Source organism: Mchenga conophoros, linkage group LG7, assembly GCF_057382185.1.
Source record: "Mchenga conophoros isolate Kocher_MC1m ecotype Shallow Benthic linkage group LG7, M_conophoros_male_GT1.1, whole genome shotgun sequence".
Taxonomy (NCBI): domain Eukaryota; kingdom Metazoa; phylum Chordata; class Actinopteri; order Cichliformes; family Cichlidae; genus Mchenga; species Mchenga conophoros.
This window is the reverse complement of record NC_140532.1, coordinates 13330394-13469584: the sequence shown is the minus strand read 5'-3', so window position 1 is coordinate 13469584 and position 139191 is coordinate 13330394. Positions and strand designations below refer to the sequence as shown.

Below are 139191 nucleotides of genomic sequence, written 5' to 3'. Positions count from 1 at the left end.
CATTGATTGTTATTTATCCTCATTGGATAAATATATGACTTTCCCTTCCAGGTCCGTACAGTATGTTCATTATGCATGCCATAGTGCTGTTGCCCTTTGCAAATGCGCTTCGCTGTTTCCAGGTGTTGATCTTTGCAAAAGGGAAGCATAATCAGAGGAGTGCGCATAAAGATATTTATCACAGGGGAAGTTGAGAAGGTGTATCTGGAAAAATAACACACAGTCTAACTGCATCACGTTTCACTGACTATATGAAAATACCACAGAGAGGATGGGCTTAACTCTGGCCGCCCAACACAGTTTGAAATCATAAGCAGAGGCTCATTTAACAACTATAACAGGGGAAATTTAGTGCTTTCAGGGAAACGAAAATATATCATTCAAAATCCCAGAGACCTAGAGGAAAGAAGATTAATTGCAGGATAAATTGTTGTAATGCTGAATATCCCTGACTGGCTTAGTTTGTGGCTATACATAATTACCCGCGTGGCCTTCAAACTGTTAAACTGAGATCTGCTGAGCAAACAATACTGAGTGGATTTCGCCCTTTGAAAGGTAATGGACCAGGAGAGGGCTCAGGCTAAAATTAGTTACTGTAACGGTGTTTTATCCTGACAATGAGCTTTCTGCCCAAAGTCCACACAACACCTCACCACTGCCTCCCTCCTCCCTGTCACCACTACTCTTTAGGCTGTTGGCAGATTCATTTGCGCTTGACCTAGTTAATGTCTCTGGAGAAATGGAGGAGTAAACACACACATGCAAATGCTCCACTCCAGAAAACCTGGAATTTTCCATTCTTCCACACCCAGTCCACAAGCCAGACCACGGGAGGAACATTTTGGGCATGTGATGCACTGCACGTAACAGCCTGATAACATATTGACAACACCAAGCCTAGTAGTGAGGTCACCTGTAGTAGTGAGGTCATCTTCTGAATTACCTTCAAAATGCATTTGATATTTACTTGATTGTCTCTTGAAAATGTTTAAGGTTTCAATTATTTTAAACTACAGTAGAGTGAAACTGAGGTTCATATTATTCTTCAGGCATGCTAGATTTCATTTGAGTATGCCACTAGTGGGAACTCTTTAAAAGAAAAGTCAAGGTAAAATAAGGAGCGCGTGTATAATATGTGCAATGTAACTGGAGACTAGATTTCCCTGGTAAAACAATTTGATCAAATTAACAATGACTAATAAAATGAGAGCAAAAGCCATCTCAGCTTTTCTTCAGTTGTTTTCTTTTGTTTACTGCCATCATTTCTATCCACCGAAAAGCATCCTGCAGATGGCAGGTCTGGCTGTAAATAAATATGACACCCAACATCTGCCCAATATTTGCATTTTCATGAAAACTGGTCTGATGGGGTTATATTTTCGTGTCCGTATCAAGTAAGCGCTGTTTAATTGTTCCGCCCAGATAACTGCCCATTCTTCTCTTTGATATGCCCATGGAATTATGGGAAATTCAAACGTTTAGCAACTCCAATAACGTGGCTGGCAATATTTTACTTGTGAGTCTGTGTGTCCTCATGGCAAAATCTGGTTCTGGTAACACCCACTGCAGTAGGGACACCTCAACGATATTCACTGCAACAGCACAATAGTTTTGCATCTGTACATTCGCATAGAATAAAATAGATTGTGTTGCAGAGATCAAACTGTAGTTCAAAGTTGTGTGCACTTCTATACATGTGTACTGAGTAAAGAGCTGCAATGTAAAGGGACCAAGGGGTTTATTATCTCCCACAAATCTGTCAACTACGGTGTCAGAAAATTGGTGTTTATTAAGTGTTGGGTTAAAATGGACTGATTCTTTTATAGTGCATTTCTACTTGATCACATGCCTCATTCATCCAAGCAATTTTTCTTTGCCCGAGTGCTTTCTATCTAACATTCCCACTCTGCTAAACTCATGGGAAAGCAATTTAAGACTCAGTATCTTGCACAACAATACTTTGGCATGCAGATGGGAGCAGCCAAGGATTAAACTACTAGCCTTCCGATTAATAGATGATCTGCTCTACCTAATGGGCTACAGACACCCCATAAAATAAAAGCACAAGATTTGGTGTGACTAGTCCTAATCTCAGCGCTACAATGTCAGCGCTTACTTTTATACTAGTTCTGAGCTGTTATTATTATTGTTAAATACAATAGCAGGAAAAACACAAATAGCTCAGTAAGTCATAATGGTGTCACAGTGAGCCGGCATAAACAATACTGGGACACTAAAAATGATGCACAGCAATAACTTTCTTATGTGAAATGTAAAACGATCTAACATACACACTTACAAAACACTTTAATATATACATAGTAGTATCCAGTAGCACTGAGTTGAGATTTTATGTGCATCAAATAACAAGATGAAAAATTTATAAGCTGTAAAATTTAGACTCTGTGCTTATGTGCTTGTGTACGCTGCCTCTCTCTATCTGTCATTACTAATGCAGATGCCTGATTTGATCTGATTTAACCTGTGCTTTACCTGCAACGACTGTTTTTGTGTTCTGTTATAATGCATCACTGCGTCTCTTAATTTAGAAATAATTATCTGTAGACTGTAGTCTTCAGCTAAAATCCATTGTATGGGCACAGAAGACAGGAAAGACTGACAAATGGATACAGTGCAAACTCTTATGTGGATAAATTAAGGTTCTGGGGGTCATAAGAACTTTTTAAAGTAAACACTGAGTCACGGGCATGGAGATTTAGTCTAAAGAAAAATGTCACCCTGTTCGCTATCTGCTGCAACTGGCAGCTAAAAATTGCCATCTGGCTCATTCAGCACACTCTTGAGTATATTTCTTGAGTGTTACTGCTTTCTGAAGCACATAATGTGTTAACAGAAAAAAAAAAAACAGTGGCACACTGCAGCTTACATCATCGCTTCTGGTAATAAGCCATGTGCAGTCTATTTTTAAGAAGATTCACAAACTTCTGCATTTTTGCATTTGCAGTTAACAAATTGAAACATGCCAAACATCACTGTTTGTGTGGCACTACAATGTTAAACTTCACATGGAACAAGGATGCTACTGAGCATGTGTGCTATTGTGGGGTAAACAGGATGAGGAAATGGGCTTTGAGATGAAGTCTGGCTGGAAGATCACTGAAGGAATTACAACAGGGGTGTGAAAGTGTCAGAAATGGCAGTGAGGGGGCTGGAACAAGATTCACAAACTGTATACAGAACGATAGGAGGTATGTGTGAGTGAGAGAGAAAGCTGAGGACAGGAGACTGCAAGAGTGTCACGTGTATGCCAGAATAAGCATAGAGTGCTGTAATCTCTGGACACAGCGGCAGCAAGTCAGGCCCTCAGTCCCTCAGGTTCCTCATGCTCCTTCCACATGTATGGGTGATCGTGGCTCAAAGAGTTGGCAGTTCGTTTTGTAACCAGAAGGTTGCCGGTTCGAGCCCCGGCTTGGACAGTCTCGGTTGTTGTGTCCTTGGGCAAGACACTTCACCTACCGCCTACTGATAATGACCTGAGGGGCCGATGACGCGATATGGCAGCCTCGCTTCTGTCAGTCTGCCCCAGGGCAGCTGTGGCTACAACTGTAGCTGGCCTCCACCAGTGTGTGAATGAATAGTGGAATTGTAAAGCGCTATATAAATGCAATCTATTATTATTATGTAGTTTTCGTAGCGTCCACACTTTCGTCACCCCTCCTCTTGCTTGCCTTATCTAACCTTGTCCTCTTTAAGATTTGCGCTCTAGCTGTCTTGACAATTTCCTGCCTCGTGTAACCTGCTAACACGAATCAGAAGCATTTTGTTGCTGTAACTCGGGCTTATTTTCACTCCACTGATAAATTTTTGTCTATGACGCTACAAGAATGACTTCAGCTTTGCATGTATACATATACTACAGTACCATGCAAAAGTTTGGAGTCCTCCCTAATTTCTTTATATTTAGCTGTCCAGACTTCTTGAATGAGATTCAAAGCTCTTCTTTGAATGTTGGCTGCCTTTCATTCAGTTCTCTGTCTAGATGATCCCACAGTGCTTCGATAATGTTGAGGTCCAGACTCTGGAACTCAACATTACTGGTCCAGTAGGTACCTCTTAGCTAAGTATAGCTCTGGACCCCTGACTGAAATGCAACCACAAACCATGACAGAGCCTCCACCGTGTTTTACAATTGACTGTAAATGCTCACTGTTGTACCTCTCTCCTGACTTCCTCCACACATGTGGATGTTTTGAACTAAAACTGCATCTCCATAAGAACTGCTGCCACTGGCTTCAGTCTAGTTCTTGTGTAATTTGGCATAACTCAGCCTTTTCCCCCTGTTTCCATTTCCTAATATTGGCTTTTTGTCAACCATATTGAGACCATTTCTGATGAGACTTCAGTGAACAGTAGATGGATTAACTGAGGGGCCAGATGCATTTCTCAAGTCTTTTGTCAGCTAAATTTGCTTGTTTTATTCCCTGTTTGTTTAGTAAATGACTTTCAGATACTGGTTATCTACTGTATATAGGTTTTTTTTTAATTTTTTGAGCCTGTTACTTCTTCTTTTGTCCTCAGTTGTTTTAAAGACACTCACCTAATCACTCTTTGGAAATCATCTTGATGGTGCAAAAATACTATTTTATGCCCATCAGAGTCAACTAAAAAATGAGAAAAAAAAAGTTTTGTGACAGGTTGCTGGTAAAAATGCCCAAGATTGAATTTAAAATGGGTTCTTTGCTAAATTGTCTGTTGTGGGAAGACTCAACACAGGTTCATCCCTTTAGTTAGGTGACGTTTTCATGCTTCAATGATTCATAGATCAATGTTAAGTGGTTAAAAAATACATTCCACTAAAAATGATCAGGTACAAGGACTGGACTGAAAATGAGTTGAAAAGAAGAAAATGTACAAAGAAAAACTTTGACAGATAGAGAGAGCTATTGCTCAAAGCCGCTTTTAAAATTTAAGTCTTGCTCCTCAGAACCAAAACATAAGCAAATGAGGAGGTGACTCAAGACTTCTGCACAGTACTGTACATATATACTCCACATTTTGAGTGCACATGAGCTTGATGCAGACTAACTTTACTGTTATGTTGTTGGCATTTGAAAGCCATTACACAAACTCTTTTATGACCATGCATTAGAGCAGGTCCAGCAGGTGCCCCTTGGCTAAGTATAGGGTGCAGTCACTGCTTAAATGTGCCATCTTGTTGTTTCTGTTACAAAGAAGCTGATGGAGGAGAGTAGGAGTGTAACACCCCTCTGTAGCCCTCTGAATCTCAGCACTACTCCTCCTCAGAAGAAGAAGACTGGAGAGATGCCAGGTACTTTTTTTCCCCACTTTAAAAGGTTGGGATGACATCCAAACAAAAGAGCACAAGTCCTAATGTGGGCCTCACAATGTTATGCAACTATATTACTGCAGCAGCAGCATAATAAAAAAAATATACATAAGGCAAGTTGAAGCTTTTCTGTTCCTATTGGTGAGCAAAACACAAACCTCACTCCTGGGGCACGGCCAAGGACACGTGTTAGCCACAAACAACCCCTGCTATTAAAGGTTTGTTCTGTGTGGAAATTTCAGCCTGACTCTTCAACCACACTGTAGAGCACTCTGAATGGGTGACTAATGCATGTGTGCTACTCTGCTACACCAGGGAGTTGTGACAATGAGATCCTGCTTCCTGTGACTCCATTTCAGCTCATACGAGCAATATATTATCGACATTAAACGTAACTAAATCACACTGGCTTAATGGTTGAAGAAGACCGTTCAAGGAATTAAATGCTCAAATCCACCATGGCATTGTCCAAAGTAACCCCTGAAGTATGCTTCCACAGCTACATATTTAAAAAGCCTTCTCACTAATCATTCGCATAATGAGAAATGTAATAAAATCTTTGCTTTGCTGTTTAACAGCCAGCGCATAGACTTTAACACATTCTTAATGGCTAATTTCTAAGTGTCGTAATGTAATGGAGGAAGCTGTAATTGATTCTTTAATTACCTGATATTCCTATAACGGCATTTGACAACTGACATGGCTGTTCTATATCCCCTGTTTAAATGGCTATTTATTTAATTCATTAAGACAAATACAAGCAGTATTGTGTTTATGTTTCCTCAATAGTTAAATATTGATCAAAAAATTCATGTTAATTATTTATAATTAACTGTAGGATGTTCAAAAATAATTATATGGGGCACAGAGACTAAAATAGAATAAAAAAGCTAAACCTTGACTGATTAAGGCAAAGTTCACAAAGTCCAACAAAGGAGTGACACAAGCTAGGAATTCAGAACTGAAGTGTAAGAAACAAGTGGTTGACAACAACAGGATGATCTGACAAAGGGTAAAGGGAGGGATGCACCCAAGGCCAGGACACACAGTCACACAGTTAATGTTAACATGGTGCTCATATTAACACAGAGTCGCTAAACACAAAGAGCCCCCTTAGGACATTCCCGGTCGTTAAGTGATGACGTGAGGAATCCTACTTCCGGGCCTAAAGTAGTCTGCGTTTAATATGGCTTTTGTGTTGTTAACATGTTTAATGTTATGTATTTTCTTCTATTTAATCTCAAAAAGCTCCTAAAACAGTCATTGACCACTGTTGACCTCCCCCTGCTTTTATTACCGCTAATCATTTATTTAAGCTCAGTTTTTAAAACCTTAGGATGTAACTACAGCCCAGCCCTTGCAGCAGTATATGAACGACTAACCTCGTATTGTGGATGGATTATCTCAGTTGTTCTCCTGGCTGAAGTTTGGTCCTTTTACAGCATCCTGCCATGCGATTACATTTGTTCCTGACCACCGAGAACACTCACGTTAACTTTTATCAAGTGGAAAAAAAGTTAGCTTGTTTATATTAAGCTAACATAGCTGTGTCGCTAGCGGTCACGTAGCACATCATTATATACCAGCTAGCCAAACTTCAGTAACCCTACAAACGTCACTGCTGTTTAGTTTTCTGTCTTCATTTATGTTGGAAGTGATAACATAGCTGTACGTTTTAATTTGTTTCCAAAACCCCGCAGTCAGGACATGCTATATTATATTTAGATAGAAGCTAGCGAGCTAACTTCCTGCTAACTTCTAACTCCGTTAAATGTCATAAATTCCGTTTTCATGGATGCCTGGATGGTAAACTCAATTGTTACAGCTGGTAGAGCAGAACGCTGATCATTTTATTAAAGATGAAAGACTTCAGACAGTTTTTCAACTCTCAGTAATGCCATAGTGATCGTTTGATATATGGACCTTGTTACGAAATCAGGTTCACCCCGGTTCTTTTATTCATCGAAACTTCCAGAGACGGCACCGGAACTCAGTAGTTATTTCACAAAACCTTTATTCATCGTTATTCATTTTCCTTTAAGCATGCACTTCTAGAAGGGAAGACGTGAGTGCACTCATGTGCCTATGTGAGTGCACATGAGTGAGTGTGCGTGTGGATGTGTGTGCATGACAGTTAAAACACTGTGGGTGTAGGTGACTCCCTAGAGGTCATAAAACCCATCTCCCTTCCAGACCACAGTTATCCAGTTACAAATGTTGAGACCTCCACCCAAACATTCTCTGGGGAATTTCCACTCAGCATTAACTCCTCTCTGTTTTACTTTCACAGTTCAACTAGGGAGGGTCTCCTATACTCTACTCCTAAGTTCATGACACAATCAGGCCTTTATTACATTGAGGGCAGTGTCAGTGTCTCTGCAATAATTCTAGATTCTATGTTAACACATTTCTCAACTCTAAAACAGGCTACACATAATTCTACATTCTATGTTAACACATTTCTAAACTCTAAATCAGCTAAGCATTTCTACAACCTGCAGCGGAGTTTAGGCCCAGACACGGCTAGTGAAGTCAGACTTAACGACCGGATTCCACGGAGTGCTTGACATTGTGTTTGTGTCACCTTTTGTTTTACTTTTGCACGTGTGAACCTTGATCTCATCGCCTGACCAGTCCCTTTGACCCTTTATCTTTTGTCACTGTTGTCTTATTCTTTCATTCTGGCACCCCACGATCCCCTTTATCAGAACCTTTTATTCTCTGTATTTAAATGATAAAACCCACTGTTTTCTGTTGGACATCCCCTTCTTATCTCTAGTATTCTTGTAGTAGCTAGTCCTGTGTTGGCTAACCTTCAAGACGCACTCTCTTGGCTGGTAAACCCACTGTGTACCAAAGTACTTAAGCCTAGATTAACCCTTGATTATACTTCCTGCATCTGCAAGGCCATTAGGGCCCACTAGGGTCTGCTTTCGTAATCAGCATTCACATGCGTGGCTGTTTTGTTTGTGACCTAAATGGGAATTTACATAACAATGGCCAATAAGACTTTGCATTGCATTACATTACAATTGTAATTTAAATTCTAAAGTCACAAAAAATGTATGTGGAGCTCCCAAGAGCTCATCGTCTGATGACAAAAGTCACTCGAACCCTAGAGGGCTTGGGGACATTGAAAGCTTTCAATGAAATCCTGAGGAACTACACTTGAGTCAGATTGCTTAATAATCCAGCAGTAATTGTTTTTATCATTTAAACTGATATTTCACATCTCTGAAAAGACACATGCTGCTGTCAGAAGAGGCCTGTGAGGAGATTTGGGGTCGAAACTCATTGCTATGAAAGAGCTATGATCCTCCAAGTGAGGTTAGATACTTTGCTACAAAGAAATTATCAGCCCATATCGCATCACTTCTAGTTAGGATCTTGCACTAAAACGCCCACATGATGATTCCATAAAAGTGGCAGCAGCGGGAGCGTGGGCAGCTCTACGTTGGACATAAATTTGGCGGCTAGCCTGTTGTCACTCGTCTCATCAGCTCTCCACAGGGAGCCTCAAATACAGAATTGGTCAACCTATGTAATGGAAGTCCAATTATGTGCTTTATTTGTTTTGTTTTGTCATCACAACCCACAGATACATCTTTTAACAACAGTAGACGAGTGTGAACAGAGTTGTCAAAGCTTTTGCCGGGTAACTTTTTTTGGACTCGTGTTTTTTTTTAATCTCTCAAAAATCCCCTTACATAACCCTAACCTTCACATTAAGATTATAGGATATTACGCTGCTGCTACTAACTCACAATATTACATCATCTGGAATCAATATGGCTGCATGGCAAAAAAAGCTGTAGTAACAATGAATCACAGGAGGCTAATATTTTTAGGTCTTTTTTTGACGTGGAACCCGATACTTTAAAGATCGTTTCTCTGAGGTGTAAACTGGCCAAAGTTCCAACCTAGTGCAGGAATTATTCAATGCTTGTGGTGAGCTCACAGTGCTCTGCATCATGTGTAGCCCTCCTCATCTGTGCTTGGAGAACGCAGGCTGGAGCACTTACATAACCTAGTTAAAATATACCCCAGTCACATGTAACATTCAGCCCTGCAGATAGATATCCCACTGTCGCTTGAGCTGCTCTGGCAGCCGTTCAGACACTAGAGAGAGTATAAACATGCACGCACGCACGCACACACACATACACAGAGCCATAAAATATTTGTCAGTGGTTTGCTGCCAGACATTCTCAACTGCCTGCATGTGAACTGTCTGTGTGGAAAATGGTCAGGGAGCTTTTTCTCTGGATGAAGCACATGTGACTGAAGTTGGAAGAGGGAGAAGGTGCAAAAGGAAGAGGGAGGGTGTATGACGGGGCGCCGGAAGTCCAACCCTTTAAAGCAACAAAAATGCAATGAGTATCACTCTGACTGCATAACCTCTAATATCAAATCTAAATGCGATTGGCTGCGCATACAACTGACACCCCACCCCGCTGCAGCGTGCCCACAGTACATGCAGTTACTCTTCTAGTGTGTGGGTGGGGTTTATTTGTAGAAGTAGCATTTACTGTAACAGGATGACATATCTGGAGGAGTAATATGCTACACTAGGGAGAAGTGGAAGACATATTTTCTAACCAAGATTAAAGCTAAACAGGGTCCAGACATGGTGAAGGATTGCCCAGATTCAGATTAAAGTCTAAAGCAATTTCAGGCATTCTGTTATTGTCACGTGGAACATCTGTGAAGATCACTGTAAAAAACATAAGCAGAGAATGGGATCCAAGTCACAAAGTTCATCTTCAGCTAGATTGATGGGAAAATTAGGTTTTATTCCTCAAAGCTGACATGCTCAATTGGTGGCTGAGACTTGAGGGAGGTAGTCCAAGGCTTTGCAAACATTACAGGAAAAAAAGTTATGTAATCCTGTTATTACAAGTCTATGAATCACTGCAAGGACCCAATATTTTGTACCGATGTCAATTATGTGCAGCCAGAGGACGTTTTTAATGTCTGGTGCACCTTTGTGTTTACATTTGTGTTCCCTGCAGCAGCTTTAGTTGTCGTTAACACAGTTATGGACATTCCTGTCGGTTTTCTCCTCCATCTGAGCTCCAAACCAAAACCTGTCCCTAAGTCGCACTCCTGCTATTAGTGGTGAGCAGGCATAACGTGAACAATGGTGTGGGAAGTCTGTTGTTTGCCGTCCCAATTTAAAGAAACCATGCATGTGTGTGTCACCATAGGTCAGGTTTTGAGTTTGGGAAAGCATATGGAGCAAAGCCAGGGTACACCCAGCTGAGTCATATACACAGTTCACGCGACAGATGTTGATATAACAGACACAAACGCAAATACGCTCCCGTGCAAATGGCACCCAAACACTCTCACATGTATGCCTGCGTCCCCTTGCAGCATATTTACCGGTAAGGCCACAGTCTCTCTCATTCCCTCACTTTATGCAAGTGTAACACGGGTCAGTTTAGGTTATTGGCTAGTGCTTTTGATGGCAAGTCATTGCATTAGACATGTGACGCTGCCTGAAAATGAGAAACAGATTTTACAATACCGTAAATCGTGAACACATGTGCTTGAGTTCAGAGCTGCCTTTAGTCCATAGGGTGAGGTGCGGTTGATGCTCCCCACGCACACGTGCTGCGTCTTTATTTTTTATTTTTTCGAGAAGACAGGGTTAGACAGGGACAGATGTTCAGCGTATGCCCTATAATAAAGTGGGTGTGAGTCTCTGATTGGTCTTTTATTTTTTATGAATGAGAGCGGGAGAAATCCAGTCTCTGTGGGATATGTTTTCAGCCTGCCTCTCTGACAAATTGAAAATCGCAGTGCCAGTTTGTGTCATGTGACTCATCTTGGATCCTGACAGGAAAACGCACAGATAAAAAGAGTTCCCTTTTGTGAACAGACTGCAAATTGCTGCTGTTGTTCTTTATGCGAATGACAGATTGTGAAAATTGGAGAACGGCTCCGTAGAATTGGATTCGTGTTAAACACTTAAGCATTCCTGGCGAGTACACAAAATACTGAAACATTCACGACAATCTGTGGCTAAGGTTTCTATATGTATGATGCCATGCGTGCGTGGTTCAGAATGCTGAATGTATGAGCCCAATAAAAGCTCTTTGAACATCAAATGCATGCAGATATGTCTGTTTCCTGTGCTTTGAGGTGAATGGGATATATGTTTCACAGTGACAGCCTCTAAGACAAATAAGGGAAATGAGAGTTTGCTGGAAAGCTGTAGGAAGCTCTCTGTCGTCACAAAGTCTGGGGTCACCAGGGGATCAGAGCCTGGGGAGCAGAACAACAACAAGCTGTTTGTGGGATGTGTGAGAGACCGCTGTGACTTAGAGGACAATTAAAATTCAAAATGAATCTCTAACCATGCCAGTAGGTGTGTCACCTTGACTGGTTTTAGAATGCATTCTTCACAGCAGGATGTGATTACAGGCTCATCCGTAGAGAGCAAAGCTAGTGTTTGCTGGTGCCCTCATCCTGCCTGATCTTCATTGTGACGGCAGCACATAAAGCAAAAGTAGCCACATATGCTACTCTATGATCACTTGACCACAAATTGCCTTTTCAATCTAATTACAATGGTACAAGCTCATTATAGAAGGCAAAGATGACAGTCCAAGAAGTCCTTCTGCATTATATCTCAGACAGATTTGCACCCGGTTGTTAAAACTGTCTGGGCAGCGTCCTCGGCTCTGTAAACATCTCGCGGAGCCTTTTCGCATGTGACCTGTTTACTCTGGAGAGAGAAGGGGGGGAAATGTTTTGTTTCAAATCCTGTCTATCCGCATTGTCAACTGAGGGAGATGAGGAGACCAGGCCGTTTGTGCTTTTTGGGTGGGCGTCTCCCGGGCGCACGTGATCTCTCTCCCCGCCCCCCACCACTGTTTGCTGTGAAAGGGTTCGTGACTCACTGGCTCCAAGCTCAGGATTCTTGTCTGGCCTCTGACAGAGGGCACTTAATCCTACTCTCTCATGCAGTCAAACAGAGGTCCTATGAGTCATCAGTTTTACCATCATTGTGCCTAGAAAAAAATAAATTATAAATTTAAAAAAAATACAGAGCTATGGTCAAGAAGAAGCAGCTTTGCGTGTGGAAAAGTGGTTCTGGTTTCGTGTATTTACCTTCTCAAGAAAAGCAAAATGAAACAATTAATGACTAATTCCACTAATGATTCATCTTAATGCATTATTTACTTAGTCACTCACAACTTGGAGACATCTTATGTAATGTCTTGTGGTATGCAGAAAGCATTCATGTACTTACACAAGTACTGTATAGTTTCGCAGCAGGTACTTTCTCTCGTCTATTTCTCCTCTATTTTCTAAAAGCTAGTTACTTTGCAGGTCATTCAAATTAAGTGTGTTATCATTTTATAACGTTAAACGATAACAAAGTAGCCTTATATTACAGATTTAAATGTCAGAAATGACCTAATAATATATATTACATGGACAGAATCTTTCTTATAATAAATACATGTGAATCGATCTTACCAGTTGCCCTTTACTTTCTCCCCCCCCCCCCCCCACTCACCACACCACCACCATTAGCAAACATATTTTAAATGTGCAAAAATAAGTGCCTGCTACACTCTACCGAAGTGTCCTTGGGCAAACTCATTAACTCTCACACTTGTTCCTGAAATTGCTGACTGCGCCTTTAGCAGTGCCGCTCAGCTTACTGACATGCCTCAAGTCAAGCATCATCATCCAGATGATATAATGCCCAAGAATGCCTGTAGAATGACCACAGCCAGCCCTGGCTTGACTTTTCACCCAGCTGCTGAAATGAAACCGATCCGCGTGTCCACGTGTTTGTGTCATTTCCATGTCATTTGCATATGTAAACCGGCCTCGCCTATTGCTCCGCGACTGCACTGAACGGAGGAGCCGATTGGACAGTCGGAGCCGCTCGAGGAGCAAATGGGAGCGCATGCTCCTGCTAGTCCCGCCCTCCCAGACACGTTGCCTTGGGAGAAGCAACACGGGCCGATCACTGGATGTTCTGCCTCCTCTCTCTCACGCCGCACGTCCAGCACATCAGCTGCTCTCTGCCTACAGTCCTACTGGATTTACCGCTAAACAAAGGAAGAACGACCAGCCGCTCCATCCTGAGAAGGTAGGCACCCATGCTCATCTCCTTTTAATGCCCAGAGCCTCCCGATAAATATCACTTACTTTGTGTTTCTGAGGGGACTAAGCGATATCCTAGTAATATTATTATTTTAAATCATCCAGAGGCATTTCACACAGACAACCTGGTCAGAAAAACAAAGAGTTTGCGGTTGTGTTTAGTGCTGCGATATGGTAGCCTTCCCGTGACAGGGACTGGTATTCCTGTTTCATTTCTTTCTTTATTGTTTAAATATATATATTTATATTTTACAAATTCAGCATGCTGCCAAATTTACTGAGACTGATGAGGAAGTATATTGTGTCTGTTACCCAACTGATGTGAAACCCGCATTTAGGCGGACAGATCAGACCTGCCACCTTATCTTCCTATGCGCGTTTTCTCTGGCGAGAGATAACGACGTGTGAATATCTGAAATATTCTCTTATATTTCAAGCATATCGGCGTACGTGTTAAGCGCTGGGCATCTCTATTCAGGTGCCCCACCTACACAGGTAGATGTAGACGTCGAGGTCGCGGAAGCTAACTGGTATATATATATTTTTAAATTGCTTTATGGGACCACCTTTCCTTTGATTCAGAAATCCACGGTGTTAGCTGTTATCAGTACCTCCTACTGCTATTTAAAGTGTTATTAGAATATAACTGTAGGCCTATATGAGCATGCAAAGGCCCAGGGCAAGTGAATATTTAGTAAGCTCGCCATGTGTATGCTGTTTTTATCACAGAAAGAAATTAGTAGTAGCGTGGAGCTAGTCATGGCACATATATGTTGATATATTTTCTCAGTGCTATTGGATTCATTTAGAGTTAGTATATTAATAAGAAGGGCGACTTTTATACAATTATAGAGAGAAATTAGATTTTCTTTTTGCTACTGCAGTGTCTGTGCATGTTTTGTGTTGTGTAATACAGTATTACACAACACAAAACAGACTGACATTGCAGTAGCTTGGAATTAGATTCAAGATTCTTTGGGACTTTGCTGAATCTCTTCTATGGCGCTCAATACTCACGTGCTCCTGTAAATCATTGCTTTGATTTAGAGCAATGATGATGTATATGTTTTGCGTTTTATTCAGTATATCAGTAAATGTCCGCTCCACCCCTCCTCTGTAACAATAAGATCAGAAGGCGACAAAGAATCAGGGAGCAATTAACCCCTCTACCCTCAAATTTTACAGGAAGCAAGAGACATGGCAGTCCTTAACTCTGGAAATCCTAAAATGATCTCTGTGCTGAAAATGCTGTTCTCACTTCCCCTCTTGTAATAAACACAGAGGGAATATACTGCAATTAAGCCTCCGTGAAGAGCCTTTAGTTGGATTTTCTTTTTTATTCAGAAGGCGTTCATTGCTGAAGAACGCTTCCCATTTTCTTAAATCTCTTTTTTCACCCCACAAGTGTCACTTGTGTTGATGGGAGGTCTGCGGTTCGTCGAACTACTAGTCGTCATGGTGGCAGACCTCTGCCCCTTTGAATAAGCAAGCGAACGAAGTGTATGAATGAATTTGGTGCTAGCAGCTGGCAGGCCAGCTGACAGAAGCGGACTGAGGGTGGTGGGGGGGATAGTCAGGGTAGCAATTGTGAAATTTAGAAATGTGTTTGTTTGTGATGTGAAGACGCTTGAGGGTTGCAGTGAAAAAAATTTGGAGGGACAAATGACGTGAGCCTCCCACCCACCACCCTCCGAGTATTGGATGGGGCACGGGACCGTTTGCTGTTTGCTTTTGATGGTGGCTGGCCTGTGTTTACTGGCTCAGGTGTTGCATCTGCAAAACAAACAGGTCATTGTGGTCCCAACAACTGTTATCTCACTGCCACCATCTGCTCCGAGTACACTGCTGTCCCTCCTCTGTCTTTATTGTTATTTCTGCTTGGCTGGAGTTTTTTTGTTCTTTCTTGACTTTTTGCTCGAGAACACTACATTTGATTATTTTGGCTAAAGGCCTTGATGTAGTTAATTTTTAATTTACTGTTTCTCGTCTCCGCATCTGTTATCGCTGCTCCCTTTAATATGTTTCGTGTTGTTGCAATGTAATAACGGTGAGTTTCTCTTTGTCAGGTCGGTGATGGTCAGTGCTATTTAGACCCTGCAGCTGAGGATGTCTGCTACAGATTCGGACAACTCCATTGACTGGCTGGCTAGCGACAATGAGGATAATGAGAATGAGCAGGAGCCTGACTGTACCAGAAAGCACAGCCAGACAGAAGCTCCTTTATCCCCCTGTGCCTCTTCGCACCTGGGCCCGACTGACAGCAGCTGCCGCTGGAGCAGCGACTTGAAGGAGGGCGACGGTAACTGGAGCGGGGTCAGGGAGGTCTCCAGCCGGGGATCTCCCGGCTGCATGGAAAAATGGGACAGAGACACCGCCACTGGACTGTGTAAAACACAGCAAGGAGAAAGAATGAATGGCAACAACACTCAGCAGGCACTGAAGAGACCCCGCGGCTCTACAGAGGACGAATGCAAAGAACGGCAGCTCATTGCCAACATGTCAGAGAAAGAGAGAATTTTTAGCAGCAAGGTGAGCGCCTCTGTGGTTCATGTGTGCTTTCCACAGACAGTGGTTGACAGTGTCAGCAAAACTAGCGCGTACCCTGTCACCCAGACTGATTCCCGTAGTGGTTTTACAGAGTGCTTCCTGCATGACATTTCCAGTAAAAATGACCTTCCCCTATTTGCTATCCGTTTCTAAAGAACTTGACTTTTTCTGTCTTAAGTCAAACAAAGCTAGTTAGTCATGGAAAGTTGTTGTCAATTAATATAACAAAATGAACTGGGGGGAGGCTGATTTATTATGAGCTTATCAGAAAAGGTTTTTAAGTTGTTTTATTACCCACTAACACTAATAAATCTGTTATTATTTTCAGTGCATGGAGTTACAATGCTACATTCATCCATTGTCATCAATCTTGAATGGCCTTCGTTCAGGGAGATACAAAGAAAGTAAGTCAGCATTTAATATGTCTTCTGCTTCACACACAAGATATTAACCTGATTGAACACAAAATGTCTTAGTTGAGTCTGTTTTTCACGGTCTCTTTTGTCTCAGAAAGAAAAAAACAATAGAGCGCATAGACTACGCAAGTCTTTGTGGAATAGGTGTCCTTGAGATATGAGCGCGAGACGTCTGAAACATGCATTGTCGTAGGACTGTCATCTAACCACAAGCATTCCTTGTATATGTGCGCATGTGTGTGTAAAGTGATGCAGTTCTTGAGTCAGATAGGCATTATGAGGATCTCTGAAAGAGAGCACCGTGTTCAGGCGGGCGCAAAAACTGCTTAGTTTGGGATCTTAGTCAAACCCGAACCTTGTGTGACCCAGCACTTCCTGGCCACAGAAGCAGGGAGTCTGTTCCTTCACACACACATTTCACACTACCCATCTGCTGAACAGACTCAGCCCTGCTGTCAACACAGTTCATGTGGCTCATGCTACAACTTTCTTCTTGCCAGGACTCAGCAGTTTCCAGGAGAGTGTCGCCATGGACCGGATTCAGAGGATCATGGGTGTTCTGCAGAACCCCTACATGGGGTAGGTGACCCACATTCTGCCCTACATGAAACAATGATAATCGGTACTTTGACATAAATGTGTCAGCGTAGAAAATCTGTGTGCTCTTTTCACTTGTGGTTTCAAACCCGTGTGAGAACCACAGTGCATCCCCCAGCATACATATACAAGGGCTACCCAATACTGCTTGCTATCTGTGGGTCGAAGTGGTCTCCGTTATGTTTCTGACACATGGCTCACAGCAGGTTGCTGCTACCCCCGCACATTCAGGATAAATTTACTGCAGAGATGGCTGCCTCTCACTAAAGCTGGGCATCTTGTTAAAAATGTATCAGGCTTCACTGTGAGAGCGGCCCACTTGTGTCTGTGTGATTAGCTCTCCACCGGCCAGACAGCATAATGGAATATGCTATCACCCCTTTCAAGGAGAAACTCTTATAGTCCCTGTTTCCCAGTCAAATTTAAAATGTTTTGATATTTCACATTGTTAAATGGAAAAAAACTACCAATTCTCAAGTCCTTATGATCTGATTTTTAGTGCAGTTTTTTCCCCACACATATAAAAAAGAATATCTGTCCATTCATTTGCGCATTTTCTTAACTGCTGAATAGAAAACTTCCATATCTGATGAACGTTGCTATCAAAAAATTCCAGAAACTCGTGTAATATATGTTTCAATTATCTGGAAACAGGAAACTGTCACATTTGAGAAGCTGGAAAGTTTTGAGTTTTTGATTTGAGTAATCACTTTAGAGCATAATTTCACAGAGCGATTGCACTCAGCGATCGTATCAATACTATTTGATTACACTGAAACGAAATCCCGGCATCGTGTACAGTTTAGCTGTGAAACTGAATAGGAATCTTTGGGGTGCAGTTAGCACAAGGCTTTGCATCAAGGTATATTAGACAAAGTGCTCCTGAGCCTAGCGCAGACTAATTGGAGCCCTCACCCACCAGCTGCTGCCTCCATAAGGGAAACAAAGAGTGGGTGTGGCAGCCTCCCTGCAGACAGCCAGGGCAGAGGCTGGAAGGTGGACTAAACCCCTCCCTCGTGTCTCTCCTGGTGTCTGCTCTGTGTTGCCAGCTGGCAGCCCCTGGAGCAACACAATGGTAGATAGGATCAAAGTGACTTTTTTTTAGCAGCCACTGTGGCGGATAATCTTTCACATGAATTTAACATGGGTTGGACTGAATATAGCAGGAAGGTCCCGATCGTACGGCCCAGGCTAATCCCCGCTCGCCATCTGGTTCTGACGGGCAGCAGTTAAGGGGGATTCTGACTGCGCCCACCTCCGACGTGAACTGCGTCAACTGTTTTATTTTTACACTGACGCTGTGGGAGAACGTTGTGGCTTTGGCGTTTATATTTAGAGGCGAGCGGGAGTATTATACGCCAGTCCACGTGTGAGCTCAAAGCATGTGAGAAATGTACTTAAGACAATGTTCCCCTCCCCACACACGGAGAGCAGGCTTTGTTGAGCGAGCGAATGTGTTCGCTTGCTTTTCAAGAGTGCATATTTCCTGTGCGAGCTTGATGGGGAGGTAGATTTCAGAGAAGAGGTTACCAAGATTTTTGCTCGATTACTCAGATTCGCGCGCGATAGCTTGAGTAAATAGCTCTCTCTCACTCTCGTTTTCTTTTCTTTTTTTCACCTCTGCTTCCAGGGAGAAGTACATTAATATCATTCTTAAAATGGAAGAAATGCTGAAGAGCTGGTTCCCTAATGTAAAGCTTCAAGAACACCCACTCACTGTCACCCAAACAGAGGAAGCTGCTCCCACCAAGAAACTGAAGGTAAAGTTAAAAAAAAGAAGCTGTTGTGTAAGAGCTCTTCGCCTAGATAAATCCCGCTGCCAAGAACATATGGTGACGACGCAGTGAAAGAGCGACTAAAATATCTATTATTATTTAATCACAGGTCTGGAACAGGGACAGGAGGATTAAAAGCTATTTTTACTGAGGTATTACTGCAGTCTCAGGTTCACTAAGAACAATGACAGAGGAGAAAAGGTAATTTTGGAGGAGTGTCCCTAAGGGGATAAGAAAGGTCAGGATACTTTAGAACATTCCTTTGCATTTAATTGGTGAGGAATTAGTCCCGACACACCCTGTCATGAACAGGATTTTATGATCTACATTAGGTTTTTTTTATTCTTTATAACTGACTACACCCACTATGATCGATACTGCTCATACCAGATCCCTACTACCAAGTCTGATTGCTACAGTGTGTAAATTATGCAGGTGGTGCAGCTCAATCGGAGGAGGTTCCCAATTCAAGTATTTCTAGTAGCGCGAGCGTGGCTGAACGCAGACTATGTCTTGCTCTGTGCTACGTGTGAGAAAAGAAAACTGGGGGAATTCTCACGGATTATCTAAAGATGGTGTGTTTAAACAAATACACAGAGAATTATCGCCCTCAGAACCGTGCTCATAATTTTGGTCTTATTCCTGCCACGCTCTTCAGCGTGTTATTTACTTTCTGGATAAAAACATCTCATTGGACACTTAGTGTCCGGCACCAGATGGCAGACAAAATAAGTAGCTTTTCAACAAGCTGGGGCTTCTAGTAACTAAACAACAAGATCCTCAAGAATTAGTGGAGGCCAAATTACGGTTCAGAGAGAATATTTTAGAAACAAAACTCAAAATTAATGCCAGTGTTTACCCCTAATGTTAGATATTAAACAGAGGAAATTAAATCATTTTGAGGCGCTAATACACTGTGTACATGTGTGTTCGGGTTGTTGCAGCGCCCCACCCAGATTTTGGGGCTTATTTGCTCTCGGGCCATTTTTATGGCTCCTGCAGTGTGTTTAGGGGTGGCTGTAGCTCAGGAGGTAAACCAGGTCATCAGCTACTCGGAAGGTTGGTGGCTTGATCAGAGTGTGAACGTTCGATGGAAAGCACTTAGAGGAGAAAAGTGCTTGTGGTATAAAGTGCTTTGAGTGCTTGAGTAGGAAAGCGCTATAAAAGATCAAACCATTTACCGTTTTAGTGTTGCTTTCAGCCCTTCCATTATCTGGGCCTCACTCAGATTTCTGCACGATGAATATATTATTTATATTTCAGGGTCCTTATAATAACTAGATGGACAGCAAATGAAAATTAGGTCTTGGTAATCAATTAGAATCATCGCTGAATAATAAAACTTTTTTGTCATACTCAACAGCTGTCTCCAGTTACCACATCTGCAGCAGCGAGCGCCATCACTACTAGCGATCCTCCAGCCACCGCCAAAGCCCTGAGAGTCACAGATCTCACTCCTCCTGGAGCTTACTCTGCCAATAATCTGAAGTGGCTCCACACGTCACCCATTTGCTCTCCCACAGCAGAGCAGGCCCAGGCTGGTCCCAGGCCCCTGCTGACCCCCAGTGACAGAGACCTAACGCAGGACAGCGCCGTGTCCTCCAGCACAGACAGCCAAACTAAGACAAACTTGGTGCCCAGAGGCCCGCCGCCGGGCAAAATCAACGCGCCCTGTCTAGAGAGGCTTCTAAAATCGACGGACAGCATCATCACACGTAAGGGAACAGGGCGTTTGACGGACAGCAGCTGGTCCTAGTCCACACAGAGGGCTCGATGTAAGCAGCGCGCAGAGGAGCCCCGCCTTGCCCACCCTGCAGGGAGCCAATCAGCTCACTTAGCTCATTCCAGCCTTCAGGAGAGATGAGAGCCTTCAAAAGGGATGTTACCGATTCCTCTTTTAATATGGAAGCGGTGTCGATGAACAATGTGACTTTTCTGTACGGCGGTGTACCCTCTCTAACACGACAACTATCTGCTTTATTTCCCTTTTTGTTGACTTATCTCTTCTTTTTTCCCCCCTCTTCTCTCTTTTTATTTTTGCACTCTTCAACAGCGTGTGTGAGAGTTGGAAGGATAAATTTCACATGCCGTGATACCGGAGAAAGTATTTTCACAACTGAATTTGTTCGCACTGGCTTGTAGATGTAAAAAAGAAAAAAAAATACAGTCTGAGTATCTGTGAAGCTGCCATTACGAGTGAAAGGGAAAGAACTGAAGGAAAGGTTTGTGCTGAAAGGAAGGAAGATATGTCAGTGATCTACATATTGTTGTGCTGAAAATGTGGGTGAAATGTGATGTTGTTCCCCTCCCCTCCCATGACTCCACTCTTAAGTTTATTGATGTGACTGTTACTCATTTGTATTCTTTATAAATAACTCTTTTGGTACAACTGTTCTACCTCAGCGAGCACCACGTCACGGTTAGTGAGTAAGAATGTGAACTATGCTCAAAGTAAGGACACCTCGACAGAGCTACGGTGAGCCACCAAATGGCCTCTGACGACAAGGTCTGCAGTGCAAAGTCTCCCCTCTTCTACAAACGGAGGATGCTGTCTCAGTGGGGATGCTCTCGTGGCCTGACTGGTGCCAGTGTAAAGAATGTCAACTGCAGATTTCTTTTTCGAGTCTCCCAGTAGAAGGCAAACAGTGCCTGTAACGTCAAGCTGTGCCTGTAAGCTGGTTTAATAAAGAGAAAGAGAGAGAACCGTTTGGAAACCTTGCTCCTCTGTCCTCTGTGGGATGTACAAATCAGGAATTCTCACTCTCCTGCCGTTTTCCTGTTTTGAGTAAGTTATTCAGATCTCGCCAACTATTTTCTGTGGTGAAGCAGAACAATAGCTTTTTTTTCCTTTTTTTTTTTGCCACAGAACTGGACAGTATGTTGGACCAGCGGAGAGATGGACAAGCTTTTTTGTCTGTGTAAATCTTACAGGAAGGTTGTCAATTTACCCTGAAAAGTGGCCTTCACAGTGTGAAATTTTATACTTTCAAAATAAATGTGGTTATATTTGTTTGATGCAAAACAAATGGCTACAGATTCTTCTGTTGTGAAATTTCTTAACACTGTAAAGCCTAAACCATGAAACACTAGTGTGTTTATTGAACCTTCTGACAAATCTTTATTAGAAGAATTTAAACATCAAACTATATATGAGTATTAATTTACAGATTTTTGTTGCCTACTACAACTTATTCCAGCTCTTCAGGGAAAAACAATCACACTGATGATGTAGAGGTCTCAAAACCTGATAAAAATCCAGGTATTCAATATGACACACTTGGTTTTCACCAAAGGTCTTTCAAAGGGTGACGTATAAGCAAAAAGAATATACACAATGGCCTGAAAATAATTCTCAACCAAGAGCTAAACCTGCTCAATTATGCATCAAAGACCCCCCAAAGAAAGAAGAAAAGAGTGCTATCTGATTAATGTCGTAGTTGGGCCAATTACAGGGTGAGTCACTCAAAGCGAGCCTACTTCCTGAGGGAATAAAAAGATTTATTGTTTGCAGGGTAGGGTTTCATCTTCTTTGCCTCAGTTGTGCTGTACAGGCAAAGTGAAATTACTGCTTGCAGGGCTCAGTATCACTTCACATTTCTCAGAAAGTGTTGCCACGCTGTGTTTTTACATGCCTGTAGACAAAGAGGAATTCCAAGCGCACAGTTTTTCACAACCTGCAAGAAAGAGGGAGAATGGCTCTGCCTGTGCCAGATTTCACGTTTGATTTGCAGATTAGGTCATGAAAAAGGCAAGAAGCAAGTCTTTTATACTCTCGTGTGTGGCCACGATATAAGCATTTAGCTCCACTTCTAAATGTATTTCGAACATATTTGCAATCCAGCAAGCAAATGCCTCATGTTTGACAAAAAGAAGATGCTTTTTTAATTTTATTTGTTAGGCCCAATTTTTGCTTCTGAACATTTTGTGAAACCACTGATACCTCTGACTGTGGATTCACTTTCACTCAGCTCATGTCGAATTTTGTTTCTGTCAGTAAGAACATGTCATGGCCACGAGGTCTGAAAATAGAAGCATGTGGGAGTTCTACAGCCTCGAAAACAACCGTTCAGGAAGTTAAGGAGAGAAAAAATGGTAGCGATCTACCCCATTTTCATTTGTGCTTCACTAAATTACACATCAGCGAAGCACGTGTCTGTTTTTCCGAGCTGAAAGGCTTGATTTGGTCGATTAGCCGCACTGCTTTGTTTCAGTGTTGCTGCCCCAGATCTCATCTCTCAGGAAAAGGCTAATGGTCTGGACTCACGTGCACAGATGACCTGACAGCGTTCGTGTCCATCGACAGCTGGCACAGATCGCCCAGAAAGTTGTTGTTATGAATGATAGGAAGAGCTGCATCAACAAAAGACAGAACTCTCAATATAAACACCCTGCCAATAATGAACTTGTGATGTGATGTAATGTGCTGGGAAAGTGCATGGAAAGCAAAGTGCTATGAATATAAAAGTAAGTAGGTGCAGGATTCTGCAGACTGAGATGGGTGAGTTTAAAAGTACTACGAGAACATGCTCAAAAAGTAAGACTAGAATTTCTCATTTAAAATCATTTTTAATAACTGTGAAAGATCAAGAACTGCCTACTCTACTAGAGAGTTTAAGAAAAGGTAAGTTGTAAGTGCACAAAAAATAACCAAGTACCAGAATACATCAAAGTGATGGTAAATTAGATCCTTAATTTTTCAATTATGTTCAACAAAGCGGTACCAGAGTCACCAGATAACATTATAGACCAATTCTACCATGGACAAGAAATCTCATTGCTTTCCTTTTTAAAGGTCCACAGAGGTTATGCTGCACAAAACTGATTGATGTCTGAGGGTTTTTTTGTATGTATGGGCAGAACTACAAAGACCTAATCATTACTGCAGCAGCAGACATTGGAGCCTTTTATCAGAAGCATTCAAAGGCGAGTGGGAGAGAAGAAAGAGGGTGGACAAGGGGTCTGTGGTTCCAGTCACAAAAAGCCACAAGGAATAATAAATAGGGCTTCATTTTCTCTAGCTGCTCTTTTATTGTAAAAAGGCCCTGATTTGAGCTCCAGCTGGGTTTAAAATGACGAAGGGGGTGAGACTGAATCACAGCTAAGGTGGCAGAGCTTCCCCCAGCAGTAGTTATTTATACACCTACTGTATTTATAATCCTCCCATCCAGAAAGAGCCAGATGTGGTGAGTGTGAAATCACTAACAATCCAGTCAATTCATGATATCAAAAGAAAGGCCAACTGCTGCAGTACAGGCAGTGAATAAAGGGCAGATATTTGCTGATGGTGGCATTCGTTTAAAAAGCTTCATGAAATTGTTAAGCATTCAAACCTTCTGTAATGTAATCATTCCTTTTGTGCTGATGCTCACCGTAGCTCTGCTCTTTTAGACTGTAGTGTTAAAAGACCCAATCACACCATTATCACAGATATTACATAATTACATGTTCTGAACTGCCATCAGCATGTTGTGACCTAGCAGCATGTCAGACCTAAACAGAGAAATACAGCCGTACACGTTTGTCGCTCACGTGATCATATAAGTGCAAAATCTATAAATAAATAAATGACTGATTCTCTAAAAAATTTGCACATTCTTGCACCGGCGGGTGAGCAGCGTGTGACTGCGTGTGACTGTCACAGATTTTGATTTGGGCCGTGCAAAGCAACAAATTGACTCATTATGTTATTATGAATTGCGGCTGATTCATTCACACTCCACAGAAATAATGGTCTCATCTGTCAGAGGGCTGAGCGCTTTTAATTAAGAGACCTGTGAACCCAAAATATCCCCCGTCCAATTATTAGAAGAGCAGGTTATACAAATGGTGAAAGAGCTGCGACAATCCATGGCTGCTCCTCCGCAGTCCTCGGTTTGCTTATCAACCCTCCATGTGCAGTTTAATATGAACTTCTTGTCTCATCTTCCACTACGCAACCTGAAATTGAATTTGGTGTATGGTTTGTTGTTACGTTTGATTTCACAGTTAAGTGATACGGTATAGTATGAAGTCAGATGCTGTTTTTGCTTTTTTTTTACTGATATTGCACTGGGAACATTCTGGTCTCCAGAGCCAAATGACCACCAAGTACATCGATGCAGACACCAGGGGTCTCTGCAATTCAGTACAGCGCTATTGATTTTCCTGTCTCCAGAAGGTTATCCTTAGCCCTTTCAGAAAAAAAAAAACCAATGTTCGAGCAGCACCACCGCCATTCCGCGTGGGTTTTACCAGCAGCACCTTTTTTTTTTTAATATTTCAAACATCAGCAGCAAAATGCTGAAATACATCTTCAGAAAACAAAACGTTTAAAAGACTAAACATAATGTGAAAGCTTCATCACAAAAACTGTAGTTATCAAGGACGCTCTTCTATGAACACTTTCAGTGCATGCTGGCAGCAGAAATGATTGGGCTCATAAATGTGATACTTAAACATTTGATGCAGGAATGATAGCTATGGTGACAAGTCTGTTGTTTTTTCAACACAAGGCCTCAGAGACTAATTATGTGAGCAAAACATCATCGCGCCCTGACACCACCACCATCATCCACATATTGCCAGCTAATTGTCTGCACTTAGTCTTGTAGCTGAGGAGAAGAACTGATTCCTGTATAGACTTACTTGAAATATGTGAAGTATAATCTGGGAAGTCCTTTAGTTTCATATTCTGATCTGTTTCCAGACATCTACACGTGACAGGAGGCAAAGTGTTCCTTATAGCAGCGTGCCTTTGGGAATACTTTCATATATAAAGGTTCACAACACTTTCAACAACCACTTCACACAATCAGACGTCTATTTTAACTTCACGGGAGGCTTGAATCGACTTGTTAAAGTGGGTTAGGATAATCATTGTGGATATGTAGAAAGGTGGAACGTGTAATTTGTATTAAGAACATAATAACATGCCTTTGGCAAAAACAAAAAAAGCAACATGATGATAGATATTTGTGTGAGCCACAGTTGTTTGTCCAGGTGCAAAGCATACTAACTTTGATGAAAAGGTCAGCCAATCAAATTTCCTTAAAGGGGAAGACTTGTCATTCTCGGTATCGCAATGAGCAACACTTGTCACCTCCCTGTGGTCTAATTGCAAATGTACCTGTGATGCACATCGCTAAAGATGAAGCAGTGAGAGAGATGAGATCACTGATATGCCACCCAGTGACATATCAAGAGCACAACCACCCACACACTCGCCCACCCATTAAGTCTCATTTCCAAGAATAGGGGGCAGACTGTGCTCTTGTAGGTATGAATAATGAAAGCAGCCTCCAGGAGCTCATTTCCAGAGAGTGATCATCAGTAAAGTACGGCCTAATGATCACACAGATAAAGTGAGAGGCTGGCATTCATGATTAATGCCCTCAGGTCTGTCTCCACAGCTACACGGCCTCTGCCATCAGATCTTCTGATGCGCACTGACCACAAAGCATCAGGTGCATCAAGGAAAATAAGATAGACCATAATTTACATGAGTCAGCGCAGTGCTTCGTTCCTATAACAAAACTAGCTGTAATATATCATAGAGCAGATATAAAGAATAAGAAAACATGTTAGTTTCAATAAAGCTGTAGTATTTTGTTTTATCTGATATGTAAATGCTTTTTAGGCACCAACCTATCACTTGATATGATTTTTATGTAGCTTGTTTAAATGCCTGTGTGCTTTTTTGATGTCTAATTTACAAAATAAACTCATTTTTAAAAAATTCCTGATGCATGAATATCTTAAGTAGTCTTCAGGAATAGTTTTCCAGGCTTCTTAAAGAGTGTTTCTTTTGATGTTGGCAGCTTTTTGTTCAGTTGTCTGTTGAGATGATCCCACACTGTTTCGATAATGGTGAGTTCCTGGTTCTGGGGAGGCCAATCCACGAATGATAGCGTGTGAAAAACCAGGCTGTTGCCAATCAGATGCTTTCCAGGCAGTGTTGTGTGGTGAATAAAAATCTGACAGTACTTTCAACTGAAGGGCCGGATGCTCAGATCCTGTGTCAGATCTTTGCTAAATCATTTCCTATTTCTTAAGGACATAACTTTTAGATACTGTTCATCAGCCGTGGCAGGCCACTTCTTCTTTTGCCTTACACTTGTCCAGTTGTCACATTTTTTTAAGAGCAGACTACACACTATGCCATATGAGCATATGAAATATGCCACATTCTCAGTTAAATTCTCTTTGGGAATCACCTTGCAAAAAATACTGTGTTATCTTTGGCATTTTTTGTAGAATGAGCTCAAGAAATGGGATCAAGCAATGTTTTTGTGACAGGCTGCTTGTAACAAAATGCATAGAGCTACAATTTAAAATACAATTTTACAGTTTTGCTAAGTCCTCTTTTTGTGTAGACATACGGAAAACACAAGTCATCCCTTGAGTTTGGTTGCTTCTTTGCTTAAATGATTAACAGGTCAGTGTTAAGTGGCTTAACAAAGAAACAAATAAATAAAAGGCACAAAGAAGAGAATGAAAAAAATAATTAAAACAAAACCTTTTACTCAATACTGTATATGCATGGTTTTCTTTAGTTTAATTGATTTCTTTTTACTTTTCCCCTAAAATAATTTCTTGTAACTATTTATTTCAGGGTATATGGTTGTAGTTTTTGTTATGCCCACTAGATGGCACCATAGTAAAAGAAAAGCACAGCATATCACTTTTTTGCTGCAGGCAATGGCCTCAACATCGCAGACACAGTTTTTTAATGGTAAATTATTTATCTACAGCTCACCAGCAGCAGCATTCATGTTCCATTAAAAATAATAAGAATACCAATAATGGGCCACAGTAGCACCAGGGGCCTGACCCATTTAAGTGGAACAGGGTCATGATGTAAATAATTACACCTGTGTTTCCATGTCAGAATGGCTGGGTAGCTGAAAAGGGCCTATTATGCTCATCATGTGCTAACACTGACACATCTCTGAGTCAAGCACTGTTCCAAAGACACCCTGAAGGACACACTTTGAGCTGACAGCCCACCTTATTTGTCTGTGTGAATGGATCATCAACCGGATCATACCAACGTGAGTCGGCTGGAATTCCATGATCCCACAGAACTGATCCCACCATACCAGCCGTGGCTCTCTTACATGAGATGCAGACCTCACTGTAACGGCTGACTGGAAAGCATGTCATATCACTGTCTACAAAAGACTCAGCTCTTATTTCAGTGAGACATGGCAGGAATATTTACAGTCACCAGCTTGTGTCATCAGGGCGAATAGAGACGAGTGACCCAAACGTGCACTAAATGTTTTCTCTCGTCTCATCAAAGGCCAGTAACTCACAGGCTGTCATTAAACAATAACAGGAGATGTGCTAACATGGAAACAGACTACAGGAGTTTTGTCTGACATAGCGAATTAAATGTGAATCTAAATATTTTGTGCTGCTATAGAGAAGGACAAGAAGGCACACTGTTTTCAGACTGACCCACTTGTTGATTATGACACCTTTCTCAGTATTTGTGTTGAGCTGGCCCAAATTGTGTAGGTCAGGCCAAATTATCCCTTCAATCTCTTTCAGCTCAGCTGAGTCCAAACAGCGCCACTGTTGTGAGGCTAAATAACCAAGCAGTGGCCAGAAGAAATGGCAGCGGCCAACAAAGTAGGTGGATAACACACTGATATTGAGATTATTATTCCTCGTCAAGAGCTGCTTTGTATTTTTTTTTTAACTTTAGTGTGTTTGGCATATTTATGGTTGGGATTTCTGGGTCATCTAGACACAATCACACTTTCACTGTGTGGGAAAATCATTTTACACTTTGCTTGGCCTTAAAAGAAAGGAGATGATGAGAGTTTAATATCCAGGACTCAGGGTGTAGTTGTCACTGATGCCTCACAACAAGGAGGATGTGGGTTTGAACTTCATGTTGTCTCTGTGCACACAGTTTCTTCCCACAGTCTAAAGGGATGCATGTTATGTTAATTGGCTGTAGGTATGGATGTGATCATGAAGGCTTGTGTGTCTCTCTGTGTAAGCCCTGTAGGCTGGTGACCTGTGCAGGGTGTAACCTACCTTATGCAAAGCACCAGCCCAGACAGGCACCAGTCCCTTCCACAGCGTTAAGAAAATAGATCAAATCAACAAGTTCTGGTTTCATAAAAACGGTCAAAGTAACAAGGTTCATTAATTTATTTAACACATTCTCAATTTACACTTTATACACATATAAAGAAAGTAAAATGCTTCTTGAAAACACTGAAGGCTAAGATACAGGCAAAAGTGAACTTAAGACATGATGTATATCTATTTATAAATACATGAAAGTATTGCAAGACTTATCAATTCCATTTAAAACTGCAGAATTAGATTCACATATTAGGCATACCGTAGATACATGCAGTCAGTGAACTCGTCAATGAAACACAGTTACAGTCTCAGAAAAATTTGCACAAATTAAAATATCCTATGTAAACATATAGTATACAGATGCTTTAGGGGCTTATATCTTGAGGTTAACAGTAAATGATAAAACATCGTTAAGCACAACACGTAAACATTTGAAGATCTGCTGTCATGTTGTTATCCTGCAGCGCTAAACCCTTTAATTTAACACTCTGGATGCTAACATCTGTTAAAATATATATCAATCAATCTGTATCAATACTGTGCCAAACAACAGCTTGAGAACTTTTTAGACAGAAGCTGTCTATAGCATACACATATATATATGCTCACATATATGCTAACATACACAACAGTTCCTGTCAACAGCAATCAAGCTATAGCTACTAGTGCAAGATTAGCACATGTTTAAACATGCCGGAACGATGTCCGACATACAGCAGAAGTTGTGCTGATTCAGAATGAAGAAGTTGCCTTAAACTCTAAAAAAAAATCTACTTTTACTGCTGTCATGTCAAAATATATTGTAACTATGCTTAGTGGCGTATAACAGTTGCAGAGCATGCCCTAAATAAAGGTGCAAAGTCACTGTTCTGCATGTCTGACGGACACTCTGAGGGTTGCTCTCAGGAAGTGCTGCTTCTCTTTCTGGTCCTTGGTCTCCTCTTCATAGTTTCTTCTTCTTGGTCGCTTTCACAATTCCTCTGACAAGACCAACACATCCCAGTTAGGAAACAGTTGTAACATAGTTACTGTTTGTGGTGATTGTGACAATTGTGAGTCTCCACAACTGGAGACAGCTCAAAGACTCTAAGCATTCTTTTACATATCTCTCTCTATTTTTTTTTTATTTTTATTTTTTTTTTAGCTCCAGCAGCATATAGCAGGATAAAACTGTGCTTGCTACACTGCAACACTGTGGAACACAATGTCTGTTGTAAAGATACTCCCAGAGAAATAGTTAGACATCTACATCTGTAAATGCTGTGGAAATAGTGTACAATAAAAGAAACTCATCACCACATTAGTAAGTGCACCTGCTTATTAAGTAAATATCTAATCAGCCAGCCACATGGCAGTATGGTGCAATGCATTTTGGCATGTAGACATGCTCAAGACGACCTGCTGAAGTTCAACAGGAGCATCAGAATGGGGAAGAAAGGTCATTTAAGTGATGTTGAATGTAGTATGATTGTTGTTACCAGAGAACTAGTCTGAGTATTTCAGAAACTGCTGAGATTCTTCCTGCACAACCATCTCTAGGAATTACAGAGAATGGCCAGAAAAAAAATGTTTCCTATTGACCAGGAAACATAGACTCGCCAAAATTGTACAACAGAAGATTGAAATATCATTGCCCATTGTTAAGTCCAGATTTCTGCTGCGACATTCAGATAGTAGAATCAGAATTTAGAGAAAAGAACATGAAAGCACAGATCCATGCATGCACGGATTTATCCGTTTAGGCTGGTAGTTTAATGATGTAGGGATAACTTTTTTGCACAATTTAGTTTCAAATGTGCATCGTTTAAAAAAAAAAAAAAAAAAAAAACCCACAGCCCGCTTTATTATTGTTGCTGATCATGTCCATCTCCACAGAGTACCCATCTCCTCATGGCTGCCATGTCACAAAGGTCAAATCATCCTAAACTACCTTTATGAACTTAATGACTTCATTGTACTCAAATGCCCTCCACAATCACCAGATCTCAGTCCAATAGAGCACCTTTGGAATGTAGTGGAACGGGAGATTCACATCATGGATCTGCAGCCAATAAATCTGCAGCAAGTGTGTGATGCAATCACGTCGACATGGACCAAAACCTTTCTGAATCTCTGCCATCAAGAATTAAGGCAGTCCAGAAGTCAAAAGGGTTTAATCTGGCACTAACAAGATGTACCCAATAAAGTATCTGGGGAATGTATTTGCAAAGTTAAACTAACCAGCTGTTGGTTGAAGCAATATAAATGAGAGCAGCTCAATGTGTGTCAGTTTAATGTAAACCATTGCACGGCAACCTACCCCGTCCTCCTCAGGCAGCTTCTCATTCTTATGGTTCTTCATGATTCGTGTTAGGTGGTTGCACAGAGCCACAATTCTGAATGACAGCTATTGAAACCGACAAAAGTAAAAAGAAATGGGTTACAAAGCAAGACATGTGCAATTTTTTTTAATGCAATCTTCCTTTAAGTAATAGTCCAAGTTGGTACCAAGGCTGCATTTTACCTTCCACCTGCGTCGAGCATACTGTCTCTTGAAGTTCTCCAAGTTGACCACTGATAGTCTCTTCACCAAGGCCTGTCTGGGGTTCAGAGGCTGCAGAAACACAGTGAGATGTCAGAAAGCAGAACTGTCCCTCACGTCAGCTGTGCGCATGTGCTTGTCTAATATAATCAGCTATACCATGAAGACATTTCAGATCATGAATGACAGAAATTAAAAAAAAAAAAAGAAAAAAAAAAGAGTCATAATTTCTAATTAAGATTTATTTCATGGTTGACAAAAGTGTAAAATGTCAGCGCACAAAGACAAAAGAGTGCTGAGTGTTCAGACGCTAATACTGGCAAAGGAAGTGAGAAATTTTTAGATAGATAAGATCTTATCATAGATGTTGTTTTTATGGTTAGCGCAAAAACATCTCAAAGAAAGAAATAGAAAATACTTTTGAAATAAATAACTCAACCTTCAGCAATAGAGCACATTAAAATCCATAAAAAAGATCCTTTCTTTTAAAACACTATCATTTACAAATGGAGTATTAAATAGGATTAATTATTATTTCAATAAAAAAGAAAATTGCAATTAAAAAAAACTTAGATCAGTCAATAAAAAAACATTTGAACTTATCGTTCACTCCACTGAGAGAACCATTGCACAGTACATTTGTTTCATTTAGTTTTACTAAATCAGCTAAAATAATCTGCTAAATGCTCAGGCAGAAAACACCAAATTAATAAATAAACGTAGTTTAATAAATCCATGTGTCACAAAAATAAATAAATAAATAAATAAAATAAAATATTGTGCCACTTATCCCAGTTAAAGGACTAATCATGTTTGCTGCTGTACCTGCTGTTAAGATCAATACTTGTCTGTCATTTAAAAAGCATTCCAGAGCCAGTAAGAAATTAAAGCTCAGCTTATCTTTGGCCTACTAAAGAAAAAAGGCAGGCCGACTCTGTCAAAAGTCAACAAAAGAGATGTCAACGCTCGGGGCAGCAGTCCATGAGCAGAGGCAAAACCCCCTCTCTCTAGTCACCTGGGGGTTAGGGTTCAATGGGGGTTTCTGTAGGAACCTGAGGCATTCCAAACTACCTAAGAGATATAATCTCTCCGGAATGATTTAGGTCTGCCTTACGGTCTCCTCCCAGAATGTAGATATTTGTTTAAAATAATGGCAAAACCTAATGCACTAAGATTTCTATAATTGATAATGTCCATCCATTTTCTTCATTCAGTTCAGGGGACTGGAATCTATCCCAGCAGAAGCGGGGTATACTCAGGACAGGTCATCAGCCTGTTGCAAGGCTAACACTGAGAGAGAGACAACTATTAACGCTCACAGTGGCACCTTCAGCCAGTTTAGAATTACATGTACATGTGCATGTATTTGGACTGTGGGACGAACCTGGAGGGTACTCACGGAGGGAGAGGGAGAACATGCAGAAAATAGTGTTTATAATGTGTGTTTATGTTTGTTTAACCTTCGGACAAAGCCAGGCTAGCTTTATTAACTGATATAACCATCTTCTCCTTTAACTCTTTATCTTTTTTGTTTAAACAATAAAGAAAATCTATAAATAAATAAAATTTAAAGAGTGCAATTTTTAAAAAGAAAGAAAGAAAGAAAGAAAAATTGTTGACTCTTAGAAGATTTTTCAATGGTTTATGTCAGCCAGACTCAGTGAGGGGCTGTTCAGCCTCAGAGCAGACTTCTCCTTCACAAGTCAGATGCAGCAGGTCCTCCATTGCTTTCTTTACATGTGTGCTCAGACTTCTGTTATGGATGCTACCACTGGTTCCCTCAGGATGCAAAGAGCCCATCAGATCCTGGAGCCACTGGAGCTCAGAGTTCAGCTCCTGCCTCAGAGCATCCAGTTGGCCCTGCCTGTGGTTGTACCTCTTGCTGATGCTCTCCAGACAAACATCTACTGCCTTCATGTCTTCTTGCACCAGCTTCCTGGTGGCCTCCACTTTGCGAAACTCGTGGCAGGCTTGCGAGAGCTGTTTCTTTGCGGTGTCCCGCTCCTCCTTGTACCAAGCTTCCTTGTCATTGTGAATGGAGAGCAGTGCTTCTATGTCACCCTGCAGGGTGCGGTAAGCTTCCGCCACCTCGGACAATCCCGTCTCCATTAATCCGATGTCTTCCAATACATGGGCAAAACGCTCAAAGTTGGCATATGTGTTGTTTTGGGACATGCTGGAGTGCGACTGGATAGTGTACTCTTTAAGTAGTTTTGTCTTCAATTGCTTTGCTTTCTTCTCAGAGGCAGCGCTGTCCTCCTCCATGTGGCCGCAGGACTTCAGACAGAAGGGTAGGGGTGGGGGAGGGAGACTGAGTGAGAGGATGTCTTATTGTTGCATCTCGAAAACACGTATAGCAGTGAAAAATCCCAGCAGACGTGGCACTGGAGGATTAGTGTGTGACCCCAGAGCGAAAGCCACGGCTGATAAGGGGTGCCAAAAAACAGCAAACATTCCTGGTGAGCGTGTAAGGTTTCCCGGATCCATGCTTGCATCAAAACAGGATGAGGACTTCACAGCAAAACACCACTCACATGCATTTCATCAGCCTGAATGGGAGGTAGACGGCTTCACCACAGCACAATGTTAAGTTTCTATTCCATTAAAATACAATTAGCGAGATATTGCAAGAGTCAGACCACTGACTTTGTAGACAAAAGGAATATTGCAGATGGCGTGAAGATGGATGAGATGAGTGTGAGATGTGAAGGGAAAAACAAAAATTCCCAAACAGGAACAATATACATACTTTAACTGTGGGACAGTATGGAAACATCTATCCAGGACAAGTACACAGTTAGTGGGAGTGAACACTGGAGAAAAAAAAAGATCCTGCTACCCCGTATGTTACCTTTGACATTAGCTGCAATAGATTTTACTCCTCGTAGAAGGGGGGGCAGGGGGGAATGAAGTGCTGACAACAGTCACAGATTATACAAACCATGCAACACTACTGCATAAATCATGTCCATACCTTAATCCAAGGATGATTCAGTGCATCTTCTATTGTCATCCGTTTTCTAAAAGAGAAAATGCAGCTGTGTAAATATGCCAGAACAACTCCATCAGACAGGGCACGTAGGTCAGTCGTGCAGCAGACGGTGACTCTAAGGATTACAGCGAGACCAAACTTCCACAGAAATATTCAGTTTCCCGAAGGTGCACGTAAACGCTTAAATGGAAACACATGTCAGAAAGTAAGAAGAGGATCACATTTTACAAAGAAAGTGTTTTTGCAACATTTTGTAATAGTTTTCTTTTCTGGTTTTATATATCACACCGTGCAGCAGAAATATATCCTTACTGGCTGGCTGTTTATTCTCATGTGGGTCAGGAGTGCACTTCATTAGGATTTTATAAAGCATAGCCCCGCCTGGTACTGGGCTTTGTAATGAAATTTCAAACCTGACCTTTGGCCTTGACCTATTTGTTAGTAACCTAATTTCTTTCTTCTTCTTTTTTCCTCTTTTACCTCGTTTCCTTTTCCAGGAGCCCTCTGATAAAGTTCTTGGCCAGCTCACTGGTACTGCTGAAGAACTCTTCATCAAATTCGTAGTTCACCGCTGAGATGTTTGCTAACGTTTCCTGCTTTGTGTCACCGAGGAAAGGTGACGCGCCGCTCAAACTGAAACAACAGCACAAACGTTTGCATGCGTGACTCAGTCGATAATCGTAGATACATTAAAATTCCCAGACGTTGTGAATCTCAACTTACAGTATATATGTGATGACGCCGATGCTCCTGCAAAAAAAGGCGCAAGATTAATCCAAAGTTATGCACTGCAACCTGTTGTGCAGATGTCAGCAGAGTCAGAGGTAATTAAAAGCTCTTACCACATGTCTGCTTCCAAGCCCAGTTGCTCATAGTTGACTATCTCTGGAGCTGAAAATAGACAACACACACTCAACATCACAAACAGCGTCTGGCCAAACATCAAGCATCTCATTAAAATCGTCAAGCTCAATAAAAAAGAAAAAAGAAAAGAAAGAAAAACTTACCAACAAATTCAGGGGTGCCAAAAATGTTTTTGAAATCCGTCCCATCTTGTATTTTGTGTGCTAGTCCAAAGTCTATTATTTTGATGCGGGGTAAGGTGGCATCCCTGTCCAGCAGCATTATGTTTTCAGGCTGCACCAATGCAAATAAAGAAACAAAGCATGTATGTCAGCACATTTCCACTAATAGCAAGGCTCAGTAATACAGACAAAAGCAACAAGTTACCTGGAGAAATCCTCCTTTTGTGGAAGCATTAGAGAAAAACAATTAATCACGCTAATTAGTGTAAAGGTGTGTCAGTGTGAACTGAAAATCAAGGCTTCAGGCATGAATGACTCAAACACCTAGTGCGTTGTTATTTTGCGTACCTAATCCACCTTCAGTTATCAACACAAAAGCATCATCAGTGAAGAGGACTCACAATGAGCCATTCTTACATTTCTACTGTTATATGCTCACCAGATTCATATGGGGCATAAAGGGAACAACAACAAAAAAGGAACACTATCACCCAGTTCTGCATTCAATTAGTAAGATGTGGCCTCTTGTGGAAACTTGTCAAAGGGGCTCCCTGTTTCCCAGCGCTGCCCTTTGGCTCTGTGCAATATAATAGGCCTGCAAATCAAGAACCATTCACATTGACTTTGAAGGGTTATGGTGCTGGGGTTGGCTTGTGTTTATTTAGCTGTTCTGAAGCTTTATTTTAATCAAAAAGGGGGATAAGAATTTCTCAAGTAAAATTCCAAGTCAAAATGGGGTTAAACAGGAGGGTTAATGGGTGTTATAGCTGACTGATCTGATGAAAATAGACCTTGGGAACGTAGATGCACAGCTAGAAAAAAAATCAGACAGGATAGCGACTTTCAGATAGAAACGTGGGCGATACAGCTCTGAAACTAAAGAGATAACTTTGAAGTGTCGGTATCTGAGAGTTTGGATGGTGGCCACAAACAACAGGAAGGATGTGTGAATCAGAATAGCAGAACTGTGCAGTACGTACATTAAACACCTGCTATGGATAGATAGATACATATACATAAGGTCTTTATGGCATTGCTTGTGCGTAGTAATACAGTTGCTATGGAGGTAAAGAGTTTAACTGTTTCACAGAAAACAAATGCAGTTTAAGATGCGCAGCACAGGAGAAGCACGTTTACCTTTAGATCAAAATGTGCAATCTTCTTGGAGTGGAGGTACTGCACTCCATGTAGGACCTGCTTGATAAACTGAGTGGCCTCCTCCTCACTGAGGCTCTCCTTTTGAGCTAAGAAGTCAAACAGCTCTCCTCCAGAGACCCTGCAATACGCACAAACACACACAAACTGACACTCGGTGACTGTGGGCTCAGACAATCTGGAGCAAGCCCTTGCTAGCATTTTTATCTAAAGTGTGTTCTCAGGAAATTTGATGCACAAGCCCTGGATGCCTGAGATATGTTTGTCTGTGGTGCCAACTTGCTTCTGTTTTTAGTCCATTTGCCCTACTTATGGGCCAATGTATTTTTCCATAAACATAACTGAAAAAATGGTATGAAACCTTGGCCCATAAGCACAATGTTCTCTACCATTCATACAGAGAAAATGAGAATGAAGGACAGTGCGTTATTCTGCAGCCATTAGTCATATTTTTTGTTTGAGTTTTTCAATTAGTCCTAATCAGGCCTGCCATGTTTCTCGGCACTCAGCGACCCCAGACGGGGGCCCTTTTTGGCCTCTTTTCAGCACAAGCATTATTGACTTTGCAAGAGACATTTGGTTCTTTCTGGCAGACATGATCAGGGGCAAATGGTTTTCAGCAAACACAGCTTCAACAAACAGAAATAAACTCACAGATGAGTGGACTTTTGCAGTTTTACAGTATTCCTGCCAAACATTCAAAAGACTGCACTGACATAACTTTTCAATCCCAATAAAACACATTTTATGTTATGCAGGCTCTTATCTATTGTACATAGATGTTTGGAGTTTTCAAGAAGTAAAGCATGATAAAACTTTATTGTTGTGACTGTGTGGATATTGCAATGCATTGCAGAATCTTGTGGTGACTCACAGTTCGAGGATAAGCACAACATCTGTCCGGTTCTCGTAAACATCGTGGAGCGCTACAATGTTGGGATGCTGGAGCTGCTGCAGGATGTCCACTTCCCTCGCAATCTCCTCTCTTTTCACACCCCGTCTGCTGGCCCCGCTCAGGCGCTTCTTGATGAACTTGGCCGCGTACTTATTGCCTGTGCTCTTCTCTATGCATCGCTTGACAATCGCAAACTGCCCACTGCAGACAAAAGAGAAGCAATCACCACAAAAAGTGCCAAGAGAGCATACAGAGCACGGGAAAAGCAGTAACATCCTGCATCTTGGTGGAGGATGTGATCTCTGAACACTCTTCTTGTTACACCCATTATCATTCAACGTGACAACTGATTTACGTGCATCAGGATTTGTAGTATCTACCATCTTTTTTTATTTTTTTTTTATTTTTAAAGGAATAGAACTAATAACATTCTTTGCATTTAGCCACAGGATATTGGTGAGGAAGCTCTGGTACACAGATGACTGAAAAATTGCGGTATGGTCCATCACTTCCTATTTCCTGGCGAGACAATGAGACAATCTGGTGGTGCTGAGAGAGCCTCTGTCCTCCTACTCCTTTTAACTTCCTGTCAAGTTTAGTGGAGCAAGCTCAAGTGTTTACTCCACTGAAAGAAAAGCAAATCACAACAGAGGTGTGTCTTTGACAATATTGTTCAGTGAATCATTGCGTTCTTGTTTTGAATGTTAGTTAGAAGTGATAGTCAGACATGAGCTTACGACATCTTTAATGGCATCTTATTATTAATGAGCTTCAGTACTGACTCCAGTTGGTGGAACATATTCCTTTGATTTCACTCATCCCTAACATAAATCATAACACTCATAACTTGCCTACTGACAGATTGAACAAGAAATATGAGACCATTTTCCATATGAGGGGAATTTCTGTGGCTTTAATATCAGACCAGCACTTGAGTAAGCTTGCTGTCATACTACTGCTGCTTTGTTGTTTCCTGTTGCTGGGGGATGACCTGCCCACCCTATTGTGAACACAAGCTTCTCATCCTTCTGCGTGATGCCACAACGACATACAAGGGCTTATGTGGTGACAGAACTGGCAAGAGTTTTACTGAATAGGAGGGAATGGTTGGGTAAAACACATTAAAGCTTGAGGACCGAAGAATTTTCATGTTTGAAGCACAGACACATTGTGACAATGTGGAGGGAAAAATTCCCAAAGAGGGGGAAAGACAATAATTGGCAGGCATTTCATGAATTTTGGACATAACTGTCCACACAGAAATTCCAGAGTGGCTGTGAGAGGCTGTCCAATCTGTGTCTAGAGGGCTAAGAATAGCCAGACTGAAACAGAGTCTTGCTTTACCTGCCACATTTCTTCTGCTGTTGGTGAGTGAGAGCCCCCGCTTGAACTGCAGGAGTGGAAAAGAAAGAAGGGCAGAAAGGAGGTGTGCAAGGAAGATCTGTACACCCACAACACACTACAGTTCACACTTGTATTTTCAGGGTGTTTACAATGTGCACCCAGAAACAAATTAAGGGATTAAATCCTATCTTTGTGGTTTTAAACCAGCTACTGACTCTGTAACCCTACATCGGTGCGAGATGGTTGAGCCAGTTTTCATGTTTTTGTGGCACGCCCTGTCCGGTGCTCTGTGATCACACCTGCTGTTACATTGACTATGCTAAGCCTCTTATGAAACATGCTCAAAAATAACAATGTAAAATTATGTAAATGCGGGACCACATAAACCCAGACTTTCAATTACAACCTCAATGAAGAGATTAAGTCTAAAACCTTTAAACAAATATGACGCAGTCTGATACAGCAGCACTTCAACAAAAAAACTGAACATCTCTGATACACAAGGGGAAAAAAAACAAGCGTATGAGTTTCTTTAAAGTGCTGCAGTGCTTGATGCAAGGGGATTTGCACTGAACTACATGTGGTTGTTTCACCTGTGCGTCTAATAAGACAAGGGAATCTTTAACTTTAGATTGATTTGATGCATTTCCTATAGCTTTCAGGTTCTGGAAACACATTAAAAGCCTAAAGTCCTTGAAGTTATTATTGAGATCATTTAATTCATGTGTGAACATGTCCCAGCAGAGACTGCAGGGGGAAAAAAGAGAGAGTGGGGAAACATACGTTAAGGCAATAATCCACAAAGAATCCCACGCACATTCCTTAAAAGGAAAATAAAAAGAGAGCGGGTGGAGTGATAAAGCACAGCTTCATGGAATCTCAAATCCTCCCTCTGCCTGATCTATTCACAGGACGTCTCCACCCTCGAGTCCTCCCTGTTAGAGATGATAATGTGTTAACTGAAGAGGTGGGGAAGTCACTCAGTGAATTCCACTTGCAAAAACATCCATCAATTACCCCAAGGGGAGGAACTGATCCATCACTGGGGCATGAGCAGTCCCCTTGATTTGCCTGATAACTAATGGCAAATAGAAAAAGCCCTTGAGATGATAGTTGTAGTTCATGTGTGAAAAAGCACCCAACACAAATGTCAGCAGAGGGGCTTTACTCCAGCATTGCTACGAAGTGCAGAGTAACAGCGGAAAGAGATGCTGGGGGAGGTGTTACTCCACAAAAGGCCAGGCGTGCCGTCTGTCTTAGCCCTAAGCCGGCCAGCGGGGCTGAAAGTGCCATCTCTCCGCAGAATTTCCATTTCCAACAGCTGAAGGTCATTAGCCACAGCCAAGGTTGAAGGAATGCTCCGACAAGTGGTGCCAACCCAATATTTAAACATGTTTCTCAACTGAGCAACCACCAGGATGACGAAGAGCGCCAGATTCGCTGTTGACCCAGAAAGCTGTTCCTAACCAGGCAACTAATCAAATGCCATTGAGGGCTGCCGGGATGCAGCTCCAACTTTTAAAATTCTACCGGTGCTTGAAAACCCAATTTGTCTCCCACATTTTCTGCTTTTTACGCTGTAAGTGAAATCTTTCCGCATTTAAGCCCTAAAGTAATCTCTAGATTCCCACTGGTATTTAAGTCCAGCCACACACGCACACACCGGCATCTGTGAGGCATTAGTGTTGTTTGTAATGGGACAATTTCTGTCAGTATTGGAACTCTGGGGGATGTCCAAAAGGTCAACATGGAGGTCCTTCAGTTAGGCTGCAGCAAATAAACTCCCTTCTCTCTTTATTTCCCCAACTTACACAACAGCAGGAATGTTTCGAAGCTATAGAGACAGAGAAATTCTAGTACTTTTTGGTAATCTGAAACAGCTGTGTGCCTGCCCTGTGGGCTCTTTTCACTTCAACGCATTTATTGTTCGAGCACCGCAACCTAAAATTTGCATCACTGCCCTCTGGATATTCCATAAAGAAAACTTGTAAAATGGTTAGTCCGAATCATTTTCTCCTAAATGAACCCACATAGATACTGGAAAAATATTTTGCATATCAGGAAGATGCTCCTGCAGTGTTTACAGATTGGAGAGCAAAAACTCTGTGAACCTGTGTTAATGGACAGATGAGTTTTCACCTCAATGTCAACTTAAGCAGTGACAAACATGCTGCTGTTCCTGTCGGTATAACTAATGTTTAAATATCCATCTCACCGTCAAGACAGAGTATAGGTGTCTTGTGAGTTTCTGCAGGTATTTTGTAAGAAGCCACACATTAACAAACTGACCAGATTCAATTTAAGGCATCGTTAGAGTCATACAGTTCACCCTGGGATCACGTCACTCGCTGTACCTTTCATACATAGCAATAAAGACACGGTGGTGCTAGACGAAAAGTCAAGGGATTACCATTAGAAGTCAACATGAAAGCATTCAGGAAGTCAGAGTGAAACCATGGTGTAAAGTAAATTCAGCATTCAAATTTTGGGGAAAGTCTGCATGTTTTTGGGGGGGGGGAGGGCGGGTTTAACAGATGGTAGTTTCTTGACACTGACTCACTACGCACTACTTATCTACTAAAAGCTATCAGTTGTTATGAGCCAACAAGGACACAAGCTCACTTGTAAACAGGGTCCAGCATCTCAGATGAAGACCTTTTTCTCAGCCTTACCTTGATGCTCAGTTACAGCTCACCGCTTCCTGTTAAAGGCATCTTTTGGTTCGGACTTTAACACTTTGTACTGTATGATGTCATAAGTGTCATCAGTCGAATGGAAAGAAAGGTACACTTGTCACAGCATGCCCCGCATGTCAAAGGGCTGACAGGTTTACCCAAAACTCTGTGTCATTAGTGGAAACAGTCACTCAGTACTGCTTTTCGGGGCTGTGAGACATTGAAACCTGTCAACATGATTAATTCAATTTCCAGAAATGGTGCAACAGTACCACAGCACAGGACATCTCAAATACGTCACACAGTTTTTGCCTCCCTCCGCCAAATTTCCCCACACTCTTAAAGGACAATTGAGTAACAGTTCCACTGAGGTATGTGAGTGGAGGGCTCTGAACCCGTGAGGCTGTCAAAACTGTGAGTGGGCTAAAACACGTCCCCCGAGGCTCACCAGAAAACTGTGAGTGTGAGTGAAAAGTCTTTTGCAGAAAGATAAAATGTAACAGGTTTGGTTACTCAGAAAGCTAACCAGGGCTTTTAACCACAGTAGCTTAAAGGGTCACATATTTTCAACATGCTGATGTTAAACATGCACTCAGCCCACAGCAGAGTCCCCTTTGCTTTTCAGGCAAAGGTTTTCTCATGAAAACCAGCTCAGCTTTGAGCAACACATTCCCATGTCTGCCATGTCTTGCAGGGGTTTAAAGGGTATTTCAGCTTTTTTTTTTTATATAAGTTTTTAAAAGTCTTTTAAAGGAATTTCTTAGGTTTATTTATTAGGTTACTTGATGTAACCTAATAAATCATCTACTAGTCTGTGGTGATATGAGCAGCTTTTGAGTTGCCTCTGTGCAAACAGCCGTGTTTGTTTTGCCTTCTTGCTCTTTGCATGTCTGTGGAAAATCCCTCCAATGTTACAACTTCATGTGCAATTATCAATGACAGTACTTTTTTTGTTTTAAACGGTGCTTACAATCTATTTACTTTGCAAACTACGTAAAGTATTAGATAATTTATTCATTTTATTGATCAGCTAACTGTTCGTGAATCATTATTTTTAACCATCAGACGTGAGTGCTTTACTCAAAGCCTGATTACTGTAAAAATATTTCATATTTATACATTTGAACTTTTCATGCTACACGAGGCCTTTGCTGAAAAGTCTTCCTCTTCTGTTTTTTGTTTGGGTTATTTTTTTTTATAGTTTTGAAGGAGTCATTTCAACAGCAGGTCTGGATCAGGGTGTGTCAAAGCAGCTATGTCCCAACAAAGACTGGGACACAGTGCATATTGGGATTAATGGTGAAAGGCTACAGGTCAGATGCTTTGCTTTTACACCCGCTCAATCTGTTATCGAGTGGTGCACATGCCCAAGCTGTCCTTCCGTGCAAAATTGGCGTAGCTTCCTCAATCCATATTGTAATCTACCAACTTCCTGTAACTTATTTCCTCAGTTTCCTTCACGTCTGCTCTTTACGGGGTTTATTCGCAGCACTTCGACACCCTGGTCCACCGCCCCACAGTCAGACCATGCAAAGCAAATCGCTCACAATTCATTTGCGTTCCTGGACTGACAAATCTGACCCCCAAACAGGGCTGTTTTCTTTTCTTCGAGTGCGTTTAGCTTTGGTACGTTATCTCTAGCTGTAAAATTCAGCCCACTTTAACCCAACGACACTCCCCAGTTCAAGCTTAGACAGGCCAGCTGTTTGCATACCTACATACACAGGACCACCACCGGATCAAGCACTTGCAAGGGAAACTGACTCACCCTCTGACTCACACAAACTGTGAAGGATCATCTTCTAAGAGGTGGGGATCAAATAACCTCTCATTGACATCCTTCATAAAAACTAATCGTGAACAAATCCTCACCTTCCCAGTGTTTCTCCAATTTCATAAAAATCCTCCACGTTCTCTTGCTTGAATACCGCCATGCCGGGCGTCCTCATTGATGTAGCTCCTTAATATGTAAAACAGATATGTAAAACAGCCTCTTCGATATGCTCCAGTAATGCCAGTTGTTGTGCCTCCCCAGGAGTACTCTTCCTGCACACAAAGATGAGTTGGTTTGTGAGCGCAGTGATGAAAATGTTTACTACAAGTTGCAGCTTGCTGTAAGGTATTCGTTTACTGAATTAGAGCTACTTTCACCTTGCTCTTGGGAAAGCCTTAACACCGTAACACAGCACAGAAAAAAGGGTCCTCTTTGTTCTTCACTAGTATTACAGGCTTTAAACTACAACTTGCACAACAGCGTCTGAGCAGCATAACAGTGTATAATGAGGATTACAAATGAAAAGAACATTTCTGGCTAATTAGGGCAGGGCATCTGTTGTGAAACATTATGTCTGGTTAAAAAGGTTGAGAATGGCAGTTACACAGGCTTTGTAAATATCAGAACATGGCCATTGTGACAATTGTGAATAAGGATTTAGAGATAAAATGTAACTGTGCAGCATGGGAGTGAACACGTATGTGTACACAAAGAGATAGAGAAAAAAAAAAAAGATGTTCACAAGCTGAATTACCACAAACTTCCTCTCTGGCAAGTTTCATGAGTTTTTCGCAAGTGTATCAACAAAACTGGCTGCAGTTAAAAACACCGGGTCTTACCTTCAGTCAGCTGCAGAGCTGATGATAAAGGTGCATCAGTGTCCACGTCTCCTACAGTTGGTCTCCTCGTCTCATAGCTGCAGCTGGGGCCAGAAAACAGCTCCTCCGGGGTGGATGGCTGCTGTTTTCTGTCACCGGTGGTATCACCATCAGGCTTTTGTGTGCGCGTAAAGTCCCTCCCTCTGATGGCTCTATTATGAAACTGCAGCGCGAGCGTGGCAGGCTGTCAGTAAAGATAGCTCGGATAACTGCTCGGTGCGTCCTAACAGACGTGTCTGAATGAGCATTTGAATTAGGAAATTCACATCAACACATTCAGCCAGGAAATTGTTTATTGAACTAATATTACAAACTTTTTTTGTTGCATCATTAGGTGAAACAGGCTAACAATGAGCAAGATGAGAGATATGCATACAAAAAGGTGAAGTGCTGATATGATATTCGGAAGTCATACTACCAATAAAATTGTGCAATACAATTCTGGGAAAAGCAACACAGAAAAGAAACAAAGTAAAGTTAAAAAAGAGAAGACTTTTAAATGTAGCTTATTCTGTGAGGAGGGGGGGGGGGGGGGGGGGCACTAGCCTTAAAAGAGAAACTGAGTAAACATAAAATCTTACTGTATGAGCCTTCTGACAATGTGTGGACATTTATATATTAAAAAAAGCAAGTTTAACTGTAAACCAATCAAGATCTTTGTGAGAGACCTGCTCTCACAAAGGAAGAAATACAACTATATGCTTCTTTTTCATTTGATTATCAAAATATTTTTTTGTTGTTGTTGCCATTTGTTCATTGGATCAGGTGAACAGTGGGGATGGGATCAGCTGACAAAGCTGCAACTGACAGCAGATCTCTTGTTTCTGTAAACACCTCAAGACAATCTAAAACTAAAACTCGAGCAGGGTGTAAACAACACATCAGTGCACAAAATCCCATTTAAGGAGACTGAAAAGTTTCACTTAACAGCTGATTGATCAAATATAAACAGCGTTTGAAGCTTGGAATATCAGCTTTCCTCCACGCTGCTGTAAGAAACAGGAGATCCCAGTGAAGAGGAAACTTTAAAGTACCCGATTATGAAAATGGAAGAGATATTTGGCAATACGGTGAAAAGCTTCCCTCATATATTTAACATCATATTTCCATTTTTTTTTTCTTTTAATACAACAATCATCATGACTTTACAGCCACTTCAAGTGCAGTCAAACTGCGAGTAGGGTACCTGTGAGCCGAGCGTAAATACCAGGTAAACCAATGTCACACTGCCACACTGAGGACAACAAATGCAATTACAATCAGCATTTACACCAGCGGCTCAGAAAAATCTCAAATAAAAACAAATTGCGCACAAGGAAACTGGACCATTTAAACATGTAACACAAACACAGAAAAACCAAGAGCATGCAAAAACTGAGTAACCCACAACAGCGTGAATGGATTAACCGATCCTGCCAATACCAGATACTCAACTGATTAAATCCAGTGCAATACAGTTTGGACTTTCTAGATATGTCTTTGTGAGAACGTGAACAGTTCCTAAACTACTTTAAACAACACGAATAGCAAAATCGATAGCCAATAAAAACCTCCCAAATAAAAATGAACTGATAATGCTTAAAAAACAGACAATACTGGCTCACGTTAGTTTGATGGCTTATAGAAAGTGCACTGCTGCTCAGCAAGTTCCAGATGCTCTTTCTAGAACTGATAATACCATGGAAATGTGGCTTTTGACGCATCCCTTGAAGGAAACTACAACTGGAAATGTTACATACACGCTTGAAGGCCTTAAGACCTAAGTTTCAGCAACGTTTTCATTTCAGCATAAGTGATTTGTGTGCACGCACGTCTCAGTGGCAATTTAGTGGAGGGAAAAATTGTGTGAGTGTAGAAGATGACAGCACAAATGAATGACACAATAATCCTTCAACACATTTAAAAGTCAGCTATAAAAAGGAAATGGATCGCAGCCATTTGTTTGAAAATACTGATTTGTGCTGCAGGTTGTTTTGGCCATTGCATGAACACGTAAGCGTACAGAAAACAGAGGATTTACAAGATTTAATTAAAAAAGAAATGGCAGGAATACTGATAATACTGATAGGCCCTTTCGGGCTTGTGACATTAAGTTCTTTTGATGTGGTTGTTGCTTAAAACGTATAAAGTTGATAGTTCCAGCTCTGATGCAGAGACCAACTCCAACGATTAGGTGTGGGAAAAGCGCTCCGTTCATCACTGCAGAACAGCGGCGCTCTGCGGAGATGATCTCTTTGTCTCCGTGCTTTAGCCACTCAGCCTAGAAATGCGACAAGTCCGAGGTCAGTTTTCCTCCTCGTCGTCGCTGACAAAGCTCCTTCTATCCTGACTCGTCTCTCGCTCCCTGAGGAAGGTCTGTCGGATCGCTTCCAGCTCCGTCAGCTCGAGACGGACTTTCTCCAGGTGGAAGGCGCGCCGATTTTGGATTTGCCTCATGGGGAATGGGTTCATGTCCACAAAGGCAACGCTCATCAGCTTCCTGGAAGATATTTTTTTAGAAGAAAGAAAAACAGCATAATCCTGTGAGCCTGGATTTTTTTTTATGTCTTTGAAATTTAGTAAACCCATGCATCCTTCTTTCAGCATCAAGCATACACCACTGGAGCTGATACATAAAACTTTATTAATAGGTAGGTTATTATTACAGCTCCAAAAATGGCCACTTGAGGCTAGCTCCAAAACAGAGTCTGACCAATAAAATGGTATAAAACAAGCATGCACAGTGCAATTTTAAATGTAAGGGCTGCTACCTATAGCAATCTATTTAACAACTGCATCTCAGCATGCCGCATTTAGTCCAAACCATGGCTGCTGCAACACCTGCAGTGTGAGAAATGAAGTTTGCACAGGCACAAAGCCGATACACTGTGGGTGATGTGATCGTACAATTTAGCTACAGTTCAGGGAGACCCGGGAAGCTGTTTCAAGGTGATGCAGATACTCTGTCCACAGAAACTTCATTCTTTCACAGGACTGGAAATACGAAAACAGTGCAGCTACTGTACCTTGAATCCAGGATCGTGCGTGTGAAGTATCTGAGATATTTGAAGATGGCTGTGGAGTCCTGCAACTTCAAAAACTCCTCTTCTTTGTACTTGAAGAGCGCAAGAGCAAAGCGGAATATGATCTGTGGAGAAAAATGGCGTAAAGTCCTGTGTGACTGTAGCATGAAAATATTTACTCAGGAACATCTGACCTTTCTTCTGTTCCCTAAGCAGGTCCTCCAAATATAGTCAATACCGCCTTAATCTGAGGCAGTTTTGTTTGACTGGGTTCATATCAGGTTTCTGTTAAGAGTTAGGCTCGACAGCTTTAGTGTTTTAACTTGTATCGTTCAATCAACACACAATAGGGCACATTTTTGCTTTAACAAGTTTGCTAAAATGCTTCCCTTAAAAATTCTATAAGGGGATGCTACGTGAAAATCGGTTATTGCATGCGTTTTCTTTTTTTTTTTTTTACCTTTTTACCTTTTTTTGCATGTCATTAAGCTGAAAAGTTTAGAAAAAATACAAAACTTTGTAGGGGTGTAGAGTGGGGTTAAAATTTAGCTTGCGTACACAAAAATAACGATTTATTAAACTAAAGAATTTTGGTTCCTTGGTGGCAATAAATAATTCGTTTAATAGCGTGCAATTGGATCCATCTGGCAAACATGCACGGTTGTGTGCCGGCACGTAGCTTGAGAAGTGATCTCTCGTCACCGGTTAGTCATTAACTTTAAAACAGTTTCCTGCTGAGGCTAGAATTCAGGTTTATGAGAGCAGAATCAAGCCTCTTACCTTTGGTCCTTCAAACAGAAACGCATCCCAGATCTTGAAGAGGATGTCGCTCACCACACTGTCCACAAACACCACCAGGAACCAGTTAAACGTAATGAGGGAAAAATCGACTTTGTGCTGCTCAAAGTGGGCGTGTAGCCGCGGTAGCTTCTCGCTCATCAGATCCTTGAACACACGCTGGTCAACCTGTACGAATCAAACCAGGGCTTGATTTTCTAAGGTGGTCAAATTTAGCAGACAGACAGAAAAACAAAGACTGCTGATGTCTGCATTCCTGCTCTGTAAGTCATCAACAGCAGTCACGTGAATATGATATCACTGACACCAGGGAGGTTTGTCAAATCTAATAAATAAGCAGTACCTTGTCCCTTCTTGTCTCATGGTACAATAAAATTCAACTGTTTTTTTGTTACCTGTGAGCCAAGGAGAGTCTTAGTGTAATAGTCTCTTGGCATGAAGACCTCCACAATAGCTATAAGGGTCCAAAAAGCATCCTCTTGATCTAAATAGAGCAAGGCAATTGCTGCCAGCCTGAAGAAATAACATGCAAGAAAAAGGTTAATGGTTACAAGCCAGAAAAAGAGAGACAGAAAGAAAGTACACACTCAAGCTCTAGTACCTGTTCAGTCCTTGACAGTAGCCGATATCTGGATTCCTCCATGAGAAAGCCAGCAGGACGTTCCTGAGTTTTTGGATGCCGCCTGCACTCGGAGAGGCATAGTGCTTGTTGTTGGGCAAAGTACGCAGCAAGTCCAACTCGATCTGCTTCGAGGCCGGGTTGGGCTTCTCCCTTGCTACGTTTAATAAGGTGTCATAATAGTCTGGGGGCAAGTGGTCACGAAACTTCTTCACGTGGAAAGAAACACACCAGCGCCACACCTTGGAGCGGTGCCCATGTGGCACGCCACAACGAATCAGGGCCTTTAGCTCAGGGGAGTGAACCAGGTCTCTGTTCATGGTGCTGGACAGAAAGTTCTCCCACTTGACCCCGACGGAAACCTCCTGATCCGTCATGGACAGGGACTTCAGCTCCAAGGCCCTCACCTTTGCGATCAGCTTCTCCTCCTCTTCCTCCTCCTCGGGGACGGTCTTGAAGCCGTACACGTCATACTCGCTAGCATTGCATCAAGACAGAGAGACAATTCATCAGTGATGCGGGTGAATTCCGAAAGCCGCTCAAAGCTGCAACAGTAACATGTTCACATCCTGGCTTCTGCATGTTTACATCACTGAGCGGTTTCCAGAATGTGTAAATACATTTTTGATGAGCCAAAAAGGGCATGCCTGGGCTTGCAAAGAATTCAGAAACTGAAATACAGATTAGCAGAACTCGTTCTCACAGTCAAAAAACATGCGTAGGGACTCTTAGTGCAGTTTATTTTCTCTTTCAATAAAAACAACAACAACAACAACCAAAAAAATAAAAAAAAAGCAGTGCGTCCTCTGATGAATTGGTATGGTACTGGCTCTGGTAGAAATGCTATAACTGCTCAACATTATTAAATAAAGATCTGCTACTTTTGACCCTCATATGATTGACAGTGGAATTTTTTTAGTAAGCCACAGCACTGAGTATGGCACGTAGCTGTGCTAACAACACCTACATTTGGCCATTTATTTTCATATCTGCTATAAATGCCGGAAACCAGACGTGTGGGCTCTCGCAACCTCTTATCAAAACTCAAGATTTCTCTTTTTCCATCCCTAAAACTCTGATCAAGTAGCCGTTTTTAAGTAATTTCTTTTCAAATCACCTCCAAAGCATCTGTTAACGAGGCTTTCGGCACATACCTGACAGTGTTTGGTTTGAAGATCGTGTGCTCCTGCTGGTCTGTGTTCTCGCCCTGCAGTGCATCTTCTAACAATCTGGAGATGACCTCCCGGGCTGGGCTCTGCTCTGAAGACGAACATACCGGGTTCTTCACCTCTTGAAGCAGAACCAAGTACTTACTCTCCACCTGACACAGCTTGGCCTCAAGCGCAGTGCACTGTGGAAAAGAGGGCAAAATAAAGTCTCAGCTTTAAATTTAAATTACGTTTTAGAAGCACCAGCTGAGCTTCACACTGGACTTCCCCTAAACCTACTCAAACTTCCTGTTTCTATTAACAGGATAATGCACCATTAAATATAAAACACAAGAGAGTACCTTTGCTTCTAAAGCCTTTTCTCGACTCTCTGCATTTCTGCGCAACACCGTCAGCTCCAGGATCTCTTTGTTCAGGAACTTGTTCTGGGATTTGTAGCCTTGAAGACTGTCCTGAAGGTGAATAATAAGACAGACGGGGTGTCAAGATGTTCAGGCAGAATTTCAAAAGCTACAGAAAAAAGAAAATCAATGTTGATGGCAGTTTAAGATCAAGATAACTTGAATCTTATTTAAAGTTTTGCCATCTCTACCTTGAGGATGCTCAGCTCCTGCAGCTCTTTGTGAGGTGGTGGTGATCCAGCGTCGTTTGCATTTCCGCTGTGCTCGGAGTTTTCCTGTGACAGCTTCATGATGATCTCATCCTTCGCCTGGATGGTCTCCATCATCATTCCAAGCTGGTCGTTTATCTCCCCCACCTTAAGTTTCAGGCTCTTCAGCTCTTTTTGCAGACTCTCCTTCTCCAGGGCGAGACGCTCCATGTGACCGCACATGGACTGAATCTGACCATCTCGTTCCTTAAGCAGATCCTCCAGCTGTGCAACTTCTTCCTGAGTTGGTACTGAAGTTCGGGTCTGGTCTGAGGCTGCTGACGAATCTGGAGACGGAGCTGGACGGCACCCGGTGGGCCTTTCGCTCTGGGAGGTCCTTAAAGTCTGCTGCAGTAGCCTTACCAGCTCCTGGATGATAACACATCATTACTGTAAATTAAGCATGGTATATTATTTACTAGGGCTGCCACGATTAGTCGACTAGTCACGATTACGTCAACTATCAAAATCGTCGACGACTGATTTAATAGTCGACGCGTCGTTTGAAGCGTTGTAAGATCACAAAAGACAGGAATAAGTAGTGGGACTTAAGAGTGTAATAACGGACTAAAACAGAAGATGGCAGCACTGCATGTACAAGGATGCCAGCTGCCGTTAAACCCCGAAGAAGAAGAAGTAGCTCTGTGCCAGTGTTGCCAACTTAGCGACTTTGTGGCTATATTTAGAGAGTTTTCAGACCCCTTAGCGACGTGAAAGCGCGTATGGCTTTTACTCTCAAAAAGCAGCGGGTGCTGTAACGCAGTCAGTTCTTCTTTTACTCTTATGCTGTTTTGTGGATCACAAGGTTTAAAACTACTTATAAACACACACACCAAGTAACTCCACCAGAGTGCCTATTTCGAGTCACTTTTTCCGATCCAAGCCCGGGTAAAGGAGCAGGGTTGGAATTGTGACATTAAAAAAAACAATAATTGCTAAAAGAAATTTAACTTGTAGTTCTAAATAAACTCTAAATGCATTTAGGACGTTTTTTACTCACTTTATGTCTCTTCCACGATGTTATTTCTCTCTCCAACAACATAGGTTACAATTAGATTAGCATGACCAATTATGTAAATTAGGCGATAACGTCATTTAGCGACTTCTAGCGACTTTTAGGACAGCCAATAGTGATTTTCCTCTGTTCCAGAATTCATAGCGCAGCCCAGCTCAGTTTCCAACAATGGCGGCAGCTAGTTAGTTTTAATATTACTCTTATTATTCTTTCTGGGTCACAAAATAAACGTTTAACATATTTTAAGACGAGAATGTAACTGTGTAAACCTCAAAAATATCCGCTCAGTTTATCAAGACACCACATATTTTCAAAAGCGCTCCGACGTTTTCGGAGACGTCTGTTACCCACTAGCTCGATAGCTAGCCGGGGGCAAGGCTCACTAGAGCCCATGAGAACACCGGACTCCCGGCTAATTGTTTTCAAACCCACCCCTGTCTTTCGCTACTCAGGTTAGACATATATAAGTCATTTAGATAACTTAAAAATGTTATTGTTTGGCTTTTTTTTAGTATTTTATTTGTTCCTGAGTAAATCGGTTTGGCTGAGATTAAAGTTGTAGTTTTTACACAGCTGAATAAACATCAAGCAGACTGATTATCAGAAGTGTGAGATGCTCGAGAATATACTCCAGTGTCCCGTTATATTTTAGATAGCAAGGAGTTTATTAAACTTCACTGAAACAATGTGCAAATTTCATTAAAATTTAATAAACTATTATCTTATCTTTATCTTTAGTTAGCACATACCTTAAACACTTAAAGCTGTAAGCTAATGATAGTTATATAAGAGCAGATGCATGCTGGTGCAATAAGCTATACGTTTTACACCCAATGGATGCACGATCTGATTAGTCGACTAATCACAAAAATAATCAGTGACTAGTCGACTATCAAAATAATCGTTTGTGGCAGCCCTATTATTTACAGAAAACATCAATTTGTTACACTTTTTTTCGTTATCATGCTCCTGGTACAGATTTCATAGGAAAACAACTATCAATCTTTTGACCAGGAAGTAAAGCACAGAGGTAAAAAAAGGTATTCACTAAGTAAGTATTCACTCTTCTGCCTAGTCACAGCGGTTTTGACCAATCAGCCAACCTTAAAATAGAGGGGGGAAAAAAGAGAACAGAAAATAAAGAGAAGGAGTGCGACAGCTGTGAATGCTGTCTGCTGTTTCTTTGCTTCTTGCTAAAACATGACTTATCATTTGCTGACTTCTTGTAATAGTGAGAGTATCAGTATTATACCAAGGCACTTGGTCAGACACCACAAACCTAGGCTTGTGGTGTATAACAGACACTACAAACAGGGATCATTCACTTTCAGTAGAAACAGAATATTACATTTTTATCCGATCCAATCCATAGACATGTGTTATGCTGTTATAAATAACAGTAGTAGAAGAGATCCAACTATACCTTCTGGGTGGCCAGCTCTTCCTTGAGTTTAGCCTCTTCCTGCTGCAAGCGACTCAGTTCTTCCTGCTGCTGCTGGCTCTGGAGGCGAAGCTGCATTTCCAAAGACTTGCTGCCGTTACATTCCACCGGCGAGCTTTCGGCACTGCGGCCTAACTTTCCAGAGCCCAGCAAAAGCTTCTTAGGCCGCGAGGGGTTGCGCACAAAATCAAAGGTAAACGCCGATCCAAAGGAATCTGAGGGAAAACACAAGTTCATCAGCTGTTATCTGTGACCCTCGGGAGAAATGTACGCTGAGGATGAGTGTTAAACCCTGGCAGAAGGGTGGGTGGGAGTGGACGTACGTCTGTGTGTGTCCAGATGATGTTTCTGTTCAGTAAAGTCCTTTGGCGGATCCACGAGCTCCCATTCCTCCGAGGGACTGTTGCTAGTGTAAAACACGCTGCGTCGTCCCCCACGCAGGTGAGACATGGAGTTCCTGACAGAAATCAGGAGATTTTTTTTTTTTTTTTTTTTTATTTCACAGGTTTCTCACACATTTCATTGCAACAAAAAAAAAGGGGGGGGGGGTCTTTAGAGATTAAAGAAAACACGGTATGAAAAGTGACAAATCCACAGAGATCTACGATGAACCACAGAGGAAAACTGATGCTGCTGCAAAAGGCCGACGGGATTGCAGCGTTGGACAAACAGAGAAAAAACAAAGATAATAAACACAAAGGCATTTTTGCAAGAAGCTAACATTTAGAGGAAAAAGTAAAGCTAATGGTGTCAAACTTGTTTTTCACACCTCACCATTGCAACATGTCAACAACTGTTTCTGCTGTATGCAACACAATGAAGCGCAAGTCTGCCTCACACATCAGCTCTCTCTATATATTTTTATAGACATCAGATGTGTTTAAACCACACGTTTCTGACTTCCACCTGGCAAAACCAAAGTGACTAAAGAGCGCTCGTGCTTTTCTCAAACTTTATGGGTATAAACGTGACAAAAGCAGTTAACGTCACAGTACTGGAGTATTCTAAAGCCACTTCTTTTCTAATCGGGGGGAGGGGTTTCTAGCTCCGAGAGCTGCAATTCTCGCAGATTCAGTCACATATCAGGCAGCTACTATACTGATACCTTTGTTACTGTCAAGTCAAGTCAAGTCAAGTCAAGTTTATTTATAGAGCACATTTAAAAACAACCAAGGCTGACCAAAGTGCTGTACAGTAAATACAGATAAAAATACAATAGAACACAATTTCGTAAAACACCTCGCTGATCAAATAAAAAAATAAATAAACAAATAAATTAAACCTTTCTAAAAGCCAATGAAAAGAGGTGAGTTTTAAGAGCAGTTTTAAAAGTTTCTAGGCTTTTGGAGAATCTGACGTGAGGAGGTAAACTGTTCCACAGTCTGGGTGCAGCCACAGCAAACGCCCTCTCTCCCTTTGTCTTTAATTTATACCTGGGAACATCTAAAAGCATCAGATCGGCTGACCTCAAAGATCTCCTGGGGCGATAAGTAGGGCTGGGCGATATGACCCAAAATTCATATCTCGATATTTTTTAGCTGGATGGCGATATAAGATATATATCTCGATATTTTTTTTAAGCCATAAAGTAAGAACAAAAAGAGTTCTTAGTCAAAGCTGTGTCCCAGATGTCACACAGGCACTTTTATTAACATACAGCACAGATGTACATGAAAAATTACTCAAAATTAAATTATGAGCATTCATTAAATAATAATGCTCCATAAATAAAAGAAAACAAGGTTGTTTTTGTGCTAAACAAAGAGCTCACAATTGTGCAGTCAAAATGTAAACTAAAAGACGCTGAGCGTAATAACAAAGACAGACAGATTTTACAGCTGCTCTGTTCCCAAGTTTTACTGTGTGACTGATAGCCTGGAGTTTGAAATCCGCTTCATAACCACGTCTCTTACAGGTGCCATTTATGGTCCTTATACACACACAATACGGTAATATTACGTTAATGCACAGTACGTATCACTCCGCGAAGCTCCTCGGTAGCCGTAATGCGCCGACAATCTATCAAGCGGTGCAGCTCCGTAGCTTACCAAAGTCGTACTCAAACATTTTTGACAGATTGCTGAACGCCGTGTACCACATAAAATCGGTTCGCGGCCATCAAGCACAACCAGAATTCATACATAAGGCGCGCTATCAACTTTTGAGAGAATGAAAGGATTTTAGGGTTAGCGCGGTTAGCTCGTTAGCGCGGTTAGCTCGTTAGCATGTTTAGCTCGTTAGCACGTTGACGCCGTCCAGCCCCACGCATGGGGCGATGCGCAGTAACTCGTTAACGGAGATTTGCCGTGTCCGTCTTGTCGCTGCCTGCACGTGAAGCGATGGGGTAGGAGGGGGAGTTGTCTTCAGTGAAGGCGAGGCGGAGTAACGTTGCGTAGAGACAAAAGTGGACGAAAGAGAGGCAAACTTGCGGCTCCACAACTATAATTATAACGTAACATAGACTATATCGATATAAAGGATATTGTCACATCTTATATCTCGTATAAAAATATATCGATATGTTTTAAAAACTCGATATATCGCCCAGCTCTAGCGATAAGTACTAAGGAGTTCTGACAGGTAAGAACTGTGTATAAAAGGCACCGTGGTGTGGGTTTAGGAGCAGTGAAACTCTGGGACTCCAAGACTCCCTTAATAAGGGACACATACAAAGCAAACTCCAGTCTACATGTCACATTTTTAGGATTGCAGCATGTTGCCTCTTTTCAATAGATGTGTTGTACATCTCAAAAAGGGGAACTGCTGATGGTTGCATACTAGAAAAACAAGTGAACCATGGATGTAACCATTTCCTCTACTGCAACCAGTGTCTGGATGAACTAAGAAGTGCTTTCTTTGCTCAACACAGCAGACAAACTAGTCGTGCCTGTTTGGCGGCGACCTTAAAAAGAAAAAAAAAGAACAAGATTTTATAGAGCTGTATACTTGCGTACAGATTATTTCCTGGAAAGCTTTCGTTACACTTACCTGAGCTCCATGCCAAGGTTTTTCAGGGAGAAATTGAGGGGGTTCGTGGAGGGCCCTCTGGCTGTCTGGGCTCCCACCATTCCAGCGCCCTCTGTTTCGTCGTCCATGGAGAAATCACTGCGGACCTTCTCCATGGTTTCACATGGCTTCTCAAAGCTGAAAGCATCTGAGAAAAAAAAAAAAGACCAAAAGAACTTAATTATCTGTTCTAACGAAACAAAAATCAAATCAAAATGACACCAAAGACTGACTTCCCAAGAACAAGATGCACAGCCGGGTGAAACCTATGCAAGTTAATACCTGCTTTCTAACGATTACTTCTTTCTCAGACCACCAACCCCCTTCTTAACATGAAATTAATTAGTAAAAAGAAGCTTTTTTATTTGTTAGATGTGTCATAAAAAGTGATGCTACTGCAGAAGTGGTTTAAACTGCCAGCAGGGGGTGTCTGAGTCATACTTGGAAAAATGAAGTCTGTCTGTGGGAAAACACCTCTTTCTGCTTCCTTTGTCTGTGACTTCAGTAAACACTTTCCTGATGAGTTCATGATGTCAGGCTCTAGTTGTTAAGCTTCAATGAATACTGCTTCGTTTTCATATATTATGCTTCTACTTAGACTAAAAAATAAAAAGGATGATTAAGCAGCGGATGCGCTGGCCTACCTTGCGAGTGACAAATCACTTCCATATGAGTGTGCGGCAGGCCTCCATTTCTCATCGACCCATGCCACATCTGGCTTTAAATCATCGAGGTAGTGATATTAATAATGCTGTGAGACTTCACACACAGACTGTGGCCAACAACATGTAGTGCAGCCAGCGCCACGCACCTATGATCAGACTCGCGTGGCTCTGATAAAATCTTTGAAGTCTTTGAAGTGGCATCTCCAAGAATGAAAATAAAAACCAACGTCCTTTATATGTCTAATTTATTATGTCTTTATCATGTGTTACTATGTCTACTTCTGAACCAGTTTTAACTTCTGAACGTTGCAGCACGGTTTCCTTTTAGAGCTTCAAAAGTCGACACTTACTTAGACTTGCTAAGCCCGGGCATGTTAGTCTTTCGCTATAAAAAGTGCGACATAAAAACACAGCTCGAGGGATCGTTTCAGCTGACGCCAGACATCGCTGATCTCACAGCTCTCTCGTGCACTTCACTGCACCGAGCAGGTTCAAGGCGAGACCGAAAAGCAAAACGCAAATGAATACGAGAACAAGAAACTAAAGAGTGTTCATTCCGAATCGTCAGAGAACTCAAGAAGTCGCGGAGGGTTAGACGAAACACGGCGACAACAGCACTGATAAGCGGTGATAACCAAGGCGTTTGTGGCTTTTGAAGACAGATGTGCACCGAGAACATTCTGGGAAAGAAAGACATGGACAGGAAAAGGATTCACAGGTCGTTTCACGCAGCTAATCACAAAGCATGCAGAAGAATCCCTGTTTGCAAATGTAAACAGGCTTAAAAATGCTTGTGTCCTCATTAAAGTCCTTTATTAGCCACAGATATGGATGTACATATTTTCTTTTCCACTTCTGCTGGATAACAAATGAGATTCATATTTTATGTAGAGTCCAACAGATACTCATTCAAACATATCAGCACTGGCGTATACAGTCATTGGCTACTTAATTAGGTACACCTTGCTAGGACCACGCTGGCCACCATGTTGCTTCTGGAGCTACATAACAACAAGAAACATTCCTCAGAGATTCTGGTCCATGCTGACATGATAGCATCACACAATTACTGCGCACACATGATGCAAATCTCCCGTTACAGCGCATCCTAAAGGTGCTCTGTTGGATTGAGATCTGGTGACTGTGGCCGTTTGAGCACTCACTGAGATCTTCAAGACCATTCAAACGCTTAAATCATCAGCTTTGCATGATACGAGCTTTGAGACATGTCACACAATCAAACTGGAAGCCAGCATCGGTGACTGTGTTCTGATGGCTGCTGCGGTAATAAAGGGATGGAAATGCTCAGGAACAATGCTCAGGAAGGCTTTCCTGAGTATAAACAATGCTCAGTTTTTATTAACGCCACCTGCAGCAGGCTGTACTGACATAAGGCAAGATGACACCATGCTTTCATGGTGTTTATGACAAATTCTGACCCTGTCAATCTGACATGCTGTGAAGTGAAAGACCCTCGTCTGCATACTTTTCTTCTGTTACTGTTCCCTTCCCATCAGTTCAAATGAGTCTGGTTGTTCTCCTCTCAACAATTTATATTTAAAAAAAATTGGAAAACAAATAAACATATCATTTTTGTCACAGACCATTACTTGACTGCCTACTTTATATTTGTTTAGACGTGAGGTTACGATACCAGCGCCTTTGCTTCACAGCTCGAAGGGCTTTCTGCTTAAAACAAAACACAAGCCGAATGATGTCAATCTGAACTTTTACCCTTTCGAAACACTCGAACACTTTCCTGCAGAAACTTGGTAACAAAATACGCGAGACTCTTGTGATTTGTAGCGCTTGTGTAAACTTTCAGTTGTTGCCCGGATATGATGAAATGACCGACTGATAACATATCCACTGTATGTGTGAGTGCGTGCGAACCTGCCTACCATTATCTTTGCCTACAAGGCCGGTGTGAGGATAGGCCAGCGTCGGGGAGCTCCAGCTGTCTCTCTGACCAGAGCCTCGCATGTTACTGTACTCCCAACGTTTCTGCTGCAACTGCTGCAGCCAGTAGTGCATCACCTGCTTACTGGGAGCCTAGAAGGACACAAACGCACACTCAATTAGACTTTAGATCTTTGAAATCTTTAAGCACGCCATTTTAAAGACAGCAAAGTGAGCGAGATGACATTTTAAAAGGCATCTCCATGAGGAAATCAAGGCAGCGACAAATGGAAAGGGAAAATGAGGACAACTTGACACTATTAGGATCTGTCATGTGAATGAGCACAGACACTGGTTTCAGTCTCAGTTCCAGCTCTCTCTCTCTTGGTATTAAGCATAGACACTTAAAAAAATAATAAGACAGACTAGAACTGACTGAGTGAAACCAGAGGCACCTGTCTTGGTGCTGAACCCGTCACAGTCATATGACAGCACCAGGACACCGTCACATGAGATGCTGTGACCCGTGAAGGCAGATGAGCTCCTGTGTAAAAATGTCTAAACACAAAACAGAGGACTGACGGTGTTTGCAGGCAATCAGCTGGAAGAATGCGCTGATTAAGCGCTTGGTTTGTGCGAGAAATTGATTTGTCTTTTAAAAAACAAACAAACGGATTTTCTTCTTCTGATCGCGTCAGAATCGCATCAGATCACGTTGTTGCCGAGCAGAAATATGTACTTTGTTGCCTAAAAACAGCTGAGTCTAAATCTGTTTTCTTTAAAGGAAAGAAGAGAAGGGCGTGTCTGCCTTTTCCAAACGAGAAAGGAAGTGACAAATGACATGAAAAGCAGACCTCGTTGCAATGCTGTCAACACACGTTTAATGAAAGAAAGAAAAGTTCCTACCTTAAGTAGAAACTCTTTGTCGGCCGTGCGGATCTCAAACTGACCCTCTTCCCCGTCCAAATCGTAGCTGAAACACGCATCGCATATTTCGATGTGTCCGAGCGGCAGGGCATCCTGGGGAGACTTGAAGTAATACAAATAGCATTTCCTCGGATCATACACAAACCACTTCGGCTTGTACCCCCTCAAGGGCCCCTTGCCGGACAGTTTGTTCAAGTAGCCACACAGTTTGGAGGCCTGCTCCTTCGCTCCCTCGATGTCGGCCACATCCACGGACCTGGAGTTCACGAATCGCGAAGCCGTGCAGGAGTGCGCCTCGCTGCCATCCTCCTCTTCGTGCATCTTTCCTCGAAGTTTCTTCTTCTTGCAGCACAGCGGATGCCCACTCCTGTTTCCATCCACATGACTGTCCGTTTCTTTGACAGAGGAGCATGGGACATGTAGTTCAGCTCCGAGGATGACGTGGTTGGTTTGCTGGTTGGGGTGGAGTGTAGCGGCTCTGTGGGCCGCTAGGTGGCGGTGTGTGATCAGATGAGCAGCCAGCTTTGAGGGCTAATGAGCAGCAATCCTCCAACGAATTGTAAAGAAAAAAAACTGTAATCAAAAGATAGAAGAAAAGATATGAGGCCTACATAGGAAAGAAAAATAAAAAATGCATTCTGTTATCTGCCCTCGGCACAAAATGATCTGCGGTGCCCACACCCACACCCGTGTCACACGCAGCCGATCTTGTAATTCTTGTTCTTATTATGCTAATTTCAACTGCTTTGTACTGTTTATGGCAGTGTGTGTTTCACAATTTGTATCTATAACCTCGAACAGATACTGAATATGTCAGGATACAGCTGTAAATTTTAAAAAACTTAATAAATAGCTCAGGTAATTTTATTAAGATAGCACATTTCATTATACATAGATTCAGTGTGCTAAAACGTGAGATAAAAACATAAATCTAAGTAGGTTTTGCAATGTCTTAGGACAATGGCAAACATTTACCAGATCTCCACCTGACAGGTCTGACTGGGTTATAAACAGTGAGCAGGTCAGAGATCTACTGGAAATCCAAACCACTGGGAGCTTTTTGTCACCTCAGAGTAGCTGCCTGTATTGCCTAGCTGACGGTTAAAAAGATGACAAATAATATCAGTATATCTTCCTCCAGTTTTTAGCATTTCCATGCTTACATGACAGTCAAAGCCCTATTAAGGCTAAGAGAGGTGTTTAGAGTTATCTAATGTTAGAAATGCACAGAGATTTTGAGCTGAAGAGCATTAAAAATGAACATTTTTGGAGATACAAACAACCCTCGCCATATTTTGTTGATTTTTTTTTTCACCTCCAAAATAAGCAGTAAGTATAAAGCCACAGATGCCATAAAGTGTGTCAGGGTGTTGGGTTAGTGCTAAAGTGCATGTAACCACAGTGAGCCTACTTTAACTTTCTTCTATCTCACTGTCACTTTTCTCAATCTGTTCTAATAATGGATGAAAATAAATACATAAATAGTGGCATTATTTACAATTTAAGTGATAAGTCAAAAAAAAGTAAAGAAATGTTCCAATAAAATATCACCACCTGAAATGACGTACCTTTCCACTTTTCATAAAACCTACAGCATATATGTGACTAAGTCGAATCCATAGCTCGTTTAACTAGAGTGCGAAAGAGGAGCTATTGACGTGATTACAGGAAATTTGTCTCCTGGATTCAGAGCTGGCAGAAGTTTCACATGTTCAGGATGTTTTGGTGACTAATGGTTGCAGATGTGAATATGATTTAGTTTTGCCCCAGTGCTGTGGGTAAACAGTGGATGATTTGTCTTATGCTGGGAAATACACCTGATGTTTCCCCACTTGAGATGTCAAAGATAAAACAGCAGCTTAAAAAAACAAAATGCAATACTGTAATACTGTAATAACAGTAACCTGCTAGTTTTCTTACAATTAGAAGTATTTGTGAGGTTAGGATCCTTGTTTTGCTCTGAGGTTTCAAAGGACACTGTAAACAAAGGTGATGTGCTTCCGTTGCAATGACATTTTGCATTTGTTAAACTGACTTGTGACCTTTTATAAGATCCACATCCCCCTCATAGGTGTGTTAGGCTAAAAAAAAATTATCAGCCTAGACATCCTCCTGTCTGGCACCTTTTTTTATATGTGCTGTAGATCAAATAAATTTCTGCCGATCCTTTTACGTACAGCACACAGCGCGATCGGTCGAATGTAATGTTCATTGGATTCTTTACAAACACGGACCGGTGATAACATTTAACCCCAAACCTTACTACTCCCACAGAGGAGCACATAATGACTCACAAAGAACAACAAGAGCCGCCTTAAGAGAGTGTTGAAATTCTAGGCCATGGTACTGTACAGCAGCTCTTACTCATTTGTGGAACATAACAGTTCAGTTATTGGCTCTGCGTTCATTCATCTAAATTAAATTAAATTACACTAAATGACATTGCTGTACACAATACCCAAGTGTTTGATCAGTTGTGTATAAACAGGAAACATGTTTCCAAATTGTAAGTGATGTTAAAATCCAGTTGTGAAATCCCATCTCATCCTGCTCGCTATGACACAGACTCTTTCTCGTTACTGCATCTCCCCCTGTGGGAGTTCCTACTGTTCCCCACAGGGCAAAAACTGCTGGAGGTGATTCATGACGCCTGTCCCCAACCAATGGGGGGAATGAGTTAGCAGGTATTTACTGTATGTGAACCTGAAAAACAAGCTTGGAAATACCTCATCTTACTGGGGCTTTGTTTATTGCCCCGCCCTCTACCCTCCAAATCTGTTCAAACATACACAGTCTTTCCAAACATTTCCATTCCTACACATTTTTGGTCCAGCTTTAGCAACAATGATCTGAACTTGCTTCAAACCCAGATCAGAAAACACAAAAGATCAACTGCTGACGCAACTTATCTCCCATTACTCTGGTAATCAGACACTCCGTGGGTTAAACATCTCCTCTTGCAAACCAATGCACTCGTGTGCACACAAACCACAGTTTCTGTAAAGCTTACTTTCCGTTTCTCTTCAGGAAGCTCTCACATTGTTCAGCAGCCTTCAGCTGTCTTTTTGATGCAAATGAACTGTTTGAACTGCGCCTTGCCCGTTGCCATGTACCTCTACTTTCCAGACCAGTGGAAAAATATGTGTAATTGTAAATGTCATCTGTCTATATCTCCCATGTAGTGTCATACTCCCTCAAGACACTTTCAGTTGGAGATTAGAGACGGTTCAGAAGTTAAGAGAAGTATTTTAATGTTTGCTGAAATGACACCGGGTTCAAACCACACAGTGACAATCTCAAGGAAAGGTATGTACTCTCGCCATTGTTAAATACTTTATAGGAATATTGTATGAACTTTATAATTAAATTATTCATAATTAAATTAATTTTCTGATCTTTTCTTTCCAGGGATTGAAAGGAATTGCTGTTTACTTTACAGACAACAGTATCCCAGAATTGAAAAGGTGTGCCGCGTTTCACAGTCGAGACCAAAGGATCAAAAACAGACAAAATCTCCCTGCATCAGGACCTATTTAAAATTTTGCTTCAAGGTAAGAACTGCTTACAAGTCTTTTTCGAACTAGTCGCTGACTCTTTTAGTGACTAACTTGCTTTTATGTGATGTTTGACTTAGAGATAGATTATAAAACCTCAAAGTATTATTTGAGTAAAACGAGAACATTGTGGATTTTGAATATTTTTTCTCTAAAACATCAGATATCATGTAACAGCAAATAAATGCTGTGTACTAAACTAGAAGCTCGCTTTACACAGACAGGTGTAACCGGACTTTTCCAGCAGCCAATGACTTTCATTTAAAGCTATGAGAACATTGAGCTGCTTTCAGGCTGTGGTTGACGCCTCCTGGAAAATAAGCAAATTAGACTGTTAAAATGCTGCCACACAGCAAACATTGGGGAATAAATGCTGGTTGTCTTCAGCGGATGACGGTGTGTTTTTAATCAGGATCGGACGAGGATGGAGCAAAGGGACACAACAGGGGATCCTAACGCAGACGGGACTGAAGCCAGACTCAGGGAGCTGACATCAAAGTGGTTCATAGAGACTCAGGTGCCACTCATGGTCAGCAACGGACTCCTTCCAGCTTGGTTCCTGGGCTTCATCACAAGACGGTAAGGATTCATAAAAGGAAAAAAATGGAAATAGCAAACTGAGAAATAATCATTTTTTACACCCAGTTTTTTTTTCTAAAACCAAATCATATCCTCTAAGCTACTAAAGCCACATTTTAAAAAAAAATTTCTTTACATATAATTTAAAACATATAATATAGTAATGTAAAAAGACACGAGGCTTTTTGTTCATGTATTTATTTTTATTTTTGGTCATATTGTGAAAATGTATCCAAAAAAATAAAAATAAAAATAAACCTTTCCTCTGATGGAAAGTGTCCACTTTGTAATACACCCACTGGCACCTACTGGCCTTTCCTCCAGCACACACCCACATTCAGTGCACACTTACGTGATTGGCAGTGGCAAGTTTATGGAAAGGGACTGTAACGAAATAGAATTTCCACGGTGCAGCACACAATCCACCTCGCTATGCCCATAATCTACCAGGCTGTTGCTGTAAATGTTCTCCAAATGTCTTTGAAACACTTTTTAAAGTTAGGAGTTGGAGAATTTAACACTGTTGTTGGTCTGTCTACAGGGATGCTGAAGAAATTCTTAAAGAAAGGGAGCTCGGCTGTTTCCTGATCCGTCTTAGTGAAAAGGCCATCGGGTACATCCTGTCCTATAGGTGAGTGGTGGTTTAGTCTAAAGAACACTAAAGTAGGAGTTGTGTAGTGTTGTTGTGCTGCTGAAGGTAAACTGCTTTGTTTTACAGAAATTATGACTTATGTATATATAAAGTGTCTTAAAGATAATGTGTGTCAAATCGATCAAATCTATCTATTTTCTAACCCCACTTCTAAGCTTTTGTTTGGTGGCTTATTTTATTGGAGGATATTCATGTTTCAAAAGTCAGAAAGTCGTGTGAATATATGTTATTTTAGTTTGCTCCAACTATAAAATGTGTCAATGCTTAACAAACTTTTTGTTGTTGTTGTTGTTGTTGCAGAGGCAGGGATCGTTGTCGACACTTTGTGATAAACCAGAATGAAATGGGGCAGTTTGTAGTCTATGGAGACACCGAGGTACACGACACAGTGCCCAGTCTGGTAGATTACTACAAAACAAGCCCCATTGAACCATATGGAGAGTACCTGACAAATTCGTGTTTTGAGGTGAGACAAAACTCTTCTTTTGAGTTCTTTTTTTAAATGCCAAAGGTGAAAGATAGAGGTCCAAGTGATGTTTTGTTCTTTCAGGCCCTGGATGAAGACCTATATGATGTTATCCAGATTAGCCCCAAAGAAAAACCTGTTGCCGCTGTCAGCGCTGTGAAGAACAGGCAACGAAAACAGATAAACTCGAGTTTAGATGAGCAGCCTAAACGGCCACCAAAGGGCAACAGGGCGCACGAGGTGAATACAGTCAATAAATTATAGAGCTGCTGTCCAAACTAATGTGCTGAAAATAGTTCCATTGTTTATTTCACCTCACTGACTTTTAGAAACTTGTTTTGTAAAACAGGAAGGTCCGCCGTTGCCCCGAAGGAGCAGGCACCTCGATAGTGCCACCATCAACGAGCATGAGGGGGTTTTGTACGCCCAACTCAGGAAGCAGTCGCCAAGGGTTACACCCAGAGACCAACACATGCATCAGGACAGTTTACCCAGACCTAATTCGAGTTCGACTTCCAAGGATCAAATCAATGGCAGATGTAGTCCTCCGTCACATCCAGAATCCGTTTACTCGGAGCTCAGCATCCTAGACAGCAAAAGCAGGTCTCTGCCACTCCTGGACAGCAGTTCTGACGGGGAGCAGTCTTACAGACTGAACGCACCTCCCGACACCCCTCCGAGACTTTCCCCCAGGCCAGTCAGACAAGGTAACGGCAGCAGCTCCCAGTCAGAGAGGACAGATTTGGGCAGCAGACCAAGCAGCAGCCACAGCCTGGACTACTTGAGTGATAATGCAGTTTATCACCTGGCTGGCAGGCCCGGGAGCCCACACACTACGTCCTTTGACACTAGATTGTCAATACCAGAGGAGCGCACAGATTCTGTGTATGCCGAGGTCCCCGGCGAAGCCCCCGCTGACTTCACATATGAGCCGATTCGCGGCCACAAGGAACCAATCAACCCTAAAGCCAGCAGCAACACTTACGAGCCTCTGGAGGACATGAGACGCAAACAGACCAACTCGTCCTGGGGATTTAAGGTTTGTAATGTTTTCAAAGCACTTTAATTAAAAGAAATAATTCTTTTGTGTGTCATACTTGTATTATAATGAATTTATTTACCTCTTACAGAACGACAAATGGAAGTGGCTCTTCCCTGAGAACAAGAAGAAATGGTAAAGAGGCTACTTTACAGCGTACTGAGGAAAACGTTTACTTGTTTTGATGATTTCACACTACTACTACATAATACACTCTGGAAAACCACTGTTATGTATTAACGATTTAATGAGAACTTATGTATGGTTTTTTTAACGTATTTATTTAAAAATATAACGATACGTGTGTAGTTTCCTTTCCACGAACAGGTTTTTACATGTGGTAAAAACTGTGTTACGTGTATGTCATATTAAAAGCAATCTACTGTATAAGAGGCTCTAAGATCATTATTATGCCATTACTGTTATTAGAATATTACTAAATAATTACTTTCGGGGTGATCATTAGGGTGGGGAAAATGTACAGCAGTGCCCTACGCAGGTTTCAGGGGCCCCAATGAAAGTATGACTGTAAAGGGGGAAAAACCTGCTGTTCAGTCCACAGCATGTGATTCACCTTGAACTGCAGCTTATGTTGAGGAGAACTGTTTTCATCTACTTCTCATCAGTGCACACAAACCTGGGCGTATATGCTACACTTTCCTGTCAACATGTATCCTGTAGATGCATATATGTATGCAGATATGTCTACGGGCTGTAGGTAACGGAGAAGAGGATAACTGTGAAGAAATGGGGATGTGCGGTTTAGAGCTGCTGTGGAGCGATGACAGCATTTCCACGTGTGGAGCTCGAGATGCAAATAATAAATAAAAATAAATCAGGATACAACAACGTACAACTATTATCACTGCTATGAAAATGCTTCCACCTTTAGCTTGCCTTGGCCATGTAATGCACTCTGATTATGGTTTTCCATCGCTCACTCAAAGAGCATTCCCTGAAAACACTAAATCATGTTGTCACAGAAAATTACCATATGTGGAAATTCATCTCATGGCACCGTGTTTACAGTTGATCTTTAAAAATGTTACATGCTGCTTCCGTCAGTTTTGCACATTCACAGGAAACTTTATTTGCATACAGTTTTCAAACGTCTGTTTGTGACACCAACGGGGAAGTGGGTTAAAGGTTTATTAACTTCTATCATTTGCTTTTACTTTTTTAATTATACTTTTACTGGGGCCAGTAAAAGTACAATAAAGGGAATACTTAGTGTATATCTTTCATGGTTATCCTCTGAAGCAGTAAAAAGAAAAAAAAAGGGGGAGAAAAGTAGAGCTATTGTGTCGTTTCATGTAGGACAGTGTGACAGATGTTAGGAAATAAGCAGTTCCTGGTTTAAGTCAGGCAGTGCAGACTAGGATATGCTAAAGCTCTTGATAATCAAACATTCAGCTTGGCAGATCATTAACTTTGTGGCATTTCTGTCGCCTTCTGTTTCACAATTGAGATCTACATGATAAAGCGTCACTGGAAAACATGGGGTAATGATTTTAAAAACTTATCAAAGACAAGAGTCATAACTGCCTGACTGTATTTCTGCACATCTGAAAGCACACTGACATAACAAAATGTGTAAGGTTGACAGCGATTAAGCAGTACATTCTTACAATTATATAAATAACTACTTTATGTAGCATTAAGAAACACTTAAGGGTAACTGATGTGTTTGACAGGCATTGCATATTACACCGTTACTAACAGCACAGTGTATTATTGTGTTTAAAGCTCGTGAAATTGTTGAAGCTTGAAGGCTTATTGTTGATCGTATAATAAATGTAAATTGCATTTAAGGTCTACCTATTAGTGTGAGAGCTTTCACCCACATGTCATTAGTGTCTTTATCTCGACAACGTTTTCTCAGTTGCCATAAAGAATATTCGAAACAATCGCAAACACACAGCTTACTCACTTAACGCTGTCACTGATTATTTGTTATGGTTTATGTACACTTTTGAATGTATATTTGGCTCAAGTGAAGTGTTTGAAATTGTTCACAAGTTATTTCATTTTTAAAGAAAAGCGAGAAATCTTCACCGCTATGCTGTCGAAGCAAAGCGAGAGAGTTTAAATCAGATCAAATTGAGCTCTCAAGCAGCGAAACCAGCGTGGGTTTCACACCCTGTTGGGCCGCTCTCACCCTCAGAAACAGTTGCTTAAAGTAATGGCTGTTTTACAGCATCATAATCACACTGCAGCAGAAAGTGGCTCTGCCGAGATCATAACTAACAGATGTTCCCTGTGACACCCGTCATTAATGAAGCTCTGCAATCAGCACTCTACTGCCCTGAATATTTGATGCTGTCCTCATAAATGAATCTTCAGATAAGACACTGAAGAATTAACTAGCTGCTCTGGTGATTGCTTATTAAACTGAACACAACAGCTGAACAGATTTTAACTGTCAGTTAAAATAAGGCCCTCAGTTTCCCTCTCTTCATTTTTCAGAGTACAGTTGAGGAGAATTCATTCCATTTACTGCTGCACTTGTGTTTTATCCAGATGAGGTGTTGCACATAAACATAGAGTTTGCTCAGATGCACCATGCATACCTTTTCTGCCTGTTGTCTGGGCCTGTGGTGGCATAGGAGCTCACAACACTTTACAGTTTGTGTTACCAATACCAAAATGCTTTCCACAAAACACACAACATCAAACGGTATCTCTGCGTGTGACTTTTCTGTATTTGAGCACCTCAGCACTTGGCCAAGGCTGTCTTTCAACTTGTCAAGACCATTTTGCAATCATTGCACTTGCCAAAAAGAAAGAAAAATCAGATTTAAGCCTCAGCCGACCCAATCTCCTTAGTGACTGTGAAGGTCTGCATGTATGGCTATACCTATCAACCAATTCTGCAGTACGACTCATGAGAACTACCGAGCTAAACATCAAATCTAAAACACAATACACCATGTGTAACTGATGCAAATCTGTATCCTCCAGCCAAGAAACCACCACATGTTAATCATCAACCAACATAGCCAAAACCATTTCCTCCAGCTTTCTGCTGAAGTTAGCCGAATGTGCAGGATGTTCAGAGGCTGGTGAACGCAAGGCAGCTCTGTCTTAATAATCACATCCTCCCTAAAAATGTATTATAGCTCACATGAGAGGCTAAGCTGAAGCACATGCTTCCTAATTTTTAATGTGCAAACATCTTCATATTTTGTTATGAGTAAATTACAAGTGCATTAAGTCAGAGCACACTGGAAAACAACATTTATTCAAAGGAAGACAAATACAAGACATTACATGAAGTCCTATAAAATACATATCCAAAACATGGCAGTAACTGACATCTTGTGTAAATGGCAGATGATGAAAGCTACCACAAAGAGTTTGGATGACAAAGCCCTTCATCTAACTGGAGAACAGTACAACATGACTGTCATTATATTCAAGCAAAGTACAAGCACAATAACAACATAAATACTTAATTTATTGCATAGCTATAGAATATCCCCTAATCCTGCTGCTGTGCTTCAAGTTTTATCTGTAGCTCTATAAATACTGGATGTCTCTGGAGGTGCCACTGCAGAAAGACTTCACAGGGAATCATGTGCAATGTAGTTTCAATGATAATGGTTTTGAAAGTGTTCCTGAGACCAAGCAATGATATTCATTGCTGATATGTCTGGTTTTAACACAGTGTGCCGTTCAGTATTGGTTTTTAGTTTTGTCCTTGCATAGAGAGACATCTCTTTGAGAAGACAACATCTTCTCTGAACTTTTGATTAGATTATGTAGTACAATTAATAGCTAATGCATTTCTCCGAGTTGCTCTTTTTCATTATACCCGGTCACATTACTATTTAACTATGATACTTTGTAGCTGTGATAATTTTTTTGTGTTAGTCAGCTTTTCATTTTTCTAGCCCTTCTTCTTGTTTTTAGCATCAAATTCAAACATTTGATATGCTGCCTTTTCATGGTTTCAAAACAATTACAGGGTTTAGAAAATTTGCTATCATCAGAATCCATCTTCTCAAGTTCCGACTGCAGTAAAGGTCAGAGAGGGACGATGGATAGTGACAGACAACCACTGTGCTGTGATCAGGACATGGCTCAGGTAAAGTCTTGAGGTCCAGCCAACTTAGAAGCTGTCCATCCAACCCTCTCAGATTCTTATATGAAAGGTACTGAAAAAATAATAAAGTTGATTATTAGAAAAGTAACAATTACTGTGCATGAAACATTTTTATCCTTTACTCAACCTGAGAAATAAGATTCTTCATTTTTAAAATGTCATTTGCGAGAGTGTCCTGGCCAAGACAGACAAGATAACAGTTTAATCAACAGTGGTGACACAGACATTAATAGACACATAATTAAACACAATGTAAAATACACAAAATAAGTTTAAGCATATACATAAGATTCAATTCAATTCAGGCTTAGTTATTTTAGCAGCAAATCACAACAACAAATAAGATAAAGACCTTAAAGTATTCTGGAGAAAGCCCTGACATTCAAACAATCTCCCTTGGCACTTGGTGACAGTGGAAAGGAAAAACTCCCTTTTAACGGGAAGAAACCTCCAGCAGAATAAGGCTCAGTAAGGGGCAGCAATCTGCTGTGATCAGCTGGGGAGGGGTGATTATTCAAAACTGTTTAGGAGTGAGAAGGATTTCAAATTCAATTCTGTATTTAACAAAGAGCCAGTGAAGAGAAGCCAATATGGAATAAATGTGATCTCTCTGGCTCTTGTTCCTGTTTCTACATTTGCTGCAGAATTTGGATAAACTGAAGGCTTTTTATAGAAGTTTTAGAGCAGCATGATTAAATTACAGCAGTAATGAATACATGAACTGGTTTTTCATCATTTCTCTGTAAAGGGATAGTTCTAATTTTGGAGATACTGCACAAATAAAAGAAAGCAGTCATATCCTTTTCCTGGTACTGTTTTTGACCCAGCGTTTTGAGTTTATTTTGGATTCATGATTCTTTCTTTTGCATGATGAAGATTGTTTTAAGTTCAAGTTTTGTACAGTTTAGTCTTGAGTTTAGTTCCTTTATTGCCTCTAAGGTTTATTTGTATTTTTGGTTTCTTGTCTGTGCCTTTAGTCTTTGTCTCATCCCTCTTGTCTTGTGTTTATTTATCCGTTTCCCCGGTTATGTCTCTGTTTATTCTCTCTGTCATGTTTGTTTTCGCTCTGTTCCCCTCTGCCTCCGTCGCTCTCTCTCTCTCTCTCTCTCATCTCTAGCTCCCTGGCTCGCTCTGTCTTTCAGCTCTTTCATGTATGTCTGCTGTGTGAGCTATTTTTTTCCCACGTCAAGTTGTGTACCTTAGCCTGCGCCTTAATGAGTTTCCTGTCTTATTTTGATGGCCCTTGTCTCATGTGCTTGTGTTTAGTTTTGCTTCCTGTTTCTGTGTCTTATTTGTTTCAGCTATGTTTCCTTGCTGTCTCCGCTCTCTAATCACCTGTGTATTCATTGTGTCAGTTCCCTGTTGTCCCTTGCCGGAACGCAAGTTCATTTCCCTCCTTGCTCCATGCTCCATGCACAGTTTAGGTTGTTGTTAGTCTGAGTCTCATTTTGCCTTTTGTTTTGCGTTTTTGTTTGATTTTCACCCAGCCTAAATTAACGGCTCACTTTTTGTTAAGCCCAGTCCTGTCTATAAACGTCTGCAGTTCAGTCCTCTGTTCAAAGCGCAGTCTGCGCCAGCAGATCATGACAATCCTGGTCAAGGCAGGGCAGGGATAGCTCAGTAGGTAGCGTGGTGGCCCCATGATCGGAAGGTCGGGGGTTCGATTCCCCTGAACAGCTACCCTGCGGTACCCCTGAGCAAGGTACCGTCCCTACACACTGCTCCCCGGGCGCCCAATGGCTGCCCACTGCTTCACTGAGTGAATGGGTTAAATGCAGAGAGGGATTTTCTCCACGGGGACCAATAAAGTATACACTTTCTTCTTCAAACAATGGCTCCAATATTCATCACAGTGTTACTTGAGGCCAAAGTAATGCCATCCAGAATAAGTACCTGATTAGGCACAATGTTTGTGAGATTTCTAGGGCCAATTATAATCACCTCAATTTTGATTGAAATCCAGGCCTTCTTCTTTTTACAACGTGTCTGCATGACATGGTTTAAGTAATGACATGCCACCCAGTTGTTTTATTTTAACCTAACAAACATGTCTTTGGACTGTGGGAGGAATCCAGAGTCCAATTCTGTTTTTCATTTATCAATGTTGTTGCAATAACATGAATTTATTTACCTTAAAAAATCCGGGGCCCTGGATATCATATTTTCAAAGTCAGCAAAAGAAAGTTTGTGGTCTCCGTCCAAATCTGCCTCCTCAATGGTTTTCTCACACACCAGCTCAACTTCTTCAGGAGTCAGCTCCTCCTTTGTCAGCTTATTCAGAGTCTTTTCCAGGTCCTCTTTGCACAGGTAATTATCCACATTGAAATCTATCAGCAACAGAAGTTAGAATTAGAACATTTTAATTAATGAAGTTCTATAACGTACTGATGCTTTGAAATGTTACCGTATATTTTAAAGGCATATATGGCCTTGAGTTCTCTAGGAGCCATTTCACTCAGGACTGAAAACATGTCCACAAACTCATTGAAGCTAAGATTTCCCATCCCGTCCTCTGAGAATGACTCCACGATCCTGTTGCGGAATGGATTTTCCTGGAGAGAAAACATGATTGTGTTTAACTGCAGAATTTTGTTTACATCTAAACATAAAAATCACTCATCAAAAAAGCCCTACACATTTGCAATGGCAAACATAAGATATTTTAATAAGAAAACGATTTTCTAAAGCTTTAGAGCACCCCAATTTTTCTAGTTATTTATTGCAATTCAGGTCGTTCAAGTCCAATGAATAGTTTGAGATTAGGAATCTGGAATCTGGAGAACTGGTGCCAGAGGAACAACCTCCTTCTAAACGTCAGTAAGACAAAGGAGCTGATAGTGGACTTCAGCACTAAGCAGGAGAGGAACTACCAGACCCCCGTCATCAACGAGTGCCCAGTGGAGAGAGTGGACAGCTTCAAATACCTCGGAGTTCACATCACGCAGGACCTGTCATGGTCCTGTCACATCAACACCGTGGTGAAAAAGGCCCGACAGCGTCTCTACCACCTCAGACGCTTGAGAGACTTCCAACTGCCCTCCAAGGTGCTCAGGAACTTTTACTCGTGCACCATAGAGAGCATCCTGGCGGGAAACATCTTAACCTGGTTCGGGAACAGCACCATGCAGGACAGACGAGCTCTACAGAGGGTTGTGCGGTCAGCTGAGCGCACCATCCGCTCCGAGCTCCCTGACCTGCACTCAATCTACAGCAGGCGGTGCTGGACCAAGGCCAGGAAGATCGTGAAGGACCTCAGCCATCCCAACAACAGACTGTTCTCTCTGTTGAGGTCAGGAAAGCGATTCCGCTCCCTGAAGACCAACACAGAGAGACTGAGGAGGAGCTTCTTCCTGCAGGCGATACGGTCTCTCAATCACACCACCACACAGTACTGACCCACACATATGGTTCTTACACACACACTGGACTTTCTGGACATTGTTTTTGCACAACACTGGTCACTATATTCTTCATTTCCAGTTAATACTTGTACAGCTGCTGTTATTGTGTATATATTTATTTATATTTAGATTTCTTCATACATTCTTATATAGTTCTATATTGTGTATTGTGTATTTTGTTGTACAGTTATTTTATTTTCAACTTTAATTTATATATTTTATCTTATTCTTCCCAGTTAAATTTACCCTTCATTCTAATTTGTGTTGTACAGTTATTTCATTTTTAACCTTAATTTATATTTTATTCCTTCCTAGTTAAATTTACCCTTTTTAATTTTTCATATTTATTTCCTATCTTATTCATAGCCTTTTCCTTTTTTTTGTTCTCTTTAGGTCACGAGCAGTTGTCCAAGCATTTCACTACATATCGTACTGTGTATGACTGTGTACGTGACAAATAAAATTTGAATTTGAATTTGAATTTGAATTTGAATAGCTTGAAATGGTACAAAGGCAAGTGGTGAACAGCAAGAGGTAGAAAAAAAAGGTAAAGTAACTCATAACTGAAAAATAATGTATGTTTCAGAATTATACAAAAAGTCCTTTTTAAGGGAACACAAAATGGGTTAACAAAAATGACGAGAAAAAAGGCAATTAACAGTAAAAGAGGGTTGATGACACTTAAAAATGTAGGTCTTTCTACAGAGAAATTACAAAGAAAGTCAAGGTGTCAGTAAGTAGAGTTTTCTCCACCATCAAAAGGCACTCAGAAACTGGAGCAAAATCTGACAGGAAGAGGTCTGGCAGACCCAAACCCACAACTAAATCAGAGGACAACAGCTTCCGTGATAGGTGGCTCACACGACAACATATAGTAAGCAAGCCTCAGTTTCAACTGTGAAGAGAAGACTTCGAGCTGCAGGTTTGACAGGACGAGTTGCAACATGAAAGCCATTGCTAAGATGTCAGTATAAGACAAAGAGGCTTGCCTGGGCCAATGAAACACAGCCATTATGGAGTGATGAATCAAAATTTGATGTCGATTGCCTAATGTGAAGAGGAACATTATTCCAAAGCTTTGGAGCCACAATAAAGAACACTCGGTCTCCTCTCAGTTTCAGCCGTGATTTGGGGACTGAGAGCAACAGCTCCTCAGCTGACTGGAGCAAACGAGTGGGGACATAGGGCTTCAGCAAATCAGACAAATATGCAGGTGCCAGATCATTAAAGGATTTAAAAATCAAGAAAAGGACTTTAAAGTGAATCCTAAATTCAATTGGAAGCCAGTGCAGGGAGGCCAGAACCGGAGTAATGTGCTCTGAGTAATCAACTGTAAAGGAAGTGCGATGGTCTGGGGCTGTTTTGCTGGATCCAGGGTCAGTGACTTGTACAGAGTGAGACGCACCCTGAACCAATACGACTACCACAGCATTCTGCAGCGCCATGGAATACCTTCTGGTATGCGCCTAGTTGGTCAAGGTTTCAACCTACAGCAAGATAATGACCGAAAACACAAGTCTGGGCTATGCCAGAACTACATAAGGAAAAAGAACAAGGTAAGCTTAAAAACATGGAGTGGCCAGCACAGTCTAAAGACTTAAATCCCATTGAGCTGGTTTGTGATGAACCGGACAGAACAGTGAAAGCAAAGCAACCCACAAGTGCCACACATTTATGGGAACATCTGCAACAGATATGGGGAAGAACTTTCTGAAGAATATTTGACTTCTATTGTAGAAAGAATGGCACGAGTGTGTTCAGCTGTTATATCTGCCAAAGGTGGCAAAAGTTTAGAATACATTCTGGTCTATAAACTGATTGATTGATGATTTCCTTTTTAACTTCAATTGCTTATTTTTAAAATGCTTTCATTTCAGAGTGCAATGAAACATTACACTGCATAAATTTCAATAAAAAACTGGAAAAATTGTGGTGTTCTAAAACTTTTGACTGGTAGTGCATATTCACGATATTCAAGACAATGCTATTAAATCAGAGTTTGTAGTTCAGTGAGTCCAAATAAGAAAGTGTTATTGCCCAGGGTAAAGTTTGAGGTCAGCTAAATAGAAATATATAAAATAGGATGACAAATTTATAGTCATGAAGTTGTAGAGGACCAATTGTGTCTTTAGTCTTCTCCATCTTTTTTCTGCTATCCTTATAACCCAGCCTTATTGTGACAGTTTTACAGACAAGGCCCAATCATGCTGAGAGGAAGGGTGCATCGTGAGTGTCTGTGGTAATACTCTGCGGGGAATAGGGGCTTCATATTAAAGGGTATGGCATTCATGCTTGTTTCAGAGAAAAGCTGAGGTAAATGTGGCTGAGATGTCACAGTGTGCAAAATGGCATTTGAAATTTATTTTTGATTTACTTTTAGAATCAGTCAGAGCAATTCACGGCACATAAACTTTCAAAAGCTCACACAATGTAGTGGAGTACAGCCAGACGGGCAGTGTTAACAATCAGTTCTACACACACAAGCATACTGCTCACATTGACAAAACAGAGCTTTAAAACAGCGGTGGGGGGTTTACCTTTAATTCTGGCATGTTGACTATTAAGGCTAATGGGATTTTACAATCAGGTTCATTGGTGTAGTCCATTGGTACAAGATGTGGAGCCAGCTCATGGTATCTGCCATGCAGCCTAGGAAAAGAAAATAGACCTTTGACTTTTAAGTCAATACTTTCAGGGCATATCTGAGTATTCATCAACAGGGACGCTAGTCTTTGAGAACAAACTTACTACAATTAAACTAGATAAACCTGTCAAAGTGACTGAGTTTCACTGGTAGACTGCTAGGAACAAGTGAGGTTTACTGAAACAAGTAAACCTGTTTAAATTTAACTGTTTTTTCATATATGTCACATACTTCCTCTAATAAAAATGAACAATATATCTTCTTTTCCAAATTGCATTTTGTTTTCTGAATACTTTTGTGCAATGTCAATGAAGTTAAATCCAAAGAAAGAAGTGTTTTTAGCACCCTATTGTGACCTCTTTTTAGTATCCAGCACTACTAGCTTTGGTCAAATTGATGTCAATGAGGAGAACCAAGTACACAAAGAATTCTCAAATGCCTTATTTTGTTTATTTTGTTGTAAAAATAAATGCAAATTAGTAAAGAATTTCTTGCTAAAAAAAGAAAAGAAAAAATCTAATCTAACATCTAGAACAAACCACAGCCAAAAGAGAGTGAAATGCAAAGGTACAGTAAGTGCTCACTTCTGTTAACGAAAAAAGCGAGTCATTTGTGCCTGTCATCAAGTGGATAAGCAACAACAGGAGAGAAATTAAGCCGTCCAGTGAGTCGTGACAACTAGTGTTATCATATTTATTTGATTTAGTTTTTTTAATGTATAAGCAGAAATGTGACACCCTTTTTGAATGGCTCTGAAAACGATACGGCAGTCAAAAGGTCAACGTGAATTTCAAAAGGTTTACCTAACATACTACAGCTACAGCTAACGGACAGAACCTTCTAGATCGTCACTAACAAACACCTGCATGTAACAGCACTGTTTACAAATCAGAAATCCACATACTTTTCCATTCATTGACTAAATGGTATATTTGCCTGTATTTCATACTTTAAAGAGACCAACATTCGACCTTTGTTGGATAGTGAATGAAGGAGGGAATGGAGCCATTACACTATAAATAGCAGCACTGTGCTACACTATGCAGATTTATATGCATTTTGTATATGAAATAAATCATAATCCACATTATGTTTACTGAGTGAAACATCTGTATATCCATTGTATGTCTGTTCTAGCTGCTCAGATGTCAAGCTGCATGTATTTCAGCAAATCTCTGAATCTTGTTCTAGGTCTGTTACCATGATTCAAACCAAAATATTACAACGAAATGAAGTGAAAACTTACAATATAGTGAAAGCTTTTAATGTTAACAAATATACATATATAATTGGGGTCATACGTCACTGCACATAAGTTACCATTAACACTCAGTTGGAAACAATTTTATGACATAAAACAACACAACGGCACACATATATGCATGCCATTTGGTAAGTTACTGGTGTCTCTAGGCCAAAACTCAGCTTTTGATTTACTGTAAATCAGCAAATCAGAAGCAAACAGCCCAACCAACTCCAGGAATACCAAGGTAATGTTGGTCATGTATGCTAGCTGTAGTGTAGTGATCTATTTTATACAAAGCGATGTAATGAAAGAATGGATGAAAAAACTTAACATACAGTATTAATTGCCAAATCCTGACCCAGTTAAAGCACACATAGTCCAAAGAGCAAAGAAATACCCCAGGAAAATAAAAGAAAGGCTTATAACAACATATTTGCATCTTCTTATGGTCAGTGTAAGTGGTGAATTTATGTGGTTTAAATGAAAGACAGTGCAACATATATCTGCGAGTGATTTTTCAGAATAAAAAGGAAAAAAAATCAAAGTCTTACCGCAGAATTTCTTTCCGAGTAAAAAACGTGCAATCCTGCAATGAGAGAAAAACAGCATGTGAAAAACAAATACTTTGAATTGAAGGTTTTATAGCACTGAACATGATGACAAATCCTTTAAGGTGCAATCGAAATTTGCATAAAATGCTCACAATGACACATCTGTGAAGAATCATTACTGTAAAACACTGAGCGGGGTGTCTGGTTTCTCCTAAACGATGATGCGTTTAAGTACATGAGAACATAATCTGCTGTTGTCTGACATGCATGTGCTGGCACACGCATTATCCAACGGCTCTACCGGGGGCACCTCAGTTTACATTTGTCTTTTGTATGAATTCTGTCTGAGCTACTCCCCTGGGTGTTAGGGTGCAGTCAGATGAGCTCAAGGGACTGCACCTTTTGCTTTCACCGATACACCTACTAAAGTCAACCTTACCTGCTATGCTCCATAACACGAGATAACAATGTGCTGACACTTAGAAATGCCATTACAGTCATGCTTAAGTTATAGCTGTTGGGTTCTAGATTCCCCGTTGAATGAAGCACGCTGATGCAGTATCCAATGATCTATTTGAGCCGAAGAAAGATATAAATTCAAGTGATACTCTAGAGATAACAACTGTTAGACAAACAGAAACGGTACTCTAGGAGTAGTTGAAGTAACCAGAGAAGCTCTTGAGAAACTGTGTCCTGAGAGTAGAGTTTCACGGCACATCATCGCTGGCTTTGGCATCAATTATTAAGCCCACAGCGAATCACATGATAAACCTGTGCATATGAGGATGTCTTTCTCTCTGGGAAAACCTGGATTTTTGTTACAGGGAACAAAAGGTCAGATCTTCTTAGATGATCAGTTTACATGATATCCTCCAGTTTGGAATGAAATCAAGACCTTTTGCTATCTGCTTATCAATATTTAAATAAAAATGTGGCCATAGCTGACGACACTATAGTAGGAAATTGTTTTTTGTCTGTCATAAATGAAATTGATGGGGGGACTAGGACCAACGAAACACCCTAGAGATGGTAATAATCAATATTTATAAAGTGACTTTCCCTCTTTTCAATATCTGAGAAAATAAAAAGATAAATAAAATGATGATTTGTGTTAGTCTAACAACAGGAGTGCAATAATCACACACAAAAAAAAACATGTTTAATTTTTACTTCACTTAGCCTTCAAAGTTTTCCAGTGATGTGTTTATTGGCTGCACATAATTAAGACATTAAAACATTATTCACTTGAATGAATTGCTTGACATCCAGATTCCAAACACAGGTATGGACACAAGCTTACCTGATAAGCATCAAGCTGCTCGTCGGTAAATATCGTTTGTTTATTACCCATCTTGATCAAGTAATTTGTTGCTTGTACACATTCACAGCACTGAATGTCCAAAGCCCTTTCTCAATGAAAGGCATTTAGAAGGTCCGCAGAGACAAAGTCTCCGCACAAGATGAATTTATATCGTTGCAAACTCCTATCAAAGGGTATTGGTGTCCTTCCAGACGATGTCCTCCACGACTGCAAAAGTAGATGAAGTGCGTCAAGAATATATCTTAGTAATAAAGATTTTCGTTTAAGTCGGAGCCAGTGGATGTTGTCTGCTGACCCCGAGGAGTGCAAAGTGATCTGTTTCCCCTCCTTAAGTACCCAGATGGTGTCCACCGGAGTCCAGACAAACCAATGGGACCGGAGCTAAGAAATGAATAAATAAAAAGGCCTACTTGTGAACTAGAAACTGCTAGCAACAGGAATGATGTAACCTCACCTTGGGGCCACTTAATTACACACTAATTAAACATCTTTTTTCTTCTTCTATCTTACACAATATTGCGAACAGACTATTACTGATATCACTGATAAGATGCAATCTGTGCTTTAAACCAGTCCGCTATTGCTAAATTGTAAAATTTGGGCACTTTTTTTGCTCGTTTTTAAAAATAAAAAAAAACATATACATTGTTAACCTGCAGTATGCACAGTAAATACAATGATTAAAGTTATCTTACAGGTGACTATGCCAATGATATTTAATATTACAATATGTCCACCTCAGATTTAATACAGTACAAGCCCAATATTATATTTATATGTATAGTAATTACGAGAAGAAAAACTTGTTTTTTTTTGGCTCCGCTGCTAATTACCATTTGGTACAATGCATAACTATTCTGTTATATACGATATAGTAGTAGCATACCACAAATGCAGAAACCCCAGCATAGTTATTATCGACGGCACAGTAGCAAGACGACAACTTTTATTTGACCCGAGAACCTGTTGCACAGAAGCGGCATCTAATATATGTGCATTTCTTATTTATATATTTAATTAAGCAGGTGTGCAGCTTCTTTCAGCAGCCTGCACCGCAGATGATCGCCTCCCCCATCCCTCTGCCGGCTGCGGAGACTGAGGTCCGTCTCATCCACCTGCGTGCTATTTACAGCACGGCAGTACAGTGAGCGTATCCTGACTGCACACCAGGACAGATGATAATTTCACATTCACCCCACAGAGCCACTACCTCTCCTAACCACCACACTGGTTAAAAGTGTCGCTCTTTACCGGGTTAGGCAGCTTTGAAGGTAGCAAAGTTGCCCAGGATGGACTCCAAGCGAGAGAAGGACCAAGGTAAGTTGTGATGGGTAGCTTGTTGCTACGTTGCTTTGCTAGCCACTAGCTGCTTATGCTAGGTAGCTGTGCTTCCAGCTACAACATAACCCCTTTTTGTTTGTTACACAACATTTTGCTTATATCATCTCATGACAAAATAAATAAATAAAACAGACGGGGAACGTTTTTAATTATATTCAAGAACCCACCCACTTTCATCCGGCTGAATCATCCTCATGATTTAATTCACGCAGCCGCTGTCTCACGAATATAGCTAACATGGGCTAACAAAGTCCCTTTAATGCCTCTGCTAACAAGTTGTAACGTTATTGCTGGCAGACTGTGCGGTAATCTAAACATCGTGACCTTTCTTTCTGCAGGTGCAGTGCAAAACATTAGTCCCTGCTTACACCCAATCCATTCTCTGTCATATTTAAGGATATAAATCCATGTCTGTCAGTGCTCATTTAGTTTTTAAATAAGTAAATAAAAATTGTGCTGCATATCTGAAAATATAATAAGAGGATCACCAAGAAAATAACAGAGCCCTACATCAGCATCATTATCATCATCATCTCTGGTCAACCGTGATTTCCTTTTACCTCTCTTAATAAGAGCTGGCTGACACTGCCTCAGGGAATCAAGCCAAATATAACTCCCTGGGTTTCTTTTATTTATGCATACAACTGGCGAGATAATACCACCCAGCAGCACATCTGTTTGTGACCCTATCCTCAAGAGGACATCCCAGCGTGCAGCCAGATATGAAATTCAGAAACTGCTTGTCTGAATTTTTTTTTGTCCCCTATTAGAGATGATTGCCTGGATTATTTGCTTATACTGTAAGCAGAACAGACACTGTGCTTCTAGCGTTTTCTTTTGCTGTGCTGACTCACGAACAATGACAGAGTGGGTGCATGCAAATAGAAAAATAAATATGCTTTGCTCTGCTGAAGTCTTGTGACTCGTATTCTTTCAGATGCAGACCATGAAAAGATAACTGCCGTGCTGCTCAAGTCACGTACCGGGGAATTTGATCTGGAGTCGATATTGTTTCTCAAATTAAGAAATCTCGGTAAGATGGAAATAATATATTAGCATTTCATTCTGCAAAATTTGCATTTCATTTATGATTTAAATTGTATGTCTTGTAGGTATACATGATCTTGGATGCACTGGGGAATGTATAAACCTGGAGAGACTGGACCTCTCTGGAAATAATATCACAAATTTGGCTCCTTTAGCATCTTTACGGCTTCTTTCAGTCCTCAATTTGTCTAACAACAGGGTCTCCAATTTAGGTACAATTTTAGAAGAAAAAGATTATTTATTTCTTGCATTATTAAGATGATTACTGTCATGAAAAGGCTTTAAAATTTCTCATAAATTGGTCACTGCTTTTGTATTTCCAGAGCCCCTGCGCACTTGTGACGTTTTACAGAACTTAAATGTGGCTGGTAATATTATATCCAGGTAAGACTAAATAACCACTGAATGTCTTTTTTTTTCCTGCAGGTGATTAAAAATGTGAATATGTCACAAGCGGCTGTGTTACTGACATAAAAGCAGAAAAGCTTTATGCATAAGTTACTATGTTGTTAGGCATTTTAAGAGCATGTCTGTTTTGCTTTTCAACAGTATTGAGAACCTACACTGCCTTGTTTCTTTGAGAAAGCTAGAAAATATACGTCTGAAAGACAACACATATAATTACACTAATCCAGGTAATTTTGGTGACTTTGAACATATTCCAGTGGATGGAAATTCTCGATTAATGAACTCATGTTAAGTTTCTTTATGGCAGTGTGCAGAAACTCTTCATATAGAGCGGTAGTTCTCGAGATGTTCCCCAATATCAAAGTCCTGGATGGTAAGTTTTTTTTCCCCATTCTTTGGACATTTAACTGCTCAACATTAACTTGTAAGAGTTTCGTGTTTTAATGAATTAATCTGCTTAAATTGCAGGTGAAAGAGTTGTTGGGCGTGGAAGCGATCTGTATCAGTTATGCAAGGACATTGATGATACCATAAAAGGTATATTTGAATGAACTTGTTGTCACACTTTGTTTACTGGATTAATTTGGTGATTGTGGCACCGCTGACAGTTGTGATGCATTTGTGTTTGCCTCTGCTTGTATAATATACCGAGACTGATATTTACTTTTTTTGAATGATGATCAGCTGGTCTGTACAAGAATGGACAGCTTGTTGAACATTCTGATTGCAAGCCATGGGTGGAAGATAGTTACTGGGAGATAAAGAGATCTAATAATGCCATTATTGAAGAAGCCTATAAGCAATTTAATGGTAAGAGAATATCTGCAGACCTGTTCCTAGATATCTAGCTGGTTGCTAACAGTGTTAGATGCATAGTGCATTCCTTGACTTTTTATGTATTTTTCTTTGTACAGATGTTCTTCATGAATGCAGACTCCTCAACAACAGAGCCACTCATGTGATTTCACAAACTGAAAGATCCATGAGCCTGAAGAAGCAACCAAAACAATATGCCATCTGAGCCGGCCTATTTCGAACACATTTGTAGGCAACATTTATCAACTTCTCTGCTTGTGTGATATACCATGGCTAATGTACTGTAGATTTTTGCAGATTAACCACTTTGTATCGAAATGCTTGACATTTACCATTGCCTGACACACGTGCGCTGTCTTGCAGTGTGTGGCATTTGCTGACCTTGTACTCATCCTATGCATTGGGTATTGGACAAAACATGTAGGTGGTGTGAAAACCTTTACCCGTACCGACAGCCCTCAGTTTGGTTCAAAGATGTCTTTTACTTGCACAGTGTGCATTTTGTACCATATTGTAGCCTCCATTTATGCTGAGAGCTGTTTTATGCTGCTTAAGATTTTCTATTGGTTCTCAGTAATTTATAGCTTTTTTCCATTTTGCATTGCTGGAGAATTCGGGAAGTTATTGTGTCCCATGCTGTGTGCTTTCTTTGCAAGTTCAATTTCTGCAAAAAGAAAAAGGTGATTTAATGATTGCTTCAGCTGTTTCTACTTGTTTTATACCATAAAGTTTATTATATGTGCAATCAAAATGTGTAAAATACAGTGCGTATGAAGCTTTAATGGTGTACCCCCGCTTTTATTTTTACTAATATATCTGTATATATTATACAAAACATGTGTGTGATATGTATACAACTCATACATATATTCATACAGACCCATGTTTGCTCACTCTGAACCAATGAACATGATTTTAAAACATAAAGCAGAAGGTTATAGCCTGCAGAAGTTGTTCCTCGGCGTGTTAGAAGCGGTCCACTGGCGCCACCTGCAGGCGGTAATAGTGTTGCAACGCTAAGCACCTGCAGACATTCACTATTATTATGCTATTTACAATATAGCCCATATGAGAAGCTTGCATTTAGTTTTAGTTTAATTTAGTCTTTTTTCATTATCTTTATCCTGAAGTTAGAAAAGTAAGAGCCAAGAGAGATCCTGTCTTTGAGTTTTACATTCCATTTGACATAAAGACGTAATCAGCATACACAGGAGAAATACTTTCAATACTTTTAGTAGTTCAGTCGATGCAATCATAAGACAGTTAAAAATAACAGTAAGTTCAGATTCAGCTTTATCATTGGCCGCTTTACAGCACAGTTATTGGGACTTTTTGATAGTCAGCAAACACTTTATGGCTATCAGCACATTATGAAGTTAAAGGAAATGAAATGGCACATATGACAAAGGCCAGAAAACGTCTTTCATGTCAGTAGGACAGAGATAGAGGGCTTAATACGGCGGAAATGGAGGAAGGGGGATAAAAAAGGCAATGGGAGTAAGAAAGCAAAGGAAGCTGTTTTTACAAAATCTGAATGAAGGCAGGAGAAATGAGAAGCTCAAGTGGGAACAGGCGAGTCATATATATATATATATATATATATATATATATATATATATATATATATATATATATATATATATATATATATATATACATATATATATACATATTCTTTTAATTCTTATTCTTATTTTTATTTTCATGTCTATTTAAGTGTAATTTATGACAGTATGTTTGCACTGAAGCACCGCAGAAATTTCCTAATGTTGTAAACCTGCTCAACATTTGGCAATAAAACCCTTTCTGATTCTGATTCTGAATCCTACATATATACATAGGATTCGAGGTTGTCCACACTTCATACCAGTTGGTGGCAGTAATGCACCGTTTCGGAGGGTGTAAAATACCGCCAACAAGAAGAAGAAGCTCGACAGTTGCTACAGCTGTTGTGTCGACCTTGGTTCGTTCAGAATGGCAGGGAAGGCGTGGAGGTCAGCGGTATGTGCGTTGAAACTTATGGAAATGTGTCATAGTTGCACTAGATCAATTTTGTTTCAGTTCATCAGCGAACACTTATTGTCTGTCCCGCTGACAGCATACCAGAGGCAGAACATCCACTGCTAACTACTTAGCTGACCGCTAACGCACAGGCTATATGCCCGTAGTTGCTATAGCAACCCGACACGTTTAGCTAGCAGCTATTTAGCCAAGTGTATGTTCTCGTGTAATGCAATGTAGAAGCAATTTATGGCTTCGTTGCTCTAGTTGAACATGTTTTTATTAAGGTTGCGTTATGGAAACACATGTCTATCATCTACAGATTCTTAATCTACTAACAAAGTTGGGTTTATCGATCAATGGCAAGGATAAACTCAAACCACAGGAAGTAAGTTAAGTGTACCTAACTTTAAATACTGTATATCCTTGCTGCACTGGAAAAAGAGCTCGCAGGCAGTTACTCTCGCTTCTGATGTGACCACATCTGGAATAGAGACTCTGTTTTGTAATCTTTTCAAAGTCAGGGTTGCCTTCGGCTGTTTGTCTGTCTGCCTGTCTTCCTGTCTCTCTGCCTGCTCACATAGGAGCTTCATGCAGTTGCATTGTTTTACATATTTAGATCACACTGACAATGTAATCGTTTGCAAAACCAATACAAACTTGCCAAACAGCTATACCAGTCAAAAATGTTTTACTGTTAAACACAGCAGTGCACAAATTTGGTCATCATCATTACTCAAGACATCTGTTCAGTTCACCTCACACTATACACAGACATGTTTTCAGTGCTTTTTCTTATTTCCATAAATAAACAGCAGAATAGTGTTGGGAGGAAAAAAATCAATTTGTGTTTTGTGTTTTTCTCAGTTGTCACAGGTAGTTGGGGCTTTGAAGAATGAGACTCCACAATCCAGGACTTTCATCCGTGGGGTATTTATTTTTCCTTGTAAAACTACAGACTTTTTTGTGTGAAGGTTTTTTCTGTAACTTCGAGGTTATATTAAATTTGAACTACCTCATCAGTGTGCAATAAAACTTGTGTTTGTCCTGCCTCACAGATTCAGACTGTCACTTTAATCCCCGGTGATGGGATTGGTCCAGAGATCTCCAATGCTGTCATGAAGATATTTGAAGCAGCTAAAGTTAGTACTGAAAAACAGTTTAAAAAAAAGAAAATCATTAACATGCATATTTATTTTTCAGATTTTATCAGAGAATAATATAATGCTTGAGCACTGATACCACATAAATCATATAACAATAGAAATATGATTAGTATAATTGTAGATAACAAAGGTTCTGGGAAAAAAGAATGAATTGAATGTCCTTTTGATATAGGCACCTATTCGGTGGGAAGAGAGAAATGTTACAGCCATTCGGGGACCTGGTGGAAAGTGGATGATACCTCCAGATGCCAAAGAATCAATGGACAAGAACAAAATTGGCCTGAAAGGTAACCTGATTGATTTATCTATATGGGGGGTTTTTTGTTTTGTTTTTTTAAGGCAAAGTTAAACAGTAGGACAGTTCTAGGTAATGGTGTGTATATTGGGAATATGTACTAATCTCTTTATTCCAGGAACTTCACTCTCATGTGTTCCCACATCAGCAGCTTGGAAATTAAATTTTATTAGGGGCATTAATTAATTTGGCATGCTTAAGAGAGAAAAACTTCCAAACCAATCACCAGGTTTTTAGATATATTCTTTTGGTTTGACATGAAATATTTTTGAATTCTTTAACAATCTAAAGGCCCTTTGAAGACACCAATAGCTGCTGGCCATCCCTCCATGAACCTGTTGTTGAGGAAAACCTTCGACCTCTATGCTAATGTGCGGCCCTGCGTGTCCATTGAGGGCTACCAGACCCCCTACACTGATGTGAACCTGGTCACAATCAGGGAGAACACCGAGGGAGAATACAGTGGAATTGAACATGTTGTAAGACCTTTATTAACATTACCTTTTGACAAGCTTTCTTGTAATTTCTTTAAACAGTTTTCAGGAATAGTTCTCTAGGCTTCTGGAAGAACATTCAAACCTTTTCTTTGGATGTTGGTTGAGCTGATCCTACACTGCTTCAGAAATGTTGCGGTCCAGGCTCTGAAGAGGCCAGTCCATGACCAATAGTGTTCCACTGTTTGTTTTTTCCTACCCAGTATACATTTACTGCATTGGCGGTGTGTTAGAGTAGATTTTTCCCATATCGTATCATTTGCAATCATACCGGTATAAAACTTTTACATCAAATAAAAATGTTATATCATGATATCATTGCTAAAGCAGTGACACTTGCATAACATCCCTGGTGTGGGCATCTGCAAGACACGCTTGGGCACATTAGAGAAAGAGTCAATCTCGGCCTCTGGTTATAATTTACTGCAGAAAAAAACAGAGCTTCTTAAAAAAAGAAAACATTTCTGAAAATTGTTTCCACTAATGTTGGAAGCAACAAACACATTTCACCACTTGAGTACAACTTGAATACAAATGAGGAAAAGGTAAGTTTTGCAAGCCAAAAGTAAACAAATGTCTCAACTGAACATTGCTTGCTAGTTACACTCCATATGAGAAATGAGAAAGAGAAATGACTGAAATTACCTCTTAATAGGCCACAGTTATGATGCCAGTCCAAACATGGGGAAAAAGGCCTTAAGCAAGTGGTTAAAAAACTCGAGCCCAGCTACATCACCCCAGGTAGAAAATATTGTTCAGTTTTATTATTTGACAGTATTGTGCAGCTACTCATGAGTTACAAGGTTTAGTTACTGCTACATTAGTTGTTGTTAAACTAAAGGGTTAAGCAGTTATTTATACTTTACATTTCCTGGGAAAACACTCCATGGGTTACTTTTGTGCTCATATTTAACTTGTCTCAGGGTCACAGGTGGGCTGGAGGCCATCCCGGCTGTCATAGGCCAAGATGTGATATGTACTCTGGATGGGTCCCAAGTGTGTCACAGGGCAAACACAAAGAAACAGACAACCATTCGCAATCAAATTCATTCCCAAGGGCAATTTAGAATCACCACTTACCCTAACTTCACTAATTTCATGTGTGGGCTCTTTCTGGGTACTCCTGCTTCTTAACAAAGTTTAAAGACAACAAAACACCCCTCTGAAAATGGTCGGGGACAAAGACTGAACATTGGCTGCTTTTTCACACATTTTCAGTCCAAAGATACACTTTGAAAGAAAACTCAAAGAACTACTGGTCAAGACCACTTTAAACATCTAAAGTAAAATATAAATTACCTAGCAGGGACCACATCTTCATTTAGGTTTGACAGCATTTCTTTAAGATAACAGCAGATGGCATAAGTGTGAATTGAGACTGGGGAAGGCCTCAGAAGGGATTGGCGGTGGGTCTCAGGCCACTAATGAGAGGTGAATTAATTTTGAAACAGGCAGGATAGGGCACGAAAACAATAACAAACAGCTTGCAATGCAGGAGGTTTATATATGAGGTGTGGTCCCACTCCTGAAATTTGGATAAATTATCTCCAAGTAATGAGGGGTGGCATTTGCACAGCACTGTAGTCGTGTTCACTCTTCATTCTTTTTATTTCAGATTGTTGATGGTGTTGTACAGAGTATTAAGCTCATCACCGAACAAGCCAGCAAACGCATTGCAGAGTACGCTTTTGAATATGCAAGAAACAATCAGAGAGCCAGTGTTACAGCTGTTCATAAGGCGAATATCATGTAAGTATATTTTAGCACAAGTTAAGTCATTTGTCATTGTGAAGCTGCTTGAAACTACATTTTTGCTTCTCTTTTTTTCATTTAGGCGCATGTCAGATGGACTTTTCCTACGAAAATGTAGAGAGGCCGCTGAAAAGTACAAAGATGTGAAATTCACTGAGATGTACTTGGATACCGTGTGCCTTAATGTATGTCCCAATAGCTTTGTGGTAAATTAGTCCGAATATGTTTTAGATGGCTATAAAAGAATGCTTGCTGTATTTTTCTTTTAATGTCCTTATTCATCCAAACTTATAGATGGTGCAGGATCCCACACAGTTTGATGTACTAGTGATGCCAAATTTGTATGGAGATATCTTAAGGTACACAACTGTCACCAGTAAATCTTTTATGTTAAAATACTCATAAGAACAAGGCAAATTATGAGTCTTTTCTTTTGCACTTTATCAATCAAAGACGACATTTTTCAACTGTGGCTCACTAGGAAAAAGGGAGGTAACAGAATGAACAGGAGAGTGCTGAGGAGGTGGATCCTGACTGTTCTAAATGAAGAAAAAAGTGTAATTAAATCCTATGTTTTCATACCAAAAATACAGTAGTAGTAGTAGCACCTCTAAACCTAGTGTCTCTAACAAAAAACTAACACCTAACTGGTCCTTACAGAGGCAGTATGGTAAATGTAGTAAACCCTATTCTTGTAGCCAACACCAAACAAAACAGTAAGGAGTTACTCGAAGTCACAGCCTGGTTGAATGAAAATTGGATATCCCTTTAAACAGCTGTGATGATTCGTGATGCAGCTTGGTGGTGCATAAGATCAGACACTTGTCCAGCCTGTATCAACAGTGGTTAGGTGGAGCAAGAGCAATCCATGGAGGTACTCATTGTGAACAAGAATACCCCTGCACACACTAGTTAGCATACAAAACAGAGAGCTGAAACACACATGGGCGACAGCAAAATTGTCTGGAGTTGTAAAAAAGCAACAAAAATATTGACACAATATTAAAAATGTGATTGCTCATTCATGTTATGAATTTATGTTAAATCCAGTATATGTTTTATGAAATCTAAAGGTAACCCAATGTGTTTACCATTACAGTGATCTTTGTGCCGGATTAATTGGAGGTCTTGGAGTGACTCCTAGTGGAAACATTGGTGCAAATGGTGTGGCCATATTTGAGTCGGTATGGGGTCATTTTTGTAAAGTTGCAGATACATGATCAACATACAAGTTGCACAGAAAATCCACAGTCTATTTGTGTTTGTTGTTCTTTAAAAATATCAACTTTTTCTGTAAAATCAGGTTCATGGAACTGCTCCAGATATAGCAGGAAAAGACTTGGCTAACCCCACCGCCCTGCTGCTCAGTGCAGTCATGATGCTGCGGCACATGGGTCTTCATGGGCATGCCAAGAAGATTGAAAGTGCCTGTTTTGACACAATTCGAGACAGAAAGGTAATTACTTCTTTTCTGGAGAATTGCAGTTTGGGTTATATGGTGTACACCTGTTTTCTAATTTATAATGCTTATGTTATTCATCTTCAAGGTTCTGACCAAAGACCTGGGAGGGAACTCAAAGTGCTCAGAATTCACAGAAGCAATATGTCAGAGAATGAAGGATATGGACTAAAAGGACATTAGTGAGATATGTTTGTTAATTGTTAGGGTTTTGCCCACTTGACCATATCATGCTGTATCTGCACATTTCAACCAAAAAAGAAAAAACTACTCAGGAGTTTGAGATCCTGAATGTTTAATTTTTCTCTCTGCACAATCCAAACAACTGTGTTAACAGTGGTTTGTGTATATGGAATATGCATATGTGATTTTCCTGTGTATCAGTGGTGAATATTATCTATTTATTGGTGAAATGTGTTTAATGTATTTGACAATAGTATTTGAAGACACAGCCACAAATTCCACTTGACAAACAAATCATATGCTAAGAAGTCAAACTCTGCTTCACATTTAGTTGCTTAGATAATCCATCTGTAAACACATTAGAGATTTTTTTCACTAAATGTTTTTTGAAAACTTACTGTTTGCTTATGTAATTATTGTAAAATTGGTATTACACTGACATGAGAAATGCCATAATTTTTATTCAGTGTTATTCAAATGACTCTGATAGCTGTTATAACTGATTTCTGGGTAGAAGCATGTCTTTCTCATCAATGTTATAAAGCACTTCCACCAATTTTCCTGTCAGGCAAGATGATTGGTATCATTTTAAAGAAGTCAAAATCAGTGTTGGTAAGGTAAAAGTTGCATTAAAATGGTTTAACTTTAAACTTATTAAATAAAATATCCTTTAAACACTATGTGTGGTTCTCTTTTTTTCATTCTGCAGAATAGATACAATAGTTTTGAGCCACCCCTCATTTCTTTATAGTATGCAGTGAAAATGGAAAATCAATTATTTTTTGAAATGTGCAAACTTACAAGAAAATACAGGATATAAGGCAAAAACAGTTTGTACAGTTCAAATTGGTATGGCCACAACTTTCTTAAGCAAGTGTTCTTGTAATTTATTTAAATAGTCTTCAGGAATATTTCTCCAGGCTTCTTGAAGGATATCTCAAATCTCTTCAGATTTGATCTCTTTGTTTTATTCTGTGTCAAGATGATCCCACACTGCTTCAAGAACGGTTAGGACCAGACCCTTGGGAGGCCAAACCCAACTGAAAAGTGTGTTTTGTTTTTGTTTCTGTCTAGGAATGCTTTTACTACTTTGGATCATTGTCATGCTGAAAAATGAAGCCATTGTCAAATACTTTCCAGATGCTCTTGGATTATGAATCAGACTCCAATAGTACACTTCTGCATTCATATTTCCATCCATTTTGGAAAGATCCTCCAACACCAATGGCTGAAATGCAGCCCCAAAACATGACAGAGCCTCTATCGTGTTTTTCAGATGGCTGCAGACACTCACTGTTGCACCTCTCTCCTGACCTTCATTGTACATAGTGATGATTTGAACCACAAGTGTCAAATTTGGATTCATCATACCTTAACACCTGTAATCACAATTTTTCAGCGCAGTTCTTGTATAATCTGACCACTCAAGAACACTTCAAAAAATGACAAGAAAGTCTGACTCATTGGAACCAAAATAAAAAGAAATGAGGGTTGGCTCAAGACTTTTGTGCTGTACTGTAATTACATTTTATGCATGTTCACAGGGGATGAGATGAAGGAAAATGACACATGATTTCATACTAACAGTTACACAGTAGAAAGTGACTTTATCCTTGATAAAGGCTCTCTATAACTTTGTGGTACATCTCTAAGACAACTGGACGGCGAAGCTTCATTGTAGGACCTGGAACAAGAAAATAGTAAATCATTTATAGATTCTCTGCAATGTGCAACTGATTCGATACAACTTGCACCTGTATTGTGTTACATGGTCTTGATATTATGGTATACCAGCATAAACCTTTATTGTATAGTATTAATCTTTTTTTAACACTGTTCTGCTGAATTTACCCAGTTCTCCTCCAGAAACAGAGAAGTCCTTTCTCAGAATGGTCCATTTTTGTATGCGTTGGGCGTTGGAGGTGGCTGCAGAGTTGACTCTGTCAATCCCCTTTTGAATTGCCTGGTACACTTCTTTGTCTTTTCCACCGGTTATGTCAGACATTTTGCTTGCTTGGCTGCCCAGCTGTCTGCAAAACTCCACAGCTTCCATACTGAGTTCCTCTGTTGGCTCCATGGTTTCGGTATTGCTACAACACTGAAAAACGGGATAAATCCCAACATCATATACATAGAAATTATGACATTAGGGTTAAATTGATCATTGTCACACCTGTAAGTGAGAAAGACATTTAACAGTTCTCTTGTCACTATTCATGCTATGTTGCTGGAGAAATCAGAACAATTACAGCAGATTACCTTTAAGGTTAAAAGCATGGACAAAAACTTCTTTTTGTCTCCAATCAGCATGGCATTGCTGATGATGGGTAGCTCCTTCTTTACTGCTTCTTCTATGGGAACAGGTGGAACATTCTCTCCTCCAGCTGTGATGATCAACTCTAAATGCAAGGCGTAGACAACCTGACATTTCAGCTGTTTGTGACTCACTTCACAGAGAAAGAAGTCTTATTTCTGCCCAGAACACCATGCTCTTTCCACAGTGTGTGTCAGTGACCTAAAATGTCCAGTTACACTCTCACAATAGTTTTGTTTGATGGGATTATGCTACCTTTTATCCTTCCTGTGATGTACAAGAAACCCTCTTCATCAACCTTCCCCAAGTCCCCAGAATGCAGCCATCCATCTTCATCCAAAGCTTCTCTTGTTTTGTCTTCCATGTTGAGGAAACCCATGAAAATGTTGCGTCCCCAAAAGCAAATTTCTCCTGTCCCTTCACAGTCTACATTGGCCAATTTGTATCGACAGCCAGGCACCACTTTTCCACAGCTATAGGTCAAAAAAGGAGTTTTCTGTGTCTTAGACTTTATTACAATTCAAAACATAAGGACCACAAACACAAGTAATTTTTTACAATTCTTGATTTTGAAAAAAACATTATTATTTTTTTTTTTTTTACCTCGGCAGTTTATAAGCTTTTGGACCTGACATGAAGTGAGGTCCTGTGCTCTCGCTCATGCCATAGGCTTCATACAAGCGGATGTTCAGACCCAGGAAAAACTGTACGGTTTCACTACTGATCGGTGCTGCTCCTGAAAAGAACTTCTGACAGCAAGACAGGCCCAGCTCATTCCGAAGCTTCTGCAGCACAAGGCTGTCAGCCACGTAAAAAAGGAACGGTTTTTCATCATCCCTAATAAAATTGCAAATGAAACTTTTGAATGAAATCATCTCTTCTGGGAAAATTCATCTATTTACACGTATATGCACATTTTATAAATAATTATTGAGAATCAAAACTCTACTCACTCATGCGTACACTTTTGATTTGTTTCCTGGCTGACTGACATTGCCCATGTAACCAGTTTCTTTTTCAAATATCCACACTGACTAATCTCCTGTTTTATCTTCTCCATCATTTTCTCCCATACCCGTGGGACACCCATGTGGGATGTTGGGCGAGCCTCCCGAAGTGTAGTTATCAAGCTTCCCTACAGAGCAAATGTGCAAAATGTGAAAAAGAATGGGGGGGGGGGGGGGGGGGGGGGGGGAGACACCATTGTGGGTGTGGGAATTCAGTCTGCACAATACTGCATTTTTACAATATCTTATTCAAATGATTACCTCCACAATTACTAAAATGTTTATTTTTATCTGAGCCATGAAAGTGCACCTATTTTCATGTTAAACATCTTGTAGTACTGAATGCTGTCGAAATGCATATTCTTGTGACACATGTTAGAATCACATGATCAAATATTTTTAACTACTTACCTTTAAGGCATCTGGCTGTGCAAAGTATACCAGCTCACCCCAGTGGATGCCTGTCCAGAGATCATAGATCTGAGCAGCAATGTGGCTGAGAGGCAGGTAACTCACTAGTGACTCCTGTTTCGTGTCGGCTGGCTGCATTTCTCCAGCCCTGCTGGCATGAATGGCCGTCCATGTGATCTGTAAATTCATTCAGTGCAGAAAATTGTTTGTTTTACCTCAAACAACAACACATTTCTGAGGTATTTCTACGTTTTTGCATTTGATCTTCTTCGCTTTCAAGTAGCTTGTCATAGTTACAATAATAAGATTTGTTAATAGACACATTAGGCATACAAGCACACATTGATAGCCACATGAAAGCTTACATTGTCATGACTGAGCATGACTCCTTTCGGCTTGCCTGTGGTGCCAGAAGTGTAGATCAGGACACAGCAATGGTTAGCTCTCTGACTGCTGATAATGTCATCCAATTGTTTTTCAGAAACATCCAGACCCAGCTCCATGAACTCCTCCCACTACCCAAAAGCAGAAATATACCATTTGGAACACAGGCTCAACAGTCATAGTGGTCTGTATCATTTTATGTGCTGTCCTGAGGACTTACAGAGTAGAGATTTGAGATCTTCTGCTGAACCTGTCCACTGTACTGCACTATGGCTTTTAAATTGGGTAGTCTGTCACATATCTGTAATAGCAAGGGAGAAGATGTTTTCGCTGTGGAATCAAACCCACTGCATGTGCATATCATTGTATAGTACCTGCAATATCTTCTCCAGTTGCTTCTGATTTTCTACCACAATAATGTTGGCTTTAGAGTCACTAGCCACATAATGGCACGCGTCCGGTGAGTTTGTGGCATAAATTCCTGTCATTATTCCTCTGTTACAGATGTAGGAGAAACAAAGAAGTTATTGAATGTCTCACTGCAACAGGAGAAATACACCTATATGGTATTTATGTGCAGTGATTGGCTGAGTTTGATTAGTGCTTAATCCAGGTCCAGTTGTTGATGTGTAATGTGCGCTTCTCACCCTGCCATGATTGCACCGACTGCAGAGAAGAACCATTCTGCTGAATTGAATCCTAGTATTCCCACTCCATGGAATCGCTCTAAACCCAGCTGCACACATTAACAAAGTTTTGGACTTTTCTTTGTAAAAGTCTGATCATTGACAGTGTAGTCTAGCACGTACCTAAAATGTAATTAGTTCTTTTGTTTAATATACCTTTAGAAAGCTCTTGGCTGTTCTCCGGCACAACTGGTAATACTCTAGGAAAGTTATCTTTTCCCATTTGTTGTTCTTCTTGCTGGCAAGTGCATGCTTGTTTCCATATTTTTCAACTGAGGATTTAAACAACTGGTGAACTGTGTTGGGTTCCTCTGTACATCCTTCTTCTATTCTCAGCTTGACTGAACCTCTAGCATCAGTGGTCCAAAGAGAATGGGCTGGAGCAAGAGGTGTGCTGGAAAATGCCTGACTTACATCTATTTGTCCTGCGATAAGAAAAAAAATCATATCTGAAATGCAAATGCAATCACTGGGCACTAAAAGTCTTCTTATTCAGTGCTCATAACTCACCTATAAAGGTGAGCTCTTCACTATCTGTCTGCGTGTGTTCCGTAGTCTTCTGAGCTGGCAACATCACACTGAAACACACAGAGGAAACACGGGCTTCAAGCACACTCGCACGCACTCCACCTCAAATTCTGGCAGGGGTTTCATTTTAGCTTTGTTGATCCAACACAATGCCGGGGCTTTGCCACAGGAAAAGCCCCTTGCTTTGTTTGTCAAAAAAAACAACAACTGTCTGCTCCCACTCGTCAATATTGTTGTCATGGTAAATGGGGAGGAGCCATTGCAAATCAATATAAAGACTGATCCAAACATTGATCACATTTCTCTCCCAATTGAGATGACAATGTATTCAAAGGACAAAAATAATCAAAATCAATTCAAATTAACACATCTGGATGATTCTGGAAAAGCACATCCTTGATCACCATAATAAAAACACACATGAGTAAAATCTTTTTGAGGAATTGGGACTTGTGGACTCAGTGCCAAGGTTGGGTGCAAAACTATATTATAATATGAGGAACATTCATTCAATAACTCTGGCAGAAGTGACTAAGTGGTTAAACCATCACCACATTTATGCACTGTGCATGCATGCTGGTGAAAGTATTAGAAGCTATCTTACAGTTAAACTGTTAGAAAAAAGGTGAAGGCAGGTGAAAGAAACCAAAAAACAGTTCATCTTAAGTTGCTTACCTATCCTCAAGTTGATGATCGACCTTCTTTTCCATTCTGAACTTGCTCAAAAATGCTGCTTTCAAAACTTGGACGAACGTGATTTATGGGAATATACTGGATTAAGAAAACAAAAAAACACCAAACAAACTTGCAGTTCAGCAAGCCTTCCCAAGTCGCTAAAGGTTGTGAAACAAACAGGAAAGACCATGTGGGTAGTGCATTGGAATCAGTTGCTCAAGAACATGTCCTGAATTCAAATCACCTTCGCTTTTCACATGTAAAACAGCCTTTCCCAATTCACACAATGACACGTTCAAAACTTAATCACACCACTCTGCATTTAATTTTAATCAAGCTTAATGCACATGAGTTACAGGGTGAAACAGGCTTTAGCACTCCTAAAAATGTAATAAAATGTGGAATTTAGGAGCACCTAATCTGCAATAAATCTGTCAATAATAAACAACAAGTATACACATTTGTAGCTCACATAACAAATATTGCAGTTATTTGGGATGGAGTATTGTTTCTGTTTTGCCAGACGTGTGGGTGTAATTAAAGAATATTCTAGAGAAGGTTATATAACATTTACAAAGCAGGCTGTATCCTTATGGAACTCCAAAGTGTTCAAAATTAAATAAATAAATAGGTCAAGATGAAATAAATAACTATGTGAATAAATAAGACACAGATATGTAATGTGAGAATGATATTGTGAAATAATGGAACACATTTTGAAAACAATGCTCATTATTGTGAAACATATTACATTCTGCTATATAAATTTTCTTATTATTGTGAAATATTATTTCATGGTCATTATTTTTCACAATAACAGAGATTATTCCTGAGGCATTTTATTTATTTCCAGCCGTTTATATTCCAAAATGACCTTTTTTCAAAGTCAGTCTTTATTTCAAAATCCCGTTTTTCCCGATGGTCTATTTATTTCATAATGCGACTTTTCAGCAGAATGACTTTGTCTGTCAATCAAGAAAGACAGGGCGGAGCCAGTTGTGTGATTGGTTGCTCCTTTACTCAGACGTAAGTAATAGCACATGAATTGTCGATTTAGGTTTAATGGTGCAATGCGTCTCCTATGCAGCTGGCGGCAGTATGCAGCTCAAAATAAACTTAAGGCACCGACAAATGCAAAACACTGGGCGCGAATAACGTTACAGGTGTATCAATTCTTGTGAAGGGCATGGCTGCAAGAAACAAGTCCGTTTCTGAGTTACTCAGAGAACTTGCTAACCGCTTAGATTGAACGTCTTCACCTCAGTCTGCGTATTGCAGCAGTGTACTGGAGATGAAGTGGTCCCTGGTCCAAGTTCTCATCACAACCGCACAGTGTTAACGTTAGCAAATGCTAACGCTATCACAGCTAGCTCCACTCCACGAAACGCTGTTCAGGGTAAGTAACGATATGTTATTATTGCTTGGTTAGTCTGTCTGTCTGGCAAAAATGAGCTTTTTAATCAGTTTAGTCACAGATTTTTTTTAATACTGTTTTTTATCATAGCAAAGAATTCTATAAATTAGGTAAGAGAAAATAATTGTCTTCTGGGTTAATGTCTGTATTACTATTTACATTGTTGTAGGTAATAGTTATTCATGACTGTTTTAAAGTGGCTTATCTTCTGTGCTAATATGGAAGACAATCTATGTGAAAGAAAAGAAAGCAATTTTAGTTCAACGTAGTGATTTTGTAAGTGGGTATAATTTGAAAATGCTTTTACTAGTACAGTGGATGTTCTTTAAATATTTAACATTTAAAGTGTGTGTCACTTTACAGACTCCAACTTCAGTTTTGGTTTGGTCTCACCGTTGTAGGTCATAACACAAACAAGTCGTCAAGTCAAGCAGCTGAGGAAAGGGCTTAAGGAAACCATGGTTTGGCCGCTTCTGACAGAAAGATCAGACATCATTCCTCCTTTCTTACCAAGGGAATCAGAGACTGCTCCCTGTTGTGAGGTAAGGTCAGGTCACATCTTTTAACATCTGAATAGTAAAGCTATTTGGTTAATTTATGAAGGATGAACATTAATTGTTGACACAAAACACCAATATACTGTTTTGTATGCGTGGGTTAGTTGAACAGCTGGGTTACATTTAATAAAAATACACCTAATGTTGCTGATGCTCTTAAGACTACAAGATAAGTAAAGCTATAAAATGACTGTGGCCTGCCACAGAAGATGAAGATGAGGAAGAAGAGGAATGCTCTCGAGGATAAATGCAGAGTGGCAGGTTACCTTCGGTCCTTCATTGAAAATGGTAAGTCTGCTGCGATAGGTATTTTGCCATTGGTTTTCTCTGATTATACTTTGGTAAATTACATACAGTCCAGTGATCTTGGGTCATTAACAAAGTACACTATAGTAGAGCTGGGCGATATGAGATTTTTTCATATCACGATATTTATTTTTATTTATTTTTTTATAAAAAGGACAAGAGCGGTGAGGTCTATCGCAATAGTTTAATTTTTCTATTGAGAAAAAGTTATTTCGCAATACATATCGTTATCGTTCTATCGCCCAGCTCTACGCTATAGTATAATTTTGTTTTGTTATTTGCTCCATGCAATACATAAGAGTGGTGGCATTATCAGTTGCACTAGAATTGTATGTAGACTACTTTTAGCTTTGTTAACATAAAAATATCTATAAAAGCTACAACAGCAATTTGAGTGGGGCAAAAATGTCTGGTGCCCTGTATGTAAGTGGTCATCTTTATGGTATTTCTCCATAAAAGATTCAAAATAATGAATATAGGATGTCATTATAGTTTAAAACAATCTTCTGTTGCAGCATCTTGTGCACAACAAAAAGCCCTCATCAAGTTTTGGACAGGATGGGAAGTCTTGCCGAGAAATGACTGTGGAAGTGGTCAACAGCAATCTTCCAAAGTCTTCCACCGGTTTTGAAGTACTACGTCTTCCTGCACACTACTGTACCTATGAGTCATTTCTAATGGACATTCAGGTGTGTCTCAACTCTACTGACTCAGGTTTTGGTCTGGTTTACGATTGATTCCATAACCACATGGTAAAATTAGACCATTTCTTCTTTCTTGCATCACATTACTGTACTCGGTGTTCAAAGAAACGGACAATCTAGTGAGTTCTAGTTCTTTTTAATACACTTGACAGTGAAAAATACAGAGTACAGGTGTGCATTTATGGCTTTTTTAATATAAACTGATGAAGAGTTCAGATATCAAAATCAGTTGTTCACTGTACATTATAAATTACACAATATGTTTTGTTTATACTCGCTACTGATACAAAAAAAATTTCTAGAAAAAATTATTTGAATTAAGATGTTACACTACTCTGTGTTCATTGTATTAAATCTGCTCAGAGTTGACATGTACTGTATATCCAACCAAGAAATGAATATCATTAAAGTGACAGCTGTATAAAACAAATCCTGTTTTATAGCCACTCACTGTTTTGTTGAAAATGAAATTGGTTATGCTGTTTTGAGTCAGTATTAGCTACAAAGCTGTAGAAATTTAAAAAAAAAAAAAAAAAAAAAATCCTCCTGACATAGAAACTGATTAAATGTAATAATGTCTTTCTACAAGTGATTTTGAAGTATTGGTAGCACAGCAGGGTCTTGTTCATTCAGTGCATCTGGGAGCTGAATCTCAGGAATGGTGATCTCATTTGATGGGCAGCGATTATGTTGTCCTGTCCAGTCCACACCATAATCCTCATCAACCTGAAAGAGCATGCACATGTTTTAAATCTAAACTGAAGAGGTGTTTCCTGCAGCTGTTCCTAGATGGACTTATTGAGTCTGCCAGGGCCTATGTGAGTTGCTTAGGCATTGGCTACCAACTAATTATTCATTCACCCATTCTAGGTCAGGATTGGTTCTCTTCAGGTATAACAAATTTAACTTTGTTTAAAGTATTGCCATCTATACCTGACAGGTGGGATAAAAGAGAATGGCTTGGGAGGCGCACAGCAAATCTCAAAGTTTTCCAATTAATGCTGAAAGAACCAAGGATGTAAATGTATTCTTGTTTTAGCTTTACCGAAGACACCAGAGAAAGTATGATATCTATAATGCTGCTGAAATAGACAAAACCATTTCAATAAACTCGCTATTTAACATCAACCTTGTTATGCGTTATCAGAGAACAATCAACTGCAAACAGCAATGAAACATTCAACTATGTACTATTTAAAGCACTAATGACCCTGCTGTCTAACAAGATGTGATAAGTAAGTAGACTGTGGAAAGCTGGTGGGTCTACTCTCTGTGTAAAAGGTTCCTACAGGCTCCACTGACCCCTGTCTCCGAGTTAACACACTAACAGCTAACACTGCTAAACGTGTCTCAACGCCGAGATGGCGCCGATAGCTTTAGCCGTAGCTGCCCCACTTAGTTTAGACAGTAACAAAAAAAAGTAAGCGATAATAATTCATTGTCAAACGTCATAATTAAGGTCAACACCTAAACAATGCTGTGTACAGAATCACACAGGTGCTCAATTACAGCATAAACTTACCTTAGACCATCCTCCGTCATTTTCCTCCTAATTGTGCTCGGAGACACAGAAAATGTATCGGCAATTACCCCGACGGTTATCCCGGACAGCACTAAAGTCCTGAGTGCTGCACTGGGATTTCTAGACGTGGACGGCCAACATTTGAAGACTGTTCTTCCTCGGCGTATTCCAAACGAACACGGTGCTGAATTGATCTTAAACCTTTGACAATGCTGTCATCGATGCGAACATCTTGAAGAGCAATTATCATCCCAAGCATTTCAGAAACATCTAAACGACTCAAAACAGTATCTACAGGTAAATGATCCCTCTCTATCTGATTTGCTTAAATGAGCAGAACTGGCTGAAGTTCACACCAGTCCGCCATCCTCCGTGACTTTTGACCTAGCACGCTGTTGCTAGCTGCAGTAGCCGTCCGCGGAGCCGGTATCCAGGAAAACTAGTCGATGGTAAACGATAAGCCAATAGGTGCAAAGGTCCAGCCCACTTACATTGATTGACAGACAAAGTCATTCTGCTGAAAAGTCGCATTATGAAATAAATAGACCATCGGGAAAAACGGGATTTTGAAATAAAGACTGACTTTGAAAAAAGGTCATTTTGGACTAAAAACGGCTGGAAATAAATAAAATGCCTCAGGAATAATCTCTGTTATTGTGAAAAATAATGACCATGAAATAATATTTCACAATAATAAGTAAATTTATATAGCAGAATGCAATATATTTCACAATAATGAGCATTTTTTTCAAAATGTGTTCCATTATTTCACAATATCATTCTCACATTACATATCTGTGTCTTATTTATTCACATAGTTATTTATTTCATCTTGACCTATTTATTTATTTAATTTTGAACACTTTGGAGTTCCATAGGGTATCTTATTAGAGATCATACATGCTATATTTGTTCCTTTTTTTCTTGCCCTTGCCCCACTGGACTCATAGAGACATCTAAGGCAATGTAACCATTCGAAAAAGTAGGTCACGCTATATAAGAAGGAGATCTAGTAACCTCCACCCCTCCCTCGTCCCCCTACTCGGGTCCCTTCTAGACTCCTCTCTCTCCGCCAACGAAACATCCGGTCCCGCTTCTCGAAGCTCTCCAGAAAGTTCTGCACTGCAAAGCGGCTATAAGTACCTCCCACTTTCGCTCCGCACTCTCACAGCAAAGGCGACTCAAAGCTTGGTAAGGCAGCATCTGGAAAGTAAGGCATAAAGACTTCAATTTAGAATAATAATTATCATTGTCACGAAGAAATACCAGCAGTTTCATTTAAGGTTGACTATAGCTAAGGCGAATATGGGCGACATCCGTGTGTCTTTTAATGCCGGTTGTATTGCTTTCCCGTAACGTGTGAGGCATACTGAAATTTAGCAGTCCGTTATCGCTGGGTTTAACGAGATAAAACAGAGGTTAGCCCCTGTTTTGCAGCTAGCGTGCGGTTTGCTATTTGTTTAATATCAGCTGTCAGTGTGTTTCAAGCTGTAACCTTGTGTGTAACGTGTTCGTGGTGTGTGTTATTTCCTCTTTAGGACAGTCACCATGGTTCACGAAACCGGCTACTACGATCTTCTGAGTGTCGAACCCAATGCTTCACAGGATGAAATCAAAAAAGCCTACCGAAAACTTGCCTTGAAATATCATCCTGACAAGAATCCAAACGAAGGAGAGAAGGTGAGTTTTAAACGTGTTTTATTGTAGCAGTTCAGCCGTTTACGTGCTATTGTTAAAGCCGCTTCTAATTTTAAACCGGCTACTTTAAAGACCAGTTGGAACTTTCTGGAATGATCTATGCGCAGCTGACTGCGTGTGGCTACAGGAAGACCTGCACGCTTGAACTGACTTGATGTTTTTTGCTACTGTGCGAAAGTAATGTTTAACATTAAATGTGTTGTTATTGTATTCTATTTTATTCATCATTTATGTGACTTTTTTAAGTAGCATTGTCACAACACAAGTCGTACGTTAAGTAAGCCTAATAAAGGGTCGAAGCAAATAAACTAACACAAGTTATAATCGACTTACTATGACCTTGATGACTGAAAATCTACACAAACTCAAGTTATAGCTTTAGTGGAGTCACTCATTCTCGCTTTTAAAAGTAATTCAATTATTTGTTTTATATCTGCAGTTCAAGCACATTTCTCAAGCATATGAGGTGCTGTCAGATCCAAAGAAGAGAGACTTGTATGACCAAGGAGGGGAACAAGCCATCAAAGAAGGAGGGATGGGTGGCGGAGGTTCTCCGATGGATATTTTCAATATGTTCTTTGGAGGTGGAGGACGAATGCAGAGGGAGAGAAAAGGTGAGGTGGCTCATTGAGTTTTCAAGCTAGATGCAGTTTGAAGTGATGTGTATTCCTGGCATTTATAACATGAATGTTGTGCTTTTTTTATTTATTTGTCCTTTAGGGAAGAATGTAGTTCATCAGCTTAGTGTCTCACTAGAGGAGATGTACAATGGTTCAACAAGAAAGCTCGGACTCCAGAAGAATGTAATTTGTGAGAAATGTGAAGGTGAGTACCAACTTAATTGGAGAAAGAAAAATACCAGTGTTTGGAGTAATAAAGATATTTAATTCCTTTTTTCCTTCTCATCATAGGCTATGGTGGCAAGAAGGGTGCTTTGGAGAAGTGCACAAACTGCAAAGGAAGAGGAGTGCAAGTCCGGGTGCAGCAGGTGGGACCAGGCATGATTCAGCAGATCCAAAGCATGTGTCCAGACTGTCAGGGACAGGGCGAGAAATTTAACTCAAAGGATCGCTGCAAGAACTGCAATGGCCAGAAAGTAGAACGCAAGAAGAAAATCCTTGAAGTTCATATTGACAAAGGTAAAGCTCTCACCTATCTGAGACATTTGTATTATAAAAATGCTTTTCTTGTTGTTTTCAAAAGCAAGTTTAGCTAATGATGCGTCTCTTGTGCAGGTATGAAAGACGGTCAGAAAATTACATTTCATGGAGAAGGTGACCAGGAACCTGGCCTGGAACCTGGGGATGTGATTATTGTGTTAGATCAGAAGGATCACCCAGTTTTCCAGAGACGGGACAATAACCTAATAATGAGGATGGACATCAAACTTGTCGAGGCACTGTGTGGATTCCGGAATACCATTCAGACTCTAGACAACAGAACGCTTGTTATCAGCTCACAACCAGGTAAGTGTTTGAATTCAGCTGGCCTTGAGTGCTGGCTTTTCTGGTGACCGATTGTGAACAATGGTAATATAGATTCCAATTTTTTTTTAATTATTTTTTTTTTTCTTCCTTCAAATCAACAGGTGAAGTCATTAAGCACAATGACGTCAAATGTGTTATGAATGAGGGCATGCCACTTTACAAAGAACCTTATGAAAGGGGACAGCTTATTATTCAGTTTCAGGTAAGTTGAACATCATTTCAACAGTGTAACACAATTCTGGATTTAAATTGAAGCCACAGGGTGGGAAAACGTTTTCAGCTCACTTGAATTCATTTAATCCTGCAGGTGGAGTTCCCAGAGAAAAACTGGCTCCCAGAACATCTGATGTTCCAGCTGGAAAGACTTCTTCCGCCCAGAGAGGATGTGATGGTCACAGATGACATGGAGGAGGTAGAACTAAGCGAGGCCGATTTGCAGTCACAACAGAAACACTACAGTGGTGAAGCTTACGAGGAAGACGATGACAATCCCAGAGGTGGCGTCCAATGTCAGACACAGTGATTGTAATCAAAGTCTATATGCAGAGCATGTGGGTTTTGTTTTGCAAAAAGAAAGGTTTAACCCATGCCTTTGGTCCCTTTCACACTGTAAATTTGTGACATCACATTTAAAACTGTTGCCAATCCCTTTTTTTTTTTTTATTTTATTAAACTCGGGACACAAATATGCAAGTGGAGAAGGGTGCACCTAAAGTTGTCAGTGGTTTGTTTGTTTTTGTGCATGTTATGTTCTTTTTAAGTGTGTATTTTGTTTGTTTTCCGAAATTTACAGTACAAATTTCTTCATATGAACCTAAATGATGACTTGTATGCTTTCTGTGAAGGTGAAATTCAAGTCAAATGCTTTTTTTGTACAATAAATACCCAGAATGCTTAAACTTTTTTATTGCTGTCTTTATTTACTGAGATTTGCGTATTAAATTCTGCCAGTAATTTTTTTTGTCTACAAGTTAAAATTTGTATGATAACTAGTCATTGGACACCATTTAATCAATGGAAAGATTTATAAAAAGGCACTGCTTAAATTCAGTCATTAAGTTTCCAATGTCCATCTAATGTTGCTTCCTCCTAAAAGAGCAACCTGTGGAACAAAAAACATAATTACTTCATCTGTTTTCACATCTCATTTATGCGCAGTTAAAAGGCCCCAGTATACCTGCCACTGGTTGCATTGCACAGCAGTGGTAATGCATTACTGTTGCATCTAATTATGCTTACTGTAACAGCAGGCATCTGCTGCAGTATAGTGAGCCCACAGTATAACTACCTGATAACACCTCCACATCAGAGCTGATATGGAAACCAAAAAAGTATGACATATAAGACTATTCTTCTTTCAAAGGTTCTTTTTTCTCCGTAATGTTTTTCAAATTGTTGCAATCTCTCTGAATCTGAGCTCCTTTACTGTTATTAAAACATCAGTAAAAACCACCACAATTGTGCACTAGTCTTCAACTCGGCTGCAGGGGTGATGACAATATTCCAGATTACAAAAAGCACCACTGGTAGAAATGGTGGCTTTGTTGTACAGTACGTTTTGCCAGGTGCCACACAGCAGGTATAATGGTGCCCATACACTTACGATCAAGTATTTACATCTCTATTGGTACAGAATGTTCTGGATCTTTTACCCTCTGTTAGTCTGGCCTTTCCTCCTTTGGGCTGGCACAGCACTGTTGAGCATCCCACACAAAGTACCACAGTCTGTGCATGACTGAACACAGTGGTGATCTTGTAGCAGCCTGCAAAGAAATGGTGTTAAATATTTACTGTTACATTTCTGTGATTGCCATATATGTAAAACGTGATTAAAAGACAGCCATGGAACGTGTGAATAAGAAATGGCTTAAAATCACAGCAGCTGCATAACTTATTACTCTTCTATGAGGACTTGGGAGTACATGTGTATTTTCAACTAAATTAGATCCAATCAAATACTGTATTTGTGTGGGACACATTGCTAACTGTAAAGCAGATTTTATGTGAGCTTCCCAACTCCCTTTTTAAGTATATACATCTAGAATAAAATTACTTAATCTTTTTAATCACAAGTGTTCTCCTTCTTACCCCAATAACCTTTAAAACTATTATTTCAGTTGCCGCTCTGCATAGTTATCAATTGCCTTTCAGTGCAAATGAATCATCAACTGGCTCATGACATTTTGAGCTATAGTCAAAAACAAAAAACAAATACTGAGAGTCGTCAGTCACCAGTTTCACTGGGTTTTTAGAGGTTTCTGAGCCTTTCCTTTTATCTCTGCCAATTTCACAAAAATCTGCTTAGCTTGTGTTTTTTGGTGACTTGCAATTTTCTACCATGGCCGTAGTAGGCAGCAAAAGACTGTAGCATATAAACCTGCAGGAGTGTGCTACTTTTCTTCCCAGTTGCTTTTGAAAACTAGATCCAATCAAAATGTGAGACACTATGTCCACATGTAGGATCAAAGGAAATAATAAAATGCTGTTAAGACCCACATAAAGAGGGACATCTGGTGACCATATAGTATAAACTTTATTGTATACCTGGGCATTTCACGTCCATAAAGTAGGAGTTGGGACTCTGAACAAGTCTTTTCTTTTTATGTTGTCGTCTCTCATGGTCAAGTGACGGGTGGAGAAGGTCTCTGGCCAACTGAAATGAAGGGAAAGGTCCAGTCAAATAAGTGGGATAAACCGTGTTTTAACTTTTTAGCTCACTTTGGTAAACCTTCTTTTAAACACTAACTATTGCATTTACATCTTAAGTAAGCACCACAGTTGTTCGTGTGTACTACAGGTGATTCGTTAAACGCAAAAAAATGCAGTCGTGAAAGTTTTCAGGCGATGACTACTTTTTGGTCCGACATGACTACGTTATAAGTTACATCACACAACTACTAGTTACATACCACGGTGTTTCAGCAAGTAGTCGCCACCCGTCGTCGGCTATTGTTAGCTAGCTAACCCCCACTCCATGTGTTGCTGCTGCAACAATGTCAACAACACAACTGCGAGGTTTCACGGTGTAAACACGGTAGGACATCGTCTCTGAAATGCACATATGGACCTACCATGTTGAAAAAAGCATACAAATTAATACGAAACTTTGTAACTTACAGGCATTTTCGCTGTGCAAATCTCTGCGCATACGTGCGCCGATTAAACAGATAGCATCTCAGAGCAGAGCAGCGGGGAATGACTCGCAATCATACAGTGTGCTGAAAATGGTGAAGAGCATGTAGAAAAATAAAATAAATAAAAAACAGAAAAAATAAAACTTCCAAATATATTATATATATTTTATTTTCCCCCAAAATATATAATATTTTAGTATACTAAACATTTATAATATCTTCGTATTAGGGTTATCACTTAAAAAATAAAATTATATATACACTAGTCAAAGGTTTGGGCACACCTTCCCATTTATTTATTTTTTTCTTTATTTTCATGACTATTTATGAAGATTGTAGATTCTCACTGAAGGCATCAAAACTATGAATGTATTGAACAATTATGTATTGAACAAAAAGTGTTAAATAATTCATATTTTTATATTTTAGATTGTTCAAAATAGCCACCGGTTGCTTTGATTACTGCTTTGCATACTATTTGCATTCTCTGAGCTTCATGAGGTAGTCACCTGAAATGGTTGTCCAACGAGATGTTGAGCACTTGTTGGCCCTTTTGCCTTCTCTCATCCCAAACCATCTCAGTTGGGTTTAGGTCAGGTGACTGTGGAGGCCAGGCCATGTGGCCCAGCACTCCATCACTCTCCTTCTTGGTCAAATAGCCCTTAGACAGCCTGGGGGTGTGTTTGGGGTCATTGTCCTGTTGAAAAAGAAATGATGGTCCAACTAAATGCAATCTGGATGGGATAGCATGTCACTGCAGGATGCTGCGGTAACCATGTCAGTTCAGTGTGCCTTCAGTTTTATATAAATACCCAACAGTAGCACCCCCACACCATCGCACCTCTTCCTCTGTGCTTCATGGTGGGAATCATGCATGTAGAGGCCATCAGTTCACCTCAGTTGGGATATGTAAACCCAGCGGACAGCAATATCAGGAAGAAGGTGCACAAGAAATCAAAAGTACCAGGGGCATTAGGAGCATTTCCAAAACTGGAAGTCTGTGTCCAGAAGTGATGGTTAAAATCTAATTGTCCCTTTAAACTACAAAGCCCCACAATGCCAAGCGGGAACTGACGTCACATTTCTCGGCACCGGGCTGTCGCTAGTCTGCCCGGGTCTGCAACAGACAGCTGAGGGGTTTCCAGACGGGGGATCCCAGCTTCATTGCGGCCTTATAATATCGAAACGCAGAAGTCTGAAGTTTATTTCAATGGCGAAAACGTACGATTATCTCTTTAAACTCTTGCTTATCGGAGACAGCGGAGTCGGCAAGACATGTCTGCTGTTCAGATTCAGCGAGGACTCCTTCAATACCACCTTCATATCTACAATAGGTGAGTATTCTGCTGACGCCCCCCAAGGATAAATCTAATAAAACGAATGCCGGCATCCACATAGTCTTGCGTTTTACTGCATTGATCTGTCAGTAATAGAAGCTAGTGAATTTTTTCATGAAAGTAAGGAGAAGGACAAACGACCTAAAAGGGAAATAACTGCATATGAACCAGACAATAGGAGTGTGAGACTAATGGATAATGCTATTCTGTCCTTGAAGACTCGGATGCCCTAGCAGGGTTAAATACAGAATGAAATCAAAGCCACAGTCAAGACTTTTGACTTCTGTTACACTGTAGCCTTTATGCTGAAAACAGTATTGTGATAATTATGTTATAAACCTGATCGGCGCTGCAAATTTACACTGCAGCTATTTCTGCTTATTCCTCAAAATATGTTCCTCTAAAACGTGACACGAGATCACATTTTACCATTAATTGCAGAAATGCCTGGTTTCCTGTGTATGTGAGGCATGTGACAAACTGGATAGTGTAAGGTAACCGATTAAGCTTACGTGGCTCTTACTTGCTTTAATACAGGAATAGACTTCAAAATCAGGACAATAGAGCTGGATGGAAAGAGAGTCAAACTTCAGATATGGTATGTGTAATTTGACTGAGCTTTTTCCCTTTTTTTTATTGGAAAGTCTGACTGACCTGCACTTTAACCTGCTGCCTGTGTTGTTGATTTGATGTGTAATTAGGGATACTGCGGGCCAGGAGAGGTTTCGCACCATCACTACAGCATACTATAGAGGAGCAATGGTTAGCTTTTTATTTCTCACCATGTTGCTATATATCTACCTTACCCTTGCACGTCGGGGTTCATAAATTGTTATTATTATTATTTTCCTTCCCAGGGTATCATGCTGGTCTATGACATCTGCAATGAGAAGTCCTTTGAGAACATAAAAAACTGGATTAGAAATATTGAAGAAGTGAGTTCCAAATTTAGTTATATTATTAGTATTTTTTTGCAATTTAAATTCTGTGATTGTTAATTATAAGTAAATTATAGTTGTTTTTAATACTCATAGTATCATACTTTAAATAACCATAAATAATGAGTCTTATTTAATTCTGCCAGCATGCCTCGTCTGATGTGGAGAAGATGATCCTGGGCAACAAATGCGACATGACTGACAGGAGACAGGTGTCTAAAGACAGAGGTGAAAAAGTGAGTCTGAAGCTAGTCGTTACCAAAAAGCAAGCATCAAGCTAATTCAGTTGAAGTTATTGCAATTTTCAGCGTTTGGCACAAATATAAATCTATGTTTTTATTTCACCTAGCTGGCTATTGATTATGGAGTTAAATTCTTGGAAACCAGTGCAAAGTCTGGCTTGAATGTTGAAGAGGTAAGCTGGATGTTTTACCCTTTACCATAAAGCATGACTTACACACAGTATATGGATGTGTAATATTTATTTTGGTCTTTTATGTCACACAAGGCTTTTTATACCATGGGAAGAGACATACTGCATAATCTGAGCTCAAAGTCGGTAAGTTGAAGAAAGTTTCATTAATTAGTCGCTATCCCGTACTTTGTGTCACAGTCTGTATTTACATTTCTTCACCGTCAACTCTTTTCTTGTAGACTGACAACAGTGCTGGAGGATCAGGCAAACCGGTCAAGATCACAGAGAAAAAGTCGAAGAGAATTAAATTCTTCAAGTGCTCGCTCCTCTAAGCTGCTCACGTATGTGGCGTGACATTGGTGTTTTGGAGGGTTTCCGCCTTTTGGCCTTCCTCGCTGCGGAGGCGGCCGTGGTCATATAATCATGGGGCCTTATTGCCAGCTGGACTTACAGGTTCAGGGGAGGCTGAGATGCTACCCTGATCTGCTGACCAGACGAGGATCAATGACGAACGAGGCTTTATATGTGTTCATGCAAAAAGACTGATGCATGAATATCAGCAGTGGTTTGTAGCTCACCCTGCAGTGCCTGCTGACTGTGGACATGTCTGTAGGATGTCTTAAAAAATATCTGTTACAAATATTGGTCTCATAAATGGTAAATGAAGTATTTCATACAACGTAGCATCATTTTATACGCCCTACCTATTGTTACATTTACTATGACGATGCTGTAAGATAATCATACGGAGTTTCAGAATTGGTTGTAATTGTGTGAATTCATATATGTTAAGATTGTGGTATCCAGTGTTAATGCCATCATTTCTAATTGCACATGTGTGCCTATTTAAAGTCACAGTATTGCAATAGAAAGACAAAAATATGTAAAGAAAAAATAGCAACAACAAAAGAAAAAACAACCTACTGTTTTTTTTACTTATTTTTAATAGAACCTTTATTTGTACAGGGTTCTGTGTCAAAACAAAGCTGTGAAAGAGTTTGTTTCTTGGAAGCTTGTACTTAATACATATTGTTACACAGTTGTCAGTATTTGCATGAAAGCTGTAGGGAGACCTCAGACTATTAAGCACACAGTATCTGAAATAGAAAATGTTTACAGACAGTATTTGAAAAATGTTGAGCATATATAGGAAGTGAAAGTTTTTTGCTGTTCACATATTTTGTGTGTAATCACAAGTAGCAGTTGTGTTCTTGCTTTTATTTCCTCTTGAGATTGTAGACACAGAGCACTTTCCCTTCACGCGTCCAATATGAAAACACAACGACTGGAGAAAGCTGTAATGTGAATGATAGTCCTTGTAAACTACTGTATGTTACATCAGTGAAGAGTAAAAATGGAAAAGAAAGTAGATCTTTATGGGAATGTTGATTTTTTTTTTATACACAACTACACTGCATGGTTGAAAATGTTTAAAAAAAAGAAAGAAACTCTGGTAAAGCTTTTTTTCCCCCGTTATTGTCATTTTGTTTGTATCTTTGTATCAGAAACTCACTTAGTAATGATTTCTGATGGCAGGCTACATGTCCACTACTTTAATCATGGCTTTCTGTTTATCTTCTTGCTATTTTTTCCACTTCATGCTGGTTTATTTTCTCTTTTTAAGGCTCTCATTTTTACTCCTGGACATCGTCTTCCTTCTTCCCTACATCTGATTTTGTTTCCTCATCTGCCTGTCCAAAAGTTGACACCTTTCTGCTTTCGTTAAGGACTCTCTCGCTGCTAGATGCAGCTAGCTGCTTGCTAACCATCATGGACTTGGCTCTCCTGTCGCTTGCGTTCCAAGTCTGTGATCTGTGAGAGGGTAAATATTTTTCATCAGCAGCTGTCAGATACTCTGTGGTGTTCGAGAGGTTTCTCTTGATCGTTTTTGGATCCTCTGGAGTTTCTGTTCCTGGAAGAGTCCTCGTACTTTCTGTAGGAATTGCCTCAGTCTGAGTTTGATATTGCTGGGTGAGTGTTCTGACTGTTGATACTTTAGGCATTTGACCCAAAGTGGTAGGATGCACCTGATACGCTAAATTTGATGGCCACTGATTTGGAGTTTTATTAATGTGCTCTACCAGTGACCTGTACTCTGCAGTTTGCATCATATCATCACCAGCCTCAGCTGGAGTGTAGAGGATGCTGCTCATAGCCCTCTTCTTAGTGATGGGAGAAGTCTGGCTTTGGTTTTCAGTAGGGATGTACCTCAGAGATTTAGTCCTCTTTGGCGAAGAGGAGTTTCCTAGCAGACTCTGGACTTTGTCTATGGGCTCAGGAGCTTTCTGTGGTTCATCAGGGGGGTTCATAATGATGGTGCTCATAGACCTCCTCTTTGTCAAAGGAGAAATGAATTGGTCTTCAATTGGATAGTGTTTCAACGATTTTGTCCTTTTTGGAGGGGACAAAGGCCTCAGTCTGTTTTTGTCTGGTAGTCTGTCTAGAAACATCGTGCTGCCTTGTTTTATGTTTGTTATTGTTTCTTGACTTGATGTTGCAGAAGAGGGCCTTTGTTCACACGGAGATATGAGAATATCTACAACTGAGCTTGGCGGAGGTCTCTCGAAACCTCCGGACTCTGAGCTCTGACCACCTTCCTTGGTGTTGAGAGTGCACATACTTGAGGCTTGCCGCAGACTCCGCTGTCTTTCTAGGCCGGTTTTTGTTGTGTCTTCTGTGTCCTTCTGCCTGGATGCAAACTCTTCCATATCCATGTGGAAGCGGTAAAGACTGTAACCGTCAGCACTGTTAATACTGCCTTGGCGAAGGAGATTGGAAGGGTCGCACACCGATGAGTTTCGCGAATAGGTTCGAGTCAGCTCTAACCTGTCCACACCTGCAAGCTTTTCAAGGGCGGTTGCCATACGTCCATGGAGCTCCTCCAGCTGGGCCAGACGCAGATCCACCGTCTGCAGGGAGGCCTTCATCGTGTTCTCCCTCTCATTTACCTCTTCCAGACGCATTGACATATTCTCAACTCTGCCAAGAAGAGTTGAGAGAAAAATAGTTTTTATGGAAACAGGAACCAATTTGAAATATTTGAACTACTTTTAAAAGTTTGTACCTCTCTGAAGTAACCTTGATGCGTTCGTCACTGGAAGACTGTTGCTCGTCCTCTTTCTCTCTGAAATATTCCTCGACACACTGTTCTTCAAACTCGTACAGGAATTTTAGCTCCTCTGGATTCAGCCTGAGCTCTGAAGAAAACACATGACAGCAATTTTTGTTAAAAAAAATCAGTTCCAGCAGTTTCTTCATGTTTATAGGCTACAGAATCATGAAATTAATATTTTGATGTGGTTTAAACGCTTAGTGTGTATTATTAACCTCTGAAAAACTGCATAAACTCTTTACCCTCATAAAGATGGCATTTGAAAACCTCACCTGTATCCTTAGTGATGAATTTTAACACCACAGTGTATATCAATAAAGATGTGGTTTGTCGACCATTAGAATAGTTTCTGTTTTTTATAGGTATTTGCATAGACAGAGACCATCCCCACTAACTTCTGATGCACACACACATACATTTTGTTCTACAAGCACGCCTGAAATTTGATAGAAACGGCTCAATTTAGAAGGCAGTTTCAAAGGATACTCCTAGGAGGCTTTCAAGGGGTAAAGAGTTAATTGCACTTAAGTATTAAGTATAATGATAAAATTGTTTTGGTTTAAAAAAGGAGACTAACTGAGGCCACGGTCTTTCTCATCTAGCTCTCCCTCCTGTTTCTTCCTGGCACATCGCTTGAACATTCTGTTGAAGAGGATATAGAGGTGGCTGAGGATGATGAGAGGTGGCGGTAAAATGGGACGGTCATGGAAAGTCATGATCAGCTGATATCTCTGGAACTTCCACACTTGGTTGGAAATTGACTTGACTTCAAAGAAGGTGTTGCTGTGGGACAGGACATGCAGACCAGTGAGTAAAAACTGTAAGAGGAGATATTTTCTTAGAAACAATAGAACAAGTAGACATTGGAAGTATAGTTACTTGAAGACCGCAATGAGCAAGTTGACCAGAAGAATGTTTGCTACGAGAAGGTAACAGGCCATAATGGCAGGTGTGAGCCAGGCACCGGGGATACATGGGGGGAGTTTCTTCCCATCCTCATCATATAAATGTTCACCACATGGAGCTGCAAGAATGGGAGATTAAAGTTATACATTTATATAGACTTTAATGTAAATAATTAGAATACCATTCATGATGACTTACGGTTGATTTCCATTGCATAGACTTGGAAAAATCCCCGAAAACCACAGTTCCGCAGGGAAATGGAGAAAGCGTTAAAATCAATAGACATAAGACTTTTATGTCATATTTCTGTCAAGGTCAAGCTGTTTTGCTTTAAAGGGTGGACTGGTCTTATCAAATTGTTCATTGCACTTTTAAAAGTACTCAAACATACCTAGTTGCATACTTTATATCCTTGACATATTTTACATTTTTACATTTTTTTATACAACCTTGTTCATAAAATTAAAAATGAATGAAGACAAACATCCGAATTTCAGTATCAATTAGACCACATGTTTAACAGCACCTTCCAGAAAAGGTTCAATACCATCTTCAATATCATTTCTAATTGAGGCTTTTTAAATAGTTGCTTGTTGCCTTCACCTTGACAGAAGAAACATTAACAGGAGAAGAAAAACTTGGAGGCAGATGATCATGACAGAGGAGATGACATACAGGCATCTATTCTGCTCTTAAGCAGTGAAACATTGTGTTGTACTGAATGTATGTATTGTAGTAAGTGCTATTCCAAATGTGCCAGCAGAGGGAGACAGAGTATGTCAAAGTGTGTGACATTGCTAAGACAGATTTTAAAACAGAGAAATAATGCAGTACTGATCATCTGCCCAGAATCAGGAAACAGAATCTTACTATGAATTCTAGTCTTACGGTCTATCGAGTCTGCAAAAACCTCCCCATAGATCATCCAATAAGGCATGTAGAAAATGTTTCTGGCCAGGCGCCATGTTGGCTCCTCATCTGGATGAAGTATGGCTTGTCGAGCCACTCCGAAGCTCATAAGCACCACCAGCATGATCACCACAAAGTACATCATATCAATCATCTGAAAGGAATCAAACAAAGAGAACATGCAAGCTCAGTGTGTTCTCTTTCTTTTTGTGTGTGTGCATGCCATCTGTGATTCGTTGAACTATTACCATTTTCCCTATCATCATCACATAAGGTCCCAGGTATTTGTTGACTCCAAAGATGTCCAATACACGAATGTACCAGAAGATGATGTCTATACAGTAGATAACCCTGCCATAGCCCATGTACGGTTCAGGCTGTAGCCGTAGCATTAGCCCCAGAAGGAACGTGGATATGGCAACCAGGTCTGTGATGTTCCAGTACTCCTCCATCCACACACTTATCTTTTGTTTCAGCTTCCCTGGTTCTGACATCAGAATCTAGACACCAGGATTAGGAGATCACACAGTATTCATTACAAGCCCATAAAACCGCTTGGAATTTAAGATATTCCGACTCTGTAAAGGCTCATACCTGTCGGACTTTTTCAGTGCCAAGTGTGAGGATGTATGCTATGACCATCCACTCTTGTATAGATGGCCATCGCTCCATTTTCACCAGGATAATGTAGTTGTACAGCATCAGATAGCCCAGATAGGAGATCTGTCAAAACAATAAGGTCATAAAGCTGTTTGTTGTTGTTGGCGGTCATTTTTGAAATGCATGCTTCACGCATCAGAAGGGAACTTACTGTGTTAAACCAGAATTTGGTGAAAGGTGCATTATAAAACTCAAAGAATCTTTTGCCAACTGGGATTTTATGGATTTTGGTGCTATCCACTTCTTCGTCTCCTTTTCGGGAAGTTGCATCAGTGTTGGCATCCTGCAGCATCACAGCAAACAGCAAGCTTACAATCATTCACCCTTAAATTAGGCATATGTCTAATAAAAAAAAAAGTATGAACAAGGACCTTGCTGGATTTTGTGTCATCATCTTTGTCCTTTCCCTCTTCTTTGCGTGCAGGTGCCTGATAAGAGGCATCGTCTCCAAGGCGGAAGTCCAACAGCAGAATCAGAGGAGGGAAGATGATTCCCAGAATAACCTGAGTGAGATAATCATTTTTCAAGTATTTCCGCTAATAACATTCTTCTTGTAAATATTATTGTTTTAGAATTTTTTTAAGTTAACCTTCAGGCCCGGGCTTTTTCCAATCCTCAAGCAGCCCATCCACATATCAGTGAGCAACATCTGGCTGCAGGTGTGAGCGATGAAGTCACGTTGCTTAGCAGCCACAGCCAGCTTCAGACAGGTGGAGTTACTCCAGTTAACCAGCTCATATGTTAGGAGTTTCATGGCCACCTGTTCATCGTGCTTGTAGGACTGGTCCAATAATTCGTAGGCCAGTTGTCCAAATTCTCTGTGAGAGGGACACAACAACAATTATTTCTATATAGCACTTATCAAAGTAGTTTAAAGCAAGTAGAAAAAGACATACATCGTTACAGAAAGTATAAAAAGCATTCTGCATCACTCACTTGGAGTTGTTTTCCAGATCTTGGGAGATATCATCCACCAGTTCACTCTCAGAGCACTCATGAGCCATGGCCTTATACAGTTTACAAGCCACTAAAGCCTTTGCCATAGCCTCTTCGCCACGCTGCCAGAGAAATAGTGCCATCTTCTGGCGCTTCATCAGCACCCCCCACAGCATCAGCTCGTGGAAGGGATACTTGAATCGACAGACTTCAGGGTCATCCACATCAATTTCCACCTCCTCCTCTTTCTTCTTTTTGGCCTTTTTCTTGCCTTTTGACCTAGGTTCATCATCCTAACAAAAACAAAACAACAACAGCTAGATAGATTGTGCTTCTGTGTGGGTTTGATTAGTTAAACTATTTTAGTTGTTGCGAAAGAAAACCCTACCTCCATTCCTAGAAGCTTCAGAGCTTTGGGCTGCAAGAAGAGAACAAAGCGTTGCAATTAATATAAAATGTTACTTAATATGATGACAAACCACTGTCATTTATTTCCTTCCATCCATGCGTACCCTTTTTAGTCCATATAGATTATTGTAGAGGTTACGGAAAGCTTTCCTGGTGTAATTGCTTCTGTAAGCTCCGCCCATGAGGTATTCCAGCACAAGACCAATATCAATCAAAGTAATTTGATAATCTGGAGGAAGGTTTCCCTGCAGAAGTCATATATAAGAAAGCACGACCTTAACTGCTTTAAAATAATATTGAACCTGAAATAAACTGAAATGATTCTGCTGAATGTTTATTGTTATAAGCAAAGACTGTCTTACTTTTTTGACATCCCTAACCACAGCGTGCAGGGTATTTGCCGGGCCAAGTTTCTGAAAGATGTGAGAACAAGAAGGAGAAGTAGGTTCTGTATATTTTTATCCATCAAAACTCTGTGAATTATTTTTTTTTTTCCCTTTTGCTGGTGTTGCTCAGCATTGTAGAACTCTCACCGTGTTGTATAACTCTTCCAGCCTGGGAATGGTGAGGAAGTGGTGAATGTTGACTCCATTCTCGAGGAGCAGTTTGACAAAGTCCACTCTGTCCAGCACCAGAGCATCCATCATAGCCTGCTCCAGTGAGTTCACCTGATAGAATAGATATATAATATAATTATTTTCTCTATGTTCACTCTGTTGTCTCATATTTCCACATGTAACATTTGCATAAACTTCATTATTCCTACCCAGCGAATCAACTCCAACTTCCTTGGATCTGTTTCCTCTGGTGGTTCAGGTTTTGCCTTTCCCTTCCCTTTCCCCTTCTTGGCCCGAGTCTTGCTGCGAGGAGCGCTCGCAGGGCTCTTCTGTTTCTCCTGAGACGGGGCTGCAGTGGTTGTAGTGTTGGCAATAGCACCAGCAGGCTGACCGAGTAATAATAGAAAAAAATATCAAACATCAATTTCTACTATGCCTCTAACTTGATCATATCAGTTGCCAGTTTTTGTGTTTGAGTGATATGACACAATTTATGTTTGCTTATATATGTATTTGCATGTGAGGTGTGTTTTTTTCCAGCAAGAACTGATATCACCAAGCTGAAAACTCTCCTTTGGTCTTCAGTCAATTCTTTTCACAATTTCTTCATCTCATAAATTCACTCTCCGTGGATACCTGCTGATTGCTTTGGGGTTTCACATCACACTTGTGTAGGCTGCTTCTTTCAGCAGATGAATTTGAAGCATTTGCAAATGCGTCATTCTAAACTTTCATCAACTCTGTTTCACACTTTTTTCTTTCTTTTTTTTATTGGATTTTCAAAAACAAATTATTTCCTTCAGTCTTGAATCCATGTAGTCACAAAGCACTGATGTGAAATGAATAATTTACACTGTTCAAAAGTGAGGAACACTCACTGGCAAATTGTGTCCGTAAACAAAGATGTGATTTCGTGCGATATCCACTCTGTTCCAGGCCAGAGCCAAACTGAGCTGGTCTGCTGCTGATGCGTTCGTTCCTGATGCAAGAAAAAAGACGGAGACGTGACGAGAGCCGGCATGTGTGGCACGTCGTAAGAGAATCTATTGGAAATATACAAGGAGGCAAGCTTCGAGTGGGATAACCACTGGTGTTGGTGTCTGATGATACCTTTTAACAAAGCAGTAAGGATGGCCATTTCTATATCCTGTTGTCCCTCAGACCCCATTCGAAAAACTGTAATCTATATGTGAGAATAAAAAAGGAAGCGAGGGAATGTTACACTGTAATAATTGATAACTGATAACAAACTACACAGATGAAATGATTGATGAAAGAATGAATTTTTGCCACTGATTTTCAGCAGGGCTTCTTTCTCCAGCACCCTGTGGCTGACCTTTCGAGCGCAAACAGCCAATTTAATCGTCAGACACGGCGATAGCGCTTGCCTTGTTACAGACTTGATATCAAATGAAATTACGCTGACGGGTCTGTCACATGCGCAGCCATGGTGAATGGGATTAGATTGGCACGCATATGTGGCACGGTGCCAGAGTTTTTCCAGCGCCGGCCTCAGGATGCGTTAATAATGAGCAGTCTGCATCAGTATGAACACTGAACACTTTTGTTTCTCTTTCAGGAAGCTGCAGGCTGCCTTGTTTGTGTGCGTGCGGACACTTTTATGATAATAATTTTATAATTCGGTTAAATGTTGCATCCTGGTGTTACATCACAGCAAAATGTAGCCCTCTAAATCAGTGTTTTTATCTGCCCAGGCCAGATGTTCACATTGGATGCACTTAGGATGAAAGGATTATGTGTGGACTAGACAGTGACACTGATTCACCTGTAGGTTAGTTACCGCCCTTTAGTTTAAGATTTATACATAAAGAGCTCAGACGACTTGGTTGTTCTGCCGCTTTGTCTCGATAGAGAATCAAGGAAAACTAAATAGTGTTTAATAAAAAACAGTACAATTCAGTATGATCTTTCAAAAAGCATTTTAAGTTGCTTATGTGAGTGTTTTGGAGCATTAGGCAGTCTAATACGTCTGGGATTGAGAGTTTCAGAGTGAAGTGGTAAACTGATAGCACTCTGGGGACTGAAAGCCTGCGGAGTGGATAGAGCAACCTGGCTGAGGATTAGGGAGCTGGATCCTCTCCTCCATCTGTGTGCTGTATGCTTCCTGTGAGTAGATGAAGTACGAGCTAAGCAGTTGATAGTGTGTGTTGATCTTTTCCTCTCAAATGTATAGATTATAGAGATTATATAGCGTTACAAACTGTTTATCACATCAATTATGCCTTCGGGAATCTGCAAGAGATGCACAAATGCTGCTGCTACTTAGGCATTCATCTTGAAGAATTACTCTCAGCTCTGGTTTTTTTTTTTCTTTTTTTTTGCTGAAAACCTTTACCAGGTGTGTGCTGAACTGAGTTGGAGTACATACCACCATTTGACAGCTACGCACTTGCATGCGTCCTTAACAGTTAATAATATCCTACAGTAAAGCTGTAAAAGTCCCGGATTACGATATAACGCACATGACCACAAAAGAAGGTGAAATGACATGCAGGTAGCGGGGATTATGTTTATTCAGTATGTTAATGGACATACACAAATGAGTGGAGTGGCGATGAATGACGATGGAGACCAGATGCTTCACAACTCAAAAATATTTATTGATTGACACAGACATGTTGCTTTAAAAATACATGGCTTCACTCCTACAATGGTTTCACTCACTTTGTTCCTCTACTTACCAATTCCCTTTTTTTCATGCACTCCATTACCATGAGCAGGATCTGCTGCGACTGGCTTTTGCTATAATTGAATGTCTTCTGAATAGTCACTAAAAGCTGGTCTCTGACATCGTCATTAACCAGGCTGCATGACAGGATAAAAAAAGCACATTTTTGTTTTTGGTTTTTTTAAAGGATTGATATCAGTGTAAAAGGCAAATCAACTGAAACCTCACCCTCCATCCTCTGAGAACTTGTGCGCAAAGGAAATGATGTCAGAAGCACGGCCGCTGCCATCGCACACCACCACAGGGATGGGGGGCTCATCTCTCAGACTCTCCAGGGCAATGGAGATAACGTTGGGACCTCCCTCTACTATTAAACACACCAGAGGAACCCCCTGACCCAAACCTGGAATGAATAGAGAGAAATAATCATTTGTTCCATCCTTTCTTTTCTCTGTAAAACAGTCTGAGAGTGAAATGATGAAGCTTATGTTGTGCTACGATGCCATGTGTGAACAGACAAACCAGAGGAAGGAGGAAGTGACGTCAATGGTGACAGCTGAGCATCCCTTTGCTGTCCCTGCCTTATCCAAGTTCCAGGCATAGGATGACAAAGGGAAGCCCACATGTCACAGAGGAGCTCTCCATCCATGTGTCCAACAAGATTTTAGCTCACATATGCACATCACAGTGGGCAGATTATTTAAAAATTCAGCACACTAAACAACTTACGAGTATTGATCTTCTGCAGAGAGATGTGCTTCTCCAGCAGTCTACGGAGTTTGACCTCAGAGCCGTACTTCCCGCAGGTTCCGTTGTCTGTGAGGATGAAGTGGGAATGGCTGTTGTTGAGCACAGCCAGCTTGCTCAGTGGGTTTGCCATCGTCTGATAGGGTCTTGTTACCTGGAAAAAGTTACAAGAAGAGACATTACTTTGAAAGGTCTTCTTTTTAAGGAGACCACATGCTGGTGCAAATGTCCTTACATCTTTTCCAATGAGGTCTTCTTTGTTTTCAAGGATCCCCCATGGAGCAATCCCTATAGCACACACCTTTCCACGTGACTTAGAGGAATGGTCCTTTAAGGCATCTCCAACATGGCGGATGACCCCTAAGTTAAAATTGGCAAAATAGAGCAATACAAATAAAGCTCTTTTGTGATGGGGCTGAATTATGGAGCATAATGTGGTAGTATTGCAGTAACCTCACGCAATATCCATCATTTGCAATGAATTTTTCCACTAAAGCTCTAATTATAGTGCCTAAACCTGTGACAATGGATTAGTCAAATCTCCCCCAGGAAATTGCAGAGTAGTGTTACGTAATAACAATTTGGAGCAAAGGTAATCTTCTAATGTCACAAGCTGATTGTTATTAAGTGAACATTAAAAGCATTATACTAAACCATCAGCGTCCTACCTGTGTTAACTCCACCCGTGAAGATCCAGGCTCCAGTTGTGACGGCCGCTTTAATCAGGCCTTTGCCAAACACTTGTTTGAGTTTGGGCTGGAGGTCAAAGTTCTGGAGACCCCCGTGTACAGAGATGAGCAAGGTGGGCAGCTCCAACTGCCAGTCCTTTACCATCAAATGCAGTAGGTTGTCAGGCTTGGTGTCGTATGAAACCCGGATATACTAGAAAAAACAAAGTTGGGAGGTTAATTATCACTTTTTTCTAGCTACGTCGTGTGCGTTAAGTACAGTTTAAAAACTCTAAAGCTCCTTGACACTGCATCGTATCCACTCACTTCTCTGATGTGAGAGAACTAACGGTATAAAAATGTGAGTAAATAATATTCCTTTACAAAGGAAAGGTCCCCACACTTTAAGATTCTACTTTAATGATTACATTGTTTTTAAGGCACTGCTTGTATCCACAGGATCGAAGATTGAAGCAGAACCTTTTTGACTGAGACTCACCATGGCTTTGTTGATGAATCCTCCTCCTTGGAACTCAATGATGCCAAAGGCGTCCGTCGGGTACGTCCTGGTGTGCTTGATCACACTCCATTTATCCTTTGGGGTATCAATCTGAACCAGCTGGTGGGTTTCCTCTAAGGAGTTGGCACCGGGAGGGATGGCCACGTGCTGTGTTGTCAGCTGACCACAGGCACATCTAGACAGATCAGAGGGTGTGAACTGCAACTTGAAGAAGCCAGTAAGACACACCTTGCACACATACTTTCATTGCTCTACCCATTTCTGGCAGACAAAGGGCTCACTGCCTGGCTGCTCTAGCAGCCCTGGAGTTTTCGCCGTGACTTACAGACGCATTGTTTAAATCCTGATAAATGCGGGATAGGCTGAAGTCAAGGGTGTCATGATTTCAGAAATTAATTAATAAGAAAAATATTTGTCAGTTAATATAGACCCGAATGCCAGCTTCAAATGCTATTATATTATTTACAGGACATTATTTATATAACCACCACTGTCATAACTCACACAGCCCATTTAACAAGAAAAATGTACACCGATGCATGTGATCTAATTCTTAATGTTTTCAGCTTTAATTTGCATATGGAAAGCTTTTTTTTTTTAAAAACAACAACAACAATACATTTTATAAAAATATGCTAAAATACACTCTAAGAAAAATGAACATTGCATGAATTTGCTTCAAGCTAGAAAAAAACCTGTTGTAATTCTGGAATAATGATGTGGATAATAACAGCATACCTGCACTTGCAATCTGAGGACTTATATTTCTGACTTGTAATTTTTTTAAAGTACAATTTCAGGGTAAATTTCAAGAATTGAAGTAATTACCTGGTTGGGTCTTTGCTGGGAAATATGTGTATACATTCTCTTTTAAGAAAGGTCCTCTCAATCCATACTTTCTGTGCCTGGGAAGACAAAAAGAAACATAACAAAAGTGTTATGCAAAAGCCGTTTTCCGAAGAATCCAGAAGTTGTACTTGATATGCACAAAGACATGAGCATGGTGAAGGAGCTGTGGCACTAAAATCATGCATGCTCTGTCATTTCTCATGTTATTGCGCCACAGCTGATGCTGGTAAAATTGCCTCCATTGTTTGTTCAAGTTTCATAAGCAGCCAGTGAAAAGCACAAAAGTACTATTCCCCCACACTTTGTCAAATCCTGTTCTGATTGCTTTCTGATCTTTTTCCAGTTGCCGATCAAAAATAACCAGAGTTCAAGGCGAAGGTTCTCAGAGGGCTATTGTTGACGGTGGAAGCCCAATTAACACCGAATCAGGGGAAGCAAAGCTTTCCAAGAAATCACCAGGAAGTGGGGTTGAAAACAGAATTTGAACCCTTGACAGCATTATTATGTAAAAACAAATTAAAAATCTGTTTAAACTTTACCAGTAAGCCTGAGGTCAGATGAGTAAGGATGAAAGACCTTATATAAACCTCACTGAAGTCTTGTGATGATCACAAGTAGCCATAACACAGAACAGTTACTGTTCTCGCCCTGTTTTTCTGCTCAAATGACCCCCTTTGAGAGCAGCTGGACCGCAAAACCACAGACTTTCCCGGAGTGTCTACTCGCCTCCGCTTTAAGAAAAAGGGAAACCTTTGCATTTATTTATTTTTGTTTTTTTGCCTGTGCAGATGTCATATGATCCAAACCAAAAATATACACGAATGCAAATAGATGCATGTATTACTTTTAATCTGTTTTTATTGCATGTATGCCATTTTCTATTATGACTGTTTTCCACCAGTAATTCTTCGTGGGGGTTTTTAACGCTTGTTTTTCAGTTCAACACTACTACTGTATACATTTGGTATAAATTGTTTAAAATTATACAAATACATAGATATCAGCCTTACATATATTATCTGCTGTTACTACAGTGCTCTTTCAAGAATGATGTTTTGGCGCAGCTTCAAAACAACTACTTTTTATTTAGCATGGGTTTTTGTAAAAAATGTTCCCATCTTTATTTCTCAGTGTCATCATGCATCAATAAGCACCTAGACGTCCCTCAGTGCTGCCTGCTCACATTTACCTCATCTGAACTCACTTTTCACGGTCTGCAATTAATACAACATCGGCCGCTGCTTGGTAAAATCCTAATAATGCAACTAAATAAAGTTTTTAAAGGGTTTCGACTCACGTACAATCCTCTTGACGGAGCTTCGAGGTCCTAGTGCTGCTGGAAATTAAGGCTAGGGAGTGCAGGGGAGCCAGAGCTTTCTCCTGGTGCTGCACTCCCAGTGAAGTGGCCTCATTGAATCCCACAGGACATGAAACTTCTTCACTTTATGAGGGCCAGTTAATATGATGAGCATGTGAGCAGGGTCTTTGTTCACCCAAGTCTCATGACTCCAGTTCAAGGTAATCCTTTTGGGAGTCCCATGACCCGTTCTCCATGCCCAGAGGGTATTTTCATCATTCGCTTGAACAAGGCACAATAAATCTACTTTGATAACCGGCTCCTAATCTCCCAATTTGTGTAAAACTCCTTTCTTTGTGCTCGCTTCACAGTTTAGAAAAACTTCGCCAGTGTGAGACGATGGAGAAGAGCGACTAACCTAAAAGTACTGCAGCCTCGTTCAGAGGGTCCCCAACTTCTCGTTTGAAAATTTTCACCCCCTCCAAGTACTTTGATTTCAACCCAATTTGCATAATTGAGAGAATTGGATGCAGGCATTCTTTTGGAAGGCGCCTTGTTAAGACATGACTGGTCTCCAGTTGGGGGTCAGTCAGTGCTAATTGCAGTTAATCTTTATTTCCACCCACTATGTTTTTGTGGAGAGAAAGAAAAGGCAGCAGTCCAGATATTCAGTATTCCCTTAATCTTCCTGTTTAATGTCAGGTATGTTAATTTGATCTACATTTGAAAACACCCTTTTTTCATAAAAAAAGAGACTCCCAGTGCCCTTTTGTTATCATATTTATCCTCCTGTTTGGGTATTTAATAAAAACAGTCGTCAAGTTATAAAGGGATTGCAGATGCATTCCTAATAACTAGAGATGGAGCGAACTGGCACTAAGTAGCAGACGTCTGCTTAAAGCCTTTCTCATGTGAATGATTTGATAAGCACTCCTTTTATGGTTGAAGTGAGCAGTTTTAGCTCCAGTAAAAAAAAAACAGCAGAGGCTGGTGGTAGATGACAGAAAGACAAAGAGAGAATCCTAGCATCCCCCTCCAGTTTCCCACTTTTCTTCGTGCTCCAGTAAAAAACGCACGTGGGCCAAAGGTAATTATAGCCGGACAAAACAAAGCGCATTTCCAGAAGGGTTTGGCCAGTGTGACGCAGTTATTTCAGCTTACTTAAACTCATTAACCACAGCAATTAAAACCAAAATCCAGTCAGCAACCAGCTGGCTCGTTAAGAGCTGCCTTTGAGCACTTAACAAAGAAAAAAACAACAACAACAAAAAAAACATTTTAAAAAACTCTTGAAGAATGAGATAATGCAGGATCTGATTGTGTCACACCAAGCAAATTAACAGGACTTAAGACAAGCCTGAGAACAATCAACAACATTCATTCCAACATGCAGACTTTGGAAAATTAGTGCTTAAAACAAAAGACAGCTATATGAGACGGAAATTTAAAAAAATATATTTATTATTAGCCGTACTGATGCAGTGTTTTCCTGTCAAACTTTGACCATGCTTAGCACTTTAATACAATGCATTGGACATCGGAGCAACAATGTGTATACAAAGGTCACATTCACAGTATACCATACATTCATTCCTTTTTATACTGGAATCACATGGTCCTGGTCTCCTGACCCACAGCTTAGCAACAACTTGACCACAGCTAATTTGTTCCAGTAAAGCTTTAATTACACTACGCAGTCCCAAAGGCTCATATAGAGAAGGTATAATGATGACTTTATATCTGTATGTGGATACCTGACTGGCAGCACATGTTTGGTTAAATTCTGTAGCTATATCAGTTGAAAATCAACGTGTCAGATATTCACAATATTGCAGTAACAATGGAATTCATACAACAAAAGCTTTGTGAGCACAAGTGAAAGAAAGGATTTTGGGTTCCTATAAGGAATGTGATGTTACCCGGGTTGAAGATCAAAGCAACTAATTGCTCTTCATTGGTATTGAATAGCTATGCTAGTTAGAGCTTGATGCATTGTGACAGGAAGAAAACCCATGTAGGCTCTGTTAACTGTCTAAAAAAAAAGCGTTTCAGACTCATGGTAAACCACATGGGCTGAATATAAAGCTGCCTTTTACTTGTTTTTACTCGAGGAGAAAAGATATTTCGTCAAAGTGGCACACTCCACTTCCAGGGTCTGGATGGGCAAATTTGCATTAACTGTGCAGCAAACTGTTTTCAGTCAGCCCTGCTTGTAAATGCACTCTTTGTCCTCCTGAGTTGAAAAATCCAGTTAGCCATCACGAGTCCAACATGTCACTGATTATCCCCGAGATTTGAGGGAGTCATAAGACATGTTTTAAGGCTGCTGTTTTTCACTTTTTTCCCTAAAGCAGTCTGACTGAAATAGAGACCAAAATCAAGGAATCGCAATAAAGTTAGGGCATCCTAAAAAACTAGCGACATCTGAAATCTTTCTGTTGTGAAAGTGAAGGAACTTACTCATTATGGCTACAACAGTTTAAGTAACGTAATAATTATCAATCACGCAACTAAAAAATAACCAGGTTACCCAACAATTTTAAGGATTACAAGGGTTCATTTATAAGCCTTACTCTACATACATAGCAGCCTCAACAGATGTTACAGGGATTCGACACCCTGATGAATTCATGATTTGAACTACTTACAAAGAAATGAGCTGAATGCAATTTCAGTTGTAGATGTATGTTAAGAGTAAATGATAACTTTTCAACTAAACAAAAGAGAAAAAAATTGTTGTCGTTTGAAATAAATGTGCATTTCTGTTTATTTGGGTCAAGTATGCCAAGTTTTTCATTGGCAACAATTTAGGGATTAACAGTCACCAAGCCAGTATCCACAGTGGATTGCACTATTGTGTGGATTATAAATATACCTGGGCCCCTAAGCAGTCCCTAACCTCATCACCAAGGCCAAAGAGCTCTGGGTTGACCAGTACAAAAGCTGCAATGGGCTAATGGATCACCAAGGCAAGGCAAGGCAAGGCAAGTTTATTTGTATAGCACAATTCAACAACAAGGTGATTCAAAGTGCTTTACAGAGACATTAGAAACAAAAACAAATAAAAAGCATGATTTAAAATTGATTAAAACAAGCAAACAAACAAACTAATTAACAAACAAACAAAACAGTATATAAAATCAAAACAGATAAAATCAGAACAGTAGATAAAATCAGTAGTTAAATGTAAGTTTTGAAATTTAAGCTTAAAAGTGTGGATTTGGTGCTTTATTCAAATGCAGCTGAGAACAGGTGAGTCTTCAGCCTGGATTTAAATAAACTGAGTGTTTCAGCTGATCTGAGGCTTTCTGGGAGTTTGTTCCAGATATAAGGAGCATAAAAGCTGAATGCAGCTTCTCCGTGTCTGGTTCTGACTCTGGGAACTGATAAAAGACCAGATCCAGATGACCTGAGGGATCTGGAAGGTTCATACTGGGTCAGGAGGTCACTGATGTATTTTGGTCCTAAACCATTCAGAGCTTTATAGACCAGCATCAGAACTTTAAAGTCTATCCTCTGACGGACAGGCAGCCAGTGTAAAGACCTCAGAGCTGGACTGATGTGGTCCACTTTTTTGGTCTTAGTGAGGACTCGAGCAGCAGAGTTCTGAATGAGCTGTAGTTGTCTGACTGATTTTTTAGGTAGACCTGTAAAGATGCTGTTACAGTAATCAAGCCTACTAAAGATGAATGCATGGACTAGTTTTTCCAGGTCCTGTTGAGACATCAGATCTTTTATCCTTGAAATATTCTTGAGGTGATAGTAAGCTGACTTTGTTATTGTCTTAATGTGTTTTTCTAAGTTTAGGTCTGCATCCATCACTACACCCAAATTTCTCGCCTGGTTTGTGGTTTTTAGGTGTATAGATTGAAGTCACCAGTAAGCATCTTGGTGACACATTGACAACTGTTGGTGTGATTATTCTCACATTTAAGACACGCAAAATTACAGTCAGTCACTCTCAGTCTGGTGCTCCACCCATGATCTTGTCTCATGCAGAATTAATGACCATAAGGAGGGCAAGGCATGACTCCCAACACTGCATGGGAAAATGCAGACGGGACCACAGTCACCACCTTTGTTAGGAAATAAAACTTTTTGGAACAACTTCATTCAGAGTGTCTTAAGGGAAAAAATGCTGACTTTGACACCAAGAGCATCATCCCTACTGTCTCACGTGGCAGTGAAAGCATTAAACTTTGGTGGTGTTTTCCCATCAGTAGTACAAGATAACTTTATTGCAGTTTATTGCATTTATTGCAACCTCATATACTCGAGCATTAGGAAAAGATCTGAAGAGAAGAGTGGTCGAATATATCTACAGAGACTGTGCTTGCCAACAACGGTTATTCCACCAAGTACTAAATCTTGTGCTCCAAGGAGATCAAATGCTTTCCGTCACTAAAATTCACATTATTTTGTAGCCATTATAGGATGATTTTGTCATTAAAATTTATCTTAGAGTTATTCTGAATTTATCAGCTGCCATATAAATTAAAAACTTTGTTTTTATGTGAGTGCTGTTTCTGTTGTTTCTGCATGTTTTTGCCTTGAGAGGGATGTATTCAAAGAATTTCTTTTTTGCTTTGACCATATCTTTTGTAATAGTCTTTTGGTGTGCGCTTAAATAAATGCCATTTAATTTCATCAGAGGCGAACAACTGACTGTGAAGGGTGGTTGGGTGACTCATACATCACAATCTCATATGAGGTGCAAACCCAGAGTGAATCTGGTAGGATATACAGATTCAGATTTTTACTGGTTGTTGCAGTTTTTATTACTAATGTTTAGTGTCTGAGTACAAACTCATCAAAAATTAGTCACCCCCGTTAACCTGCGGAGAATTCATGAATATTTCTTTTCAGTATTTTCTAGTGATTACTGTTTTTTATTTAACTAGACATAGATGGAGATGAATACTTTGCTAATTTCATCTAATTTATCAGGTAATATTTTGTGAACACATCTATCTAAATGTGTTCTCTGTTGGAGGTTTTCAACACACTTTACGTTTAAGGTGCTCTCTGGTGACTAGAGGCCAGCGTTCACCATGATTTCAGCTTTATGATATGATCAGCAATGATACTCAGGTAGGGTCTGGTATTTAAGTGATGCTCATTTGCTACTAAGGAGCCCTAAGTGTACCAAGAAATTATCCCCCACACCATTACACCACCACCACCAGCCGCAGCAGCCTGAACATCATGCTTTTATGTTGTTTAGACCAGACTCTGACCCTGCCATCTGAATGTTAAAACAGAAATCGAGACTCATCGGACTAGGCAACATCTTTTCAATCTTCTGTGGTCAGATTGTGAGAATTGTAGCTTCTTTTTCTATCCTTAGCTGAGCACTCACCAATAGTCTTGTGTGGCATCAACAACACATTGTTACCCAGAGAAAAGCTGCTCGATGGATAATTTCTCTTTTTAGGATCATTCTCTGTGAATCATAATGATGATTGTTTGGGAAAAATCCCCGTGAATCAGCAGTTTCTGAAATACCTAGACCAGCCTGTCTGGCACAACCATGCCACAATCAATGTAGTTATTTAATCCGACTTTCTCCTTCATTTAAATTTAAATTGAATTATATTTGTCCTTAAAAATTCTGTGCTCATGAGCCTACACAAAAATAGTGCAAACTCTCTTAATTTGCAGTTCACATGCTCTTCTTCTGGGATATGTTGCTCAAATATTAGGAAGAGAAATGTATGAATGATTACATATTTTTGCTTTCAGGGTCTTTTAAATACTTTTTTAAAAGACTTTACAAAGATATAAAAGTCAGTGGTTATCAAAGCTGGGTCATTAGGATTGAAGACTGTACTGGAGAATGTGGCTGCAGTTTTAAATAGCACTCAACTTTTAAAGGCTGTTATATGAGCAGCAGTTCTTAGAGACTTTATGCTAAAGAGAAAACCTCTAAAATGATTGGACGAGAAGGGCTGAGGCTAGATGACAGTGTTGGCACCATGTTGCATATCCTTAAAGTGATGACTTGAGTAATCATACAGTTTGTGTTTGCAAAAAGTTTGCTAAAAAGCTAAGATAAACTTCCTTTTCTTGAGAACAACATCATTTATAAAAGTTCCATTAATAATAGATTACAATTCAATTTTAAAAAATCCTTTAAAACATTTTTTTAATCCTAATTAAAATCCCAGAGTGGAAAAACGTCTGAAAGGTAATAAAAATTAATAGCTGTTGAATGTGACATTGATGCCTGCACACTTCATCTTACCTTCTGCGAGCCAGATGTGCTGCGTTTGAGGGAGGATCTTTTAAAGGTGCCAGTGTCCATGCTGAAGACTTAACTCAAGAGAGGAACCCTTGGAGAGTGGCGACAGGTCAGGGGACGCCAGCAACGTCGACATTAGAGACAGACAGAAACACTCAAGAGCCACTACAGCACCAGGTGATGGCACCAAGCCCTGGATTTACACTTTAAAACTATTTTGCTTCACCTTCAGTAAAGGTTTCAATGCTTCTCTCTCCTCTATGCGGCTTATTCCCGACTGACAAGACAGAGATCCCTGCCAGGGATATAAATCACTCGATGACACACTTGACACATAGACCCTTTTCCACTGCCGAACATCCCATAATCAGGCTTAATGCAGCCAGCTCTTACGAAGCCTCAGAGTCTAATGGATAGAGATTTAATAAATGGTTATTGAAGGTAAATCTACTTTGGCACACCACAACCCCCCAAAAAGGCTTAGAGAGAGATTGTGCAAGCTGTGAAGCTAAAGTTAGCCAACAGAAAGCCAAAAGATATCCCACCAGATGAGATCTGACAAGGGAGACAAGAGGGTGCCATCAGGGTGCAAAAACATAGGTATGCATAAGCAGAGAGTACTTAGACTCATTAAGAAATAATAAACAGAAGGAAGGATAAAAATTCTTGAGTGTTTTTTATATTTGGGGATCTGAATAAAACGACGCATTTAATCTCTCAGCATCTTACATGTAGGTTTTCCCACCACATTAAGTAGTTGTGCAACACATGTGGAGCAGCTTGTTTCATAGTATTAGTAAGAGTTTGACCTCTTACTAATACTAGTCTGCAGAGGGTCCCGGTGATGTGGAAGACATCATGCCTCGTCCCAGTGGCCCCCAGGATTACAGGCCCGTGGCACTGACCTCCCACATCATGAAGACCCTGGAAAGGCTCATCCTGGACCAGCTGCGACCCATAGTAAGACCACATCTGGATCCCCTTCAGTTCGCTTATCAGCCTCGTCTCGGAACAGAGGACGCCATCATCTACCTGCTCAATCGTGTCTACACCCATCTGGACCAGCCGGCGAGCACTGTGAGGGTCATGTTTTTTGACTTTTCCAGTGCTTTCAACACCATCAGGCCGACCCTCCTGGGTGATAAGTTAGCAGCGATGCAGGTGGATGCTTCTCTGGTGTCCTGGATTGTTGATTACCTGACAGGAAGACCACAATATGTACGTCTCCCACAGTGTGTGTCTGACAAGGCGATTAGCAACACAGGGGCACCACAGGGGACTGTCCTCTCCCCCTTCCTCTTCACCCTCTACACCACAGACTTCAGCCACTGCACAGAGACCTGCCATCTTCAGAAGTTTTCTGATGACTCTGCGGTGGTTGGATGCATCAGCAGGGATGATGAGACAGAGTACCGGGCTGTGGTCGACTCCTTTGTCACGTGGTGTGAGCAGAATCATCTGCAGCTCAATGTGGCAAAGACCAAGGAACTGATCGTGGACTTCAGGAAGACCAGGAAACACTTGACCCCTGTTTCAATCCAGGGGGTCAGTGTTGACATTGTGGAGGACTATAAATACCTTGGAGTACACATTGACAACAAACTGGACTGGGCTAAAAACACCACAGCACTTTACAGGAAGGGCCAGAGTCGTCTCTATTTTTTGAGGCGACTGAGGTCCTTCAACATCTGCCAGAAAATGCTGAGGATTTTCTATGAGTCTGTGGTGGCCAGTGCGATCCTCTATGCTGTTGCATGCTGGGGGAGCAGGCTGAGGGTCGCAGATGCCAACAGACTTAATAAACTGATCCGTAAGGCCAGCAATGTTGTGGGGATGGAGCTGGACTCCCTCAAGGTGGTGTCGGAGAGGCGGATGCTGTCCAAGATAAAGACAATGTTGGATAACACCTCCCACCCACTCCATGACATGCTGGTCAGTCACAGGAGCTCGTTCAGTGAGAGACTGAGATTACCGAAAAGCACCACTGAACGACACAGGAAATCATTCCTGCCTGTGGCCATCTCCCTGTACAACGCATCCACTTAACACACTGTTTGCTGCTACAGCTACACATGTTTCTTTTCCAACTATTTATTTATAAGTGACTTATGTATGTATGTATGTATATATATGTATATATTGTACTATTCTTAGTTAGCGTATTGTCTGTCTTGTCTTAATGTTGGTTTAAAATGGAGCACTGTAACAAAAAATAATTTCCCCCAGGGATCAATAAAGTATTCTGATTCTGATTCTGATTATATAAGACTTTAAAAATTAATGGAAATTCAAACTATCACTTGTCAGCACTATAAAAAACACTGCATTTAGCTTACCCCGAGCAAATATTTTTTGGGTATTCATTAAAATGGCTAAAAATATGGACAACAAAATCAAAAGCCTTTAGGTCTTATACAGAATCCAACACTTCAACACCTGCTCTGCTGATGTAATGTGATGATGACTTGTAATGTTTGTTGTCTGCACTTTTTTTTGTAGCAAAAACAAAACAAAAAAAGTCGACTTTGTTATAGACGGTCTGAAAGTCAAACCCAAGAGAAACCAGTTTAGGAGCATGAATTTCATGTCCAGCACCTCCCTCTGCTGGACACTAAATAGAACAGTTTTAAGGGTGATAAATAAGTAAAGGATTACCAAGCTCACCAAGATTTGAAAGTGGCAAGAAATGATGCACACAGGCTGGATGTAACAGTCTGTGTAACTCAATGTTTGCCTTACAGTAAAATAAGCTGTTAATGTAAAAAACAACAAAAAAAACAACAACAACAACAACAGCCCTGTCACAGTGAAGTGGCCTCCCACAGAGACACATTGCAACACAGGAAACTGCAACGAGTGTGAGTGAAGTAATGAGCTACCTAATCAGCTAATCCAAAGTATGCACGCACCAAGCATCTGCTTTACTCTTACAACTATGAGCTTTGGGAAACAACTGTACCTTGCGGTGTCAGTGAAGACAGCTGGATGACTTCATCAGGTCATAATCTCAAACAATAAACATGAACCTTGAATGAATGGTTACTTTTTCTCTGCTCGACTCCAGCCATGTGTCTAGGTGCTGTCTGCCTCTTAGAATGGATTATGTGTAATTTCTCCTTGTAAGCAGACACAAATGAGCTTTATCTTCTCCTGGTGGCTTTGTATTGGCCAGTGTGGGGAGATTATTTGTCTCCGAGAGAAGTTATAGCACTGAATGGAGCAGAAGAAAGAAGGAATGATGAAAGACCCCAAACCAGATATATTACTTAGACATGCGAGTGATGTCAGACAGAACTCCAAATAAACAACTAATTTTGATATCTGGGATTCTTTAAATTGATTTTTTAAACTATTAGTTTCTTTAAATCAGAGGTTCCCTAAACATACATGCAAGCTTTTACAAAACCTAACAGAAAAATGTCAACTTTAATAATAAGACTCTTCCACTGCTTTGATTGGATGAAAAAAAGAAAATAAAAATAGATATTCTGTTGCACAGCACAACTTAAAAGTGTGTGTTGAAAAAATTCTGTAGTCAATCACTATCTAATCTAAAGACCCATATATGCTTTTTTAGAACTTGATAATGTTGCAGTTGATGATTACTCAGTTGCATCACAATTAGACTACGGTACTATGGACCTCGTGGGTTTCCCCTGCACGACCTTAAAAGAGTGTCAACAAGATGCTGATACTATTCAAAGTAAATCCAACTTGAGAAGAAAACAAATAATGTGATGAAATTTCAATACATTCTCTGATCATTTTAATCTAACAAGCAACAGTTAGATATGTATTACATTTCTCTGCAGCAACCAGGTGCCAGCTTTAGCCACAAGAGGGCACTCTGATCCCTCGTATAGGCACAACAACAGAGTTCAAAGTGGTCAAGGTGGTTATCACTTTAATTGGGTCAAATGTTTTTGTTTATTTCTTTGTATGTTTTATATATCAGACCCATCAATACAACCAAAATCATGGGACGAAAGGAAGCATTAGTTCCATCTATGCCAGAGCTAACTTTCTCCTCAGACCCCCCCCCCTCTCAGAAAACACACAATGATGAAAGGGTGTAAAATATTTGGGAACTGTGTTTGAATCTAACACAAATGTTAATGTTATAAAGACACTCACTGACAGTATGACCCATGCAAACTTGGCTTTTATGGTATAGAAAGGATGCTGAAGTGTGCTTTAAAGTACCGCGTATATTTCAAATATTTGACATTTTTCTTTTATTTCCTGGGGTAATTATATTTCTGGGCCCCCCCCCCCAAAAAAAAAAAAAAAAAAGCTGTGTGCAAAGAGTTATTACAATAGGTTAAAAAAGTGGCACAGTTATATATAAAACACAAGCTCATTATGTCCTGATGTAATGAGTTTCTGATTAAATTTCATCTCACAAAACATATACAGGAAAGTTTTGCCTTATTCCTAAGACTATCAAATCAGTAAAAAAGAGAGATACCCTGATTTTGTAATACAAAGATAAATACATATAAGTATACATACAGCAAACATGTCCACTTTCTAGTGTGTGTTGTATAATCCCTGTTGATCGTGTAAAACCTGTCCTCACTTCCCATTAAGTGTCATGTGAGGGGTAAAGAAAACATGCTACACATTTGACGTTTCGCGTGCCAACTGCCTCAGATCAGGCTCAATGTACCTTCAGTTGTTTTACTTGATAATTTGTAAATGTCTCATGTGACTAATCTCATCACTTAAGCCAGATGGCATGAGGCCAGCAGCGGTAAAGAAGGTTAGGGTGAAACTGCTTCCACATGTGATTTTCTGGAAGGAGACACCACTTAAAGAAGAAGAGAGGTTTCACTTTGAAGACTTCAGCTGTGGAAGTCGCTCTTTCTTCCTAAACGTGCTTACTACCCCCAGCAAGGAAACCCAAACATTTTCATGCACGGAAGAAGAGTTCTGCAGAAACCTGTGGGTTTAAAACACTAAACAAAGCCAACCTGCCTCTCCTTCCTCTTGTGTCTGCCTTTCCGTGTTTTTGTTGCCGTTTCTGTGTAATATTCGGCGACCTGCACAAACAAGGCGATAAAACTTGAGTGTTTGTGAGTCTCCAAACAGCCAGTGTTTTTCCCGGTTGCCCAGGCAATAGACTACACCCTCACCTGAGACCTTTTTGCTGCAGGTGTGTTCAGTCTCTCAGCACTGCAGAGGAGGGCAAACACAGTCGGCTGATGCACACAGTTGGATACAAAATAATTAAATAAAGAGCTCTAGATTACGTATGTAGAAGGAGATAACGTGTACCTGTTCTGAGGTTTTGTTTCTCTGGCCGAAGTTCAGGCCAGGAAATGGTCTTAAGTGGTTTTGTACCAGCAGGTCATGTTAGGACATGTTCCCTGTGTGCTTTGCTTGCACATGAGAAGCACCTTGAGCTCCGCACCAGTTAAAAAAATGCAAGTTTAAAAGATGTTGACATTGGTTTGTTAATTCTTAAAAAAATACTTTTTGGTAGGAAATGAACAATTCTTGCAAAGCTGAATTGATATTTTCCTTGTTCTATTCTGCCTCACTTGGTGCGGTGTATTAGAAGCAGTTAATACCGTTACTACTCTTTCCACTAATTCCTACTTGTAGTTACACTCCCCGCTGATCTGAAGAAGCGCAGACGTGCTCTCGGTCGTCGTAAAAAAAACAACCCATAATCTGGTTAAAGTCTGAAGTGCATTTTGTACTAATATGTGGAATTACAATAAAATTAAATCTAATCATCCAACCCTGTGATATTTGGCCCCTCTGTTCTCTGTTGTCAGCATAAAATGTATTTTAGGGAAGTAGTCGGGGAGGAGGCGTGGCACACTTATAGGTCTGCTTGTGGCTAACAGCTTCACTAGCAAACGCCCAGTCATCTGCTGCTGTGCACATGTAGCTAAGGGCACTCTGCTAGAGTAAAACTGTCTTCAGCTTTAATGTATAGCTAATGTGCATATCTCTATTGTGCTAGTCTGAGATCACACTGGTATAAAGAATTTCCGTGGTTGACCTGGGGCCCACACAGAGGTTAACAAGGAATCCATATGCAGCAGCGGGGCTGTAAAACAGCAGCTCTCTTAACCTGCAGGAAGTTACTCCAACCACTGACTTTATTTCACAATCTGTCAAACTGAAGTGGCTCCTTCCTTTGATCAGAGGTGTTTCATAAACCTCCATGTTTGCGACGTGACTGCATATCTGCGCTTTCCCATGGTGCATCGAAACAGCTCTTTCTCACTGAAAGAGCGGGTGTTTTGGGTCTTGGGCTCAGCTGCATAAACTTCCAGAACCAGCTCATCGGCCAACATCCAAACAACCAGATGTGGGATTCACGCTAAAAAAAAAGAAACCCTGTATTTTCTCACATTTCCCCTGACCTTTTGAATGACTGACATGGTCGGGATCAAAGAAGATCTGACTGCCCTACAATAACATTCTAGGGATGCAAGATGGGAACAGACAGCCAGACAGACAGAAAAAGAGCACAACTGCTGATCATCACTTTTGCACCAGGAACTGAAGCCACATGAGGCAGCTGTCTTTGCGTCAGACTACGACCACAGCTTAATAGACGTAGATGAGTTTCAGAATCGCACAAAAACAAGCAAAATCAAAGCTCGCTGCCTTTTGTTTGATTACCTTGTCAACCAAACAGCTGCTGCGAGCATTGCTGAACATCACACGCCGAGCACGGTCACTGTTTACAGTGCTCCATCTGAGCCACAGGCTGCTGTTAACGCCAGTGCAACTTTCTGTAATCCGCAGAAATGCTTCTATTGTTGGATCATGCATAAACACTATTGTTTGGCATGAGAAAACCATGAGCTCTGACTATGATTTTCCAATCTCAGTGGACTAAACATTAAGATCTAGAACAGTGAGACTGTTCTGTTTATGTAAGGGACACTTATGGATGTTGATTAGGGCGATGAAAAATGATTTAAAAATTCAGAATAAACAGCAGTAAATAAAGCTTATCTTTCATGGCTCTAAACCAACAGTAGATTGCTAATCAACATAACCACACATTAATGTGGTTTCAGGCAATGCTTGAATAGTAATTTAAAAGTTGAAATCTGCATATGTAACCACCTCTTTTGCAATAAACATTTTATTTCTGGCTTGAGGGCCTTACTTTTGGTTTTTTGGGCTTGATTGATAATTTCTACCTTCAAGTGTGATGCAAAAAGGAATAAAACTGTCAGAAAACGAAAGAGATAAATGTTCACATTACGGGTTTCCTGGCATTTAGATTTTAGTGTTTTAAAGTCGTGATTTAAAATGTAGATTCTGCCACTAAATGAGGAGCTAAGGGTGAAAGTTCATCTTGTCAAAATCCCAACATAAGTTATTTACAGAAGTGTTAGGCAAAAATAGGTTTGGGATACCGTTTTAGGCTATGCGGTCTTAACGTTTTGGTGACTGATCAGAGTCAGGAACACATTTAGTTAGTGTCCATTCAGAGAATGGTGAGTTTTGACTGTTTGTTTGTTTTTTAAAACTGTTAAAGAAGTGCAGTGTCTTTGTTTCATTTCCACTCTGGAGTTGTTGCACTTGCAGGCCACACTAAATGTTACCAAGGACCACTAATGACCCATGAACCACACTTTGAGAACTGTGATTTTTAGACAAATTATCACCATCAATCTCATGATTCAGGTGGCTGCGGCTTATCACACAGTAAGAGGAATCGGTGACTTCACCTCTTTGCATATCAGAGAAGTTGCACTCTGTTGCACATAAATAGATGAGTATTGTTCTTGGATAAAAATCTTAGATATATAAATCCTCGAGCATTAAAAGATTAATCCATCATCTTGACCAGACTCTACTATGAGTCTCTTGGAAGACCACATGACAGGCCATTACATTTACTAAATAGAATTACATTATTTTATTCATGCCATAAATGACAACACACAGCTCTATAAATGTGACAAACACTTGTTTGTTAAAATAATCTCCATTGTTATCTGTTAGAAGACAAAGAGTGAGAGAAATTCTCCCCTGCTCGCTGACTGTTCAGGTTGCATTACAGACCATAAAAAGTCCAAGTCAAAGCAAGTCGACAAGCACCTGTCTAATCCTGCTGATCATAGCAGCATTGTCATTATCTATGGGCCCTAGCCTATGACTGTAATTAGAGCTGCCTTGGATGATCTGAAACACAGATGGTGGTGGGAGGCTAAGCAAATAGCACTAAGGTAATCAGTCGGGGTTGTGGGAGCAGACAAATCTTTAAAGACCTGAAGTGAGAGCCTAAACGCTCATTCAGTCGTGTCAGGACTAGCCGGCAGAGCTTTTCATTTTGGAGACATGTTTTCAAGAAGGCCTCCGCAGATTTGTTGGACGCTGCCTGATGATCCTCGTATGAAATTCAGGAAAGTGAAGCGCAGTTAATCAAATGAAACCGCTGATGACTAAATGGCATGAAGTCATGTCCTTGTGGTGTTCATTAACCTCTTCAACCTCACCACGCATATGTTGTGCATCTAGTCACCATTCAAAGCCAAAGGAATTTTAGTTGGACCCCAAAGTTATTCCTGGTTTTGAATGCAAGCACAAGTTCTGCTGACGCCCATCCAGTACGTTTCACGCAAGCCTCTTAATCTCTATAATTTCGTTGTCTTGGAAAAACGAAATTATTTCACTTATGGCAAACAAGCCGTTTTAATCACACTGGATCTGAAAGAATACAGACACCCAGTGCAGCAAAGCACGTACCTTCATGATCTGGCATGAATGAGCTAAACTCACTATTAAAGAATGTATGATTTCCCAAGCTCTCGACACTTGAAATTTTTTTTCAAGCATTGTTTATTTTTAACTTTGAAAACAGCAGATGATGAGTTTCTCCTGCTTTCCATAGTCAAGCTTAAGCATCAACTCATTATGCATGACAAACTGTCAAAGTTGGGTTGTCTGAATAAACTTACGGGGACATACGATCCAGCGCCAAGCTACAGAAGATGGGAATAAGAGTCTCGTACTATTTTCTATGCCTTTTTGCATAGCTTGTCCCTCTACTGCTTCATGCATCAGCGTTATTTCAGTTTCTGGGGGAACATTTTATTTGGCATCAACCTGAGCTGAAAGCCTCAGCTGCAGAGGTTGTGGATGCAGGTGTGGAGGTACTATGCAGTCTCAGTATGGACTGAATACAGGAGAGAGAAAATGACTGGAAGAAGGCACTCGCCTGTCACGTTTCTTTTTCTTTTACCAGCAATGAGTAAAAATCCCCATTTTTTCCCAAAGACAGTACTTCCAGTGTGCCTTTGAGCTACCGATGCTGTTTTACTGTTGCTGACCTACATACAACTTGCCATGTCAGCCCCCCCCCCCAAAAAAAA

At 40.4% G+C, this 139191-nt stretch overlaps 12 protein-coding genes and 1 long non-coding RNA gene across 23 annotated transcripts; 7 read left to right on the top strand and 6 right to left on the bottom strand.

Annotated features, from left to right (window-relative positions):
• The first annotated feature begins 13269 nt into the window (after positions 1–13269).
• On the top strand, positions 13270–21799 carry ciartb (circadian associated repressor of transcription b). Its single transcript, XM_085282212.1, has 6 exons — positions 13270–13424; positions 15505–15967; positions 16314–16389; positions 16902–16980; positions 18629–18758; positions 20137–21799. Exons 2-6 carry the CDS (start codon positions 15545–15547, stop codon positions 20527–20529), a joined length of 1101 nt encoding a protein of 366 aa, XP_085138338.1. The 5' UTR covers positions 13270–13424; positions 15505–15544; the 3' UTR covers positions 20530–21799.
• A 7082-nt stretch (positions 21800–28881) lies between these two features.
• On the bottom strand, positions 28882–44205 carry dapk2b (death-associated protein kinase 2b). 2 transcript variants are annotated; one of them, XM_085282210.1, is made up of 12 exons: positions 44074–44205; positions 43333–43506; positions 37421–37642; positions 36529–36667; positions 35374–35503; positions 35209–35257; positions 35090–35116; positions 34847–34999; positions 34349–34394; positions 31357–31446; positions 31153–31239; positions 28882–29833 (listed from the first exon to the last, which is right to left on the bottom strand). In XM_085282210.1, exons 2-12 carry the CDS (start codon positions 43407–43409, stop codon positions 29756–29758), a joined length of 1098 nt encoding a protein of 365 aa, XP_085138336.1. In that variant the 5' UTR covers positions 43410–43506; positions 44074–44205; the 3' UTR covers positions 28882–29755. The 2 variants fall into 2 exon arrangements, with proteins under 2 accessions (XP_085138336.1, XP_085138337.1); XM_085282211.1 differs by lacking the exons at positions 28882–29833; positions 31153–31239; positions 31357–31446 and adding an exon at positions 31453–33651.
• A 186-nt stretch (positions 44206–44391) lies between these two features.
• On the bottom strand, positions 44392–60004 carry tbc1d2b (TBC1 domain family, member 2B). Its single transcript, XM_085282209.1, has 13 exons — positions 59282–60004; positions 58378–58528; positions 55794–55959; positions 53129–53262; positions 52788–53020; positions 50293–50718; positions 50042–50152; positions 49686–49882; positions 48514–49008; positions 48308–48425; positions 47895–48080; positions 47118–47239; positions 44392–46591 (listed from the first exon to the last, which is right to left on the bottom strand). Exons 1-13 carry the CDS (start codon positions 59621–59623, stop codon positions 46396–46398), a joined length of 2877 nt encoding a protein of 958 aa, XP_085138335.1. The 5' UTR covers positions 59624–60004; the 3' UTR covers positions 44392–46395.
• A 2377-nt stretch (positions 60005–62381) lies between these two features.
• LOC146569719 (uncharacterized) lies at positions 62382–66143 on the top strand. Its single transcript, XM_085281098.1, has 8 exons — positions 62382–62608; positions 62711–62853; positions 63269–63435; positions 63977–64066; positions 64388–64553; positions 64638–64793; positions 64903–65592; positions 65684–66143. The coding sequence occupies exons 1-8, from the start codon at positions 62554–62556 to the stop codon at positions 65729–65731; spliced, it is 1515 nt and encodes a 504-aa protein (XP_085137224.1). The 5' UTR covers positions 62382–62553; the 3' UTR covers positions 65732–66143.
• A 2733-nt stretch (positions 66144–68876) lies between these two features.
• On the bottom strand, positions 68877–79160 carry cib2 (calcium and integrin binding family member 2). Of its 3 annotated transcripts, none has more exons than XM_085282206.1 (6): positions 78840–79160; positions 77540–77574; positions 75636–75747; positions 72102–72249; positions 71829–72024; positions 68877–69749 (listed from the first exon to the last, which is right to left on the bottom strand). In XM_085282206.1, exons 1-6 carry the CDS (start codon positions 78888–78890, stop codon positions 69728–69730), a joined length of 564 nt encoding a protein of 187 aa, XP_085138332.1. In that variant the 5' UTR covers positions 78891–79160; the 3' UTR covers positions 68877–69727. The 3 variants fall into 3 exon arrangements, with proteins under 3 accessions (XP_085138332.1, XP_085138333.1, XP_085138331.1); XM_085282207.1 differs by lacking the exon at positions 78840–79160 and adding an exon at positions 77692–77739; XM_085282205.1 differs by lacking the exon at positions 78840–79160 and having other exon boundaries at positions 77540–77715.
• A 745-nt stretch (positions 79161–79905) lies between these two features.
• Positions 79906–83252, top strand: lrrc61 (leucine rich repeat containing 61). Of its 2 annotated transcripts, XM_085282203.1 has the most exons (9): positions 79906–80177; positions 81139–81234; positions 81314–81460; positions 81572–81632; positions 81798–81883; positions 81964–82029; positions 82125–82193; positions 82341–82466; positions 82571–83252. In XM_085282203.1, exons 1-9 carry the CDS (start codon positions 80150–80152, stop codon positions 82675–82677), a joined length of 786 nt encoding a protein of 261 aa, XP_085138329.1. In that variant the 5' UTR covers positions 79906–80149; the 3' UTR covers positions 82678–83252. The 2 variants fall into 2 exon arrangements, with proteins under 2 accessions (XP_085138329.1, XP_085138330.1); XM_085282204.1 differs by lacking the exon at positions 82341–82466 and having other exon boundaries at positions 79910–80177.
• Positions 83253–84344: 1092 nt separating this feature from the next.
• On the top strand, positions 84345–90502 carry idh3a (isocitrate dehydrogenase (NAD(+)) 3 catalytic subunit alpha). 2 transcript variants are annotated; one of them, XM_085282201.1, is made up of 12 exons: positions 84406–84473; positions 84796–84861; positions 85341–85403; positions 85532–85615; positions 85812–85926; positions 86226–86413; positions 88044–88177; positions 88263–88365; positions 88475–88539; positions 89280–89364; positions 89484–89636; positions 89728–90502. In XM_085282201.1, exons 1-12 carry the CDS (start codon positions 84447–84449, stop codon positions 89809–89811), a joined length of 1167 nt encoding a protein of 388 aa, XP_085138327.1. In that variant the 5' UTR covers positions 84406–84446; the 3' UTR covers positions 89812–90502. The 2 variants fall into 2 exon arrangements, with proteins under 2 accessions (XP_085138328.1, XP_085138327.1); XM_085282202.1 differs by lacking the exon at positions 84796–84861 and having other exon boundaries at positions 84345–84473.
• acsbg1 (acyl-CoA synthetase bubblegum family member 1) lies at positions 89918–101529 on the bottom strand. Of its 2 annotated transcripts, XM_085282196.1 has the most exons (15): positions 101474–101529; positions 95828–95923; positions 95135–95202; positions 94781–95049; positions 94586–94674; positions 94313–94433; positions 94159–94239; positions 93920–94069; positions 93555–93731; positions 93090–93271; positions 92740–92973; positions 92392–92609; positions 92082–92221; positions 91674–91920; positions 89918–91506 (listed from the first exon to the last, which is right to left on the bottom strand). In XM_085282196.1, exons 2-15 carry the CDS (start codon positions 95860–95862, stop codon positions 91430–91432), a joined length of 2088 nt encoding a protein of 695 aa, XP_085138322.1. In that variant the 5' UTR covers positions 95863–95923; positions 101474–101529; the 3' UTR covers positions 89918–91429. The 2 variants fall into 2 exon arrangements, with proteins under 2 accessions (XP_085138322.1, XP_085138323.1); XM_085282197.1 differs by lacking the exon at positions 101474–101529 and having other exon boundaries at positions 92740–92934; positions 95828–96440.
• Positions 96434–99235, top strand: LOC146569715 (uncharacterized). 2 transcript variants are annotated; one of them, XR_014893397.1, is made up of 3 exons: positions 96434–97223; positions 97643–98086; positions 98620–99235. It is a non-coding gene; the product is annotated as an uncharacterized LOC146569715 (long non-coding RNA). The 2 variants fall into 2 exon arrangements; XR_014893398.1 differs by having other exon boundaries at positions 97605–98086.
• dnaja (DnaJ heat shock protein family (Hsp40) member A) lies at positions 101392–104418 on the top strand. Of its 3 annotated transcripts, none has more exons than XM_085282198.1 (8): positions 101392–101521; positions 101869–102010; positions 102468–102642; positions 102749–102853; positions 102940–103167; positions 103264–103494; positions 103617–103717; positions 103823–104418. In XM_085282198.1, exons 2-8 carry the CDS (start codon positions 101879–101881, stop codon positions 104036–104038), a joined length of 1188 nt encoding a protein of 395 aa, XP_085138324.1. In that variant the 5' UTR covers positions 101392–101521; positions 101869–101878; the 3' UTR covers positions 104039–104418. The 3 variants fall into 3 exon arrangements, with proteins under 3 accessions (XP_085138324.1, XP_085138325.1, XP_085138326.1); XM_085282199.1 differs by having other exon boundaries at positions 101499–101540; XM_085282200.1 differs by lacking the exon at positions 101392–101521 and adding an exon at positions 101573–101748.
• Positions 104416–106752, bottom strand: rps27l (ribosomal protein S27 like). The gene is made up of 4 exons (XM_085282208.1): positions 106633–106752; positions 106060–106168; positions 105168–105278; positions 104416–104617 (listed from the first exon to the last, which is right to left on the bottom strand). Exons 1-4 carry the CDS (start codon positions 106636–106638, stop codon positions 104589–104591), a joined length of 255 nt encoding a protein of 84 aa, XP_085138334.1. The 5' UTR covers positions 106639–106752; the 3' UTR covers positions 104416–104588.
• A 994-nt stretch (positions 106753–107746) lies between these two features.
• LOC146569711 (ras-related protein Rab-8B) lies at positions 107747–110707 on the top strand. The gene is made up of 8 exons (XM_085282195.1): positions 107747–107983; positions 108524–108584; positions 108688–108748; positions 108844–108921; positions 109071–109160; positions 109274–109339; positions 109433–109483; positions 109579–110707. The coding sequence occupies exons 1-8, from the start codon at positions 107860–107862 to the stop codon at positions 109669–109671; spliced, it is 624 nt and encodes a 207-aa protein (XP_085138321.1). The 5' UTR covers positions 107747–107859; the 3' UTR covers positions 109672–110707.
• Positions 110708–110740: 33 nt separating this feature from the next.
• Positions 110741–130720, bottom strand: trpm1b (transient receptor potential cation channel, subfamily M, member 1b). 2 transcript variants are annotated; one of them, XM_085282193.1, is made up of 27 exons: positions 129842–130720; positions 122280–122356; positions 121431–121626; positions 120932–121145; positions 120499–120623; positions 120246–120417; positions 119745–119919; positions 119530–119653; positions 117938–118010; positions 117706–117806; positions 117037–117213; positions 116804–116938; positions 116633–116683; positions 116375–116515; positions 116251–116280; positions 115863–116155; positions 115516–115744; positions 115298–115429; positions 115078–115209; positions 114861–114989; positions 114515–114766; positions 114228–114420; positions 113556–113576; positions 113331–113475; positions 113029–113234; positions 112404–112536; positions 110741–112318 (listed from the first exon to the last, which is right to left on the bottom strand). In XM_085282193.1, the coding sequence occupies exons 1-27, from the start codon at positions 129899–129901 to the stop codon at positions 110974–110976; spliced, it is 5061 nt and encodes a 1686-aa protein (XP_085138319.1). In that variant the 5' UTR covers positions 129902–130720; the 3' UTR covers positions 110741–110973. The 2 variants fall into 2 exon arrangements, with proteins under 2 accessions (XP_085138319.1, XP_085138320.1); XM_085282194.1 differs by having other exon boundaries at positions 114246–114420.
• Between the last annotated feature and the right edge of the window lie 8471 nt (positions 130721–139191).

What these genes read in the sequence shown, in the direction of transcription:
- ciartb (XM_085282212.1), top strand. Translation starts at nt 15,545, where the DNA reads ATGTCTGCTACAGATTCGGACAACTCCATTGACTGGCTGGCTAGCGAC. An exon ending in CTGCAGAACCCCTACATGGG is followed by an intron (nt 16,981 to 18,628) that starts GTAGGTGACCCA and finishes CTCTGCTTCCAG; the next exon opens with GGAGAAGTACATTAATATCA. An exon ending in CTCCCACCAAGAAACTGAAG is followed by an intron (nt 18,759 to 20,136) that starts GTAAAGTTAAAA and finishes CATACTCAACAG; the next exon opens with CTGTCTCCAGTTACCACATC.
- dapk2b (XM_085282211.1), bottom strand. Translation starts at nt 43,409, where the DNA reads ATGAGGACGCCCGGCATGGCGGTATTCAAGCAAGAGAACGTGGAGGAT. An exon ending in ATTGGAGAAACACTGGGAAG is followed by an intron (nt 37,643 to 43,332) that starts GTGAGGATTTGT and finishes TTTTGTCTGCAG; the next exon opens with TGGGCAGTTTGCGATTGTCA. An exon ending in TTGCACATTTTGATCTAAAG is followed by an intron (nt 35,504 to 36,528) that starts GTAAACGTGCTT and finishes GCATTGGTGCAG; the next exon opens with CCTGAAAACATAATGCTGCT.
- tbc1d2b (XM_085282209.1), bottom strand. Translation starts at nt 59,623, where the DNA reads ATGCACGAAGAGGAGGATGGCAGCGAGGCGCACTCCTGCACGGCTTCG. An exon ending in CCTTGTAGGCAAAGATAATG is followed by an intron (nt 55,960 to 58,377) that starts GTAGGCAGGTTC and finishes TTTTTTTCTCAG; the next exon opens with ATGCTTTCAGCTTTGAGAAG. An exon ending in CGCACGATCCTGGATTCAAG is followed by an intron (nt 46,592 to 47,117) that starts GTACAGTAGCTG and finishes AATATCTTCCAG; the next exon opens with GAAGCTGATGAGCGTTGCCT.
- LOC146569719 (XM_085281098.1), top strand. Translation starts at nt 62,554, where the DNA reads ATGTTTGCTGAAATGACACCGGGTTCAAACCACACAGTGACAATCTCA. An exon ending in CTGGGCTTCATCACAAGACG is followed by an intron (nt 63,436 to 63,976) that starts GTAAGGATTCAT and finishes GTCTGTCTACAG; the next exon opens with GGATGCTGAAGAAATTCTTA. An exon ending in GGGTACATCCTGTCCTATAG is followed by an intron (nt 64,067 to 64,387) that starts GTGAGTGGTGGT and finishes TTGTTGTTGCAG; the next exon opens with AGGCAGGGATCGTTGTCGAC.
- cib2 (XM_085282205.1), bottom strand. Translation starts at nt 77,715, where the DNA reads ATGATTCTTCACAGATGTGTCATTGTGAGCATTTTATGCAAATTTCGA. An exon ending in ACTCGGAAAGAAATTCTGCG is followed by an intron (nt 75,748 to 77,539) that starts GTAAGACTTTGA and finishes TTCTTTTCCTAG; the next exon opens with GCTGCATGGCAGATACCATG. An exon ending in AGGGCCCCGGATTTTTTAAG is followed by an intron (nt 69,750 to 71,828) that starts GTAAATAAATTC and finishes TTATTTTTTCAG; the next exon opens with TACCTTTCATATAAGAATCT.
- lrrc61 (XM_085282203.1), top strand. Translation starts at nt 80,150, where the DNA reads ATGGACTCCAAGCGAGAGAAGGACCAAG. An exon ending in CAATATCAAAGTCCTGGATG is followed by an intron (nt 82,030 to 82,124) that starts GTAAGTTTTTTT and finishes CTTAAATTGCAG; the next exon opens with GTGAAAGAGTTGTTGGGCGT. An exon ending in CATTGATGATACCATAAAAG is followed by an intron (nt 82,194 to 82,340) that starts GTATATTTGAAT and finishes AATGATGATCAG; the next exon opens with CTGGTCTGTACAAGAATGGA.
- idh3a (XM_085282201.1), top strand. Translation starts at nt 84,447, where the DNA reads ATGGCAGGGAAGGCGTGGAGGTCAGCG. An exon ending in AGATATTTGAAGCAGCTAAA is followed by an intron (nt 85,616 to 85,811) that starts GTTAGTACTGAA and finishes CTTTTGATATAG; the next exon opens with GCACCTATTCGGTGGGAAGA. An exon ending in TTGTATGGAGATATCTTAAG is followed by an intron (nt 88,540 to 89,279) that starts GTACACAACTGT and finishes TTACCATTACAG; the next exon opens with TGATCTTTGTGCCGGATTAA.
- acsbg1 (XM_085282196.1), bottom strand. Translation starts at nt 95,862, where the DNA reads ATGGAAAAGAAGGTCGATCATCAACTTGAGGATAG. An exon ending in TGAAGAGCTCACCTTTATAG is followed by an intron (nt 95,050 to 95,134) that starts GTGAGTTATGAG and finishes TTCTTATCGCAG; the next exon opens with GACAAATAGATGTAAGTCAG. An exon ending in TGTTTCTGGAGGAGAACTGG is followed by an intron (nt 91,507 to 91,673) that starts GTAAATTCAGCA and finishes TTCTTGTTCCAG; the next exon opens with GTCCTACAATGAAGCTTCGC.
- dnaja (XM_085282198.1), top strand. Translation starts at nt 101,879, where the DNA reads ATGGTTCACGAAACCGGCTACTACGATCTTCTGAGTGTCGAACCCAAT. An exon ending in TGAAGTTCATATTGACAAAG is followed by an intron (nt 103,168 to 103,263) that starts GTAAAGCTCTCA and finishes TCTCTTGTGCAG; the next exon opens with GTATGAAAGACGGTCAGAAA. An exon ending in TGTTATCAGCTCACAACCAG is followed by an intron (nt 103,495 to 103,616) that starts GTAAGTGTTTGA and finishes TCAAATCAACAG; the next exon opens with GTGAAGTCATTAAGCACAAT.
- rps27l (XM_085282208.1), bottom strand. An exon ending in TATGGACGTGAAATGCCCAG is followed by an intron (nt 105,279 to 106,059) that starts GTATACAATAAA and finishes ATTTCTTTGCAG; the next exon opens with GCTGCTACAAGATCACCACT. An exon ending in AAAGGCCAGACTAACAGAGG is followed by an intron (nt 104,618 to 105,167) that starts GTAAAAGATCCA and finishes TTTGTTCCACAG; the next exon opens with GTTGCTCTTTTAGGAGGAAG.
- LOC146569711 (XM_085282195.1), top strand. Translation starts at nt 107,860, where the DNA reads ATGGCGAAAACGTACGATTATCTCTTTAAACTCTTGCTTATCGGAGAC. An exon ending in CACCTTCATATCTACAATAG is followed by an intron (nt 107,984 to 108,523) that starts GTGAGTATTCTG and finishes GCTTTAATACAG; the next exon opens with GAATAGACTTCAAAATCAGG. An exon ending in CTGGCTTGAATGTTGAAGAG is followed by an intron (nt 109,340 to 109,432) that starts GTAAGCTGGATG and finishes ATGTCACACAAG; the next exon opens with GCTTTTTATACCATGGGAAG.
- trpm1b (XM_085282193.1), bottom strand. Translation starts at nt 129,901, where the DNA reads ATGGACACTGGCACCTTTAAAAGATCCTCCCTCAAACGCAGCACATCT. An exon ending in GAAAAAGCCCGGGCCTGAAG is followed by an intron (nt 115,430 to 115,515) that starts GTTAACTTAAAA and finishes TATCTCACTCAG; the next exon opens with GTTATTCTGGGAATCATCTT. An exon ending in TTGCTCATTGCGGTCTTCAA is followed by an intron (nt 113,235 to 113,330) that starts GTAACTATACTT and finishes CCTGTCCCACAG; the next exon opens with CAACACCTTCTTTGAAGTCA.